Source organism: Telopea speciosissima, chromosome 6 (assembly GCF_018873765.1).
Source record: "Telopea speciosissima isolate NSW1024214 ecotype Mountain lineage chromosome 6, Tspe_v1, whole genome shotgun sequence".
In the NCBI taxonomy this organism is placed as follows: Eukaryota; Viridiplantae; Streptophyta; class Magnoliopsida; order Proteales; family Proteaceae; genus Telopea; species Telopea speciosissima.
The window spans coordinates 34,834,169-34,978,347 of record NC_057921.1 but is presented as its reverse complement, the minus strand read 5'-3'; the positions used below and the strand labels follow the sequence as shown (position 1 = coordinate 34,978,347).

The window sequence follows — 144,179 nt, the reverse complement described above, 5'->3', positions numbered from 1 at the left end:
CTTCTATTCTCGCAAAACGAATCGACAAAAAAATGGGATTAGGAATAAGTTTGCAAGAACAACAAATACATGTTCTTGCAACCACCTTTGGTATAACAAGGCTGTGTTTGGCAACGTTCTTGTTCTAAGAACGTTATTGTTTTTCAAGATCATCTTTTCTTGTTTCTGGTTTGAAAGTGTGTTCTTTGTTTCCAAATGAGTGTTTGGTAAATTTGTTCTAAAGCGTGTTCCAGAACATCAATGGCGTTTGAAAATCCTATTCTGGAACAGTCTGATATAACTATTGCTAATATTTACATAAATGACATTAACCTTCAAACACTCCCAAATAAGTCCAGAATTGTAATGAAAACATCTGTTAGTTACCAAAATTACAGAGGTACCATTACCATCATACTGTTTAAAAAAAAATCATCGGCATAACATCTAAAATGTCTTTTTTTTTTTTTTTGTTAAAGCATAACATCTAAAATGTCAAGAGTCAACAATTTTCACCTACCAAATTTCTACAACCATATATGATTTGAAATAAATCAAACTTGTCTACAACTAACAAAAGTGATGAGCACATTAATGTGTGAAATCTTAGGGTCATAAGCATGCATTTTACTCACATTTTACGGAGCTACTCGGATATTTTTCTGTGTTTTTCAGGTTTTAGGTCTTTTTGATCATTTTATGTTATCGGGATCTGAATCTCCAAATTTACACGTAAAGCTGGCCAATGTTTTTGCATGGCTGTGTTCAGAGCTAAAATTTAGGCTAAATGGATGTGACAGAATTCAAGTACGCATTCATTTAGGCCATCATGCAAGCAATTATCGTTTTCGGGCTGTAAAAGAATAATGGGCCAGAAATGAGCTGAAATGCAAGTTCGAGCCAGTCTAAATTTTTGGAGAGTTATATTTGACATCAAGGAAGACAATTATGATCAAGGGTTGAGATTTCTCCATGCCATATCCAGCCCATTCCAGCCCAGTGTTTGACATGCTATGGACCTAGTGACGACATGTGATGCATGAATTTCACTCCTACACTTTCTCTCTCCTCCGGTTCAATTAATTAGTGCAATGGCTCAATTAATGGTTCAATTATTGAATTGGTTCAAGTTATTCGATTGGGTTCGAGTGAACCAAACCAAGATTTGGTTCTCACAAGTGATTCAACTATCAAGGATGGAGTAGCCAAGTTGGGACTAAGGAGGACTCATCAAAATCGTGGATCCTTGTGGGGCCAGAAGAAAGAGAGAAAATCTCTCCTCACCAAAACGTGGACAGCAATGAGCAACCTCTCCTATTTTCTCTCTCTCACTCACAATTTCATCTCTTTTTTTTCAAACCTTTCCACAGTTCCCATCTCTCCTCTAACTCCCCACCATATTTTCTCTCTCCCATATTTCCTAAAACCCCTCCTCTCTCTCCTAAAATCTCTCCTCTCACACATGCTGCCCACACCTCTGTCCCATCTCTCCATGGCTCTCACATCTCCTTAAAATTCCTCTCCCCTAATTTATCTCCTCTCTCCCCAAAAGCCCTCCACGATCCAATCTCTCCCTCCTACCTTCTATCTCACTTCTCTCTAATTTTTATTTCTTATTTTATTTTTTTTTTATCTCCCACAATTTCCAACCGTGTTCTCTTTCCTCCCCTTGATTTAATCCTAACCCTCCATCTTACCTACTTTGTGTAAACCCTAAATCCTCTTGCACACCTTTATATACCCTTTTGTAAAAAACGTGGAGTAATGCTTACCTTTGATTTTTTATTTTTTTTAGTCTCTCTCTCACTCTCGCACAAATTCACTTAGGCTATTTCTTTTCCCTACCCCCTTACTCATGTGTTGAGATTATCTTTTAGTCTTTTAATTTTTGTTCTTCATTGTAATAGTTTTCAAGTTTAATGCAAGTTTTATTTAATCTTCTTTACTTATTCTTCTTAGGTTAGTTTTAATGGTGATGTAATTAACTAGGATAGCCTATATGAATTTATAATTAATTAATTAATTAGCATCTTCATCACTCAAGCTTCTCCAACTTGCAAGATTGTGTGGGGAGTGCAACCTCTTCTCCATGGTAATTGTCTTTTTCTCTTCTTTTTATTTTATTTTATTTTAGCATTTCAAATTGTTTCTCATTCTCAACTTTGGGTTTTATCCTAGGTAAATCAGGTCCTTAGTTTTTAGGTTCATTCTATTTATAATTCAATATTTTCCATATCTAGATGAATATTTAGGACGTCAATTTCGGTAGATGTATGTGTTTGGACCGTAGTTTAGCTTAATCTATCACTTGTTACACTTTCGCCTTACGTGAGAAAGATAAAATAGAGTAGCTACATCTCCCTGTGTTCGACCCATACTTGTATGACCCATACCCTTGCGGTATTTTTTTTTAACTCAAACAAAAAGCACTTGTATGTCATGCATATAATTCCATAATAAAAGTAATGGTAAGCATCTTGTACATCCCTTGAGTTTTGTTGACCTGTCATGTAGACTCCACGGTTATAAACCTTACTTGCAGACCCATAAATCCCGTGGTGTTAGTTAGGTGTTAGTTTAACAATGTAAAAGACCAAAATAGCCTTTGAAACTCCGGCTACTCCTGCAACTCTAAGGGTGGGTGAAAATCGAACATCCAACATCGATTCCGTTTTGAACTGCAGCCGACCTGTTCCTTCGTCTGTGCTTCTGCTTCAGCTCCCCTTAGAGAGTCCCCTGAAGCTTCGTGTATCACTCCACCGTTCTCTCTTGTTTGCTTTGGATTTGATTCTTCATCCTTGAAGTTTCCAGAAATTAACCTCGCCGCTTCTACAAGTAGACCCAAATGACCGTCGTTTTTGTCATTTTTACTCCAGAAGAAACTTGTTTCTCCTCCTCGCTCTTCTTCATTTTCTTTGTCTTTTGAGGCTTTAGTCTTGCTCTTCTTGATTTGTTGTTCTAAAGATCCAAACTGTTCTGAAAAAAAGGGAAAAAGATGCTTGAAACAGAGATCTCAAGTGTTCTTAGAGAACCCCGCTTTGTGGTTAGAAAATTTCAGGCCATATCTCAAAGAGAAGGAGCTGGTGCTGTTGTCCGACGAAGCATCGGAAGGTAAGAGAAACTCATCAACTACATTGCAAAATCTTGATTGATTTTAGTACTTTTGGCTAAATAGGTCTTTGATTTCTTCAGGTTTGAGCTCAGATACTTCGATCCGTTCCTCATATTAGATGAATTCCAAGGTCTGTTTCTCTTTATTTTTTCCTTTTTGTGGGATTTCTACAGTTTCTCTTTGAATCCTTTTAAAATTTCATTTGGTTTTCATTTGAATCTTGTAGTTACAGCTCCCGGTGGATTTCCTGACCATCCACACAGAGGTTATCTTCTGTTCCTCCTCTCTCTGCATCTAATATTTCTAAACAATAGGTTCAAATTGTGCCTTTTTGAGGAGATTGAAATTAGGAATAAAAAAATTTCTTCTCAATTTGTAAAAACCTCCGGTAGTTGGTTCGCCCGTGGATGAACCTGCAAAAACCAAACAATGAGCGCAAGAGGGCCGGTGTGGCTCCGGCCTAGGACTCCGATGCTCAAGTCAGGTCTTCAACGCGACAGCGTAACTGCCTATTAAAAAGCAAGATCCCGAATAGAGCTCCATACCAGGTATTTATAGAGTAAGGAGGAGATGAGGCAGTAGGAGAGTCCTAGTATGGCGGAGTCCTTCTTTCGGAAGGTTCTCTCGCGTGAGCGGAGTGGAGAGTTATTTTCGGGGTCGGACTCTTATTAAGGTAAGAGTCCATGTAGAGTGTGATGATTACGTGTTGCGCCGGGATCGTGGCTCGGTCTTTATCCCGTGATTCTCGGGATGTCCGACGTGGCCCGAGATCCCCGGTGGGGTGCTATGAGTGCCTCCATGGAGGAGGGCTCGGCCTACGAGGTCGGCCCGTGGGGTCGGCAATGGAGGTCGGCCCCGGAGGAGGTCAATCTCGGCCATGAGGTCGGCTAGGAGTCCTGGCTGACTCGTATAATCTCGGCCTCGGCTACCGGCCAGTGGCTCAAACCAGGCTTTGTCGGGTGACTTATCGGATATGGGGTCGGCCCCATTCCCCGCTCGGCCCACTCGGTTCTCGGACCGAGGTCGGGTCGGCCACGTGGCAGCCTCGATAGGTGGGGTGTTTTATGCCTCATCACAGGCCCCCACTCATCGTGTCGGCTCGGCGTTGATGAGTGAAATTTCCGGGCCCTTGTCGGGAAGATTCTTGCGGTTGGGCCGAGATTATTTATTGCTGCGGATTTGACGCGTTGCACGATCCGACGGTTGGGTGTCCGTGCCACGTCGCCAGAGTCATTATGGCGGGCTCGGGAATTCAAACGCCCTTCGATCGGGCCGTTGGATCATCCGAGCTGCAGTCGGCCGATGGATCGATGAAACCCAAGGATTATAAATAGGCGACTCCTAACTATTCATTCTTCACTGCTCTAAGTTATTGACTTCTCGGCAAGTTTGGAACCGTCAACTCGGCGATCTCGTCGTTTGCTCCGTGATCGACTCGGCTGAAGCTTCGTTCGTGATCGACTCGGCCGTCGTTGCTTCGTCGACTCAACTCTTCTTCAACCAAGTAAGTCTTCTCCACCCAAGATGTCACCGGTAGTAGTCCTATGGGCGAACTGCTCGCTGCAGGGCGGAGGGCGCGAGTCCGAGCCGAGAACTCCCCGTCCGCTCTCCCACCATAGACCTGTGGGCTCGACCTCGACGAGCCCGATGTAATGGAGATTCGTCGAGCCGAGGTGGCTGAGCCCCTGCTTACCCATGGAGTTTGACCACGCGCCCAATCCACACACAGATCGGGCCGAGAACTCCGGGTCGTCCTCATCGATGAGGAATCAAGCGAGGAGATTCGTCGAGATGGGGTTGGCTCGATAAGCTCGTCCACCGACGCCCAGCCCGAGGAAGGCGAGCCGCACTGCTCGAGCACAATCACGGAGGCCGACCTCGACTATCCGAGGATGACCTACGCCATCCCCGAGGACATTCAGCTCCGAGTTCCTAATCCCGGAGATGGCCTCGCTTCATCGTGCCCGGCGAGGTGGCTCTGCACGAGACGCCCTTCAAGTATGCGTTCGGCTCCCGTTCTCGCTGGTGGACCGGATCTTGGACCACTTCCACTGCCTCCGGTCACCGGGTGCCGAACTCTGGCGGGCTGTCTATGGCTTCTACGCCTGCTTTGCGAGATGGGCCGAGGTGCGGCGTGGCGCTTTTCTCTCGGCTCTTCTTCCTCGAAGAAGTCTCCCGAGAAGGGGTGGTATTATTTCGCGCCGATCGTGGAAGAGTGCGGCTCTAGGCGGTCACAAGTTTCGTCGCACGCCGACCTTCAACAATTATTGGAAGCCCGTTTTTCTTCGCTTCCATTCCCAACAGCCCTCTCCGAACCGAGTGGAAGGAGATGAATCTGAACTATGTAAATAGAGTACTACCCCGACCGAGAACGAGATGACCTCGCTCGACTGATCCCCAGCCCGCCCTTCGATGTTCTCCAGCTTTAGGACGAGGGGTTTCTTCGTAGTTGGCATATGACCCCTGGTAGGAACCCTTGCCGAGCTTATCTCGATTATCCGAGCCGACCCCTTAACTTAGTTTTCTTTTCCTTTTCGACTTGTTTCCTATGTTTTCGGTTTCTCTTGCGGTGGTCGGCTACATTCCTCCAATGGACACAACTCGGTGAGGGCCGAGATTATCGCGGATAGGAAGAAGAAGAATGCCGAGAAGAGACCCCGGCGAGTCCTCCAAGGCCTCCAAGGGAAAGGGGTGATGCCGGGACCATCGGACGCGGTGGTCGGGCTGGAGGCCGAGAAGAACACGGGTCAAGCCGGGTCTCCGAGGAAGGGGAAAGGCCGAAAAGGCTAGAGGAGCCCGCCGAGAGACATCAAATGCCAAAAGCTCTCGGTTAACTGACGAGTGGCGGCCTTCCGCCCGTGGCCTCTCCCACCAACATCTCCCGACACGTCCCGGGAGGGCTTCGCCAACAATGTCCCTGTGAGGCCGACTGGCGCCTCTTCCCGGGACTCGGCCTTGACGTGCCGCCCCTCACGCCAAGGAATGGCTGATGCGGTCGGCTCCCACCGACAAGGAGAAGCTGGAGGCGCTATCCGACCGAGCTTCTCTCCACCCTATTTCAAGACTTCAACATGGTAAGTTTCCTTGTCGGCTCTTGCCTATGATCCGATATGTGTAGTTTATCCTGATTTTTGTTCTCATGCTTTTTGTAGGGGTTCGCCAAAGCGGTGGAGACCATGCTCCGCTCGAGCGGCTCTCGACCGAGAACTATTCCTTGGCGTCCAAAGTGTAAGAAGGCTTATCGGACGCCTGTGATGCCGTTGAGGCGTTGGGAGACCCAAGAGAAGCTCACCGCGCGAGGCCGAAGTGAGAGCTCTCGGCCGAGGTGGCCAGCAGAGAGAGAAGGTCCGGCTTTGTAGGCTCGGCTCGCCGAGGTGAAGGAGAAGGCCAAGGAAGATCTGGCCACGGCTCGGAGCGCGGCGATTAGCGACTATCTCCAATCGGAGGAGTACGCCGATATCCGCCACGAGATCGGAAGCCTCCCTTCGCCGAAGGTTTTGAAGCGAGCCGAGCGAGCTTTTGGTCGAGATCAAGGCAACAGATCCTGATCTCAATCTCTCCCGCTTTGACGATGATGCGACTACTTTTGCAGGGAGATGGGAGATGAGGAGGGAGCCGAGGTCACCTAAGCTCAGCCCGGCGGCACTCCCTGTCGACGTCGCCCCTCTGGGAGCCGGACCTCAAGACCTCGCCGCGAGCCCAACACCGTGGACGCCTCCGAGGGTGCCTCCAAGTCCCACGCCGAGGAGGCGGAGATGTAAAATTATTATTATTATTTTTTTTTTGGTGTGTGTGTGGGGCCGAGCTGCCCTTTTTGTAACCGTGCCGATCGCTTGGCTTACAATGAATAAAACAACTTATTTTTGTCAAAATTTGTCTAAGTATTTGAACTCGGCGCCCTCGGCATTCTTTTCCTTGCGTATAATGTTTTGTTTGTGGTCAAGCTCGCCGAGTCATTTCACTAACCGAGCTTAGGAACTCGCTCTTTTTATCCATGCCCAACGTTGTCGGCGGTCAATGCGATCTTCACTTTGGTTGTTAATTCGCTTTCCCTTCAAATTGGAGAGGCTATCATATAAGCGCACGCGTGGCCGAATATCCTTCTTGGCCGAGCCTAATGCCTTAGCGTGGTTTAGTACTTCGTTAGGCTCGGCCAAATAGGAATGTCGGCCCTTGAGAGGTCGGCCATGTCTATTTGGACAGTCTTACGACTTGGCCGATGAGCTACGAGTGTCGGCTTTTGATGTCGGCCTGGTCTATGAGGACCGATCTTATGACTTGGCTGCCGACCTATGAGGGTCGGTCTTGGATGTCAGCCTGGTCTATGAGGACCGGTCTTATGACTCGATTGTCGACCTAGGAGGGTCGGTCTTTGATGTCGGCCTGGTCTATGAGGACCGGTCTTATGACTCGGTTGCCGACCTAGGAGGGTCGGTCTTTGATGTCGGCCTGGTCTATGAGGACCGGTCTTATGACTTAGTTGCCGACCTAGGAGGGTCGGTCTTTGATGTCGGCCTGGTCTATGAGGACCGGTCTTATGACTTGGCTGCCGACCTATGAGGGTCGGTCTTTGATGTCGGCCTGGTCTATGAGGACCGGTCTTATGACTTCGACTTGGGAGCTTGCCAATACGTTGAGTGTTGGAGAAAAGACTTTATTGAATCAAATGTCGGAACTGAAAACCGAATACAAACATGTTCAATTATTGAAAAAACTTTTTCAAATTTTCCGAGTTCCAAGGTCTCGGTACCTTCTTGCCCTGAGTCCAGCGATATGTGCCAGGGCGAATTTGCTTGGAGACTATGTACGGGCCTTCCCAGCTTTGGTGCTAATTTTCGTTGTTGCCTCTGGGATGCGCTGAGTTTTCTAAGAACAAGGTCCCCTTGACGAAAATGCCTCTCTTTGACTCTTGAATCATAGTAGCTTGCGTCTTCCTGGTACGCCGCGTTTGGAGTAGGGCATTTTCTGGACTTCATCTAGGAAGTCCAGTTGGCTCGCAGCCCATCTTCATAGGTCTTCTCATCGAAGTTGAGCACTCGGTATGATGAAGCCACAACTTCAACCGGTGCGAGGGCTTCGGTCCCATAAGCGGTGCGAAATGGACTCTCCCGGTTGGAGTTCTTACATCGTCCGATATGCCCATAGGACGCTTGGGAGTTCTTCCACCCATCTCCCCTTGGCCTCATCCAACCTCCTCTTAATGCCGGAAGTAATGTTCGGTTGGACACTTCTACTTGTCCATTTGCTTGTGGATGAGCTACCGAGATGGGTCGGAAGTCAATGTGGAAGTGCTCGCAAAATTCTCGAAGGTCGGGTTGTTGAATTGCGCGCCATTATCGGTGATGAGAACTTTCGGTAGCCCAACCGGTAGATGACCTTATCTCGGAAAAATTTTTCCATGTTCTTCTCATGATGGTGGCAAGAGGCTCGGCCTCGACCCACTTGGTGAAGTAATCGATCGCTACTACTACGTATTTTCTGTTTCCCGATGCCGGGTGAAATCTCCAAGAATGTCCATTCCCCACATAGCGAATGGGATTGGGCTCAGATTGAGGTTAATTTTGTTGCTGGTCGGCTTGGGATTGGCGCGAACAGTTGGCACTTCTCACACGTCTTCACGTATTTCATGGCCTCTTCTTGCATTCTTGGCCAATAGAATCCTTGTCAAGTATCTTGTATGCAAGAGCTCGGCCGCCCATGTGACTCCGCATATTCCCTCATGCACCTCGGCTAAAGCATACTGGCCCCTTCGGTCCCGGACATCGGAGAAGAGGGGCCGAGATTGCCCTTTGTAGAGTACTCCGTCGATCATTGAGTACTTGGAAGATCGGATCTTGACCTTCCTTGCTTCGTCTCGATTCCCCGGAGCAGGCCATTTTCCAAGTAGTTGACAATGGGGTCCAACCAGTCGGCCCATCCTCTTCAATGTGCTTTATGCTTTCTTCTTGTAAGGATGGTTTCTCCAATATTTCTATGTATACTGACCGGCTCGGATATTGGAGGTCGCCTCGCCAACCTAGATAAGGAGTCCGTCGCGGCATTCTCTTATCTCGGTATTCGAGTCATCTCGAAGTGTTCGAGCTCGGAGATCGATCTCGGGCTCGACCCAGGTATGCTCTCATCCTTTCGTCTTTTGCCTCGTAGTCTCCGTTGACCTGGTTGACCACGAGTTGGGAGTCTCCTCGCACCTTCAACCGCTTTATGCCCATAGCTTTGCTGACTCAAGTCCGGCTATAAGGGCTTCATACTCAGCCTCATTGTTTGAGGCGGAAAACTTGAACCTTAGGGCATATTGGACCAGAAAGCCTTCGGGCTTACAAGTATTAGGCCGGCCCCGCTTCCTCCGGAATTGCTTGAGCCGTCAACATTCATGGTCCAAGTCGGGTCGTAGTAGCCCCGACCTCCTCGACTGTCTTTTCTTCTCCAACCTCATGCTCGGGCCCGTGCATTCGGCGATGAAGTCGGCCAGGGCTTGTCCTTTTATCGTTGTCCTCTGGCCGATAGCTTATATCGTATTCACTTAGCTCAACCGCCCAGGAAATCAGCCGTCCCAAACGCTCGGGTTTGTGTAATATCTTTTTGAGTGGCTGGTCGGTCGTACATCACGATCGGATGGGCTTGGAAGTACGGCCTTAGTTTCCTTGCAGCCGTGATTAGGGCGAATGCTACTTTCTCGAACCCGAATACCTTGTCTCGGCATCAACAAGAACGTGGTGATATAGTATATCGGCCTTTGAGTTCGACTCTCTTCCTCGATCAACACCGCACCGACCGCCACGGGAGTGGCGGCTAAGTAGACTTGAAGTTCCTCTTTTGGTTCGGTACCGAGAAGAGGCGGGTTCTCCAAATATTTCTTCACTCTTCAAAAGCTTCTTGGCATTCGGATGACCGGATAAAATCTTTTGGGTTCGGATATTCTTTAGGGCCTTAAAGAACGGTAGGCACTTGTCGCCGATCTCGACATGAATCGCGCCAACGCCGCCACACGTCCGTTTAGCCTTTGTACTTCTCGGATTGTCCTTGGAGGACTCATCTCTTGGATGGCTCGATTTTTGCCGGATTGGCTTGATGCCTTTGACAGAGACCATGAAGCCAGGAACTTTCCCGAGGTTACGCCGAATGCACACTTGGCGGGATTCAGCTTCATCCGGTTCTTCCTCAATACGCCGAAGGCTTCTTCCCGGTCGGCCAAGTGGTGCTCGGCCTTCAAACTTTTCACCAACATGTCGTCCACGTGACTTCCATGTTCTTTCCGATCTGCTCGCGGAATATACGATTCACGAGGCGCCGGTATGTCGCTCCGGCATTCTTCAATCCGAACGGCATGACCTTGTAGCGAAAATTCTCTTGGTCGATTCGGAAGGCCGTGTACGACTCGTCCTCCTCATGCATCATGATTTGGTTGTAGCCGAGTACGCATCCATGAAACTCGGCATCTCGTGACTGCCGTGGCGTCGATCAAGAGGTCGATCCGAGGTAGTGGGTACTCATCCTTTGGGCAGGCCTTGTTGAGGTCTGGTGTAGTCGACACACATTCTCCACTTCCCGTTCGGTTTAGGGACCATGACGACGTTAGCCAACCAGGTCGAATTTCTCTTCTCGGATGAATCCCGATCGTGAAGCTTCTCCACCTCTTCTTTGATTGCGCTTTGCCGATCAAGTGCGTAGTTCCTTCTCTTCTCCGGATTGGTTTCCGACCCGGATCCACATGGAGTCGGTGCTCAGCTATATGTCTGGTATGCCCGACATGTCGCGCCGACCAGGCGAAGACATCGGCGTCGCTTTTAAGAAAACTCCGAGCCGCCTTCTTTGATCTTTATTTAGTAGTGATCCGAGAAATTGACCACCTTGGCGGGTCATCTTCGCCGAGATGAAGTGGGGTCAGGTCTTCCACGGTCGCCCTCTTCTCTCGATAAGCTCATCCCGTGATCCTCGGGAGATGTTCGACGCACATGGACATTCCTCGAACATTACCCTTGTTTTGCTTGACGAAGGTAGCGTAGCACTCGTGCCTTCTTTTGGTCGCCTCGGACCTCGTTGACACCGTTCTCGGTGGGGAACTTCATCTTCAAGTGAGTCGGGAGATGATGGCTTGGAGGGCGGTCAATGACGGACGGCCGAGTATGGCGTTGAAAGCCACTACCGACCGTACCACCATGAATTTGACTTGGATCGTCGCCGGCAGGGAGCTTGCCCAATTGTGACTAGTAGATCGATCGAGCCCTTGATAGTCGCGGCCACTCCCGAGAACCCGTGAAGCGAGGTTCCTTCGGGCTTAAGCGCTTCGTCGCGAAGCCAAATTGTCGACGCTTCCAATGACATAAGGTCCACGGATGCGCCGGTATCGACCAATACACGGTGTGACGGTGCATTCGCAATTTCTACCGCACCACTAAAGCATCGTCATGAGGTAAACTTATACCTTCGAGGTCGGCTTGTGAAGGAGATCGTCACCGCCGGCTTGAGTTTCTTGGCGGGCATCTCGGCTACTCCGACGAAGCGAGCGTTTGCCTTAGCCTTTCTAGTACTCTCTGCCCGGGCCCCCAGGATAGTGTATATGGGGCTCCCTTGTCATTGCTCGGCCGGATCCGTCCTCCTTCTTCTCGGCTCGGACCTTGTCATCGTCTCTTTCAACTCTTTGCTTTTCGGCCTTAGGCTCGGCTCTTCTTTGATCTCGGTCATCAGGCCGCCGACCTCCACGATCTTCTCGGCCTCCTTTGACATATCGCTTCAAGTGGCCGCTTTATCAGCTCTTCGATTTCTCTTTTCAGTGATAACAATCTTCGTGTCGTGATCGATGTCCTTGTGGAATTGGCAATATTTGTTGGGATTCCGAGATGACCCCGCTTGCATCGGTCGGGTCGGCGGATGTACCCCATCTTGTATTTGCATCAGGATCTCTTTGCGAGATGTATTCAATGGCGTGTAGTCGGGGCTGAGCTCGATCCGACCTATCAGCTCGGCGATCCATCCTTGGCCTTTTTACTTCTCTTGGTGCGTCTGTTGTCGGCCTTTTCTTGTCGGTACGACCTTCGTTGCCCTTCCGGGCTTGGAGGACCTCGGCCATATTTGCGAACTCGTTGCACCTCTCCAAGAGCTCGGCCAGGTTTCTTGTCGGCTTCCGGCCAAGTCCTTGATAAGGTCCATGTCGGCCAATCCGTTGCTCATAGCCGTATGGGCCGTGGCCTCATCCAAATCCTTGATATCTAAGGATTCCTTGTTGAAGCGGGAGACGAATGCTCGGATCGACTCGTCGGGCCTTTGCTTCACGCAGGAGGTTGACCGTGGTCTTCTTATGTTTCATACTACTCGAAGCGTGACAAAGGCTCGACGAGTTGAGCGAAGCTTTTATGGAATTCGGAGGCAACCAGGAAAACCATGAGGTCGCCGCGCCCTTGAGGGATGCGGGGAAGGCTCGAAGAAACGATCTCGGTACCCCGTACATGGTCATCATCGCATTAAAGTAGTTGATGTGATCTATTGGGTCGGTCGTCCCGTCATACCGTCGAACGGGGAGGTTTGAAACCGTGTGGTAGCAAGCTGTGCATGATCTCGGGAGGATAAGGGTGACGCCCACCAAAGAGTAGGCATCCGGGGTCGTTTGTTTCTTCAACCCCTCCACTTGCTCGGCCAAATCTCGTAGCCGCTTCTCCAGCTCGGTTTGGTGCTCGGCCAACCGGCTCCTCGGCCCGGGATTGATATGGTCGGTCGTCCAGTAGTCGGCCATTCCGGTCAGCTCGGTCCTCACCATCCTTCCTTGTTCTTTTTCTTCTTGGAAGTTGGACCCTCGGGGCTCCCCTGTTGTTCTTCTCGGGAGGTGAGCTCGACGCCGGGAGTATGGACGCGATCCTTGTCCGTGTCTCGGCGCGCGCCTTTCAACCAGGTCTTTCCTTTGTTCTCGAATATCTCGGCGGTTCGTCCTCCCGATCCGTCCGAAAATACCGACCTCCTTGCTACAGAGCCGGCTGGTTCAATTTCCCGCCTGTTCTCGGCTTTGGCGATGTTCTTGTTCACCCGTCGAGCGCCTCTGGGGCGCGGAGGTGGAGTCTTCGACGAGACGGGTGCGAAGATGCAGCCCGACTCGGCTCGGCCCACGCCGGCCACCATTTTGCTGCAAGTTTCTTTGGCTGGCGAGCCGGAGGGACCATGCGGCCGGCGGCTGACCCATCAGCCCGCCTCGGGCCATCTCGGTTCATGAAGGCGCGCAACATCTCGTTGGTGTGGAGCATCTGCAGCGCAAATCCATAACCTGTCGATTATTTGCGGGCTTCAGGGTCCAAACTCTCCGCAAGGGTGGCGGTGCAGTAAGACATTCCCGTCCAAACTTGGCTCGGCCTCACCCGGCTAGCCGCGGCCGTGGTTAGTGCACCTCCTCCATTCCCGCTTTGAGGTGGAATGGTGCCGTGATGGGCTGCGCACCACTGCTCTAGGGGTCTTGTTTATCCCCGCCGAGAGGCTTCGGGGCGGTGATCGTCTCGTCGGCACAACGGTTACGGCTCCTCCGTACGGGAAGTAGAGCCATGCTGCCCGACCTCGTATGCACCATTATTATTGTTCTAGGAATTGGCGAAACGACGATGCTTGCGATGTCGCTTCCACGACGCGCCAAATGCATTGCGTGTGAAAACCTCCGGTAGTTGGTTCGCCGTGGATGAACCGCAAAAACCAAACAATGAGCGCAAGAGGGCCGGTGTGGCTCGGCCTAGGACTCTCCGATGCTCAAGTCGGTCTTCAACGCGACAACAGAATCGCCTATTAAAAGCAAGATCCCGAATAGAGCTCCATACCTGGGTATTTATAGAGTAAGGAGGAGATGAGACGGCCGGGAGAGTCCTAGTATGGCGTGAGTCCTTCTTTCGGAAGGTTCTCTCGCGTAGAGCGGAGTGGAGAGTTATTTTTGGGTCGGACTCTTATTAAGGTAAGAGTCCATGTAGAGTGTGATTCCGTGTTGCGCTCGGGATCGTGGCTCGGTCCTTATCCCGTGATTCTCGGGATGTGCCGACGTGGTGCTGAGATCCCCGGTGGGTGCTATGAGTGCCTCCATGGAGGAGGGCTCGGCCTATGAGGTCGGCCCGTGGGGTCGCCAATGGAGGTCGGCCCGGAGGAGGTCGATCTCGACCATGAGGTCGGCTAGGAGTCCGGCTGACTCGTATAATCTCGGCCTCGCCTACCGCCAGCTCGCTCAAACCAGGCTTTGTCGGTGACTTATCGGATATGGGGTCGGCCCCATTCCCCGCTCGGCCCACTCGGTTCTCGGACGAGGTCGGGTCGGCCACGTGGCAACCTCTGATAGGTGGGGTGTTTTATGCCTCATCAGCAGGTTTCGAAACGGTCACCTACATGTTGCAGGTACATATCATTTTGCCAGTCTTTACCTCATGAAAATCTTTAGTTTTGTATCTTTGTGTTATACCCTGTTACATGTCAAGATCAGGCTTCTTAGTTTTAGCATTACTTTATGAAAAAGGATTTTTGGTTTCTGATATTTTTGTCTTTGGGATCACAGGGAGCTGTTACACATGAAGATTTCAAAGGGTAAAAGGGTACCATAAGAGCAGGTGACTTTCAATGGATGTCAGCCGGTAAAGGATGAAGAAGAGGAAAGAAGAGGATAGATTTAGGAGATAAGGGTATTTTGACCATTTATAGAATTATGGCTTACTAAACCTGTTCACTCTAACGGAATGGGTATTCCGTCAGTCCCAGGGGTCTGTAAGTAAGGTTTTAAAAATCGTGATATCTACATGACAGGTCAACACACCTCAGGGGGTGCACAAGATGGTTACTCTAAAAGTAATCATCTCACATCTCAAAGCATCATCAAACCAATCCATCCAAGACATTATAAATCATCAAAGCATCATAAAACAAATCCATGTTTAACATTATACAATCATCTATGTTAAGTAATCATCTCACAACTCAAAGTATCATAAAACATATCCATTCCCAACATTATACAGGCATCCAACAAGTTTCGGATGTTTAAAATGAATCAAAACCTGTTGTATTTTTATTTGTTTTCAAAATACTTTTTTGATAGTTTCAAAACACCTTTTACTTTCCTTCCATTATTTGAATTCTTGCATTTGGTAGTGTGAGCTAAAGCAACTAAGTGCACAACTTTTAGTCCCACATTGGAAGTGGAAGAATGGTTTCCCAAGCTTATAAGTTGGGATTGGAACCTAAGGGTTGGGGTTCTAGAGAGAGTTATCCCTTGTTTAAGATGACAGGTTGGGTCCGGGTGCTTTTAAATCACGCACATGCATGCGCGCCGAGCCGAGCCATGGCCGTGGTCGAGGTCGAGGTCGGACTGGGTCTAGGTCCGGGTGTGAGTGTAGATATGGATTTGGGTTGAGCTAAGATACATGTATCTTTTTGTTCAAGCTCCAATAGGTACATGTATGTACATTCATGCATGGAGGCATCTCTAAGTATGTGGAAGTGTACCCATACATGTATAGAGGTACCATATGCACCTATACAAGTATCCAAGGGCACCATAGGTACCCATACGTGTACAGAGGTACCATAGGCATCCATACAAGTATTCAAGAGGCACCATAGGTACCTATATGTATAGGTACATGCCCATGCGTATAGGCACTACTACACCTATAAATAGGTGAGGATCCTCCACAATAATTCATTCAAGTTTTGAACTCTCAAGTGTTCAAGTGGTCTACCTGTTCCTCACTCTCTCTTCCTTTGTCCAAATTACTTTCTTTTGTATTCCGTTTACAAACAGAATAAAATTTTGTTTGGTTACTTTGGTTTCTCACTACCGTTCGTAGTTGCATTCAAAGATTTTCAAAACCGTTCTGTAAGCCTAGCCTTGCTCTCTCGCTGCAGTCGTACACTTTTGTGCAAGAGTTACTAGACTTTGAGGTTGAGTGGTCTTGGAGGTGAAAGCATAAGAGACCCCGGTTGCACTTAAATAGGGGACATTTTTAGACCTTAAGGACAGTGCTTCTTTGGTGCGTCTCAACCTGATATTGTTCGTGTGATACAGTTTGGCGACATCACTCTCACCAACTTGCCGCTACTTGAACTTGTAAGTTGGTAGAATTTACTCTTTACATTTTAGAACTTTCTATTATTATTACTTGTCTTATTACTTGGACCCCTTTTGGTCTAACAATCTTAAGGTCTAAAAACTTCTGTCTTTGAAGTAATAAGACATGGCTGAAATTGAGAACTCAACTAAGACTGCTCAAGACAACAGTGCTCCACAAGCACCCGCTGTTGATTCGGTTATCCAACCTTTGGGTAACTTGAGGCTAGCTTCTAATTTCGAGAAGGTGGAACCATTTGATGGCAACAACTTCAAGAGATGGAAGCATATGGTTTGCTTCGCTCTCACTCAATTGGGAGTGGCATTCACACTCACGGATCCCAAGCCTCCTCAAACGGATGATCCGGCAAAAGAAGCCAACAGGTTAGCTTGGATTCAAGCTGACTTCCAGTGCAAAAACCGGATACTCAATGTGTTATCCATTAATTTGTACAATGTTTATAATGCATATGAGTATGCGTACATGATCTGGAATGCACTGACGAAGAAATATACTCTTGACGATGCCGAGAGTGGTAAGTATATTGTTGCAACTTTTTGGATTTCCAGATGAAAGATGGTGAGAATATCTCTTCTCAAATAGACAAATTCTAAATTTTAGTTGGTCGATTGTCGAAAGAGAACATTGTTCTTCCCAATGTCTTTGTTACCGGTTCATTTATTCATAAACTACCATCTTCCTGGGATTCTTTCAAACTTACTATGAAGCATTAGAAGAAGGATTGGTTGTTTGATCAGGTTGTTGTCCGGATTAAAATTGAGGAGCGTAATCGTGCCAAGGATCAAAAGGAGACTTCCAAACTTAAGGCAAATTTTGTCGACACCGACAAAGGATCATCATCCAAGAAAAGGAAGTTTGAAGACTCCAAGAAGAAGAAAGGCAATTGTTATGCTTGTGGGAAGCTAGGACACTACAAAAGAGACTGTCGAAAAAGAAAGAAGGATCCCAAGACTCCTAACAAGGCCAAGACAAATCTCACAGAAGATAGTGTCTTAACAGCTATGGTGTCTGAAGCAAATGTAGTCGAGAAACCCAGTGACTGGGTGATCTATATAGGTGCTACAAGGCATATAACCGGGGATAGGAATTTATTTACAAATTATTCTATAGTGGCCTTCGATGCAAAACTCTATATGGGAAACTCACAATATTTGACAATTGTTGGCATCGGACAAGTACCGTTAAGCTTATTTCGGGAAAGTCACTTCTTTTGAGGGATGTGCTTCATGTGCCTGACATCCGTTAAAATTTGGTCTCAGGTCCTCTATTAAATAAGAGTGGAATGAAGCCGTGCTTCGAATCTGACAAATGTATAATCACTAAAAGTGATATATTTGTAGGAAAAGGCTACCTGAAAGAGTGCCTATTTGTACTGAGCATTGTTGGGAATAAAGATAAGCCTAGTGCTGGTTCCGTTTGCTTTGTTGATTCTTTTGATTTATGGCATAGTAGATTAGGTCACTATAATGCGTCATATATGCATAAGATCTCTAAAATAGGATTGATTAATATTGATGTAAAATCAAATATCGTCAAATGTCCTATTGTATAGAGGCAAAGTTTACTAAAAAACCCCATAAATCGATAACAAGGCACAGTGGTCTTCTAGATTTAATTCATAGTGATTTATGCGATTTCAAGTCATATGAATCTCAGGGTGGAAATAGGTATGTACTTACCTTTATTGATGACTTTTCTAGATATGCCATGATTTATCTCCTAAGGACTAAAGATGAGGCAGAGAATGCTTTCATGACTTTTAAAGCGGAGGTAGAGAATCAACTTGATAGGAAAATTAAACGACTCAGGACCGATAGAGGTATTGAGTATGGTACTACTAGTCTCGTGAAATTTTGCAAAACTAACTGTATTATTCATGAAATGACGGCTCCTTACCAACCCGATTTGAATGGAGTAGCGGAAAGAAAAAACCGATCATTGAAAGAAATAATAAACTCTATGCTAATAAGTTCGGGTTTACCGCTTGATATGTGTAGGGAAGCGATTTTAACCGCTTGTCATATTCTGAATAGAGTACCTCACAATAAGACCGGGTTGTTACCATATGAATAATGGTTTGGAAACAAACCAAGTTTAAAACACCTAAAGATTTGGGGCTGTTTGGCTAAGGTAGCAATACCAGAGCTGAAAAAGAGAAAGTTAGGTCTTAAGACTTGTGATTGCGTATTCATAGGTTACGCAAAGAATAGTTCAGCTTATTGGTTTTTAGTCATTAAAACCGTGAAAGGTGTGTTTGAAGAAAACACTATAACAGAATTTAGGGATGCCGAATTTTTTGAGCATATATTTCCTTACAATACTAAAACACCTACAATGGTGGAAGATAGTAGTAATTCCAATTTTGGTAAAGAAGTGTCAACAAATAATGACCCATTATCAGTCGAAGAAAGTCAACTTGGGAGAGGTAAGAGACGAAAAAAGTCGACTTATACAGATGATGAGTGGCTTGTTTATTTGTTAGATAAAGATCCTCTAACCTATAAGGAAGTCGTAACCTCTCGAGATGCCGTTTTTTGGAAAGAGGCAATCCAAAGTGAGTTAGATTCTATGATATCTAACCACACTTGGGAGCTGGCTGATTTACCACGAAGTTCTAGAGTACTAGATACCAAGTGGATATTTCAAAAGAAATTAAAGCCTAATGGGTCATTGGACAAGTTTAAAGCTAGACTTGTTGTTAAAGGATTTCGACAAAAACAAAATGTTGATTACTTTGACACTTTTACTCCAGTATCTGAAATTGCTACTATTTGGTTTATGATGGTTGTAGCTTCTATATTTAAATTAGTAATACATCAAATGGATGTAAAAATAGCTTTCTTAAACGGAGATTTGGAATAAGAGATATATATTAGACAACCAAAAGGTTGTATTATACAGGGACTAGAACACAAGATTTGCAAACTTGTGAAATCTTTGTATGGACTGAAACAAGAACCTACGCAGTGGCATCTAAAACTTGATACAATTTTGTTATCAAATGGTTTCGTTATAAACGATTCAGAGAGGTGCTTGTACAGTAAGTTCTATAATGGTAAAGATATATTCATTGTACGTAGATGATATGCTCATTATGGGAACTAGTTTAGACGTAGTGGTACAAACTAAAAAGTTCATAATGTCCAATTTTGAATCAAAGGACATTGGAGAAGCTGATGTGATTTTAGGAATCAAAATCATCAAAAAGGAAAATGAGATTAGTTTATCTCAAGCAAACTACGTTAAAGCCATGCTTAAAAAGTACTGGTACTTTTAATTATCCAACAGTTAAAACGCCTTTTGATGTTGGATGTCATTTAGAGAAAAATGTGGGTGAACCTGTTTATCAAAAGAGATACTCTCAAATAATAGGTTCACTCTCATATTTAATGAATAGTACAAGACCGGACATTGCATTAGCCGTTGGAAAGTTGAGTCGATATAAACATAAACCAAGTAATGAACATTGGCATGCTTTGGAAAGGTTACTAAGGTATTTGAAGGGTACTATGAACTATGGTTTATACTTTAGTGGAAAACCCTTCTGTCTTAGAAGGTTACTATGATGCCAATTGGATTTCAGATACAAATGAATCATTGGCTATTAGTGGTTACGTTTTTACTCTAGGGGGTGGAGCGATTTCATGGAAATTGGTAAAACAATCCTGTGGGACAGGATCAACTATGGAATTGGAGTTCGTGGCATTAGAAAAAGCCAGAACGGAAGCCAAATGGCTTAGAAATTTGTTAGCGGATATTCTTTTATGGCCTAAGCCGAGACCCTCGATATCACTAAATTGTGATTGTTAGTCCATTGGAGTTTGTGGAATGTTGTTGTCATTGTTGGTAATGTATTTGGTCATAGTGGTATTGTGGCAGTAGCTATTGGTGGTTTGGTAGAGCTGGAATGGTCAAACGGGCTTCTACACAGTGTCAAGGGCAGTTTGGTCATTTGGCATGCTTACAGTGGCATCCGAGCATGGAAGATAGATATTGGCAGTATATTGGGTCCCTAAGAAGTGTTTGGCAAAGGCCCGAAGCAGTAGGTGAAGGCCTCGTACATCAAAACTTATAATTTCATAGGATCGCATAGTGGGGTCCACTTTGAAGCTATTTTTGGAAGCCTTAATGGTAGAACTGGGCAAATAAATCTTCATAAGAAATTTAGTTCGTCGAATCGTGGTTCCAACGCAATTTGAATCATGTCATTGTTAGCTCAAATGAAGCAGTTACAGTGATTTCTGTGGAAGTGTGCGAAAAAGAATCAAAATGGGAGATCTTTGTGAAAAGTTGGAGCTTTTTAGAGAGCATTCTATTGTTTTTTATTGCAACAAGTTATGTAATCACGTTGCTGTGGTTACAGAGGCCATTTTCCAATTTGTTTGGGTTGATTTAGGTATAAAATATGTGTTTTAAGAGCAAGATTCTGTTTCGTAAGCTCTGATTGGTTGGGAGATCAGTTATGGATGGTCCAGATGTGAAGATTCCATTTTAAGTATTTTTGTGAAGGTGTGTTTAAGAGCACAAATCGTGGTGGAAATGATTCTTGTGCTCGGTATGTAATTAGTCATGTGCAGCAAACCTTGGTGCACTGTCGCCTCACTCAATTAGCGCTCTTTCGATTATTGCATAACACTCCCTGTTCGCTTCTGAAAAAGTTCTAAAAGCCCCCTCAATCAGGGTTTTGACAGCAAAACTTTAACTGGCCATATCTCTCTCATTTTAAAGGCTCTTTTGATGAACTTTTTTTTTGAACTTGGGTATTTTTTCTAGAGGAAGCCATTGGAACCAGTTACAGCGTCATCTAAGCATGAAAAGTAGAAGAAATCACTAGTTTATGTTTGATGACTTCGTATTGAAGATGGTTTGAGCAGTGGAGCATACACAGACACGATTTCTATGCATCAGAGGCTTCATGATTGTTGGGATTACTTTGTAAAAGGTAATCTAATTCTGTAAAACCCTAATTTTTTATGTTCTAGGTTGTTTGCTTTGTTAGAACCCTAGATTGTGTGAAAACCCTAATGTTGGGTCTTGTATTGAGGGGTTTTACATTCTTATACTATGGATTATAATTTCATTCAAGTTGAGGCTTGATTGGAGAAGGGGTTGTTGCCCTCGTTTGTATTGTTGCATAAACCGAAGCAGGGATTGTAGTTCCTGGGCTATTGTTGCAGTCAAAATTTGAGTAGTGTTTTGAGCAATATACGGAACCCTGGATAGGGTATTGCTCCGTGGACGTAGACAGTTTGGCCGAACCACATAAATTTGGTGTCTTGTTTGCTTTACTTTCATTGCATATATTAGAGTGTGTTTAATCTACAGAGTGGGGTGCACTGTTTGGTAGACCTAGCCACACAGTGGTTGTGAGGTGGACGTGCATGTGTGTTGTGGGATTGGCAATTATGGGATTGCCCCGGTCAATCAGGTTTGCTTGAAGTCTTCTCCATCGACATCAACATAGGGTTGGAATTTAGGGATTATTTTTTAAGAACATTGATTCACCCCCCCTTAAATAACACTAACATGAATACCCCTCCTCTGGCTCTCAAAGAAAAGAAGGCAATGATTGGGGAGCTTCACCCAGAAGCCAGCTGGTTGAGGTTGTTCCCATGGGCATAGAAAATTTGTTAGCTTGGTCATAGGTTGGATAGAATGATAAGAGGAACCACTGTCAACCACTGTCATAACTGGCCCAGAAGTATAAATGTTGTTACTGCTCAAGATATATTGTCCCGAGTTGGCTAGCTTCAGAGTCGGTTCGTAACCAAGCTATAATGTGAGAGAGACGCAAGGGTGCTCGTAGATCAACTCGAACACCGGAGAGGCTCGGCTCCCTACTTGCCAGAGAGCATCTCTCTGTCGAGATGCTAACTACTGATCTCGGGTTCCGCTGTGCTTATTGTCAACCTGGGATCAACAAGTGGTATCAGAGCTAGGTTCCCAAGGAAGAAAACTTAACAGTTATGGGTTGGTGAGATTTGAGAGTGATGGTAAACACCAATGAAGGAAAAAGCATGTACGGGAAAATTTTGATTTTTTATGGCTCCAATTATAGCTTTTGGAAAATTCGGATGGAGACATACTTAAAATCACAGGGATATCATGTGTGGAAGACTGTGCAGATAGGTTACATCATTTCTACAAAGGACATTACAGATGCGACAGAGTTGAAAAAGTATGAACATGAGAATAAGGCCAGAAGTGCACTGTTAAGTGCCTTGACAGACCAGGAATTGGCAAGAGTGTCTGGATGTGAGACAACTAAACAAGTTTGGGACAAATTGAAAGACATCCAAGAGGGGGATGACAAGATTAAAGAGGCCAAGCTCCAGTATTTTAGAAATCAATTTGAAAGCCTGAAAATGTCAGAAGAAGAGACAGTTGAATTTTATAAGAATAGAGTAAATGAAATTATTAACTCTATCAAAGGGCTAGGTGAGCAAGTCACTGATGCAGTGGTGGTGAAGAAAATTTTACGGTCTTGACCAGATATCTACAACCCCAAAGTGTCTACAATAAAAGAATCAAAAGATCTGAATTCCATGAGTTTAGATGAGTTGCACGATACACTGACGGCATATGAGATAAGGATGGTGAAGGTAAAACCTACCGAAAAGGAAGCTGCATTCAAGGCCATGAAGAAACTAAAAATTAAGCAAGAAAGTAACTTAGATGATTCTGACAATGAATTGATAGCTTATCTTGCAAGGAAGTTCAAGAAGGGAAGAGAAAAATACAAGGGAAAACTTCCCTTAAAATGCTTCAAATGTGGAGGCATTGGCCATTTTGCATGGAAGTGTGGAAGTGTCCAGAGAAAGGTAAGACAAATGATTCAGAAGAAGATATCCATGAAAGTAAAACCAAGAAAGGTAAGGAGAAGGTTGTTCTTAGAAAAGACAACTGCAGAAAAAGAAGCTTAATTTAAAAAAGGAGCAACATCTCTTCAGAAGAAACATCAGAAGGTGAAAATTCAGATAATGAAGAATATGAGACACTTTTCATGGAATTAGGAAGCAAAAGTCAAAATAAAACAGTTGAAAAATCTGATGAAGAGGAAGAGTCTGAGGCTGAATATGACCTTGAAGCTGAATTATACTTTGCATTAAAAGAACTTAGAGTGGAGAGAAAGAAGAGCAAGAAGTTTGAAAAATAGCTTGAAGAGCAAGATGAACTGATCAGTCAACTAAAGCTTACCATTGTGGAGACAGAGAAGATAACTGATGATATTAATAGCAGTCTTTCATTGAAGATAGAAGAATGCAACAAATTGGAGGAACAAATCATTATGGTGAGGACAAAGATTGAGAAGCTAAAGAAGAATGATGATCCAACTCCTACAACCCCATCAATTACTATATTGAAGAGAAAAGACAAGGAAGTGAGCACACACGTGGTTGTGATAGACCATCCACCATCTAACAAAGGACAGGATAATATACTTGATGAGATCCTTAGCTTTCAGAGGTCACCACAGCTAAAGTTTGGTCTTGGTTTTGAAGGAAGTTCATCTGGAACTAAGAAAACTAAAGGTAAGGGCACTGCTAGGAATTCGGCGATTCGTTAGTGAAAAACCGAAGAACTCTAATGTTGAAAAGTTTACTAAGAAGAAAGTTGACAGAGATGGATTCACCACGTCAGTCATCAGAAGCCCAAGAACTTTGGGAGATATTCAAGACAGGGACATAGCTACTTTAATGGTTACTGCTATGGGTGTAATGTTTATGGGCACAGGTTGGCAGAATGCAAAAGACAGGTCAAGCCTACAAATTTCATAAGCAGGAAAAGGTATGCTCCACTTAGAGAGGAGAGTGTGGAATGCTACAGGTGTTACAGGTTAGGACACATGGCAAGGAACTGCAAAATGATACTTCCCTCACAGAGGCAGTCTAGAAGAAACCTGAAGAAGAATCCTCCAAAGAAGGAAGGTCAAAAACAGAAAATGGATGTTGAAGAGAAAAAAAGGAAACACATCACAGTGGAAGAGAAGGCAGTTTGGGTTGAGAAAAAGATGAAAGGGGACAGTGACAGTTCACTTATTGTTCAAACCGCCTTCTAGGCACACAGTAAACCATCACAGTGAATTCATGATAGTAGATGCTCTACTCATATGACAGGTGATAAAGATAAATTTCTGAATCTGGAACATATTGGAAAAGGCTCGGTTAGATTTGGAAATAATGATGGCGCTAGAGTTGAAGGAAAAGGCAAAATCAGATTATACAATGGACATATTTCTTCTAATAATGCCTTGTGTGTTAGTGAACTGAAAAACAACATCATGAGTGTCAGTCATATATGTGATAGTGGCAATGAAGTTCTATTCACCAAAGATGGGTGTGATCAAGAAGACAAAGAATGGGAAGATTGTGGCACAAGGATCAAGGACAGCTCGTAATCTCTATACGCTTTCTGAAGGTCTTAAAGAAATGTGCATGATAAGCAAGAAAGAGGTGCTTCTCGACAACAACTTTGAAGCACTCTGATAAACCCAAATTCATCCCAACCAATCAGAGCCCGCCACATGTCCTTGGTCCAAGGAGGTGGACTAAGACCAGTCCCGCGAAGAACCAACCGTAGGGGCGGACCGCCCGACCGTCCATGGGCGTAGACCGAATGACCTCCCTCCACAGACCAAGAATAAGACTAGGTTACTACCATCGTCATAAGCAAGACCTACACCATCTTCAGGACTCTATACCATCACCTATCAACTACACAATCCAAGACGGATACAAGCACCTTATCTGATAACACATCTACGTTTATCTATCAGAGACACCATCTTTACTAGGACACTATCTCCCTGTAGAGGGGCAACCAACCATGGAAGACCCCTGACACACCGAGACTCTATCTACTACGGGGATTAGTCGCCACCAACTGGGACTCTCCACACTGTCATACTCCACTATAAAAAGGAAGGTATGCTACTCCATCGTCCATCTTGAATTCTATCATTCATCTGTTTGCTCAGAGAGATCTAACTTAGGCATCGGAGAGTCCTAGGCCAGAACCACACCGGTTCTCCTTTGTCAATCTGGTCCTTTTGCAGGTTACCGCACTCGAGGGACCCTTGTACGATTTTCTGAAGCAACAGATTGGTGTTGTCTGTGAGAACGACGCTAGCCATCGTACCTACTGGCTTATTTCCCTAATTACTCAATGGCACCATTAGGCAAGAAGACCACTCCCTCCACCAACAATGTTGCGAGGGAGGGGAACGGATCACCTCCTCCAGAGAGCTCGCGTCGCAGAGTCACTGACCATGTCTCTCAGGAGAGGGAGGTCCCAGATAACCAACAGGTTGAGGTAGTCAACCTCAACCCCGGCGAGCCATGGAAGCCGCCAGGAGCCGCATCGATCCTAATGCACCAGCGATCGTGGGTCGATCAATGACTTGCAGTGGCAAATCCTCCATGACCAACAACTCTTCCGCGACTACGTGAGGCAGCGTGTAGTATCACACCATCGTAGGATAGATCCTCGACAGGAGCAGAGCCCTAGGAGGTCACCTCTCAGGGGTGATAGGTCCTAGAGGTACACCAGGCAGCGGGGGGAGCCTTCCCAACCTACCCGAAGAACAGCGGCCCTTTCAGTACGATCAGACCGTGGGAGAACATCATTACATCGATCCGTGGTACCCAACCCAGAAGGGTCCATCAGGAGGTTGGTGTTCTAAGGTCGACTAGGAGGGAGTCATACACCAAGGCGAAGCTAGACCTACCAAGAAGAAAGCCCCTCACATTCACGTCAAGGTTCATTGCGACGTGATCCTTCATCATCCCACCAACATTCAAGGCCAGAGGGGACTTCAAGGAGAGGACGAGAATGAGATCGTAGTGAACGACCAGCCAGATGTGAGGGACAGTCACGGGATGAGGAGCTAGACAAGAGACTCCGAGATTTGGATGAGAAGCTAGAAGGATTAAAAAAACAGACCAAGGGTGAGACACACTCGATACTAGGACAACATCCCTTCTCAAAAGAGATCATGTCAGCCTCACTCCCATCCAGGTTTAGGTTATCCACTTTTGAACTCTATAGTGGAACCACGGACCCTAATGATCACATCAACTACTTTAACAAGATGATGACCCTATATGGGGGATCGGATGTGGTCTCTTGCAGAGCGTTCCCTGTATCCCTCAAAGGTGCAGCCACTTCATGGTTCTCCAGACTACAACCAAGGTTGATAGGTTCATTCGCAGAGCTATGTGAACAGTTCATGACCCGTTTCCAGAGCAGCGTCAAACAGAAGAAGACCACGGTCAATCTGTTGAACGTGATATAGAACCCTGGGGAGTCCCTCAGGGAGTACGTTAGCAGGTTCACTAAGAAGTCCTTGGAGGTCCGAGACTTAGACGACTAGACCCAGCATGCAGCCTTGGCTGGGGGCATCAGGGACCTGGACTTAATCAAAGACCTGGCACGTCATGAGACCAGGACCATGAAGGAGCTTCTACAGCGGTGTAATGAGTTCGCCAACATGGCCAAGGTACTGCAGGCTAGGAAGAAGGTGATTGAGGCTAAGCCCCAAGACAACAAGAGGTCAGCGCCAGATGACCGTAGAGAAAGTATGAGGTCGAGGACTGAACGTTGATAGGAAAAGGATGATCGCCCATCAGGGAGGACTGATCGTCGCCCAGAGAGAAGTAAAAGAGCAAGCAGCCCCGAGTTCACGCCTCTAAACACCACCAGGTCCCAGATCCTTATGCAAATCCAAGATTGTGACCTAATTCGTTGGCCGCGACCCATGCTAGTAGGACCTGAGAAGCGAAACCCTAAAAAGTACTGTCTCTTCCACAAGGATAACGGGCATGACACAGAAGAGTGTTACCAACTGAAGAGGGAGATAGAGCAACTTGTAAGGGCGGGGAGCTTGAACAAATACGTAAAAGGAAGACGTGACGGCTGAGGAGACCAAGGTCATGATTGAGAAAGAGAAGAACCAAGAAGGGAAGAAAGGAAGGCGGATCGAGATAGGGAGAGAGACTGCACAGAAGAGAGGAGAGATGTATCCAAAACCAAGCGGCACCAAGGGAGCCCCCATCCTCACCATACTCGGAGGACCAGGGCAAGAATCTACCAGGAAGGCCAAAGCCCATGCCAGGTTCGTGGGAGTAGTAGAGAAGTCAAGTAAGGTAGCAAAGACCGAGACGGTGATCTCCTTCTCGGATGCAGACCTGGAAGGTGTAAGCTTTCCACATGAGGACGCCTTAGTAGTGTAGGTGGAGGTAGCCAATCGACTGGTGCACAGGGTACTGATAGATACAGGGGCATCCATGGACATGCTCTCATTGGAAGCCTACCGCCAATTTGGGTTCGAGGACGATCAACTCAAACCAGAGCCAACTTACCTCCATGGGTTCTCAGGTGCCACCGCCTCCATTAGAGGTACTATAGAGCTGCCTGTTACCTTTGGAGAGCATCCACGACAGGTGACCATCATGGTGAACTTCATCGTCGTCAGGTCCGTGGTGTCATTCAACGGCCTCTTAGGGCGACCATCTCTGATAGACCTTAGAGGGGTCGTATCACCACTCCACTTAAAGATGAAGTTCCCCACTGACAACAGAGTGGGCGAGGTCCGAGGCGATCAGAAGAAGGCCAGAGAATGCTATGCCACCTTTGTTAAGGAAAACAATGGCACCACACGTGGGATGGCACTATGCATGGAGAACCTGGTCAGTGACCAGAGAGATGAATAGATAGAGAAGAGAGGCAGGCTGGTGGAGGATCTCATCCCATGGCCACTCAGTAGGGAGGACCCTTCCAAGGTCGTACAAGTTGGCTCATTGTTGAGCGATGAACAGAAAGAAGAACTGGGACACCTTCTCCAAGCCAACATGGATGTCTTCGCATGGTCGACCGCCGACATGCCTGGCATACCCAGATCCATAGCAGAGCACACGTTACATGTAGACCCAACTAGGAAGCCTGTCCAATAGAAGCGGTAGAATTTTTCCCTCAATCAACAAGCAACTATAAAGGAAGAGGTCGAGAAGTTGAGTCGATCAGGGTTCATCAGAGAAGAGAAGTTCCCCACCTGGCTCGCGAACATGGTCATGGTACCAAAGCCCAGCGGGAAGTGGAGAATGTGCGTCGACTATACCGACTTGAACAAGGCATGCCCAAATGATGAGTACCCTCTACCCAGGATCGACTTGTTGATCGATGCAACCGCCGGCCATGAGATGCTGAGATTCATGGATGACTACTCTGGGTATAACCAGGTCCTCATGCATGAGGAGGATGAGTCCTACACTGCATTCTGAACTGACAAGGAGAACTACTGCTATCGTGTCATGCTGTTCGGATTGAAGAACGCAGGGGCCACCTACCAGAGGATGGTCAATAAAATGTTCGAGGAATAAATCGGGCATAACATGGAGATGTACATGGATGACATGCTCGTGAAAAGCGTCCAAGCCCACCAACACCTGTCCGACCTAGAGGAAGCATTCACGGTACTGAGAAGGAACCAGATGAGACTAAACCTTACAAAGTGCGCCTTCAGAGTAACATCAGGGAAGTTCCTAGGGTTCATGGTCTCAGTACGGGACATAGAGGCCAACCCGTCCAAGATCAAGGCCATCCAAGAGATGGCACCACCTCCGACGGTCAGAGAAGTACAGAGGTTGAATGGAAGGATTGTCGCCCTTTCGAGGTTCATATCACGATCGGGGGACAAATGTGTACCCTTCTTCAAGACATTGAAGAACCTCCAAAGTCCAAAAGACTTTGCATGGACGGAGGAGTGTCAAAAAGGATTCGAGGAGCTGAAGGAGTACCTGGAGAGTCCACCACTGCTTGGGTGACCAGAACCCAATGAAGAACTACAGGTCTATCTGGCAGCCACTCCAGTCATAGTGAGCACAGTACTGTTGAAGGAAGAAGGAAATATACAGAGACCCATCTACTACATTAGTCACATCCTGATTGATGCAGAGACCAGGTACACAAGGATCGAGAAGGTAGCCTACATGCTTGTGATCGCAGCTAGAAAGCTACGACCCTATTTCCAAGCCTATACTATCACAGTACTCACCAACCTACCATTGAAGAAGGTACTACATAAGCCAGACGTCTCTGGAAGGTTGATTGCCTGGGCGATAGAGTTGAGTGAACATAACATCAGGTTCCAACCAAGGATGGCCATCAAAGGCCAAGCTTTAGCAGACTTCGTCATCGAATGCACTTTGTCCGAGATCGAGCCAGAAGCAGAAGAACCAGAGGAACATGATCGAGGAATGTGGGAGATGTATGTGGATGGTTCGAGTAATGCCGCAGGAAGTGGGGTTGGCTTCATACTCACCAGCCTCGAAGGATTTTGAATCCAGTATGCTCTTCGATTCACCTTCCTGGCATCCAATAATGAAGCAGAGTACGAAGCACTACTCGCTGAACTCCGGGTAGCCAAGGCCATTCAAGTCACACATCTATCCATCCGTAGAGACTCCCAGCTTATAGTGAACCAGGTGAATGGAGAGTATGAGGCAAAGGTCGAGCGAGCATCATATCTAGCACATGCTCGAGCATTGATCGGGGAGTTCATGAAGTTCGAGATGGTTCGGGTTCCCCAATCGAGAATACCATGGCCGATGCCTTGTCCAGACTAGCCAATGACAAGCTTTGAAACCTGGCCAGTGCGGTCTACGTTGAAAAACTATATGAGCCAACATATCAGGAGAAGCAGGTTAATGAAATAGAGGAGGGGCCTAGCTGGATGGACCCTATACTCAACTACCTATAGAATGACATCCTATGGGAAGATAAGGTCGAGACGAGAAAGATAAGGATGTGAGCTGCAAAGTACACCATCCTGGATGGTGTACTATACAAGAGGGGGGTCACAACACCACTACTCCGGTGCCTAGGACCCAAAGGAGCCAAGTACGCCCTGGCAGAGGTCCATGAAGGGATATGCGGAAGCCACATGGGAGGACGAGCTTTAGCCCACAAAATCATCCACCAAGGACTCTACTGGCCAAGGATGCAAGAAGAGACAATACAGTATGCCAAGACTTATGAGCAATGTCAATTGTTTGGCCCAATACCCCATCTACCCGCCACCAAATTGACATCAATCCTCAACCCCATTCCCTTTGCTATGTGGGGGTAGACATCCTAGGCGATTTCACAACTGCATCAGGGAATTGCAAATACTTGGTGGTTGCTATAGACTACTTCACCAAATGGGTCGAGGCAAAGCCATTGGCCAAAATCATAGAGAATGAAATCGAGAAGTTCTTCTGGGATGATGTCATCTACCGGTTTGGGGTACCAAGGATACTAGTCTCAGACAATGGAAAGCAGTTCAACAACCCCAAGTTCAGAGCCTTCTATCAAAGCTACAACATTGACTATCAGCCTGTTTCGGTAGCCTACCCACAGGCCAATGGTCAGGTGGAGGTGACAAACAGAACGTTGGTAGATAGAATCAAGAAAAGGCTAGAAGGAGCCAAAGGGAAGTGGGTTGAGGAATTACCAAGTGTCCTGTGGGCATACCAAAACACAGTAAGGATACCCACAGGACGAAGCCCATTCCGCCTAGCATATGGTACAGAGGCAGTGGCACCAGTAGAGGTTCTCGCCATGTCCCACAGAGAATTGCACTTCAACGAGCGCACCTACGATGACAGACTACAAGCAAACCTGGACTCCTAAGGAACATCGCATATCAGCAGCGAACGGCCAAGTATTATAACGCCAGAGTAAGAGAAAGGCTATTCCACCAGGGAGACCTAGTCTTAAGAAGGGCAAGTGCGTCACAGTCACGGAAGGAAGGGAAGTTGTCTGCCAACTGGGAAGGACCCTACATACTTTCCAAGTAGATATGTCCAAGGACCTACCGCTTGAAAACTCCAGGGGGCAAGAAGGTAGACCGTACCTGGAACTCAGAGCACCTGAATAAGTACTACCAGTAAGAGTAGTAGCAGCAGTACCACCAGTAGTAGCAGCAAAGTCACCAGTAGTAATAGATAGCAGAAGCAGTAGCATAGTCAGATGTCAGCCATGGTACACAGTAGATCGCATTACAGTTTTTCAAGGATAATTTCAAATTTTATTTGAAGTAAATAGTTGATTGTAGATACACTCGTCTACTCCCACTACTCATCGATCGATCTACTCCTACTACTCATCAATCGAATCACTTCCACCACACCAAGGTCCGTAGACCACCAGGGTGTAATGCCACCAAGGTCCATAGACCACTAAGGCATAATGCCACCAAGGTCCGTAGACCACCGAGGTCCAAGAACCATTAAAGCAATAGGTCACCAAGATGAAACAACTACTGAAGACGGTAGACCATATACATCAACCACAAGGAATGGTACGCGAAGAAGATAAGGATTTAACTACTAAAAACCAGGAGGAAGGTCGCAATAATTACAAAGTTCAGAATTCACAAGTTCAACATGCCATATGCACAAAAAGTCAAGAAACCGCCACTGGGGGAGTCACATCCTCCTCTGGAGGAGAAGCCATCTCAGCCTCAGGCGAGGGTGCAACACCCTCCTCTGCAGGAATAGTGCCCTCATCAGGTTGGGTAACACCCTCCTCGGGTGCCACAGTGCTCTCCCCCACAGGGACATCAGTGGTCACAACAACAACTAAGGTCAATGCCGCAACACCTGTGAATCATGAGAAGTCATAACCAGGAGTCTCCTCAAGAACGTAGGCGGCCAAGTCCTGGATCCCCTCATCATATATCCCCTAGTTCTCCTTGTAGAATAGATCTATGAGCTTCGAGGACTTTTGGTACTCTGCCACGGCTTGCCTGCCAACCTTGGCCAACTCCGCCTCATGACTCTGCCTCAAATCTCGGAGCTCCTCCTCCAACGCACAGATCCTAGTTGAACTCTCAGCCTCCATAGCCACGCTCCGGGAAGACATGATCCTGAGCTCATCCGCCATCCTCCCCTCCCGAACGGCGGCCTCCTCTTGGGCAACCCGGTGCTCCTGGACTCCTTCTCCATGCTATGCAACCTGCGAGTTTGCTGGATCTCTTGGAATGCTTTTTACTTGAGACGGAGTACCGCCTCGGTAGTGCGATGCTGGACCTGTGAACAACAAGAGCATTAGAAGCCCATCACACAATGACATTGAAAACAAAAAATGGAGAGGTATGACTTACCGAAGCCACGTCCTGATAAAGAGAGTGCACCAGAACCGAGTCACCATCCCCTGCAGGGCCAAACGCTCAGCTGGAAGCCTCCCCAGGTCCAACCACTCCTGGGGTACACCCTAACAAGTCAAGACCACACCCTCCTGAAGCTCCCAGGGAAGCACCAAAGTAGAAGGAGTCGGCGGGTTGGTAGTAGATGGAGGTAGCGGGTCGGTAGACGTACCGGTAAAAGAAGAAGACACCCCTTGCACTGCAGCAGAAGGGGGAATAGAAGGCCTCGGGGCATCAGCAGCAGACCTCGGTCTCAGGAGGATAACCCGCGGACCACTCCTCGTAGTACTGGGTGGGTTAGGACCCCCCTTTCGCTTGGTACCGATGACCACAGTAGAAGGTTTAAGGATCGCAGGAGCCCCCGTACTCCCAACACCATAAGACGAACCACCCTGAGCCACTCTCTTCCGCAAGTTAGCCAAAAGACACCGATATCCGGTCAAAGGTCCACTGCACGACAACAACACTAAATTAGCTGCAGAGACGTCAAAAGAAAAGTACAAGGGAAAGTATAACGAACCAAAAATCTTACCAGGACTCAACTTCCAAAGGTACAGGAAGGCCTTGGAGTCCAACTCACGAACGTCGAACGGATCACGCCCCTGACACCGCTTGAGGGACTGTCTCTTGAAGTCACTCAACTCGAGACAGCGGTTCACCCTCTTGATGTCGATAGCCTCCCAAGTGGTCTGCAAAGCATAATGGGGGACCGTAGCAAAGAAAAAGTGACCCCTCCAATACTTCACCGAGCTAGTGATCCCCTTGAAAAGATCATGCTCGGCGAGAGGCCCCCTAGGGAAGCGACAGGAGAAATGATAACCTCCACCGTCCCCCTTCTTCAGCATGTAGAAGTACGAGAACAGGGGAACGGTAGCGGCACACCCCATCCGGGCGAAGAACACATAAAAACCCAAGTTAATCCTCCAGGAGTTGGGCAGTACCTGCCCAGGGGTAAGGTGCCAATGGTCTAGCACCAACTCAACAAAGCCCAGGGACACGAAGCATTACCTTGGGAGGTATGTGAAACTCTCTACGAAGTGAAACCAAATCTGAGGCGGCAAGGACACTAGGGAACCGAGATAGCTTCCCAGTAGGATCGGCGACAGATGTCGCCTCCCCGAAAGTACTAAAGCCTCCACTAGGATTAGAGTCACTAGAAGCCTCCTCCTCCCCCTCACTAGTAGCGTGAGAAGGCGAGGGGAGGGGAGTGACCGCAGGGGAGGACGACCCCGATGAAGGCTCCCTAGAAGACCCAACCACAACAATGGCAGGATCAGAGTCACTGGATGATGACATAAACGATCATGGAATAAACGACTTACTCAGAGTGTTGTGCTCCCAAAAGTTAAGCAGGCGACACAAGAAGGAGGCAGTCAACCTGCGACCATCAACAAGCGAAGTGAGTAAAAAAAAAAAAAAAAAAGGGGAGGGGGAAAGGAGAACAAGAGGATAAAGGCATACACAGGCGTAGATCGATGAGCGGATCGCGGGCAACAAATGGGCGCCGATCGACGATGGGCACAGATCGATGGGCTATGCGAATAGCAGGCGTGGACCGCGGATGACAAAGGGGCACCGATCAATCGTAGGTGCTGAATAGATGGACGGGCACCGAAGGACCGCAGACAACAAAGGGGCGCTGATCGATCATAGGCACGGATCGATTGACGGACGTCGAAGGACAGCGGATGACAAAGGGGCATTGAATCGACCGTAGGTGCGGATCAATAGACGGGCGTCGAAGGACTGTGGACACAAACAGGCGCTGATCTCCAATGGGCACGGATCAATGCACGGGCGCCTATCACCAAGGGGCACGGATCGATGCACGTGCGCCAATCACTAAGGGGCACAGATCATTTGGCGGACGTCGAGGGACTACAGACACAAATGGGCGCTGAATCAACCGCAGGCGCAGATCGATAGACGGGCGTCGAAGGACCGTAGACACAAATGGGTACGGAATGGGCGCTGATCACCAATAGGCGCGGATCGGTGCACTGGCGTTGATCCACCCACCTCGGACCAACGAGCGACTAGGTGCGGATCGATGGGTGTGGCCTGGACTAGCGTGACCCGAACTAGCACTGATCAAATGCACCAGACGTGGGCTGAAGATGGTGGGCGCTGATTGCCTATTGTGGGTAGGCTGGCGGCGGCTAGTGGCATAGAAACACAAGTAGCAAGCACAAGGGAAGACAAATCCCCCAAAGCAAGGCTGATGGCCTAGAGAGATCAAGAGACCATATAGAAGGCTCAACTATTCATTGCAACCCAAGAACAAACACTTGAGGGCACCAAAAAAGCAAAATGCCAAATAGGGAGAAGATCCCAAGGAAAAAAGTGAAAATAAAAAAGCAAGAGAGAGGAGAGCAAAAAAGTGAAAGGATGAAAAAGGAAGAGAGAGATGAAGAAGATATATCTACACAAAGAGAAGAAAAAGAAAGGGTGCAAGAGGAGAGGTTTGAACCCACAACCTCTCCCCCTTCACCAAGTGATTCACAAGCATACTCTCCAATGAGCGGAAATTCACAGCAAACCCCCTGAGAATGCAGAACCTACTCTCTTGGACATTCTGACCCAAGAGAGTGGGGGGAAAATGATAAACCCAAATTCACCCCAACCAATCAGAGGCCGCCACATGTCCCTGGTCCAAGGAGGTGGACCAAGATCGGACCGACGAAGAACCAACCGTGGGGGCGGACTGCCCGGTCGTCCATGGGCGTAGACCGAATGACCTCCCTCCACGGACCAAGAATAAGACTAGGTTACTACCATCGTCATAAGCAAGACCTACACCATCTTCAGAACTCTATACCATCACCTATCAACTACACAATCCAAGATGGATACAAGCACCTTATTTGACAACACATCTACGTTTATCTATCGGAGACACCATCTTTACTAGGACACTATCTCCCCGTAGAGGGGCAACCAACCATGGAAGACCCCTGACACACCAAGACTCTATCTACTACGGGGATTAGTTGCCATCAACTGGGACTCTCCACACCGCCATACTCCATTATAAAAAGGAAGGTATGCTACTCCATCATCTATCTTGAATTCTATCATTCATCTGTTTGCTCAGAGAGATCTAACCTAGGCATCGGAGAGTCCTAGACCGGAACCACATCGGTTCTCCTTTGTCACTTTGATCCTTTTGCAGGTTACGACACTCGAGGGACCCTTGTACGATTTCCTGACGCAACACACTCAAAGACAAACCTGAAGTTATTACTCCACGAGCACAATAGATGATGGTACATGTGCATGGAGAGTAGGGCGAGCTTCCGTGCAGGGGACGCATTGGTACCCTTTGTACTTGTTGTCAAAGGGGGAGAGAAGTGCATCACGCAGTCAGGATGACTTTATGCAGTCAGTTGCCAACAATTCCAAAGGGGAAGATTGTTAGTCCATTGGAGTGTGTGGAATGTTGTTGTCATTGTTGGCAACGTAGTTGGTCATAGTGGTCTTGTGGCAGTAGCTATTGGTGGTTTGGTAGAGTTGGAATGGTCAAACGGGCTTCTACACAGTGTTAAGCGTAGTTTGGTCATTTGGCATGGTTACAGCGGCATCCGAGCATGGAAGATGGATATTGGCAGTATATTGGGTCCCTAAGAAGTGTTTGGCAAAGGTTCGAAGCAGAAAATGAAGGCCTCGTACATCAAAAGTTGCAATTTCATAGGATCGTGCAGTGGGGTCCACTTTGCAGCTATTTTTTGAAGACTTAATGGGAAAACTGGGCAAAAAAATCTTCATAAGAAATTTAGTTTGTCGAGTCGTGGTTCCAACGCAATCTGAATTATGTCATTGTGAGCTTGAACGAAGCAGTTATTGTGATTTCCGTGGAAGTGTGCGAAAAAGAATCAAAATGGGAGATCTTTGTGAAAAGTTGGAGCTTTTTAGAGAGCATTCTATTGTTTTTTTATTGCAACAAGTTATGCAATCACGTTGTTGTGGTTATAGAGGCCATTTTCCAATTTGTTTGGGTTGATTTGGGTATAAAATGTGTGTTTTAAGAGCAAGATTCCGTTTTGTAAGCTCTAATCGGTTGGGGGATCAGTTATGGATGGTCTAGATGTGAAGATTCCATTTTAAGTATTTCTGTGAAGGTGTGCTTAAGAGCACAAATCATGGCGAAAAATATTCTTGCGCTCGGTATGTAATTGGTCGCGTGTAGCAAACCTTGGTGTACTGTCGCCTTACTCAATCAGCGCTTTTTCAATTATTGCATAACACCCCCTATTCGCTTCTGAAAAAGTTCTAAAAGCCTCCTCGATTAGGGTTTTGACAACAAAACTTTAACTGACCATATCTCTCTCGTTTTCAAGGTTTTTTTGATGAACTTTTTTTTTTAAACTTGGGTATTTTTTCTCGAGGAAGCCATTGGAACCAATTACAGCGTCGTCTGAGCATGAAAAGTCGAAGTAATCACTAGTTTATGCTCGATGACTCCGTATTGAAGATGGTTTGAGCAGTGGAGCGTACACAGACACAATTTCTATGCATCAGAGGCTTCATGATTGTTGGGATTAATTTGTGAGAGGTAATCTAATTCTGTAAAACCCTAATTTTTTATGTTCTAGGTTGTTTGCTTTGTTGGAACCCTAGACTATGTGAAAACCCTACTATTGGGTCTTGTATGGGGGGATTTTACATTCTTGTACTCAATTGTTGATTGTAATTCCATTCAAGTTGAGGCTTGATTGGAGAAGGGGTTGTTGCCCTTGTTTGTATTGTTGCACAAACCGAAGCAGGGATTGTAGTTCCTGGGATGTTGTTGCAGTCAAAATTTGAGTAGTGTATTGAGCAATATACGAAACCCTGGATAGGGTATTGCTCCGTGGATGTAGGCGGTTTGGCCGAACCACGTAAATTTGGTGTCTTGTCTGCTTTACTTTCATTGCATATATTGGAGTGTGTTTGATCTGCAGAGTGGGGTGCACTATCTGGTAGACCTGGCCACATAGTGGTTGCGAGGTGGACGTGCATGTGTGTTGTGGGATTGATAACTACGGGCTTGCCCCGGCCAATCAGGTTTGCTTGACGTCTTCTCCATCGACATCTACATAGGTTTGGAATTTAGGGATTGTTTTTGAAGAACACTAATTCACCCCCCCTTAACTAACACTAACATGAATACCCCTCCTCCAGCTCTCAAAGACAAGAAGGCAATGATTGCGGAGCTTCAGCCAGAAGCCAGCTGGTTGAGGTTGTTCCCATGGGCATAGAAAGTTTGGTTGAGCTTCACCAAGAAGGCAATGAAGGGCACAACTTGCAGGCTCTGTTCTAACAAGACAGGGGAAGAAGGATAGGGATGGTGGCGGCTGCCAAAGCCTGTTCTCCGGTCAGTTGCATGCTTGCAGCATGTTGGCACAAGGGTGGGTAGTTTGAGAGAGAGACACCAGGAGTGGTGGAGAAGCGAGGGATTGAATGGTTGGGATGACTTCCATTTCATCTAACGGCCTAAAAGATGCTAGTGGGTAAAGGGTAGTTTAGTTATTTACATTCAACTCAGTTAACCCCGTTAGTTTTTTGGCCTAAATTGATATATTGGCACTTAGTGGGGTGGCATTAATTTCACGGTCCAACGGGGGGTGTCGATGAAAATTTCCCAAACAAAAAAGGAGCTTATTGCCGTTTTTAATCTTTTGTTTGAGAAACAAATGAGAATATGCATTTAATTTGTTTTTTTGTTTAATAGAAACGAGACTATGCATTTAAAACGATAAAAAAAAAACGGCAATACCATTGTAAACACGATTTTGCTAACTAGGCACCACACCACATTACACCCCACTACAACCATTGAATGCACATACAAATTGAATACATAAATAATAGTCCCCTGCATCTCCTACTGCAGTATTTTTCAACTCTCTCTACAATTAGCAGTGGACGTGATGGTAATTAATGGTATGTAGCAATCCAACTACATTACATTGAGAGAGAGAAAGAGAGAGTGAGTAATAAGGAGCTCCTGTATATAGTCACACATCCACCAAATGATCATAGTCTCCCCTCTCGTTTATGAAAATAAAATAAACATGTGATAGACTAAGAGGTGTATGTTCACATGCATGTACGCGCAGATGATCCATTCTCTGTTCTCTCTATATACTTATCCTCCACTCCACAACTCTGCCAATCTAGCCAACGCTACTCTGGACGACCCGCCCTCAGCCATAGCAGCCTTGGCAGCATCTCTCAATGCCAAGGTTCGCTCTCTTAGTGCTTTCCCTTCCTCGGATCCCATCAACTCCTTAACCCGTTTTTCGACCATGGCAGAACTCACGAACCCACCTTCTGACTCGTCCATCGACAAAGCCAGCTTCATCTCCTCCACGAGAAATATCCGATTCAACCGTTGCTCGGCATAGAGGGGCCACCCCACCATAGGTACACCAGCACAAATTGCTTCCAACACCGAGTTCCAACCACAGTGAGTCACGAATCCACCCACCGATTCTCGATTCAATACCTCCACCTGTGGGGCCCAGAGTTTTACCACAAGTCCCCTCTCCTTTGTCCTATCCAAAAACCCTTCGGGCAGTAAAGTATCCAAATCCGGTTCAGGTGGTGCTAAATTGCGCCAGCTTTTGTCCTCCATAGGTGGATTGCGCACCACCCACAAGAACCTCTCCCCACTCTTCTCCAACCCTATAGCGATCTCCTTCAGCTGTGCTGCAGTGAACAACCCCAAGCTCCCAAAACACAAGAACACAACGCTTCGAATCGGTTGAGAATCAAGCCATGTAAAGCAATCTACGGTGGCAGAAGAATCACCGCCACCACCACCACCGCCGCCGCCGCTGCCATTTGATCCTTTTCGATCCTCAATCAATGGTCCGATGCAGTAAACCGGAGGTGTTGGACGGTGGGGGACACAGTGTCCGCCCAATATCGCTTTCAGAGCTGTAGGCTCTAATGCTTCAAACGTGTTCACAAGAATCCCTTTTGATTCCGGCAATCGTGAACTGAAGTCTAAGAGACCTTCGTAAGCCTTATCGGTACGATCTAGCATGGGCTTGGGGACATCCAAGGGATGGACCGGTGGAATGCCAGGGTAGTGAAGAGGGCTGTTAAGGTCTTTGAAACTCTTAGTAGTGTTACCGTGGATGGTTGGGGAGTAGAGGAAGAAGGCGAGGCAAGCGGCGCCGGAGGTGAAGAAGTAGTAAGTTGGGATGTCAAGGGATGCACCGACGTCAAGAGCGGCGGAGCAGAACATGTCGATGATGAGGGCTCGGATGTTGGAGGTGTGGGAAATGGTGAGGAGGGTTTGGTGGACGTTTTGATTGTTGCGGAGGATGACATCGATGAGAAGGGCTTCGTGGTGAGGGGAAGAGATTGAGTCGGGAGAGATTGGGACGGAGGGGAGGTTGTGAAAGGTGATGGATGGAGTGGTGGAGGAGACATGGGTGATGTAAGGAGTGGTGGAGCCTGTGTTGTAAGGTGGGGGTGTGATGAGGATAGAGATGGAGAAAGATGGGTAGTGTTTGAGTATGACTCTGCCTAGCTCCACCATTGATACAAGATGACCGATCCCTGGAGAGGGATACAGAACAATGCTCTCCTTCATTCTTCTTGCTCAACTGGACTCTGTTTGTGTGTGTGTGTGTATCAGTGTTGGGAAAGAGAAGCAAGAAAGTGTCAAAGAGGGAGGTCCCTTGTGTGGTAGTAGTGATGGAGGTGACTTGGTGGGATACAAAGTTGTTCTATTATTTTCCTGTGGGGTCCACAATAGACTATATGATCTTTGAAGGCCAACTCAGGTTCACGTAGAGATGCCATCCAGATGGAATCCACTCCTCCTAAGTGGTAGAGGTGAGCCGAGTTTGGGACTTCGCAATCTTTTGTGGTGGATAAAACAAAAAATGATGATAAAGATATGATTGAATTTTCCAATAGAGGTATTTCCACCCATCCTTGTTGTCGTTAGTGGCACGCTAAAGTGACTTGTAGTTTAAGTCATGGAAAAAGTTTTGCTCACCCACCCCAGACCCCGCAGTGGTTGGAGCCTTGTGCACATGAGATCTGGCTCCTGTCTAACCGTGACGGGAGTTAGACGGTGCAACACCCCCTTAAGATCTTGCTAAGTGGACTGATTGACATCCAACGGTCAGTAATAAAAAAACTACTTTAACTCTAAATCCTTACAGATGAGTCGGGTCACTCCCTAACACGAAAACTTCCTCCCCTTCCTACTTTCCCTCCGGTGAACAGTGGGTTTCCGAAATAGGGTCTTGACTTGCCTTGTGTAACCTGAACCTTCCTTCCCCTAGTGGATACAATTCACTCTCAATCCATATCTTTTTTTTTTATCGGTAAATCAAATTTATAAAACAAGAAGAAGGAATATACAAAGGGGGCTCCAATAAGCCTAAGAGGCTAAAAAGAAAAGCCCGAAAACGAACAAAATACAAACAACCCAGCTAGCTCAATAGAGGAGCATTTACCCCCCATTTATCAATAAGGTAGTAGTTCCGATAGGATCTTTTCTCCCTAAGGGTGATGGAGTGAAAACGATTCCTTACATCAGTAGAAATTTCAAGAATAATAGCAGATTTGGTGCGCGATTTGTTCCGGAACATCCTGAAATTTCTCTCCATCCACAAGTGAGCAATGGTAGCACAAAATGCCACTTTCCCAATGCATCCCACCTGATCACCTCCAAACTCCTTACCAACCCACTCAGCTTCCACCATAACATCTAAAGTTGGGGATCTAGAAGAGCAAAGCCAATAGATTTCTCTCCAGATCTGACCAGAGAAACTACACTCAAAGAATAAGTGGTTTCTACATTCCTAACCTGACCAGCATAAGCAAAAAATGGTGCAAGATGAACATTTCTCTTCTGAAGCTGGTTTAATGTAGGGAGTGAGTCGACTAAGCATCTCCAAGAAGTGAAGGACTGCCTAGGGATACTCAAATGAAACCACACAGCAGCTGCCCATATGACCTTCGGACTCGGCCTCCAGAGAAGCTCCCAAGCCGATTTAGAAGAAAAGAGACCTGAAGGATTTGCATTTCAAATAACAACATCATCATCTGAAGCATTAAGCCTTGTAATATTTCCGAGCGGGCTCCACGTAATCTCAAGGGCAATCGATCTCATTGGTCCCGGGTCCCAACCCCCATCAACTAAAATCGAAAGCATAGGAGCAAGTCTATCTGAACCTGCATCATACCTAATCTATCCCCAAATCTTTTGATGAGAACACCCTCTGGATGCCATGGATCAAGCCATAATCTGGTACCTTCACCATTGCCAATTTTATGCTGGATCAAACGCTCAACTTTGCCTCTATACTTCAATATTTTTCGCCACACCCAAGTACAGTCCTTCAGAACTCTCAATGTCCACAAAGAATCAAATTTTAAATATTTTCAATGCACCCATTTGACCCATAGGCTGTCCTTGTTGGAAACAATTCTCCAGATCAATTTAACAATCCCTGCACCATTCATGTCCTTGATTCTTTTAATCTCCAATCCACCCTCTATGGTAGGTTTGCAAATAGAATCCCAAGAAATTAAGTGCATCTTTCTTTCCAAACCCGGACCTAACCATAAAAAGTGGGCAAACATAGACTCCAACTTTTTTATCACCTTACCTGGCAAGGCAAAGAGACCACACTCGTAGATATAACCTCCTTGTAACACCGGATTTATTAATTGCAACCTGCCAGCGTAAGATAAAAATCTGCATTTCCAACCCTCCAACTTCCTACGAACCATCTCGAATAAAGGAGCACAATCACTAATGTTCAATTTTCAAGAGACTAGTGGCACCCCTAAATATTTAATAGGAAGCTGCACTTCCTTAAAACTAAACAAATATACCAGCTCTTGCTTGATAGCTTGATCAATACCTCCAATAATAATAGAGGATTTGGCTCTATTGAGCTGTAGCCCAGAGTAGCTAGAAAATGAACTAAGAATCTCCAAAGCATTTGAAATAGAAGTTCTATCCGCCCTCATTAATAGCATAATGTCATTAGCAAAAATCAAATGAGATAGATTCAACGTCTTACAACTGGGAAGGAGATGTAATCCTTCATCCTGCACCAAACTGCCAATCATGACTGTTAAAGCCTCCATAGCAATAGTGAATAAATAAGGGGACATCGGGTCCCCTTGACGAATTCCCCTTCTACTATCAAAGTACCCAGCTGAACTCTCGTTAATTAAAAAGAGAACATGGATGACTCCACACAAGCTTGAACCCATTGGATAAATCTCAAAAGGAATCCCATATGGCACATGGCATCGAACAAGAAGATTCTATTCAAAGAATCATAGGCTTTGTGCAAGTCGATCTTAAGGATTGCCGAAGGGGAAACATTCTTCCTTTCAATACCTCTCACCACATCATGGCAAACCAAAATGTTGTCAGAAATAGTTCTTCCCCTAAATGCTGATTGGTTTTTAAAAATCAAATCTCCCACCACAGCCTGGATCCGGTTAGCCAAAATCTTAGTAATAAATTTATAGACAAGATTGCACAAAGCAATCGGTCTATTTCCACCAAAGTCCATGACCCTATCAGATTTAGGAATGAGGCAAATAAACGTTGAGTTAACTGACTTGGGCATTATAGACTAGGAAAAGAACCATTACACCGTCTCAATTGCATCTGCACCCACCAAATCCCAGGAGGATTTAAAGAAACCTGACTGATCCCATCAGGCCCTGGAGCTTTACTGCCACGGCTAGAAAGCACCACTGCCTTGATATCCTCTGCTGTCACATCAGCCACAAGATCTCTCCTCTGCCCCTCTGTAAGGACCCACGAAAAAGCAAAGCTATCCGGTAGAGACCCTCCAATTTGCTGGTCCTGCCCAAATAACTCCTTGAAATAGATGACAACTTCCTCCTTAATGAGTTTAGGATCCTCTGTGGTGGTACCATTCACTCGCTTCACCTCAAAAATATGATTAACATTTTTTCTGCACCCAACTGATTTATGGAAGAAAGCATTATTACCATCCCCAAGTTGAAGCCACCTGTTAGAAAAGGAAACCCAATAGGGAAATATTAGATATTCCACCCAAGATTGGATTTCCTTAGCAATGCATATCTTTCCTTGTGGGAAAAGATTAGATGGGCTAGCTATTGAGTCCCAATAGGAAACTCAATATGCCTTGCCTATGTGAGCTACCAAATTGGGGTTGTGTGAGGAGCAATTCATATTTAATTATGGGATTGCAAAATCACACATAAGGAATGCACAAGGCACCCAAATCATGGAGCTCTCCCTCTCCCTCCTAAACCGTTTTCTCCTTCCCCTCTCTTAGTGTTTGATCTTAGAGATAGTCTAAGCTTTTGTGCTCTTGGAAGTGTGGAGGAGACAGCTTGACCGTGTGGGGAACGCAAAGCTTGCGTGGTGCGTGAAATGATCGAGAAAGGGTTATCATCGATTGGAGGTCTTGCATCTGTAGGCTTAGGTAATAATCGATCCCTATTTCGTTCTGTTATTGAATGACTTCTCCATCGATATTGTGATCTTGTTTACGCTTCCGCATTGATCACACTTGCGATGCTAACAGTGGTATCAGAGCCTCTTTATCGATGGGGTTGTTTTCTTTTTTTCATTATTTATGTGATACTCTCAAAAATTGTATTCAGTTTTTTATTTAAAATTTTTTTTTTTGGGATGAGATGCATGTGACCAAGGGGGCCGCGAGCTGGCTGCTTGCGCGCACCCCACCTGCCACACGCACCCCAGCCCCATGCCACACCACACCCCCTCTCTTTATGCGCACCTGGCTGCCGCGCGCATGTGTGGGCAGCCTTGCTGCATGCGATGCTGCCTTGTGCCTTTGTGCACTTTGTTTAATGATTTTCCCTTTGGCTATTTTTGTGTAGTAGTTTTTCAATATAAAAAAAACAAAAAATCTGGTTTACTTGTTGAAGGGAATTTCATTGGAGAAGATGGGTGGAGAGATTCCTCCCTTCACCCACCTTCCCCAATAGGCATAATGGCTTATTATAATTTTATGATTATTAATTTTATTTTAAGCATGTATGTGATGGCTTTGTGGGGGTATGTGTCATAACCATTATGGTATAAGTTGTCATGGTAATGGCTATGTGGTGCACATGATCATAGTGACATTGGATTGTCATGGTAATGGTCATGCCATGCATATAACTATTGTGACATAAGTTGTCATGGTAATGGTTGTATGATGGATGCATTGGATGCACATGATCATAATAACTTGGATTGTCATGGAATGATGTTTTTATGTGTTTTTGGGCAATTTTCACATAAAATATTAGAATATTATTTTTTAAGCATCATATATGTAATGTGGACCATGGTTATGGGATTTAAAAATTACATGCATTAGATGTATGTGTGTGCCAGGCATGGCATGGATGTGATTTTATATGTAATTTCTTTTTTCTCCTCTAGGCAGTCCAATTTTGGTGGACTGGTTTTCTGTTATGTAATTTTATTTATTTGGAAAGAGTTGTAATAATTTTTGAATTAGTTTAAAATTATTCATTGTAACTGCTTGGAGATCGTGTTGAGATCGGGATCGTATTTTCGGATCGTGGATCAAGGATCTTGCCGGTTCGTTGGAGGGAGGATTAAAGGAAGGTTTTGCCCGCTTCAAGCGTCCAAGTTTATTATAGTTTTAGAATTTTTCCCTATAATAATAATTAGTTGCATATGCATCATCACACTATAATTACCATGAGTGGGAGTGACATATGAGGCTATGCTTGCTCCCATCCATTTTTTAATCAAAGTGAGTTTATCATGGTTATGAACTCATGTTGATTAGAGATGCTATCCTATAACCATTGGTGTTTATATGTTTATATTTTTCCTTGCATGGATGTGCTATTATGTTTATACATTGGATGTATATTTGTGGTTTATATGCGTTCCCGCTATCCCTCATTTTTAATATTATCAATATAAAATAAGTAAATTGCAAAGATAATACCGAGATTTATAATGGTTCGGCCAAAACTTACCTACATCTACTCCTCTCACCTTAGAGAGAATGCCACTAAAGCCAATCTTGAGAATGAGCAAGAGAACTCGTACAAATCTTGATTAAGAGTAAGAGGACTCACACAACCAACTAATCTTGATTTCGAGCAAGAGGACTCAAACTACTCTTGATTCTGAACAAGAGGACTCAAAATACCATTTAAATAAAGGTACTAAAGAAAGAGTTACCTAAACCTTAGTAGTGTGTATGCTACCTTTTAACTTGATGTTTAATGCTAAGTGAAGTGACGGAGCATGTGAGAGAATATGCTTGAATGAATGCTTGAATTCTCACTTGAAGCTATTGCAATGTAGAGCTTATATTGAAGTCTCTTAATGATGGTAATTAATAGTAATTAGAGCTTAAATAGGTGCCTATTTATAGGCTAGGTAGCTCTAATTAATTAGAAAATTGTCGTAAGATCGGATTGAATTAGACAGTCACAATCCGGTATACCGGTTCCTAATCCGGTATGCTGGTTCACCAAATTTCCTAAAAGGGTCTTTGTTTCAACGGTCAAAATCATAATGGTTATATCATGATTTGGTATGCTGGATCATGATCCAATATGTCGATTCAGGGTGGGACACAGCAAAACTTTGATCCGATATGCTGGATCACAATCCAACACACGCTGGAAGGCTACTACAGGCATTTCCTTGAGATCATAACTGATCTGGTATGCCGTTTAATGATCCGGTATGTCAGATCAGCTAATTTTTGCTGAAATAAGCTAAATCCTTTGATGGACTAACTTGGGGGTTACCAATGAGTTTGGTCATATGACTTGGGGTTATTTTTAACCTCCTAAAGTCTATGTAATGAATGTATGCTTGTGTGTGTGCATTACATTATTTGTGACTTTAAAATATTTACAACTTAAGTACAACTTCAAGTCTTGAAAATCTTGAATGTCTTCAAGGTAAGTGCTTCCAGTTTGTCTTGATTTTTATCTTCAAAATTTGTTTTTCATTTTTCATGATTCTTGATGTCTTGAAAGATAAGACAAATATACTTGAGCATCAATCTCTTGAATTGAGTGCTCCCCCTCACTTGGTGTCATGCTCTTATCTATGCATCTTAAACAAGAGTTAGTCCAATATGATTTTATTTGTTATCGTCAAAACAATGTTTTCATCTTGATAGATAATGGAGTTAAAGTATGAGAACTTTTCCTCAACAATCTCCCCCTTTTTGATGATAACAAATAATTCATAAACAAAATATAATGAAGGAACTTTAAATTGAAGAAATTTTAAAAGTTTAAAAGAAATTGCACATATCATTGATTTCAAAGGAAGTTGCACATTCATTCATAAACTTGAAACTTGAAACAGATAAACAACAAATTACAATATGCATAAGTTTAAAAGCATTCCATTACAATCATTTCAATCTATTTCCATTTCTATATATTTCTTCCCCTTTGTCATTGTCAAAAAGTGGAGATAAAAAAAATAATAAAGATACAATTAATCATTTAAAGGGGTTACATATCCCTAGTTCTCTTTTTAGCATACAAAATCTCTCATCACTCAGGGGTTTTGTAAAAATATCTGCAAGTTGCTTCTCGATCTCTATAAAGTCAAGTTGGATTTCACCTCTTTGAGCTGTATCACGTAAGAAGTGATGACGAATATCAATGTGCTTAACTCTAGAGTGTAAAATTGGGTTCTTGCTTAGATTTATAGCACTTGTGTTATCACACTGGATAGAGGAAGTGCCAAACTTGACTCCATAATCTGGGTGGTTTTTTTTTTCCTTTTTTTTTTTTTTTTTTTTTTTAAAAAAAAACATTGGGGGTCTAGTTTGTTTTGCGTTTTTTGCTTAGACGTGGGGATTTTCTCTACTATTTTAAAAAAAAAAATTTTTTTTCAAAAAATTTTTTTTTTTTTTTTTTTTTTTAAATTTTTAAATAAAAAAAATAATTAATTCTAACTCACAAGCATCTAACAAAATTAAGGGATTAAATCGGCGTCCTAACACATGAGCATCTAACCTATCGAACTAAAGCGAATTGAAAGGAATAAAAATGCAGCCACACATACTAACCACATAAAAAGAAATAAGGAATAAAAATGCATCCATAAACTACAACCATATAAAATTAAAATAAAAGAAATAGAGGGGGAAGAAGAAGAAGATAGAGAGAGATAGAGGAGATGGAGAATGAGATTGAGAGTTTAGATAGTAAAACCTGGATGTGCTTGCATGAATGTAAATGAAAAGCTTGAATACTTGCATAAACTTACCATGGCCTCCTCTTCTAAATCTTCAAGTCTTGTCATCAACTTAAGAACTTAGACTAGAAGGCTTAAAACCTAAACTAGAATTAAGAAATTACAACCCAATTGAAGACTTAAATTGAAATTAAAGCATAAACTAAACCTATTATAACCATTAACTAAAAATTATAAAAGCAAACTAGAACTTAGAAAAGCCAAAAAATCACAAATTAGAAGGAGAAGAAGAGAAGAAATTTCACTAAGTGAATGAGCCAATTTTACAAGAGAGGTAGGGGGTATTTATAGGTGGAAGAGAGGAGAAGAGAGAAGATGGAAGTGTAGGAGAAATATTCCTAAGAAAGAGAATATTCTCTTCTCTTTCCTCTTTTACAATGCCTTGAATCCTAAGAAAAAGAAAAAAATAGAAAGAAGAAGAAGAAAGATTGTTTTACATAGGCCTTCTATTTCAGAAAAATAAACTTCAATTTTAACAAGTCTTCCTTTTCTTTGTAGATATCTTCTCCAAGCAATAAAATCAAAGCATCTTTGATTTTCAACCTTCCATAGATGAGAAAATATAAATCTATCCCAAGTAGAATTTCGAAGTGCCCTTGAGAAGTTGGAGGAGAGAGAGAGTAAGGGTGATGACTAGGATTCCTTTAAGAATAAATAAAATACCCATTCTGTCCTTCAGAAAACGTGGAGCATGGGGTGCTTATATAGGTCTCACCATTGTGTTCCTTGCGAAAAATCACACAAAATAGACCCAAATTTCATCCAATTCGGAGTTGGGGAGCCCAAGATATCTCAAGTTGAAGTTGGACTGTCGAGCCTTCCAAATGGAATCTTTCGGGTACAGTAAAGTAACTTCTGATAATTTCATTAAGGCCCCTAAAATCCGAACTTCCGTTTCACTTTGTTCCCATCCGACTGTCAATAATTATAAATAAACCCCTGCAGACCATTTTCACGCATCGTTACGAAAGCGGCCATAACTTCTTCGTTTCAACTCGGAATTAAGCGCGTTTGAACCATTGCGAGGCTGACTCGATGGGCTATGCATCCATTTACACTTCTAAAAAGCTTAAAAACATCTCCTTAGCATCATCTCCTTCATTTTCACAAGAATTCACCTAAACCCTGAAAAGCACAAGAAAGCACCGAGTAACTCTGTCCAATGTGGTAAAATGTATAATTTATGCCCTAAAATTTCACACATAAATGTGCTCATCAGATTCCCCCACACTTGAACGTCTACTTGTCCTCAAGTAAAGCAAAAACAAAAACTAACCTAGAATGCAGAAAATCCTAACTCACTTTCGTAGGAATCACGGTTGCACTTAGCATGTGCAACAAGCCTTTAAACCCCTAGGTTACCCCTAGTGGACGAGTTGTGTCTCGTGGGTGTTTGCGTGAATATACACCCAAAATTCAATTGTAAATAAATGCTGCAAATTTTAATCATGGCATAAGTAGGACGGTGCACATAATCCCAAAAAGTGTTCAACTAATGATCAAGGAGCCAAAGGTTCCCCCACACTTGAATTTTATCACCCCACATCAATTCATGTAACAAGCATGCATCAAGTTCAAGGGATCTCCTCATATTTTCTGAACGCTACTCATCTTCAAGTAAACCCCCCATAGCATCGATGGAACCAAAGACTTAGGCATTGAGTATTGTTGACCATACTTTTTTTTTTTTTAGGCATTAAGGCAAAAGTTTTTCTTTCTCAACCACAAACTCTATTTCTACTCCACTCTTGTTCTGAATGACATGGTGGAGCATACACAGACACCCAAATACTTGGTAGCTTCGCTTTTGCATATATCCATAAGACATTGAGACATTGATGCAAGAGTTTTTTTTTTTTTTTTGAGTTTCCTTCCAAGGAATTTCGATCAAGTCACCCTGCTTCATGAGGCACGAGTGCCTGTCTAGTCCTAAGGAATTCCACTTTCTTTTTTGTTCCTTGTTTTTTTTTTTTTTTTTTTTTTTTTTTTTTCATTCACTTCCACTTTCATGCCTTGCCTTGCCACAAACAAATTGGTCTCAACTACTAGCCAAAAGATCAAAGGGGTCCATAAACACATAGAGGAATCTAACCATCACATGAAGTAGCACTCATATTTTCAAACTCAATCCCCATCACGATACAAACCAACTACCATCCTTGAAAAGGGATTTTTTATTATTTCGCATGCTAGGAGGGCACCTAATTCCCTCTCACTCTCGCTTTGCAAATCGAAGAGACTTATGCACATACCCAAAAACTATCGCCACAATCAAAATTCACAAAATTCAAAATTCACAATTAAAGTCCAACACACCCCCACACTTAATTCATGCGGTGTCCTCAATGCATGCGAGAAAAGAAAGAATAAGGACAAGGGAGGGATACATACCAGGATATCGGGGTCAAGGTAAAGAGGCTCATGGAGATTCATGACCTCTTCGTCAAGCTGGAGTAGGCATCTCTATGTACGGCTTCAATCTTTGGCCATTGACCTTGAAAGTAGCTCTGTACTTGGATTGAGGACTTCAACACCCCATGAGGATAAACTTTTTGAACAATATAGGGCCCATCCCATCTAGAACGCAGACTTACGGAAAGATATGCAAGCGAGAATTGTACAACAAAACATTACGGCCTACCTCAAAAGATTTTCTCAAAATGTGCCTATCATGGAAAGCCTTGGTTTTTCCTTGTAAATTCGGGCATTCTCATATGCCTCATTCCTAAGCTCTTCCAACTCGGATAGTTGGAGTTTCCTATGGGCACTGCGGTGTGTAGGTCAAAGTTAAGCTTCTTGATAGCCCAAAGGCCTTGTGCTCAATCTCTACGAGGTAAGTGACATGCCTTTCCATACACCAGGCAGTACGGAGATTGACCAAGATCGGTCTTGAAGGCTGTCCTATGGGCCCACACGCATCTACCAATCGGTTAGACCAATCCTTGCGGTTCGGGTTGATGGTTTTCTCAAGAATTTGCTTGATCGCCTATTTGAAACCTCAACTGGCCGTGCAGGGATGGTAGGGTGTGGCCAACTTATGGACGACACCATACTTTTTCATGAGGGCCTCAAAAGGCCGATTACAAAAATGCTTGCCCGATCACTAATGAGACCGGGAGTACCAAAACGGGAGAAGATGTTCTCCTTGAAATTTCACAACCACCTTGTGGTCATTGGTCTTACAAGCAAGCGCCTCAATCCATTTGGACACATAGTCCACACAAGTAATATGTACGGGTTACCAAAAGAGTTAGGGAAAGGCCCCATGAAATCAATACCCCATACATCAAACACCTCAACCACGGTGGGTTGAGGGGCATCATATTTCTCTTAGTAAGACGCCCTAAGGATTGGCATGAAGAACATGCCGCAATAAGTAAAAGCGTCTTTAAGCAGACTAGGCCAATAAAATCCACCTTTGTAAAACTTTGGCGCGATCTTATTAGGCCCAAAATGGCCTCCACAAGCTGATCATGGCAAAAAGATAAGCAGATTGTTGCTCATGATCGAGGGACACATCTCGGTTACTTGATTCGGCGGTCTTAAAAGATAAGGATCATCCCAAAAAAATACTTAACTTGTGAAAAGCGATTCTTATCTTGGGTGGACCAATGTGCGTGTCACACCGTAACCGGATAATTAACAATGTCGACAAACCAAGGTTCACTAGACACCCATCGATACTCATCGGGAAAATTCTCGTTGTTGGAGAATCAACGATCAAGGAATTAGGCAGCCGGGATAGATGAGTCGCAGCAAATTTTCACACCCTTTCTTATCCCTAATTTCAAGATCAAATTCTTGTAACAAAAGGACCCACCTAATGAGGCGAGCCTTGGCATCTTTCTTACGCACAAGATATTTGATAGCTGCATGGTCGGTATAAACAATCACATGTGATCCAACCAAGTAGGGCCTAAACTTCTCTAAAGCAAACACAACGACTAAAAATTCTTTCTCGGTGGTGGTATAATTAAGTTGTGCATCATTAAGAGTCCTACTTGCATAATAAATCACATGGGGCAATTTATTGATTCTTTGCCCAAGAACAGCCCCTATAGCAAAATCGGAGGCATCACACATAAGTTCAAATGAAGCTGTCCAAATTGGAGCTTGAATAATGGGGGCTGAAGTCAACGCTCTTTTCAATTGCTCAAAACTATCATGACACTCGAGAAGAGAAATCAAATGGGCAGTCCTTTGCCAAAAGAGAGGTGAGAGGTCTAGCTATCGGCTAAAGTCCTTGATGAATCTTCTATAAAAACTGCATGGCCAAGAAAAGATCGAATGTCCTTCACACTCTTGGGTGGTGGTAAATTGGCTATAAGGTCCACCTTAGATCTATCAACCTTGATCCCTTCTTTGGACACAATGTGACCAAGAACTATACCTTGCTTTACCATGAAGTGGCACTTCTCCCAATTCAGGACCAAGTTCTTTTCTATGCATTTTTAAGAACCAAGAGAGATGATGCAAGCAATTAGAAAAAGTAGAGCCATGAATAGAAAAATCATCCATAAACACCTCTAGGAAGTGCTCTACCATATCGGAAAAGATACTCATCATGCACCTTTGGAATGTAGCGGGGGCATTGCAAAGCCCAAAAGGCATACGCCGGTAAGCAAAGGTTCCATAAGGGCATGTGAAAGTGGTCTTGTGTTGGTCCTCTAGAGCAATAGGAATTTGGTTATAGCCTGCATAACCATCAAGAAAACAATAATATTCATGGCCAGCTAGTCTCTCTAACATCGATCAATAAAAGGTAAGGGAAGTGGTCCTTCCAAGTTGCCGCATTCAATTTCCTATAGTCAATGCACACTCTCCATCCGTTTGGATACGGGTTGGAATCAACTCATTATTAGCATTCTCAACTACGGTGACTCCTCCTTTCTTAGGCACAACACTGCACAGGACTCACCCATTGGCTATCGAGAAATAGGATAAATGATGCCATGATCCAAGCATTTTAGGATCTCTTTCTTGATTGCCTCTTTCATCACGGGATTAGCCCTCCTTTGGGGTTCCCTAGAAGGTGTGGAACTCTCCATCGAGATGTATATGATGTTGAACAATGGAGGGGCTAATACCTTTGATGTCGGACATGGTCCAACCTATGGCTTCCTTATTATCCTTTAGAAGCTTAATCAACTCTTCTTCTGAATAGAAGTCAAATCGAAGCAATAATAACGGAAGAGTATGATCATGTCCTAAGAAGACATACTTGAGGTTGGAGGGCAATGCCTTCAACTCTAATGTGGGGGCTCAATAATAGAGGATTTGGGAATGGAAGTGGATAGGGGTCCAGGGGCTCCAAGGTGGTTGGATGCTCCGGACCTCGAGATAAGGGAGTATCATCAACACCCTCCAATTCTTGCATACATTCTTGAAATCCGAATCAAAATCAATCTCAAAGAACATATCAATATCATCGGGAAATCCTTGAAGCATATGCACCTCTTCATCCATGTCGGCTGCTTGCCCAACCTAAACACATTGAAGTCAACGAGTATTGCCAAAAGATAATTTCATGAGACCATTCACTGCAATTGATTAAAGCATTCTTGGTAGCTAGGAATGGTCTACCCAATATGATTGGGATTTGGTCCTTGAAGTTGGCGAGTGGGTTGGGTATCTAAAACAATAAAATCTACAGGAAAAATAAATTCCCCAACCTTCAACAGGACATCCTCAATCATTCCCTTAGGAACTTTAACCGACCGATCTGCAAGTTGAAGAGTAATTTTGGTCGGTTTCAGTTCTCCCAATCCCGATTGTTGGTAGACATGAAAGGGTAAGAGGTTCACACTTGCACCAAGGTCCAATAAGGCATGATCAATAGTAGTATGGCCTATAGTGCAAGAGATGGTGGGGCTTCCGGATCCTTATGCTTGGCTGCTCTTGGTGTGAGATTAGAGAACTAATGTTAGCGACCAAGAATGCCTTTTTGGGCACATTGGTGGTCCGCTTTTGGGTGCATAAGTCTTTGAGGACTTTAGCATAAGCGGGGATCAGGCAATAGCATCCAACAAGGGGATATTCACGAACTGTTTGAACACATCCAATATCTTCTCCACGAAGGAGACTTCTTGCTAACCAACCTATTTGGGAAAGGGGCGGTGGGGTATAAATTCTTTCGGGGTTGGTCTTTTTGACTTCCTCAACAGAATCCTCTTTGGTTTCCTCAACCAAATCATCGGTATATCTTTAGGTTCATCGAGACGAACCTGAACTGTAGGCACTTCAATGGCCTCTTGAGAAGGGGAGAGTCAACGGGGTATGAGATGATAAAGGCGAGGTGCACTAGCTGTTGATACTCACGGCCACTCCTTAAAGCATAAACAACATTTACTGTCTAGAGGGCCCTTGGTCTTGTTGGCCTTGTGCAACATTGGTTGGAGGAGCTTGGGTACCTTCTTGAATATGAACCGATGCCTAGGATTTGGCTCAGTGGCTAGGTAACTTCCTGTTTCCCTCTCATGCGGGATTGTGACAAGTGGGTGAGTTGTTTTTCCATGTTATTGTGGCTTGTCATGAGAAGAGCTATCTTGTTGTCCATCTCATTCATCTTGTTGCCTCTCCTATATTGGTAAACCACAGGGGTTCTTGATAAGGTGCAAGGAGAGGAGGCCTAGCGAGAATTAATAGAAGGTCTGGATGAGGACGAGGGGAAAGGGTTAGGAGACATTCCTTGGCTTTGTGGTGCATAGTTGGTCCTTTGGGCACCAACCTGGCCTTGATGGTTAAAGTTGGATGGGCTGCTTGGTTCCCTTGATTCCATGAGAAATTGGGGTGATTTCTCCATCCTGGATTGTAAGTATTGCTATATGGGTTATTTTGGTAGAGAGCACTTACATTCTCGGTCTTGGAATTGCCCACCAAGGTGTTGGGGCATTCCTCGAGAAGGTGTCCAGGGTTTGGCACCAGCGCATACCGACACATGGTTGACTGATTGGCCGGATTAAGCTGGTATAGACTCTTTAAGAACTATGGACTCCAACCGTTTTATGAGGCTATCAAGTTTGGCCTCCTTGGTGCATACCCTCAATGAGATACCCCTTAGTGGTCCTTTCGGCCTCTTGGGAAGATTCCCATTCCCTAGTCTTATCGCCAAGTTGGTTAAGAATGTCCATGCATCATTCTCCTCGAGAAAAAGAAGTAAAGCTGCTTGGACACATAGACTCTACAAGTTGCTTGGTCGATAATCAATACCCTCATAAATAATTTGGCATAGCTGCCACAAGTCAAAACCATGGTGAGGGCATTCTAAGAGGAGGTCCTTGAATCTTTCCATGAATTTAGAAAAGGACTCATGTGGTTTCTGCTGAGCGGAGGATGTCACTTTTAAGCTTATTGGTCTTGTGAAGAGGAAGAATTTTCTCAAAAAGACAATGGTGAACTCATCCCATGTATTAATGGAGTTTGTTGGCAGTCCATAGAGCCACTTCTTGGCACGGTCTTTCGGGGCAAAGGGTATAAACCTAAGCCTAAGCTGCATCATCGGTCAAATTACGGACCTTAATTAGAACACGGACCTCCTCAAATTCCCTAAGGAAGAGATATGCATCCTCATTAGCCATCCCATGGAAATGGGGTAGCATCTTGATGAAGTTGGTCTTGAGTTCATAGTTATTCCCTGTAACAACGAGGACTAATGCATGAGGCTGCAGCCTGGTGGGGTAAAACCTATCCTTAAGAGTCTTGGGTTGTTGGTCACCCATGGTCAAAGGTGGTAGAGAAGGTGGTCTTCTAATAAGACGATTACTTGAATCACGAGTCCACACCTTAGCCACCTAAATAGATATGAGGTCTCCTTTAGAAAAATTAAAGAAAAATAAAACACTTAAAAAAAAAAAAAAAAAAAAAAAAAAAAATAGAAACAAGAGGGACCCCAAGGTAGATAGTGCATCTCTATCCCTCAAAAATCGAAACAATGGTTCAAAAGGCTGTAAGGATGCCATATAGGTTGCGACAGGGAACCGTATAGTCTTCTATAGCCACCTACGTGCGACTCCAATATGGATTCGATGTAGAATGGAGGTCTACTATACGTTTATGTTTCCAACACTCTCACTATGTCGCTTTCTGTTATCAAGAGTGGTCACCTCCAAAGATAAGTCACATGTCAATCCACCCAACCAAGTCAAGATGTAGCGTCATTAGGTAACTTAATCCTATGAGGGACACCAAAAGATGGAGGGTTGAAGCATATGAAGGACTTTAGATTGGGCGCACACTATTTGAAACAGAAGAGAAACAAGAAGAGGTTTTCAAAAACTGATTTTTTTTTTTTTTTTTTTCAAAAAAAAAAAAAAAAAAAAGAAAATAATAAACTAAAACACTTGAACTACTTAAAAATCAGATAAATAAAATGGACAATAATCTCCCGACAGCGGCGCAAAAACTTGTTTGAGTTAAAATAAAACCATAGCGTCGGGTCAATCGTAGCTACGCAGATTGAACACGAGGAGATATACGCCACTCTATTTAACTAACTTAAAAGTAATGCAAAATGAACCAAATTAAAGTGTTAAATTAAACTAATTAAACTAACGAAAATCAATGCATCCTAACTCATAAGCATCTAACAAAATTAAGGGGATTAAATCGGCGTCCTAACACATGAGCATCTAACCTATCAACTAAAGCGAATTGAAAGGAATAAAAATGCAGCCACACATACTAACCACATAAAAAGAAATAAGGGAATAAAAATGCATCCATAAACCACAACCATATAAAATTAAAATAAAAGAAATAGAGGGGAAAGAAGAAGAAGATAGAGAGAGATAGAGGAGATGGAGAATGAGATTGAGAGTTTAGATAGTAAAACCTGGATGTGCTTGCATGAATGTAAATGAAAAGCTTGAATACTTGCATAAACTTACCATGGCCTCCTCTTCTAAATCTTCAAGTCTTGTCATCAACTTAAGAACTTAGACTAGAAGGCTTAAAACCTAAACTAGAATTAAGAAATTACAACCCAATTGAAGACTTAAATTGAAATTAAAGCATAAACTAAACCTATTAGAACCATTAACTAAAAATTATAAAAGCAAACTAGAACTTAGAAAAGCCAAAAAATCACAAATTAGAAGGAGAAGAAGAGAAGAAATTTCACTAAGTGAATGAGCCAATTTTTACAAGAGAGGTAGGGGGTATTTATAGGTGGAAGAGAGGAGAAGAAGAAGATGGAAGTGTAGGAGAAATATTCCTAAGAAAAGAATATTCTCTTCTCTTTCCTCTTTACAATGCCTTGAATCTAAGAAAAAAGAAAAAAATAGAAAGAAGAAGAAGAAAGATTGTTTACATAGACCATTTACAGAAAAATAAACTTATTTTAACAGTCTTCCTTTTCTTTGTAGATATCTTATCAAAGCATAAAATCAAAGCATCTTTGATTTTTCAACCTTCCATAGATGAGAAAATATAAATCTATCCCAAGTAGAATTCGAAGTGCCCTTGAGAAGTTGGAGGAGAGAGAGAGTAAGGGTGATGACTAGGATTCCTTGAGAATAAATAAAATACCCATTCTGTCCTTCAGAAAACGTGGAGCATGGGGTGCTTATATAGGTCTCACCATTGTGTTCCTTGCGAAAAATCACACAAAATAGACCCAAATTTCATCCAATTCGGAGTTGGGGAGCCCAAGATATCTCAAGTTGAAGTTGGACTGTCCAGAGCCTTCCAAATGGAATCTTTCGGGTACAGTAAAGTAACTTCTGATAATTTCATTAAGGCCCCTAAAATCCGAACTTCCGTTTCACTTTGTTCCCATCCGACTGTCAATAATTATAAATAAACCCCTGCAGACCATTTTCACGCATCGTTACGGAAACGGCCATAACTTCTTCGTTTCAACTCGGAATTAAGCGCCGTTTGAACCATTGTGAGGCTGACTCGATGGGCTATGCATCCATTTACACTTATAAAAAGCTTAAAAACATCTCCTTAGCATCATCTCCTTCATTTTCACAAGAATTCACCTAAACCCTGAAAAGCACAAGAAAGCACCGAGTAACTCTGTCCAATGTGGTAAAATGTATAATTTATGCCCTAAAATTTCACACATAAATGTGCTCATCAACTCTTGTGCACAATACCGTCCGGCTACGATGTGTTCGACCTCGGTGGTAGACAAAGCCACTGAATTTTGCTTCTTACTAAACCATGAGACCAAACATGATCCTAGGAAGTGACAAGTTTCACTTGTACTCTTTCGATCAACATGACACCCGGCAAAGTCGGTGTCAGAGAAGCTTATAAGGTCAAAGTCATTATTCATTGGGTACCAAAGGCCAATGCTTGGGGTCCCTTTCAAGTATTTAAATATTCTTTTGACAGCACTTCAGTGGGATTATATAGGTTTGGCTTGAAACCTAGCACAAGCACAGACGCTAAACATTAATTTTGTCTGGTCTACTAGCCGTTGAGTACAAGAGACTATCTATCATTCCTCTATATTTAGTAGAGTCAACTTGAGTACCATCTTCATCTATGGACAGTTTAACCGATACACTCATGGGAGTGCTAGAGGATTTTTGTCCATTGATGTCAAACTTCTTCAAGAGCTCTTTAAGATATTTAGTTTGACTTATGAAGAACCCATTAGGAGTTTGTTTAATTTGAAGTCCTAGAAAGAAGTTTAGTTCTCCCATAAGGCTCATTTCAAACTCATTACTCATTGATTTACTAAATTCATGACAAAGTAATTCATCAGTTGAACCAAAAATAATGTCATCAACATAAATTTAAACAATAATCAAATCATTTTTCTTATGCTTAACAAATAAGGTTTTATCAATCTTACCCATTGAAAAACCATTATTAATAAGAAACTTACTCAACCTGTCATATCAGGCTCTTGGGGCTTATTTCAAATCATACAAAGTCTTCTTGAGTTTGTAGAAATGGTTTGGGTACTTAGAGTCCTCAAACCTAGGAGGTTGAATAACATGTACTTCTTCATTAATGAAACCATTCAAAAATGCACTTTTCACATCCATTTGATGTAACTTGAAGTTCTTATGGCATGCAAATGCAAGTAACATTCTAATGGATTCAAGTCTAGCTATAGGTGTATATGTTTCATCAAAGTCAATACCTTCTTGTTGGTTGTAACCTTGAGCAACTAATCTAACCTTGTTTCTTATTATGTTACCATCTTCATCAAGTTTGTTTCTAAATACCCATTTAGTTCCAATTATTTTGGTGTTTGTGGGTTTTGGCAGTAAGTCCCAAACTTGATTTCTTTCAAATTGATCGAATTCTTCTTGTATAGCAATTATCCAATTACTATCCAATAGGGCTTCTTTTATATTCTTAGGTACAATGGTAGAGATAAAGGCTACATTTGAACAAACATTTTGAATTTTACTTCTAGTTTGTAAGCTTTTCTCTAAGTTTCCAATAACAAGGTCAAGAGGGTGATCTTTAACAGTCCTTATTTCTTTTGAAAGTTGATGTACATGATGATTAGGTTCTTCTAAAGCGACATTTTCAACTCTTTTCCTAATTTCAAGTACTTCATTTTCATCTTCTTCTTCTAAGTCTTTATATTTATCCTTGGCCATAGATTCATCAAACTTGACATTCATAGACTCTTCCACAACTAGAGTTCTCTTATTGAATACTCTATAAGCTCTACTGTTTATGGAGTAGCCTAGGAATATACTATCATCGGTCTTTTCTTTAAATTTTACTAAGTTGTCCTTTGTGTTTAAAATAAAATATGCACAACCAAAAATTTTAAAATAGTCAACTTTATGAAGTTTATTATGAAAAAGTTCATAAAGAGTTTTCACAAGTATAGGTCTTATTAAAATTCGGTTCAACACATAACATGCCGTATGAACGGCTTCGGTCCAAAAATACTTTGGCAAAGAATACTCATTGAGCATTGTCCTTGCGGTTTCTTGGATTGTTCTGTTTTTCCTTTTAACCACACCATTTGATTGTGGTGTTGTAGGAGCCAAAAAATTATGGGTTATACCTTGTTTTGTACAGAAGTCTCCAAATTCATCTATATTGTCAAATTCACCATCATGGTCACTTTTAATAGAGGTGATCAAATAACCCTTCTGATTTTGTATTCTCTTACAAAGAGATGCAAATTCCTCAAATGCATCATTTTATGCTTGAGAAAAAGGGTCCAAGTGAATCTAGAGTAATCATCTACAATAACAAAGATATACTTCTTACCTCCTAAACTTGTAGTTTTAATAGGTCTAAATAAGTCAAAGTGAAGTAATTTCAAAGGTCTAGAAATAGCAACTAAGTTTATGGCCTTGTGAGAAACCTTTGTTAGTTTACTTCTTTGACATGCTCCACAAGTGTATTGCTTATTAAAGTTCAACTTTGGTAGATTTCTCACCAAGTTCTTTGAGGATAAGAATCTAATTATTTTATCATTTATATGTCCTAATTTCCTATGCCATAAGGTAGCATCTTCAAATTTTGATATAAGATAAGCATCATGTGAGTTTACACTAAATATGCAAGTGTAAACATTATTTCTTTTAAATTTTATAAGAATCACATTATCATCAACACATAATCACACATTTAGAGGCATTAAAATTTACAAAATATCCATTGTTGCATAGTTGACTTACATTAAGTAGATTATACTTTAGGTTATCAACTAAGCTAACATTAGAAATTACTGTACCTCTAAATTTGATTGAGCCATTTCCAATGATTCTTCCCTTGCTGTTGTCTCCAAAGGATCCCCATCCTCTTTTTTACTTCTTGAGCTAGGACAAAAGCTTTGGGTTGGATGTCATGTGCTTTGAGCAGCCATTATCGATGTACCATTCAATGTTGCTCTTGTGCACCTACAAAACAACAATGCTTAATAAAATTTTGGTCCCCATTGTATGTTGGGTCTGTCATTGTTAATATCATACATTCCTCTTGGTTTTCAAATCATTTGGTTTGCATTTATCTTTTGGTTGCCATACCAATTTTTGTATGATTGGGGGTTCTAAGGTCTTTGGTTTTAGGGTACTCTATATGATCCTTGGTTCTTAGATGATTTTTACACCTTTGGTGGAGTTCTAGTTGGTCTTTGCATCTTTGGAGGACTTCTCCTGTTTTGACCATTGTAAGATCTTCTAAGATAAAATGCTTGGTTCATATGATAACATTCCCAAATTGTATGTCCCTTTTTGTTGCGGTTATTGCATATAACAATTTGAGGAGTTTTTAGGTTTTGAGTCTGCCCTTTGGGATTGGGGTTCTTAGCCTGAGGACTTTTCTTCTTGGAATAACATTCCTCAAGAGAATGTCCTTTCTTTCTGCAATAATTACAGTATTTGTTCTTCTTACTCTCTTACTTGCTATTTTACTTAAACTTGGCTCATTGGTTTGATTTGAACTCTTGTTCACATCATAGCCTAGCCCTTCCTTATTGAAAGGTACTTTGGACGAAGATCTAAGTAAAATGTCAAGGTTCTTTTTACCATTTGTAAAAGATTCTAGGGCTTTACACAACTTTTCTTTTTCTTCCTCGAAGTCATTAACTTGAGAAGTTAAAGTCATGTTTTGGTCTTTAAGGAAATTGATCTCTTTTAAGAGATTCTTTTTGGTGGTTGCAAGTTCATGCTACGTTGATAAAGATCCTCACATGGTTCTTCTAATTCTAAATAATCTTTATCTTTATGAGATGGAGATGTAGGGGTTACCTCATTTTGATTTTCCTCATCTTCAAGAGCCATGAGTGCAAGGTTTGCTTACTCTTCTTCTTGAGATTCTTTGTCTTCTTCTTCCTCATCGCTTGAGTCAAATGAATGTTCAACTTTGTATGCCTTTTTGTATTTCTTCATTTTTGGACAGTCTCCCTTGTAGTGTCCTGGTTTCCTACCCTCAAAGCAAATGATGTCTTTTGAAGAGAAGTCGTATTATCTTTGGAAACACTCTTACCTTTTTGGTCCTTAGAGAATATCCTCTTGTTGAATGAGGTTTTGCCCTTGTTCTTCAGGAACTTTGAAAACTTCTTGGAGAGATATGCAATCTCGTCATCAGATAGTTCTTCTTAATCATCACTAATTTCGTAGCATGATTTAAAAGCCACAACCTTCTTCTTAGATTCTTTTGGTTCATCTTCCTTGGTGTCTTGCTTGAGTTCCATTTTGTGAGTTTGGAGTGATCCCAATAGCTCATCTAGGCTCAACTTATCGATATCTTTTGATTCTTTGATAGTCGTTGTTTTGGGTCTCCATTCCTTGGAAAGAGATCTCAAGATTTTTCTTACATTTTCTCCATTTGTATAGATCTTCCCTAAACCTTTCAACTTGTTCACAATGTTAGTAAAATGAGTAAACATAGCATAGATATCTTCATCATTTTTCATTTTGAATAGTTCATATTCATTTACAAGCATATCTATTTTGAATTGTTTGACCTCCGAGGTACCTTCATAGGTTACAACAAGTTTGTCAAACACCTCCTTAGCAGTATCACACATGCAAGTTCTATTGTATTCTTTTTCTCCCAAAGCACATTGAATATAGCTAATTACTACATAGTTAAGTTGGACTTTTGCTTTGTCAGCGATAGTCCATTCTTCTTTGGGTTTGTCTATGATATTCGGTCCATTTTCAATTATTTCCCAAGCATCAATATTATTAGCATACATAAAGTTTTTGAAGCGATTAAATAAGAATTAGTCCAATATGGTTTTATTTGTTATCATCAAAACAATGTTTTCATCTTGATAGATGATGGAGTTAAAGTATGAGTAATTTTTCTCAACACTCCTCTGTCGAGATTTTATCAAAGATGTCTCGAGCTTGGGCGATTTAAACCTATAGAAACAAGACGAAGCTTGGATTGAGAGCATGAGGGCAGGGAAGTAGGGGATCAATGTGGCGGGTGTAAGGGCAATGGCATGGCAAGGTATCGCCATGTGTCCTCCACCTCATCCGTTCTTTGGGGAGAAGACAGAAGAGGGAGAGAGGTGAATCGTATGTAGGGAGTCACCACCTAGAGGAAGGTCTAGGACCCAAGATTGCAATGTAATGACTCTCATGCTACGCCCTTTTAGGGGACAAATGATCCGTTGGTCTGGGTATGGGTCAAGTTACGGTCCGGAGAAGGTATTAAGTATCCCAGTCTACCCGGACTTGCCAGTCTTTCTATTGCTAGGCAAAGTTGGGCTATAACATGCTTTTGGGGGGGGGGAGTATAAAATACAAGAAAACTGTAGGAAAGTAAAATACCAGGGAAAGTGGAGAAACACATACCCGGAGGTTCGGCTGCAAGACAGGGGTTAGTATACAAGAAAGTAAAGTAAAGGAATTAAAACCTAGATGACCTAAACATGGTCAACACTAATCTAAACATAGCAAGAGACGAATACATAAGAACAGGGACAGTAGTTTGATGCATATGCATAGAGAAGCATGTAAATTAATAATATGAATGCTAAGATGAGGGAGTCTTAGACTACGGGGAAGGGGATCATGGAGATATGCATGCATGCAAGTGAGATTTTCATCATAAAAAAGAAAATGAATACAAAAAGGGAGAGAAAAGAAGGAGGTGTGATCACCATCTAGAGAGATGGGATCACACTCCTCATAAGATGCATGAACTAAGTGGTAAAATTGATGTAAACTTGAAAGTGAAGAATCACCTACATAGTTGAGATGACTCAAAAGAAAGAGTGTGGAGGTTTCCCTTCGTGACTCAGGAGATTCGTACGTAGAGCAAGTTTAACAGTTTGTGAGGGGGCTTCTCTTATCTCTTTGCAAGCGACACTTCGTTGTCTAAGCACCGAGATCACCGAATTGATGTCTCTTAGCCTTGATCTTGAAGTCTCAAGTATGATTGTAGCACTCAAGAGGTGGGAGAGGCAATATGATAAGGCCAAGGACTCAAAGCTCTTGAATGGGGGGGGGTAAGGTTGGGGTAAGCAAGCTCCAAACAATGGGTAATTGAACTAGGCACCCTCCTCAATGTGAGAGGGGTGTATTTATAGATCTAGAGGGGTGTGTGCACTCCTAAATTCGTGTAAGGATGCTAGGTGCGATCCGAATCATTGCAAGTTGGGGTCTTTTCATCGACGGTGGATGTAGAGTCAAGGTGAGAGCCAATGGGAGGCGGGAAAGTGTTTTATTGCCTTAGGGGATGTTTCTTGGGGCCTAAGGAAGCCAAGATTGAGATCCAAGGTGCCAAAAATAGGCTTGGTCACGAAAGGAATCAAGATCGAAGTAAAACATGGTAAGTTTTAGCTTCTCGGATTTGCATAGATTCGATAATGAACTGGGGTCGAGTCTACACTAAAGAGGGAAGAGGTCGACATCGAGTAACTGTCGATGGACAACACTTGACATCGAGGGAAATGGCTCAGATGTCGAAGTTTAAACTCTGAATGTCGAGGTAAGTTAGACAATAGAAAGGTTTTGCCCGACATTCAAAGGGGATGGTTTGATGTCGATGGCAGGTAGGGTCGATATCGACTCGGGGGCTTTGAGAGTAGATTTAGACTTCAATGTTGACAAGGATAGTTTGGGCTATTTAGGCCAGGTTCTGTGTTGGGTCGGGCTGGTTCCAAGTGGTCTAGGTCAAGGCTAGCTTTTCTAGGGGATCTTGGAGGGCTTGGAGGCTTTGGTTTGGGTTCTGGTTTGGGCTCCAGCTAAGGGAATCGATGATTGGCAAATGGATTCAGGTAGTGTACACTGACGCTACATCCACAGATACACTGGCTCTAGGCCTTGGAGGATGCTCACCATCGTCATGAGAAACCTTCGAGGGGAAAGATAATATGAGGTGTCTACAGCGGGGTTGCAGGTAGAGAGGAGAGTGAGATATGAAGAGGGAGGGGGTGTTGGAGGTGAGGAAGGAGATGCGGGGTTACAATAGCTGGATGGTGTAGTCTGCGAAGGAGGAGGGGGTGGGTCTCACATATATGATTAAAAAATTAAAGGATTAAATAAAATTTAAAAATAAAAAAATGGAGAGAAGATGAAGTGTTAGGGTATTTTAGAAAGTTTAGTCTTGTTTTTCCTTGGAACCCATGAGCAATAACTAACTTTTGGGATTAAATAAAATTTTTTTAAAATTGAAACTTGGCACATGCATCGATTTTCCTCGTCTACTACCTATCATGGAGAGAAGGAGATAACAAGCAGAATCAATGGTTAGGAGGTCGCCAACCTTCTTCTGAAAAGTGTTTGAGATAATTTTTAGGTTAATAATTCTTATTATCTTCATTAGTTTTCATCCTATTAAATAGGATTAGATAGAGATAGAAGTTACATTGTAACCACCCTTCCACGTTCCCTTATGCTTCCCAACTCCTAATATTCCACGACTCCTAATACTCCTACTTAGGTAACTTCCTGTAACTTCCCAATAGGCATAACTACTTACATAATTAAAATAGAAATAATTAATTAAATAAACATAATGTAGATAAATACTAAAATACTACTACACTTAGCCTCCCACGTCGACCTGGAACCTACGCAACACCCTTGTGCAGGCACGTAATAACTCCTCCCTTCTAGACTTTGGTCTTGTCCTCAAGACCATTTGTTGGAAATTGGCTATTTTGAGTATCCAAATCCTCCCCTTCATCCTCCTCTTCATAACAACCCTCGATCAAAATAATTTCTTGCATCAATGTCCTGGCATGAATCGATCGTTACAGTTGTACTAAAATCCCTTAGCCCATCTTTCTTGTATCTCCAATGACGTGAATCAATGAATAGGAAGAGATTCTTCATCTAGTGGAATGCTCTTTCTCACAAGTGATTGGTCAGGGGCCTCGTACGGTCAATCCAATCCAATAGCTGCAGATAAGGTCATGGGGCAACCAGCTAGGACGTCGGCCTTGACTTAGTCGTTTAGTCCGCTTACAAAAAACTCACCTACTGGAGTGGTGGAAGATGCCCCACCTTGGAGAGGAGTTTTTCAAACCGGGATTGATAGTCTTGTATAGTACCAAGTTGCTGCAGCTTGGTGAGCTCCCCAAAGAAATCTTGAAAGGGGGTCGGTCCGAAACTAGAATGCAATCCATCGTCAAAGGTGTGCTAGTCCAGCATTCTTTGATCTTGCTTAAATATTTGGAACCACATCTACGCGTCTCCTTCCAAGTGGAAAGAAGCTAATGCCACCCTCTCCTCCTTAAGTGTTTGGTGGAAATTGAAAAACTGCTCCGCTCTACAGGTCTAACTCGTCGTATCTTCCTCTCCGTTGTAACGCAGAACGTCCAATTTGATTAACCTTGGAGTGAAGGGCTATAGCGAGGTAGTAGTACGTGCCGGTGGGGTGAAAAGGGAAAATTGAGTTCCTCTTAGATTGGGCATTGGGATGCATGCCGCCTCCCCTATCTCCAGTTTCGTTTGAGGAGCTGGTGGTGAAATCAATCTTTCAGATATCTCGCTGAGCTTGACGAGCACCTGTTGTTGCACATTGAGTTTGGTCAAGATTTGCTGCTGCCCATCATTGAGTGTACTTACGTATTCTTTGAGTTTATCCACTCGTTACTCCATTCCCAGGCTCTGGTACCAAGCTGGTACATGCACCGATTTTCCTCGTCTACTACCTATCGTGGAGAGGAGATAACAAGCTGAATCAATGGTGTGGTTAGGAGGTGACCAGCCCTTGTCTCAAAAGTGTTTGAGATAATTTTTAGGTTAATAATTCTTATTTTCATTAGTTTTCATCCTATTAAATAGGATTAGATAGAGATAGAAGTTATATTATAACCACCCTTCCACGTTCCCTTATGCTTCCCAACTCCTAATTATCATCCGCAACTCCTAATACTCCTACTTCGGTAACTTCCCGTTACTTCCCAATATGCATAACTACTTACATAATTAAAATAAACATAATTTAGATAAGGGAGAAAGAACTCTACTTGCTCTTGTAGGTAGAGTATATTCCACGCTGGCGGTCTTCTTACCGTTAGATTAGGACTACCCATTTAAGACCCTTAATTTAATTAAGATAATAAAACAAGACCAATTTAATTAAATAATCAATCAATTTGTATAGGGGAAAGTTTTCATACACGGTCGTGTAAACTATGTATGTGAGAGGGTGGGAGTTTCAAGATGGGTGGGGATTTGCTGCTGCCCGTCATTGAAACTCCCACCCTCTCACATACACGGTTTACACGACCGTGTATGAAAACTTTCCCCATTTTTATATGAAAATTACTTGTACAGGTAACCGGTTGTCATGGAATTAAGGTTTCCCATAAAAACTTATTTAATTATGCCAAGACTCTCTCCCATAAAATTAAGGCAATAAAAAAATCAAGGGAAATTTTCATTGACCACCCCTCTGTTGGACCGTGGAATTAATGCCACCCCAATTGGGCACATGGGATTTCGCAAGCATGCTCTCCAAGTCTTATTTCTTGGTGAGTCCACGTGTACAGTCATGATTTAAAGTGGAGATTATGGTATAACATTTGCTCCCTACTCCCTTCACCTCAGTCGAGGCATCTCGGTTGAGGTGTAGGGTGTATTTTAACGAAATTCGAAGGAGCGTTTAGATATATTCCACCTTACAAAGTATTTACAAATACGCTGTCTTTGATTGCTCTTAAGCACGTGGGAGCGAAATATCTGCCACCTTTTTGCGCCTTTTGAGGGGAGATTGATGGGAAGTTAAAATTTAACTTTTAAACTTCTTTACTCTTCCCCGTGTTTTAATGATAGTGCTCTTATTCCTAGGTATAGGTTCTTTCGTCTTCCCTGTTATCTGGTCCGTTCAAAGATATTTGCATAGTGTGATCTAATCGAGGGTTATCAGTGTTGTCTCCAAGGATATAAAACATTCTAATCTTCTTGAGTTTTCCATTTCTTCATCCTCAAGTTCTCTTAGTGAAGGATTTTTTCTTCAGGTTTTGCCATTGTGTCGTTCTGTCCCTTCATATCTTCTACAACCGTAACCTTCTTCTTTTCAAGTAAGTGCTCTTCTTTCTCTTCTTTCTCTTCTTTTTATCTATTGTTCTTTTTTCTTCCCGTTTATTTTTAGTTTAGTGGAAATGGGAAAAACGAAGAAAAAGCTGTTATCTAGGGAAGAGCTTGAAGTGGAATCTTTGCTAGATGAAGGTGAAAGATTATACCATGGGGTTACCCAAGGAAAGGGTAAGGGAATTTCTCCCCAATCATCTTCAGTTGGGGATACAGATCTTAGGGTTTTGGCATTTGTTCCCAAAAGTTCTACTGGAGCGTTGGCTAGTTCTTCTAGTCTTGATTCCATGAAACAACTTGGGAAAAAAGGTTATCAAGTTCGTCAACCGCAATTGGATCCTACGATCGGGAAAGGGGTTGACGAGATTTGCTCTGTTCTATCTGAGTATAACCTTCTAGAAATCTGAAATGTGTACGCGATTCCAAAGGAGACTATTCTAAGAGTTCCTTCACCCGAGGACAGATTGAACCAGCCCCAACTTGAGGAGGTGGGTTTAATTCTTGATGCTTTTGAAGCCGGGCTCCAATATCCTCTCTCCCCCTTTATGGGTCGACTCCTCAGGCATTACCAGATTGCCCCCAGTCAATTGGTTCCTAACGGGTGGAGGTGTATAGGAGCCTCTCTGATAGTGTTTTCGGTTAAAAAGGCGTGCTTCCCCAGCACTGTTCATTAAGTGTTTCACTTCGAATTAGAATAGTGGTCATCTCGAGTGGTATTATTTTCGTCAACGGGGTGGTATTCCTATAGTAGATTCTCTTCCAACGTCCAACCATGGTTGGAAACAAAGGTTGTTCTGGGCAGTTCTGGCTGGGCCTGAATGTCCTACTGTGTGGGGTTATCGTGATACTAAGGCTGGGAACAAGACTCCTCGGTTGGACTCCATGGATCAGGTAACTTTGAAGAAGTTGATAGCAGACAAGAATCGCATCAGGGGAGAAGCCATTGATGTGCAAGATATAGGCGAGTTGGAACAGGGTAAGCATCTCGGGAGCTACTCCCCAATGCAAAAAATTTCCCTTGTCTCATATATTTCTTTTGTTGATTGTAGTGGAATTCGATTTGGGGAGTCTTACATCGTTCATAGAGGAGGAGGACCTTCAAATTACTGGGGATACGATTGTAGCTACCTCCGACAAAGGTAAGAAGCGAAAGGCGCCTTCGACCAAGCTGAGCAAGGATTCCTCTAAGAAGGGATCACTTAAGCCTCCTCCCGTGCCTCCCCGAAGTTTAGAGATTGTTGAAGCTTCCTCGGGTAGAGAGAGAACTCCTGATCTGAGCCTGGTTTCTCAGGAGGGGGGATCCTCGATGGTCCCAAAAGATCTTCCTCCCCCCAGCAATACAAAAAAGGATAAGGGGAAGGGCAAGGCTGACCTTGGTGTGTTTGTTTCCCAATGATCTATTATAAATGATCAGAGGGTAATTGGTAATATTGCAGCGGCCGAGAATATGGCCTTGAACTGCGTAGCTCCAGCAGATCAGGTTTGGCTTTCTGAGATGCCCGACGACCTTTTGGAAAAGTCTACTCTTGCTCCGGGTTATGGGGTAATATTCTTTCCTCGATTGGTATCTTCATTTATTTCTCTTCGCACACTAACATAGTTGTCATTTATTTTAGATTTTGGCCTTTGCTTCTGAATTGGTGGAGTGAAGAAGGAAGGTTGCGGAAGTATACCAAAAATCTGAGGAGGAGACGAGAGAACTAAGAAAGGCTGTAAAGTATTATGAGGAAGAGTCTCCTCGCCTAAAGAAAGAATTCACCAAAGTGAAGGTCGATAAAGAATCTGTTGAGAAGGCATTGTTGGGTGCTCAGGAGAGTCAGAAGAAGGGTGAGGAGGAAGTTCAATCTTACAAAGCTTCTCACAAGAAAATGAAAAAGAAGTTGGATGGTAAGAACTCGTTGCTTGATGAAGCGCAGGCTGAGATTGCTAGCCTGAAAGTTCAAGTTCAGGAAGCGGGGGGCAAGGCCGTTAATGATTATCTTGAATTCGAGATTTGCAAGTCCCACCATATGGTGGCTGCTTCCAAGATCATGTTGAAAACAGCTTACTCCATCTGGGTTCGAATAAAGAAGAAATATCCAGATTTCAGCTTTGAGGGAATAACCGAGGTGGAGCATATGCTAGAGCGATTAGAATCGGGTGCTTATAAGCCTGCTTCCTCGGTTGGAAACATTGATATCTCCCATCCTTCTTCATTTGTATTTCCTCATGTATCTTCTGTTGAAGCTGGTGATCCTAGTTCTGGGGTCAATCCCAATGGAGCTGCTATTATTGAACCCGAGCAAGCTGAGCCTTCTGATGCCCCTGAGATTGCCTCCAAAGAGAATGAAGTACAGAATGTGGAGTTTGATACTGAACAAGGGAGGGAGTTAGGAGAAGAGAATCCTCCTCCTGCTCCGTCAATCACCTCGACTGCCCTCACAAGCCCTGGAGATGCTGTAGATGCCTCTACAACTTAATTTCTTTTATTCTGCCAAATGTTTCGGTGTTTTGGATCTTTCGTTGCTATTTTTATCTTATGTTTTTTGTTCTTTTTGTAACCTCGAATGCTCTTGTTTAATGGAGAATTTACTATGGGTTTTCTTAGCTATCTCGGATTTTCATTTATTTGCATACCCGATCATGACTTCCTACTATTTTTTACCTAGGAACATCTTTCTTTGGTCAATGTCATTACCCGAGAAGCTTCTGAGCAGGAGAAGGAGTTACAATCTTGGATAGCGGCATTTAATAGAGCTAATGACATTCTACGGAGGCGAAATTCACAGTTGAAGAGGAATTGGAAGATTATAAGATTTTGGAACGTCGGGAAAAGGATCTGTTGGCTAGGTTGGAATTCGCCCGAGACATAGTGGACAATGTGAGTGATTATCTTTGAGCAGAGAGATATACTGCAGCCAACCTCATGATTAATCATGTGATCCAATCGCCTATGTTTGAACGTTTCTGTAAAGATAAAGCTTTGGAGGGTGCTCAACGCCTATATGACCGGGTGAGAGAAGTTGCCCCCCAGTTTAGTTGGAGAAAAATAAGATTGGGTTTTAATCCTCGTGTACCCATGTAGGAGGTTGTACTTGACCCCTTGTCATTGTCCATACCTTTTCTTCCTCCTCCACAGAATGTCCTAGGGCACCTGCCCCCAATTCCACCTCGTCCGAAGCTTAAACGTCTGAAATTGTAGTTGTTGTAGCTTGGATGTATATACTTGTTTCTTTGTGCTTGGGACTGGTTAGATTTATGTTGCTTTTTCTATTTATTGAATTGTCAAATCTTTCTTTTCTCCTGACTTCTATTGACGATTGTCTTTTTCCATAATGTATTTCTTCATCACGATGCAAATCCCTTTTTCAGAGATTTTTTGTAGATTTCCCATGCCAACATTTATTATATCCCTATTTGACTGGCTTTTCATATACTTTTGCATTAATGTGACTGGTGAGAAAATCGAATCGTCTAGGTAACTGTTCCACTTACAGTTTCTAAGAGACTATTGGTCCATTAGGGTTGAAACACGTAGCCTCAGGCGTAACTTCTCAGTAAGTGGGACTGTTATTTCTCCAATATTTTGTTTCTCTTTTGAACCGTCGTCTTGCCCTATAAATAGGGCTTGCCCTTTTCATAGTTTTGCTCCTCAAAGAGAAATGGGTTTTTCTGCATTTTTTCTCCTTGGCTGTCCATAGAAACTCTTTATCTCTTATGGTGCTTTAGTTGCTGTTGCTTTCTAAGATGCAGGGGTTGTATGTTTTTGAAGATCTCTCTGCTTAGAAGATTCACCTTTGGCTTCAATCTTCAATCGACATTTTTTGTCACAGCTTTGATCCTCAATCGACATGCAGTATCCTTTGAGTTGTCAGGCTGTGACGGTGCCTCTCTGGGGGGCCTTCCCTTTGCCAACTCATTGGAGAAGGAAGGTTGCATCGGAGAGGTGGAGAATCTTCAGGAGGCTGCTTGCCGCCAATCTTCACTGTTAACGTATTTGGCAGGCATTGATGTGGATTTGTCGGTGCGCTGGAGAACCCAAAGCCAGTGTTTCTCCCAGGATTTTTTGGGCTCCTCATTTCTGATGCTTTGAGAGGAGTAGAAACAGGGCTATTTTGGTGCTTTAGCGTACTGATGATGAATCCCATTTGGCAAGGTAGTCAACTATTGATTCTCAGGGTCGCTGTGGAGTAGGTGGTTTTACTTCATCATGGTCGAGCTCGGTATCGATCATTGTGTCAATGCTACTCCCGTCTCACACTTCCCCATCCTCAAATTTTGGTTTTCATCAGCCTTCTTCTGTTCGGGACCCCAAATCCAGTTTTTTTCTGGCGGTGTGGTTGTGCAATTGGTTTGCCAGGTTTTCTCCTTTTGGTGAAGTGGCTTTTGGAGCCGAGCAGGACTTCTTTGTAGTACTTGTAAACCTTACTGTGTACTTGTATTTGAGAAATGTAATTGTTTTGTAAACTTGCACTTGTATACTTGTATCAATGTACTGAATACTTAATAAAAGAATCTTGTTACCTGAGCAATCTTCTTGATATATTTTCATCTTTCTGTATGCGCAATCTTATATTCTTGTAGAATATTTTCTCCTGTAATCTCGTGATTGCTTCCTTTTATTTATAGAATCCTCCTTGTAACGTTGTAGCTAATCATCATCCTTGTTTTGGGAAAAACGCCCTTATAATGTTACTCTCTATCTTGGTCTATTGGCCATCATCTTCTTTGGGGGAGATGCCCCTATGGTGCAAATCACCATTATGGTCGGATGACCATCATCTTCTTTGGGGAAACGCCCCTATGGTGTAAATCACCATTATGGTCGGATGACCATCATCTTCTTTGGGGAACCGCCCCTATAAAGCAAATCACCATTATGGTCGGATGACCATCATCTTCTTTAGGAAAACGTCCCTAAGGTGCAAATCACCATTATGGTCGATGACCATAATCTTCTTTGGGGAAACGCCCCTATGGTGCAAATCACTATTATTTTAATTGCTGGCACATTATTAATAAAAGCAATAACATCCACAGAGAATTCTGATGTTTATCTTCAACTTTATTGACTAATCATTGATTTTTCACAAATGATGTATTTGGAGTCCCAACAACTAACATTGGAATTTAATTTTGGAACTTTCAATAACAAAGTATTACGAATTAGGAACTAACCTCATTATTGGTAGAATTTTTGCAAGTTCTCAATCCAGGATCGTGGTATGGGTGCCTCCTCCGGGATCTCCAAATGATATGCTCCGGGCTACTCGCTGGAGAGCCTATATGGTCCTTCCCAATTGGGTGATAACTTTCCCATGGACCTCGGGTTTGAGGCTTCTACTCGTAAAACTAGTTCGCCTTGATGGAACCTCGGTTTTCAACTTTGCATTGTAGTAGCGTGTTGTCATGTACGTTTCTTAGGAACTAACAAATCTAAATTTACTCTTAACTCCTCATCGAAATGGAAGTGAGTTCGGTTGCGGGCTGACGGGTGATAGGTGCAAACTTCGACATTTCAAGCATTTACGGACAAAACTCAATGCTTCTTTACGGAGATATGGCCAAAAATATCCTGTCTAATGACTTTGTGGGCTAGTGCTATGCCCCCAAGTGTTGTCCACAAATGCCCGTGTGTATCTCCCGAAGTACATATTACATTTCGGATGGTCGTAGGCATTTTAGATAAGGCATTGCAAATGCCTTTTTATATAGTGTCCCTTCTATCATTGTGTATCGAGTGGCCCTCATCTTGATTTTCTTTGCTTCTTCTTTATCGGTGGGTAATATGCCCTCCTGGAAGTAGTTGATTAATGGATCCATCCAACAAGGTTACTGTCTCCACGGCAATACTTCCTCGGACTGCGCTATGCTCGGGAGGTGAGTACATCTAGGTATCTTGTTCGCCCAAATCTTAAAAATCCAAGGTAGCGAGTCGGGAGGGCATCTGGATGCATTCTGCGCTGAGGTACTTGCGATATCACGAAATGATTGAAGTTTGTGATTAAGTTACGGACTCTTCTCGGGTATTGGGCCATCCAAGATTCTTTGGCATCATACTCCCCTTTGACTTGATTAACTATCAGCGAGAATCACTTTGTGTATGGTAATACACTTTACCATTAGACTTTGTGCCGACTTCAATCCTGCAATCGAGCTTCGTATTACGCCCCATTATTAGTGGCACGGAGTTTGACTCTTAGCGCGTATTGCACAATAAATCCTCCAAGGCTGGTTAATACCAACCTGCCCCACATCCTTGTGCCTTTGGATGAACCATCCACATACGGCGTCCATTCTTGATTATCTCCTCGGGCTCTGCGGTGGTAGAGATTTCCTCATCGGGAAGTGTACATTCTACCAGAAAATCTGCCAAGGCTTGGGCTTTTATTGCAGTTCGGGGCTTGTAATGGATGTCAAACTCCCCCAACTCCACGCACCATGCTACCAGTCTTCCTGAGTAGTTTGGTTTAGCTAATATCTTCTTCAAATGTTGATTGGTGAGCACTTCGATGGTATAAGTTTGAAAATAGGGCCTTAACTTCCTAGCCGCCAAAACCAACGCATAGGCATATTTCTCCACACTGCTATATCTAGTTTTAGCATCTAGGAGGACTTTGCTGACATAATATATTGGTTTTTGGGTTCGCCCATCTTGTCTGACCAATACAACACTTATCGCAACAGCAGAAATGCCAGATATGGTTGCAATATATCCCCTGGTTCAGGCTTGGCTAGAAGGGGTGGTTGTGCCAAATACCTTTTTAGTTTGGTGAAGACAGTCTGGCATTCTTTGGTCCATTCAAAGGTAAGCTTGAGTCCTTTGGTTCCACGTTCCTTTGCTCAGTTCTTGAGAGCCTTAAAGCAGGGTACACATCAGTCCCCCGAGGTCGAAATGAATCTCCCGAGAGCTACAACTCTTCCTGTAAGCTCTTGTAAGTCCTTGACTCTTCCAGGCGGATGCATCTCAAATATAGCTTTAATCTTGGCTGGATTTGCGTCAATTCCTCTTCTTGAGACTATAAAACTGAGGAATTTTTCGGATGTGACTCCAAAAGCGCACTTGGCTGGATTTAACCTTATCTTACTTTCTCTTAGGACTTGAAATGCCTCACTCAGATCTGTAATATGATCCTGTGCTTTCAGGCTCTTCACAAGCATATCATCTACATAAACTTCCATGTCCCGGCCTATTTGATGCCTGAAAAGGTAATTTACCAAGCGTTGGTAGGATGCGCCAGCATTCTTCAATCCAAAGGGCATGCGGATGTAACAATATGTATCTCTGCCCGAGATAAATGAAGTTTTCAATATATTGGGCTCATACATCCTGATCTGATTGTACCCTAAATAGGCATCCATAAAAGAAAGCATTTCATGGCCTTCTGTGGCATCTATCAATAAATCAATACGAGGCAAAGGGTAGTAGTCTTTAGGACAAGCTTTATTCAAATCAGTAAAATCAATACACATTCGCCATTTGCCATTGGACTTGGGGACCATTACAACATTAGAGAGCCATTCCGGGTAGATGGCTTCCTCGATAAAGCCTGCATCAAGTAGCTTGGTTACTTCTTCAATCACTTTTTCTTGTCGTTCTGGTGCAAAGGTTCTCTTCTTCTGGAATACTGGTTTGGCATTGGGATAGACGCTGAGCTTGTGTTCAGCTATCTTTCTGTCTATCCCCGGCATGTCAGCAGCAGACCAGGCGAATACATTCGCATTAGCTCTCAGGAAGTTTATGAGGTCGGTTTTCCTTTCGCCGATCAGGTTTGCGCCTATCTGGACAATGCGCGTGGCGTCCCCTTCTACTATCTCCACCGGAGCCAGCACCTCAGCTGGTTCACTCCTTTCTGGCTCTTTGATATCTGGATTATCATCCAAATGGATTAGGTTCATTTGTGGCTCCTTCCCCCTGGCCCTTAGATATCCTTCATAGCAACGACGGGCCGTCACTTGACTTCCTCGACATTCCCCAATCTCGTGATCAATTGGGAACTTCATGACTAAATGGGGAGTGGAGACCACCGCCTATAGTGTGTTGAGACCAGGACGTCCCAATATCCCATTATGTGTGGAATTCACCTTTACCACCAAAAAGTTCATCATCACGGTAGAGAGTTTGGGTTTTGTCCCCACCGTGACCAGTAGCTCGATCTATCCTTTGACCTAGACAGGGGCTTCATTGAACCCGTACAGAGGGGATTCCACCCTTTTCAGCATCTCGGATTTCAGGAGCATCTTTTCAAACGCATCATAATATAGGATATCAACTGAACTCCCATTGTCCACCAAAATCCTCACTACCGCGCAGTTAGCGATTACCATCTTAATCACCAGGGCATCGTCATGGGGCATCTGTATATCTACCAAGTCTTTGTCAGAGAAGGTTATAGGATAGCTAGCTCTCCTCCTCTTGACCATGGTCTCAGCTTGGAGCACACTCCGTGCATGTTGCTTTCGAGAGTTGGAGGTTTCTCCCCCCATGCCAGGCCCACCAAATATGGTTGTGATCTCTCTCAATGGTGCATTCTCAGTATGGGGTTTACCTCGGGGGAGTTCTTCTTTATTAGCCTTAGGGGGTGATCTCCGCCTTCCCTCGGGCTCTCGAGCTCGGTAATCCGTCCTTCGGTCATTCGCCTCTTTCTTGACGAATTGGCTGAGACGCCCTCTCTGGATGAGCGCCTCTATCTCGTCCTTTAACTATCTGCATTCATTGGTATCGTGACCATGATCTTGGTGAAAACAGCAGTGCTTATTCTTGTTGCGCTCGTGGACTGAGTTGACCATTTTGGCTGGCCAACGTAGTGTCGTCTGATCTTTGATCTCGTTCAATTTATGTGCCCGGGCATGCGTCAGGGCAGTATAGCTTGACTCGGATTCTCCATCTACGGCCCTAGGAACCCAAGCTTTACTATCATCTTTCCTTTTCTTTCTATCCTCATCATCTTGGTTACATTTTGCGCCGGTCTCTCGGGGGATTTCTTCCTTCTTCCCCTGAGCTTTCTTCTCGATTTTATCTTCTCTCTCCGCCTCAAGGACTTCAGCCAAGTTGATATACTTTTCGTACCTCGAGAACAGTTCATACATGTCTCTTGGTTTGCCCATGATTAATGATTTTTTCAGCTCAACATCTCAGATTCCGCTTCGCAAAGCTTGAAACTTCACCATTGGATCCAAGTTTTGCACCTGCAGGGCTTCTTTATTGAATCTTGTAAGAAAACTTCTAATGGATTCTTCAGGCTGTTGCTTTATAGCCAAGAGATTGGCGGCTATCTTCTTATGTACCCTGCTACTTACGAAGTGAGCCAGGAAGGCCCACCCTAGGGCTGTGAAATTGGAGAAGGATCGCAGAGGGAGGCGAGAAAACCACTGGCGCGTCGCCCCCTTCAGGGTGGAGGGGAAAGCTCTGCACATTATAGCGTCTGAAGCGCCTTGAAAGAACAGGAGGGACTTGAAAGTTTCCAGGTGATCCTCTAGGTCCATGGTGCCGGCGTATTGTTCTATAGTTGGCATCTTGAACCCTTTTGGGAGTTGTTTGAGGCGCACCTCGTCCATAAATGCCAGATCTGTAGTAAAATGAAAGTTGTGGATTGAGGCCTGGTTCTTTCCTTTTATGAATTCTTGTAACTGATCTTGGAGTTCCAAGACTTTGTCGTTCAGAGCTTGTTCAAACTTTGTCATATGCGATTCTTGATTCTTGGCGGTTGCTGGGACCTCCTTGTTCCTTCAACGAGTATTATTTGCATTGCTGTGGTTCTCGCTGTACTCTGGTGAACGAGATCCTTCTCTATTCGATAATGGAGGTGGGGGTACAAGAATCCCCTATAGAAGACCGCGTTGTATTTCCAACACTTGCTCGATCTTATCATCCCAGCAAGTCTGCATCGCGTTGAACTGCTCCACCGTCACGTAATGCGGTGGGTCTCCTAGGAGTCTTGGCTAAGATTCTGCCAAATGCGACAGCTCCAGATCTCCTGGGATGTGACCTTGAGCTTCTTGTTGGGAAATTGCCGGTTGGGTTCCTCCCAGACCAGCGGTAGGAGGTAGTGGGGGAGGGACAGCGGCAATAGTAGCGGCAGCGGTGGATTGGGTGATCCTTTCCTGACTCCTTGTGTTGGTCATGGTGGAATCTTCGTAGGTTTTCGTTCCTGTTTCCCAGAGATGGCGCCAAATGTTGTGCAAGAATTTCTGTCGGAGAGAATCCTTGTTACAAACAGAATTCTTTATTCAGTTAGGAAAATTGAAAGAAATTGGAAATGAGAGAAAGAAGACAGAGAGAAAGGGAAAGATCCAAAATACTCTGTTCCTTTTACTGAATGTTAATACAATCTGCCCCTTTATGTGGGACTTGCCCTGTATTTATATAGATGGACGGGGGGGGACCTGCCGTAATCCATTCTTTGTTAGCCATAGCCTTCCTTCGTAGCACGGTTTTTCTGGTACCTCCGTTCTTGATATGGTCCCCTCTTTATCTCCGGGATTCTCGGTCCACGTGGGAGTTTTCCACCAGGGGGTCTCTAACTGCCATAGTTATGTAACTGTTGGGTACATGGGATTTCGCAAGCGTGCTCTCCAAGTCTTATTTCATGGTGAGTCCACGTGTACAGTCAGGATTTAAAGTGGAGATTATGGTATAACAATTTCCTTTACTCGCAGTCTGATCTACCGATTGAATTCAACAATCAAATCACCAACAAAAGAGAGAAGAAAAGAAAAGAAAACTCAAAGTTAACCGGAGCATCCATGAACTAACGTTGCTTTTGAGAAATCATAAGTCCCATGTCTGAACTAATTTCTTGATTCTTTACGAAAAAGAAGAGATGGAGTGTAAGGAGTCAAAAGAGGCTAAAGAAAGCAAGTGAAACCCTATAAAAGTTGCAGAGGAACTCTTCAACTCAAGATGATAGGGGGAGGGGAAGGCAGAAGTAGAGCATTTACAGGAGAATGGAGGATTGTGTTGTTTTCCTTTGGAAGGTTTGGACAGTGGCAAATACGGAAGTGTTTCCAAAGTTATCAATGGTCTTCTTGCTCGAAAGATGCAATTGTGGTTAATTTCGTTCTTACAAATTAGGGTTTTTTCATTGTGTTATGGTTGAGTCTCAAAGGGAAAATGAAACCTAAGTGGTTAATGAAATTGGGAAGCAGACCTGAGATAACCCTATTTTTCCTCTATAATTGTTATACCATAATCTCCACTTTAAATCATGACTGTACACGTGGACTCACCAAGAAATAAGACTTGGAGAGCACGCTTGCGAAATCCCATGTGCCCAACAGTTACATAACTATGGCAGTTAGAGACCTCCTGGTGGAAAACTCCCATGTGGAGCGAGAATCCCAGAGATAAAGAGGGGACCATATCAAGAACGGAGGTACCAGAAAAACCGTGCTGCGAAGGAAGGCTATGGCTAACAAAGAATGGATTACGGCAGGTCCCCCCCCCCCCCCTCCATCTATATAAATACAGGGCAAGTCCCACATAAAGGGGCAGATTGTATTAACATTCAGTAAAAGGAACAAAGTATTTTGGATCTTTCCCTTTCTCTCTGTCTTCTTTCTCTCATTTCCAATTTCTTTCAATTTTTCTAACTGAATAAAGAATTCTGTTTGTAACAAGGATGCTCTCCGGCAGAAATTCCTGTACAATAGAAATGTATCTGTTGTGTTGTATCTCTATGGAGAGCTCCGGGATCGGATATCGATCATCGGAGGTTTCAGCGATTAAAAGAGGTATTTCTTCGGTTTGAGCAGTGGAGGTGGGAGTGGGGGTTGCATAGTAGGGCCGGCGGTGGCTGAAAATGAGGTGGGGGTAGACGTGGAGGTGAAGGTGGTGGTATAGGTGGAGGCAAAGGATGAGATGGAGAGGGTAAACTAGGAAATTTGTTTGATTTAGTGAAGAAAAATAGTTCACAAAGTTTTAGTGTAGAGGTATTTTAGTCATTTGTATTTTTCGCAGTTAATTCCATTAGTTTTGGGGCAAAATTGATATTTTGGCTCTTACTGAGGTGGCATTAATTCCACGGTCTAATGGAGGAGGTGTCGATGAAAATTTCCCAAAAATCAATTGAATTAAATAAAATAGCTAGATATAAGGCAATAAAAAAAAACCTCTTCCCCTCACTTCCTCTCTTCTCCACGGTTCTGTCTGTTTTTTTCAAAATCTTTCAAAATTCTTCCAGTTCTTACCCCATTTCTTGCTGTTTAAATGGGGTAGATAATTATCCTTATATTAGTTGAAACTACCTTGGGGCCTATCCCCATCCCCTATTCCCCCGGATCGTTATCGCCCCCAGTACTGGGGGGTGCTGTGCGCATCGTGTGGTGCAGCACCGCCCATGTGTGCACAGTGGCGCCACACGATGCACACAGTGGACCATTGTGCACACATGGGCGGTGCTACGCCGCACGATGCGCACAGCACTGCCCCCACCCAAGACTAAGCAAGACACTTGGCCCCTCAAATTCTAGTATTCTACCCCTCTCATATTTGTCGCACATAAAGGACACACACCAGTAGTTAATAAATTGCTTTTGAAAGATTCTAGCTTGTTTGAGATTTCTAGTTCCAATGGGAAAAATGTTTTCCATTTGGCTACTCAACAAGGGTATGTTTGGACCCGATTAGGAACAGGAACCGGAACTGGACCATCCATTTTTGGAACTGGTGAGCTTATTGGTCCGGATCTGATCTTGAGTCTCTTGACACCTTAGAGCCGGAACCACTAGAGAACCAGACCGATAACCCAAAACCGGACCAGTTGACACCCCTAATCTAAAGGGAGAAAGAATTCTACTTGGTCTAGAGTATATTCTATGTTGGCGGTCTTCTTACCATTAGATTAGGACTAACCATTTAAGACCTTTGATTTAATTAAGAGAATAAAACAAGACCAATTCAATTAAATAATTAATCAATTTATGTATAAAAAATACTGATAACCGGTTGTCATGGAATTAAGGTTTACCATAAAAACTGATTTAATTATGCTAAAATTCTCTCCCATAAAATTAAGGCAATAAAAAACCTCTCCCCCTCTCTCTCTTCTCCACGGCTCTTGCTTTTTTTTTTTTCAAAAGCCTTCCAAATCTTACCCCAATCCTTCTTGTTTAAATGGAGTAGATAATTATCCTTGTACAGATGATTGCTGTTTTTTTTTTTTTTAAAACTTATCTTCAAAAACAAACAATATCTCCCTCTGTCTTTTGCTTGCTTAATCCACGGGAGTTAATTGCTGGTTTTTTTTTTCTTCAAAATTCCTTATCTTGAAAAACAAACGATATCTCTCTCTCTTTCTTGCTTGTTTAATCCACGGGAGTTAATGGCTGTTCATTTATTTTTTTTCTTCAAAAATTCCTTATCTTAAAAAACAAACGATTTCTCCCTCCTCTCTCTCTCTCTTACACACACACACACACACACGCTCTCTTTCTTGCTTATTGAATTCACAAAACAATAGAGACTTGAAAGTGAGTAAACCGGATTACCCTTGAAATAAAAGGAAATGACAGAAATACCCCTCTAAAGTCTAACCCAATAGAGAGAGAGAGAGAAAGAGATATCGTTTGTTTTTGAAGATAAGTTTTTTTAAAAAAAAAAAAAACAGCAATCATCTGTACAAGGATAATTATCTACTCCATTTAAACAAGAAGGATTGGGGTAAGATTTGGAAGGCTTTTGAAAAAAAAAAAAGCAAGAGCCGTGGAGAAGAGAGAGAGGGGGAGAGGTTTTTTATTGCCTTAATTTTATGGGAGAGAATTTTAGCATAATTAAATCAGTTTTTATGGTAAACCTTAATTCCATGACAACCGGTTATCAGTATTTTTTATACATAAATTGATTAATTATTTAATTGAATTGGTCTTGTTTTATTCTCTTAATTAAATCAAAGGTCTTAAATGGTTAGTCCTAATCTAATGGTAAGAAGACCGCCAACATTGAATATACTCTAGACCAAGTAGAATTCTTTCTCCCTTTAGATTAGGGGTGTCAACTGGTCCGGTTTTGGGTTATCGGTCTGGTTCTCTAGTGGTTTCGGCTCTAAGGTGTCAAGAGACTCAAGATCAAATCCGGACCAATAAGCTCACCAGTTCCAAAAATGGATGGTCCGGTTCCGGTTCCTGTTCCTAATCGGGTCCAAACATACCCTTGTTGAGTAGCCAAATGGAAAACATTTTTCCCATTGGAACTAGAAATCTCAAACAAGCTAGAATCTTTCAAAAGCAATTTATTAACTACTGGTGTGTGTCCTTTATGTGCAACAAATATGAGAGGGGTAGAATACTATAATTTGAGGGGCCAAGTGTCTTGCTTAGTCTTGGGTCATGTTCTAATAACAACTAGACAACAACGGTATATTAAGAGTCAGTATGTTAAAATAGCAAAGATCATCTTTTAACATTTTAAAACAGAAAAAATGGTACAAGACATGTTCAAGTGTATGCATTTTTTTTCAGTTCTTTAACGGTTTCGGAGACCAGACCAAATCTGGACCAATAACTTATCACTAAGACCATATCCGGACCAATAAACTATTGGGTGGGTCAGTTCCGGTTCCTAACGGGACGGTTTCTATTCGGTTACTGGTTTCGGTCCAAAATTGATACCCCTACTTTAGATAAATGCTAAATTACTACTACACTTAGCCTCCCACATCCACCTGCGACCCACGCAACACCCTTGTGCAAGCACATAACAAAACTAATAGGTGTTAAACAAATTTTGAACCTACTTATCTAATAATTAACTTTCTTATCTAGTGGATCTAGGCAATTTTTCCCTAATTTTGAATTATTGTAAAACTATGTGTGGCTATGCTATATATGGTGCACACATTTATTGATTGATCCAGGGCAATATATGCTAATGTGAATCTAAGAATTGATAAAGTGCATTGGATCCCATTAAGTAATATGCACCACTAAAGCTAACATGTGCATGGATTTCTATGTATGGGGCCGTATGGCTCTTCACCCGTACATACCCTCGACTCCATATCCACCAAATAATCATATTCTATATACCAAAAATTACCAAAAACAAAAAAATCATATTCTCTTCTCTCTTTGTACTTACCCTTCACTCCAAAACTCGGCCAACCTGGTCAACGATACTCTAGACGACCCGTCTTCAGCCATAGCAGCCTTTGCAGCATCTCTCATTACCAAGGTTCGCTCTCTTAGTGCTTTCCCTTCCACGGATCCCATCAACTCCTTAACCCGTTTTTCCACCATTGCAGCACTCACGAACCCACCGTCCGACTCGTCCATCGACAAAGCCAACTTCATCTCTTCCACGAGAAATATCCGATTCAACCGTTGCTCGGAATAGAGGGGCCACCCCACCATAGGTACACCAGCACAAATTGCTTCCAACACCGAGTTCCAACCACAGTGAGTCACGAATCCACCCACCGATTCTCGATTCAGTACTTCCACCTGTGGGACCCAGAGGTTTACCACGAGGCCCCTGTCCTTGGTCCGATCTAAGAATCCTTCGGGTACTAAAACATCCAAATCCGGTTCAGGTGGTGCTAAGTTGCGCCAGCTTTTGTCCTCCATAGGTGGATTGCGCACCACCCACAAGAACCTTTCCCCACTCTTCTCCAACCCTATAGCGATCTCCTTCAGCTGTGCTGCAGAGAACAACCCCAAGCTTCCAAAACACAAGAACACAACGCTTCGAATCGGTTGAGAATCAAGCCATGTCAAGCAATCTACGGTGGCAGAAGGATCTCGGCCGCCGCCGCCACTGCCATTGGATCCTTTTCGATCCGCAATCAATGGTCCGATGCAGTAAACCGGCGGTGTTGGACGGTGTGGGACACAGTGTCCATCCAATATCGCTTTCAGAGGTGTAGGCTCTAATGCTTCAAACGTGTTAACAAGAACCCCTTTTGATTCCGGCAATCGCGAAAAGAACTCTAAGAGATCTTCGTAAACCTTATCGGTACGATCAAGCATTGGCTTGGGGACATCTAAGGGATGGACAGGTGGAATGCCAGGGCAGTGAAGATGGCTATCAAGGTCTTTTAAACTCTTAGTAGTGTTACCGTGGATGGTTGGGAAGTAGAGGAATAAGGCGAGGCAAGCGGCGCCGGAGGTAAAGAAGTAGTACGTTGGGATCTCAAGGGATGCACCAACATCAAGAGCGACGGTGCAGAACATGTCTATGATGAAGGCTCGGACGTTGGAGGTGTTGGAGATAGTGAGGAGAGTTTGGTGGACGTTTTGATTGTTGCGGAGGATGACATCGAAGAGAAGGGCTTCGAAATGAGGGGAAGAGATTGAGTCCGGAGAGATTGAGACGGCGGGGAGGTTGTGGAAGGCGATGGATGGAGTGGTGGTGGAGACATGAGTGATGTAAGGAGTGGTGGAGCCTGTGTTGAAAGGTGGGGGTGTGATGAGGATGGAGATGGAGAAGGATGGGTAGTGTTTGAGTATGAGTCTGCCTAGCTCCACCATTGATACTAGGTGACCGATCCCCGGAGAGGGATACAAAACAATGCTCTCCTTCATTCTTCCTTCTCAACTGGACTCTGTGTATGTGTATCAACAGTGTCGGAGGAGGTCTTTTTATGGTGGTGGCCGGAGGCGTCTTGGTGGGATAGAAAGTCGGATCCAGATCATTGTTCTGTATTTTTTTTGTGTGGGGTCCACAGTGGACTATATTGTAATTTCCAAGGATCTTTGGAGGCCAGCACAGGTTCACGGATCTGAGAATGGATCATCTGAATGTAGCAATATGTGAACGTACATCTCAGAGCCAATCACATTTTAATTTTGTTTTCATAAAAACCCCTCCTTCCCTTGTAAATGGTAAAAATAGGACAAGTGGTTGGCTCTCACATGTACCTGCTAGGGAACCTGACTTTGAATTACATTTATAATACAAGAAATGTAACTAACCAAAGAATCAGTCTAGAAGCTATTAGGACCACATGGACAATGATATGGAACTGCTACTAGGACCACATGGATAATGACATATAACTGCTTAATGTACAACCATATATATATATATATATATATATATATATATATATATAATAGAATACAAGAAAGCATGGTGTGAGTCACTACTCCTTTACATACCCCTACAAACGTAGCGGGTCAGACATCGCAAGCTTGTCTCGAAGAAAGAGAAACTAAGTACTACTCAAACCCTTGGTGAGCACATTAGCAGGCTGATCCATTGTGGAAATATAGCGAACAATGAGTCGCTTGGAAGCTACAAAATCCCGAACAAAGTGAAAATCGATCTCAATGTGCTTCGTGCAAGAGTAAAGGACTGGATTGGCCATCAATTAGGTGGCCCCAATATTGTCACAAAACAAGATAGGTGCTTAAGGTAAGAAAACACCAAGTTCCCCAAGTAAAGAGCGTAGCCAAACAAGCTTAGTAGTCGTAGCCAGCCCAGTTAGCATCAGAATACGCCGTGAGGGCAACCAAAGAGTGGCCGTTAAATACTGCATTGTGCCTATAGTTTGGTGATACATAGTCCCATCAGTGAGGGGTACACCCATAATAGTAGACAAATTGGAACCAAGAACAACAAGGGATGAAATGTGCTTGGCATTATCCATTTTAGTCTTGGCTAACAAGTTAATGATATACTTCTATTGAGTCAATAGAAGACCTGCTGGAGTGCGTTGGGCCTCAATACCAAGAAAATACGTGAGATTGTCAAGATCCTTCAGTGCAAAGGCTCCAGATAAAGCACGATATAAATTAGAGATGGCCACCTTACCATTTCTCGTAATTAGAATGTCATCCACATATATAAGAAAGTAAATCACAACCGATAAACAAACAACGAGGTATCGGTACGGGAAGCAACAAACTCATGGGAGACAATAAACGAACTCAACTTGGTATATCACGCACGAGGGGCTTGCTTTAGCCCATAAAGAGATTTGCGAAGATGACAAACATGAGTTGGGTAAGTTGGATCAGCAAAGCCAGGAGGCTGAGTCATGTACACAGCCTCAGTAACATCCCCAAGTCTGTACCTAAGACACCCTTTGAGTTGTGGAAACATTCAACACCTTAGGGTATGGGGTTGTATAGCACATGTGCAAAAGCAATAGACAGACAAGTTGAAATCCAGGACTTTGAGATGCTTTTTCTTATGCTATCCTAAAGGCACGATAGGTTACTATTTCTATGACCCGGTTGATCAAAAGGTCATTGTAAGTAAACACGTCATATTTCTGGAGGAAGAAATGTTGACTAAGAGGTTTGAACTTGTAGTTATTAAAGAGTTATTGGATAACTCAGGAACTTCACTTTCAGAAGTGAGACCAATTAACATACCCACTGAAATACAAACACCTCAAGACCTCGACGCAGTGGGACGACTGTTAGACCAGCCACCAGGCTTACTCTTCTTACCGAATAGGAACAAACAATGGAAGAGTTCCACATGGTGCCGGTTGAATCAAATGATGATCCGATAACATACTCTGAGGCTCTTAAGGATATTGATGACACTAGGTGGCTGGAGGCAATGCGCTATGAAATCGATTCGATGCATTCCAACAAGGTCTGGACTCTGGTCGATCCACCACTTGGCGTTAAGCCGATTGGATGTAAATGGATCTTCAAAAGGAAGAAGGGCGCAGATGGAAAGGTCGAAAGATTCAAAGCGAGACTGGTGGCAAAAGGCTATACCCAAAAAGAGGATATAGACTATGAGGAAACCTTTTCACCAATGGCGATGATGAAGTCCATCAGGATTTTATTGGCTATCGCTACATACTTTGATTATGAGATCTGGCAGATAGATGTGTAAACTGCATTTCTGAATGGATTTCTTCAAGAAAAAATCTACATGCAATAGCTAGAGGGGTTCTCTTCCTTGGAGGAAGAAAGAAAATTATGCAAGTTGCAGAGGTCCATTTATGGACTGAAGCAAGCTTCTAGAAGCTGGAACATCAGGTTTGATCAATCAATCAAATCTTTTGGTTTTGATCAAAACATGGATGAACCATACGTTTACAAGAAGATCAGTGGGAATGCAGTATGTTTTCTTGTTTTATACGTAGATGACATATTACTGATTGGTAATGATGTAGGGTTTTTTTCATCAGTGAAATAGTGGTTGTCCATAACATTCTCAATGAAAGACCTTGGTGAAAGTAGCTATATCCTTGGGATCAAACTCGTGAGAGATCGCTAGAAAAGGATGCTAGGCTTGTCACAAGCTACCTATATAGACAAAATCCTGGCCAGATTTAGCATGGAGAACTCCAAACAGGGAAGTGTCCATTTTCGATATGGAGTCAGTCTTTCTAGATCTCAGTCTCATAGACGGATACTGAAGAGATGAAGAGGATTCCTTATGCCTCTGCAGTAGAGAGACTTATGTGTCGTGTACAATGCCGGACATTTGCTATGTAGTAGGTATCGTAAGTCGTTACCAATCTAACCCTGGACGAGAGCATTAGAGTGCTGTCAAGAATATCCTTAAGTACCTGAGAAGGACTAAGAACTATTTTTTGGTTTTTTGGATCTGATCAGTTGTTAGTTCTGGGTTACACAAACTCAGATTTCCAGACTGGCAAGGATGACAGAAAATCCACGTATGGGATGGTGTATCTAATGGGTGGAGGTGTCATTGTGTGGTGGAGTGCAAACCAAAAATCTATAGCCGATTCCATTATCGAAGCAGAATACCTTGCAGCTTATGGTGCAGCAAAAGAAGGTATTTGGTTGAGGAAATTCCTATCAGATTTGGAGGTTGTTCCTGACCTTGTCAAGGGCCCTATTCCCCTGTTATGTGACAACAGAGGGGCCATTGCACAAGCTAAGGAGCCTAGGGTTCATCAGAGGAATAAGCACGCACAACGGAAGTATCACCTCATCAGAGAGATTATCCAGCAGAGCGACGTGAGTGTCTCCAAAGTGGACACAACTGAAAATGTGTCAGATGCCATGACAAAGGGTTTGTCTCCTGGAGTGTTTGAAAAGCACATGGAGGGAATGGGTTTAAAATGTATGGAAAATTGGCTTTAAAGTAAAAGTGGGAGATTGTTGGATTTATGTGTCCATCAAACCCGGTTCGGTCCCGTTCAATCTGGTTTTACTTTGTATTGAGCCTTTATACATTTTGGTTTAATATTATCACATGCGATATAAACTTTTTGAGCATTATGTGTCTGTAAGTTTTACTTAAAATGGTAGTCACGACTAGGGTTTGGGCTGGGCACCCTTATCATATGGTCGTCGCATTGGGTATGCCTAGACATGTGATGTCAGGGTACGAATACGAGTACTCACATGATCGATGTGTGTATTGGCAAAGAATCTACTTTGTCGATTCCCTCATGTATTACTACCAGATGTAGGAAGGGATAAACATGTGTCACCGACACCCTTTACATGAGGGAACCCTGTCGCTGCAAAGTGTGATCGTAGTCTTTGGTTTATCAATGACTGAGACTCAAGTGAGTCAAAGCCGGTGTTCTGGGAATGTGCGAACAATTTATGAGTGAAGGAGTTACTTAACATGGTCACCACTGCCCGATTAGGGATCACCAAGATTGAAGTTGTCTGTGTATGATCGGATTGGAATCTGGATCCAATGCCATTTTGGAAATGGTTTTTGCAAAACCTATTTTACATAAAATAATAAATTATATGTAATTATTTGAATAAAGTATTTTATTAAGTTTTGTGGGACCCAATCAAATACACAAACACTCTTATATGGACATGTACTATGGAATGGGGTTTGGCAGTACAAGGGTACATGCTCTAGATACCATAATGATGGTGTTGATTAGTTGGGGGGGGGTTGTACGTGATAATTTATTATCATGTAGGGAGTTATTTGGAATTTGATAAAATAATTGATTCTTTATTTAATTAATGGATATGGTACTAATTATAATTATCCATAAATTAAAGTAATTAATTAATTATAACATTCTCTATTAGATTCTGCTTCTTCACCAATTAGAAGCACTTTGAGTTTAAATAGAACAGCCAAACAAGGAGGGAGAGAGTCTGACTCTCACTGGGATTTTATTTTTCCCATCTGGGATTTTAGAAACCCTAGTGTTATATAAACACCAAAAAACGCAGAGGGGGGCACCAGTGCTCAACGTTTTTGGTTGCCCCCCCCTCTTGGATGGTTTTTGGTCCCCCTCTCTCTCTTGTGATCTCTTCTTCTCCTTCTTCTTGTTCTCTACTTTGTTTGAGAGTTAGGGTTTTGGAAACCCAGATCTATGCTTGAAGAACTAAAGAGCATCTAGGATTGGCTTGAAGAACCTTGGCTGCACCATTGGAGGTTCAGATCTGTTTGTTTGGAGTGCTCGTCAGAGGAAGAACCATTGTCTATTGGAAGAGCAACACTTGAGGCTCATCAAGTTAGCAATTCTATGTTCATTCATGTGGATTTATTATATTGATTATTCATGGGATGTGAAAGTAACCTGAATCGATTATTTTTCGCTGCGCATTCGGGTGTGGGATGGATCCCTCTATCAACTAGATGGAATAGGGATGATTATTCTCTATGACATGGATCCCAAAAATTTTGTGGGATGTCAAAGAGATGGACTGCACATTGGTTTGTCATACCAAACGCTAATAGGATTCCAATAGGGCACCATGGGCGACCATAGAAAACCCTAAAATTGAAAATAGGGTGCCCAAGCCAGATTAGGGTGCCCTAGGGCAACCCTAGGGTTCCCTAGGGACAACCCTGGAGTTCCCTAAATTAGGGAACTCGAAACATAATTTTTATTGGTTTACCAAGGTGAACCACCATGATCCCATGGACCGTAGGATCGACCTACACTTTGTGTGGAAGGTTAAAGGGCAATTCCTCATTATATCAATAACATTGCACTTCTAGGAAATCCTATCCCATCTATTATGGTTTCGACAATTTTTTTTTCTGGTTTTGTGCTTAAGGCTATTTGAACCATTGAAAACATATGGCTTGCTTGAGCAACATCTGATAGACTCTGTTAGAAATAAGGGGTCCAAATAATAAGACTTATCCAAACAAATAAGAGAAGAATTTGATAACTTACAAGTTAAAGCAACACCGATCGAGATATGGAGCACACAAACAACATCGACTGGTTGAGTTGCACCAAATATGACGTTGTCCTTAAGGTCTAAAACACCACCTATGTGAGTGCAACCGGGGTTCTCTTGCGCTTCACCTCCAAGATAACTCAACCACTAAGCGAATGACTTATACATAGACTTTGCCTGTTACGGGAGAGCAAGGCTAGGCTCACCAAACGATTTTGAAGAAATTTTAATGCACTGACGGATGTTAGTGAGAAGCTGAAGCATTGCCAACAAAATACAATTCTGTTCTTGTATTCTGTTTGAAACACAATACTATTAAAATATCTCTGAGAGAGAGAGAGAGAGAGAGAGAGAGAGAGAGAACAAAATGGAATGCTTTGGGCTGTCCATTTAACCTCTATTTATAGTGGTGGATGCATCCCTTCAAGGCACCCCATGGAATGGGTGTGTCCATTGACTTGAGTGGATAGGATTAAAAAATTCCAGTCCAAGCACTTATATATCCATTGACTTGAGTGGATATGATTAAAAGATTTCAATCCAAGCACTTATATGTAACTGTCTCTTGAAGATACCCCATGGTGTAGGTGTGTCTCTTGGTTCAATGGATTAGATTAAAAGATTCCAATCCAAGTGCTATGAATGAACCTATACAAATGGATATGTCTCTTTAAAGAGACATGTCCCTTAGCCAAAAAAACCAGGCCAACTTTGAACTGACTAACTTTGAACTAAAATTAAATACACCACATCGCACTACCATGACTCGGCTCAACGTGTGTGCGCATATGCCTCTATCAATTCTCTTCCACTTCCAATGTGGTAGGGGTGTCAATCGGTCGGTTTAGTTCGGGTTCGATCCGGTTTTTTCGATTTTGGTGTGGCTTTTAGGGAAATCAAAACTGAACCAATAAGGACTTTTTGGTTTCGGCTCGGTTTCAGTTTCAGTGTTGTTTGGTTTCGTGTCGATTTCGGTTTATGATAACGGGTTGATAGTGGTTTCGATTCGGTTCAATACCGGGTTTTTTAAAACAAGTTGGGTTCGGTTTGTGCCTATTTTCTTCTCTTTCTCATTTCAACTACATAAAATATTTCATTAGCCCCACACTTAAAAAGGAGATCAATGGAAGAAGCATTGTTACAAATCAATTTCCCTATTTTCATAACCTCATACTCATTGATTTGTAACAATTTCCCTTACAACCATAAATTTGCTCACTGATATTGAAATCAATTTAATTATTCATAATCTTATACTCATTATTTTTTTATCGTTTTCATTCGGTTTGGTTTTCGGTTTGTTATCGGTCGGTCCGGTGCGATCCAGTTTTTAACCGGTCCTATCATACCCCAGTCCAAAACCAATCCAATAAGGATCGGTTTGGTTCGGTATCGGATTTTTTCGGTTGGTTTTAACAGTTTGGGCTAGGTTTTGACACCGTTACAATGTGGGACTAAAAGAAATACATAGTTGTTTTTAGCTCACACTACCAAGTGCAAATTCAAATAGAGGAGAGAAAGTATTTTTGAAACTTTCAACAAGATATTTTAAAAACATAACAACAGACTCCGAGAAAACCCCCAGAATCTGTCATCTGTGAGGCTTCAAAGGGGTCATACAGCTTGGCTTGTGCCAGATTGGGCCGCAACCGGTATTATTTTTGGAAGGAGTTGTAGAACGTCTTCGAGTTCAATTTCCCTTTGTTTCAGGAAACCATTAAGGACGAAGGGGAATATTCCAAGGAATGTTTCCCTGCCTTGCTTGTTATAAAATAATAATAATTAATAAACAAATAACGGGGACAAAATCCTCTAAAGCCAACACGTTTTGGGAAGGATGTTGAAAGTGAAACCATAATGTGTATTTTGATTGGATTTTAATCCTCTCCAATTCCTAAAAGTGTGCAATGCGGCAATGTTAGGTGGAGATGTCATTACTTGGTCGCTCGGACATCCAACGGTCTGAACTCAGCTAAAGTCAATGAGCTTGGACCGTTGAATGTTCAAACTGCCAAGTGTCGACATCTCCACCTAGCACTATCGCACTGCACACTTGGAATTGAAGAGGATTATTTTCCGTTTTGAATTGAGATTTAAAAAAAATAAAATTCAAGAGATGTATTGTGAATTGTAGAAATAGTATTTGAATTATTTCAAACCACTAACTACGTTTTATGAGTTGTGCATTGTATGCACGCCTTAGCATCTTAATAGAATTTTGGTTATAATTTTGAATTATTGTAAAACCGTGTATGGCCGACCATGTGCTACCATGTACTATTTAAGATGCACAATTATGGATTTATCCATTTTAATATATGCTAATGTGAGTTTAAGCTAGAATTGATAAAGTGCATCGGATCCCATTAAACAACATGTACCACTAAAGGTTTTTTTTTGTTTTTTGATAAGAAGAGTTTCATTCATCATTGTGGGTCAAATACATGGTGTTAGAATTACAGATCTCCAATAATCAAGGAATGGAAATAGACCAAGAAGTCTGACCCACAGCGAACTTAGCCTTTCGGGCCAGGGAGTCAGTCATGCTGTTAATCTCCCTAGGAATGAAAGAGAAGGAACAAGTTCTAATGTAAGTCATTAGAAGTTTGATGTCTTGGATAATAGGGGCAATCTCGAAAGAAGAAACCAGCACCGAGTTAATAGTCCTGATCACCTGTTGATTATCCGATTCCACCTGCAGCCACTCAATACCAGCACCACTAAAGTTAATATGTGCATGGGGTGTCTATATCTCCCCTCTCTATGTTATTACCCTTCACCCCATATCCACCAAATAATCATAGTCTCTGTCTCTCTCTCTCTCTCTCTCTGTACTTACCCTCGACGCCATAACTCGGCCAACGCTACTCTAGACGACCCGTCCTCAGCCATGGCAGCCTTTGCAGCATCTCTCATTGCCAAGGTGCGCTCTCTAAGTACTTTCCCTTTCTCCGATCCCAACAACTCCTTAACCCGTTTTTCCACCATTGCAGCACTGACGAACCCACCTTCCGACTCGTCCATCGACAAAGCCAACTTCATCTCTTCCACGAGAAATATCCGATTCAACCGTTGCTCGGCATTGAGGGGCCACCCCACCATAGGTACACCAGCACAAATTGCTTCCAACACCGAGTTCCAACCACAGTGAGTTACGAAACCACCACCGATTTTCGACTCAGTACTTCCACCTGTGGGGCGCAGAGCTTTACCACGAGGCCCCTGTCCTTGGTCCGATCTAAGAATCCTTCGGGCAGTAAAACATCCAAATCCGGTTCAGGTGGTGCTAAGTTGCGCCAGCTTTTGTCCTCCATAGCGCACTGCCCACAAGAACCTTTCCCCACTCTTCTCCAACCCTATAGCGATCTCCTTCAGCTGTGCTGCAGAGAACAACCCCAAGCTTCCAAAACACAAGAACACAACGCTTCGAATCGGTTGAGAATCAAGCCATGTCAAGCAATCTACGGTGGCAGAAGGATCACGGCCGCCGCCGCCACTGCCATTGGATCCTTTTCGATCCGCAATCAATGGTCCGATGCAGTAAACCGGCGGTGTTGGACGGTGTGGGACACAGTGTCCATCCAATATCGCTTTCAGAGGTGTAGGCTCTAATGCTTCAAACGTGTTAACAAGAACCCCTTTTGATTCCGGCAATCGCGAAAAGAAGTCTAAGAGATCTTCGTACACCTTATCGGTACGATCTAGCATTGGTTTGGAGACATCCAAGGGATGGACCGGTGGAATGCCAGGGCAGTGAAGATGGCTATCAAGGTCTTTTAAACTCTTAGTAGTGTTACCGTGGATGGTTGGGAAGTAGAGGAATAAGGCGAGGCAAGCGGCGCCGGAGGTAAAGAAGTAGTACGTTGGGATCTCAAGTGATGCACCGACGTCAAGAGCGACGGTGCAGAACATGTCTATGATGAGGGGTCGGACTTTGGAGGTGTTGGAGATGGTGAGGAGGGTTTGGTGGACATTTTGATTCTTGCGGAGGATGACATCGAAGAGAAGGGCTTCGGGGTGAGGGGAAGAGATTGAGTCGGGAGAGATTGAGACAGCGGGGAGGCTGTGGAAGGTGATGGATGGAGTGGTGGTGGAGACATGAGTGATGTAAGGAGTGGTGGAGCCTGTGTTGTAAGGTGGGGGTGTGATGAGGATGGAGATGGAGAAAGATGGTTAGTGTTTGAGTATGAGTCTACCTTGCTCCACCATTGATACAAGGTGACCGATCCCCGGAGAGGGATACAGAACAATGCTCTCCTTCATTCTTCCTTCTCAACTGGACTCTGTTTGTGGAGGAGGTGATCTTTGTACAGAGTTTCAGAATTCTCCCTTATTCAATTTATTGGCTTTGAGTTATATTTATAATGCAAGAAATGTCCCACATGTATGGTGTGTGTTGTGTATATCCGCCATTCCACGGTCCTAAAAATCGATTAACCTTCTGAGATTGGTGTGTGATTTGTGTGACTACACTTTCATAAAAAAAATACAAGAAATGTAACTAACTAAAGAATCAGTCTAGAAACTATTAGGACCACAAGGACAATGATATATAACTGCATGCTACTAGGACCACATGGACAATGACATATAACTGCAGACTGTGTACAACCATAGATATAACAGAATACAAGAAAGAATGGTGTGAGTCACTACTCCTTTATACTTTGCACCCCTTTGAAGCAAACGATGATAATAAAGACATGGTTGGAATTTTTCATTTGTTGGTACCACCATTTTTATTGTCACTAGACAAGACTCAAAAAACAATCTATGATCATTTAGACTCCTAAAATAGGGAAGAAGGAAGGAAGGAGAGACACAGATTTCCACCGATCTTTATTGTTGTTAGTGGCACTAAAGTGGCTTCGAATAATAAGGTGAGCATTTAAAAAAAAAAAGAAGGTATAATAAGGTAGGGATGTAAACGGATCGGATTTGGCTTGGATAGTGCTATATCCGCATCCGCATCCGCATCCGATTAGCTTTCGGACAGATTCGGATAGTGCTAAACAGATACTTTTTTTTTTTGCTAAAGGTCAGCAGATGTTGTATTAACTATTGAAAGAATAAAATACAGTCAGAGCACTCAATCAACTTCCTGGACTTCGTTCCCCACCTTCGGCATGGCCATCAGCAAGGAAGAAAACCGCAATTCAATTACAAAAATCACCCCCCAATCACCTAAAGAACCTGTATCTTGGTCTTAATGTTGCATCCCACCTCATCTCATTGGCAATGAAGCTTGGTGCCTCATTCCAGCTACTTGACGCCCTTGTTGAAGCAGCCCGCTTTGCCTACATATCGACTACCACATTAACTTCCCTGAAGCAATGGCTAATCCTCCAATCAATCCTTGCCAGGTATGCACTGAAAATTCGCCATCTCTGCTGAAAGGTCCAAGGAATTAAACTATTCTCCACACAACTTACCAAAGTAGCCGAATCACTTTCAATCCACAGATGATCCACCTGCAGCCTCATCGCATGCTGTATACCATTGAAGAATCCCTCAAGTTCCACCTTGAAGTTGGATCCCACACCCACATAATAAGCAAAGCAGCATCTAGACCTCCCATTGTGTTCTCTTAGAATTCCCCTAGGCCCTGATTGTCCTGGGTTCCCAAGAGAACACCCAACTACATTGAGTTTGTACCATCCCTGATCAGGGGGCTTCCAAATAAGTTTAGTAATCTGTCTCCTAGGTTGTCGGCTGATCTTGAGAGAGAGTTTCCTTGATAGCACCAGATCTGCCACAGAAGAGATTTGCACCGGTACCAAGGCTGAAACATCACTTAAATCCAACCAAATTCCTTTTACCACTACCACTGGACTGCGTTTCAAATTCTCGAACCTCCTCCTATTACGCTCCACCCACAAGTGGTATGGCACTAGTATGACCAAGGTTGGCCATATTTTTGAGAGTACCACACTTGACTTTTTCCTCCTCCACCATGAGAACAGCTCTTCAATGGATGGGAAACCATCCCATCGTAGCTCAAACATAGATAGAATTACAGCCCAAACCCCTGCAGCAAAGTCGCATTCAATAAAAATATGGTGACTTGACTCCATGCTCCTATAACAAAGATCACACCGTGACACCCCATGCACTGCACACTTTGCTACATTTTCATTTGTTGGTAGGTTTTGATGCATCAATCTCCAACCAAAAACTGAAGCCCTTGGCCCCAGGCCTTTCTGCCATACCTGCTTAGTCCATCCCTGCTAAGGCTCATGGGATTGCAAGCCCTCCCATGCTGATTTGACCGAGAACCCACCAGACTCCATCAATACCCAAATCCTTTTGTCTTCATGCTCCGAAGATGACAGCATTATCTACCTGATCTGATTGCCCACCCCCTGCAGTTCCACCGACTTGAGAACCTGCAGTCTCCACGCCCCCTCTTCAATATAGTCAGCAACCTTGTCCTGCCAAGACCGTGGATTTGTCACATATGGAGCTATGACATCAAATAGGCGCTGCCCATCCACCCACCGATCAAACCAGAAATTAATTTGCATACCATTTCCAATTTTCCATCTTTCATTCTCACTTACCCTCTCCCTCAGCTTCCGAATGCCAGGTAGAATTGAGGACTTCACCCCTTTCTTTAAACACCCCTCTGCAGTAAGGAACCTCCCCCTCAAGAACTTCGCAAACCTGGAGTTGTCACATTTTATAAACCAAGCCAATTTTGCCAATAGCGCAAGGTTTATCTCCTTCAATCTTCTCACCCCCACACCACCCTCACTCTTGGGCTTACAAAGTTTGCTCCATCTAACCATGATAGCCTTTCAAGTAGAAGCATCCCCACTCCAGATAAAATTTCAAATCCATCGTTCCATCAGTTCCACAGACGACGCTGGCCATAGATACAGCGAGAAGTTATGCACTAGAATGCTACACATCACTGACCTGACTAATTCCACCCTCCCTGCCATAGATAATAACCTGCCTTTCCACCCTGCCAACCTAGCCTTGAATTTACCAACCAAAGGAAGGATGAAATCTTTTTTCACTCTCCCCCTGAACAGGTCCACCCCAAGGTATCTTGTGGGGAAGACACACTCTGAAATCTGCAGCACCTCCTTTACCCTGCATTTTCTAATATTTGACATTCCCCCAATAAATACTTTGCTTTTCTCAAGGTTTATTTTCTGCCCTGAATAGTCTTGATAGTAATCCAAAAACTTCTTAACCTGTCTTACACATTTCATATCAGCATTCATAAAAATGAACAAATCATCTGCATAAAGGAGATGAGATGGAGTAAAAGTATTCTTGGGGCCAGGGATCCCCTCCACCAACCCCTTCATCCGCAAGTTAACAAGACCACGACATAAAACCTCTTCATCCAGAATAAATAGCAGGGGGGACAAAGGGTCCCCTTACTTTAAGCCTCTCTCCACGCCAAAATACCCCACAGGTCCACCATTAACTAAAATCGACATTTTTGTTGACCTCATCATCTCCTTGATCCTGTGATTCCAGCTTTGGGAGAAACCAAATCTTCTCATAACATCAAATAAAAACTTTCAATCCAGCGTATCATACGTCTTTTGTACATCCAGCTTCATCCCCAAAGTTCCCCCACGGCATTTGGAAGCCATCATGTTTGTCAATTCAGAGGCCACACCTATGTTTGAAAAAATAACTTTCCCCTGTTGGAATGCCCCCTGATCTTCAGAAATTACCTTAGGAAGTAGCACAGAGAGCCGAGTAGCCATAATTTTAGGAATAATTTTAAAGAAAAAATTCCCTAGACATATCGGGCGAAAATGCCCGACGTGCCTAGCATTCTCCACCTTAGGAATCAAAGTAATAAAATTATTATTCACCCATTTAGTAATGACCCCCTCTTCGAAAAAATTTGAAACTGCACGACATACCTCCGGACCAATAATGTCCCAACAAACCCTGTATAATGTACCTGCAAATCCATCTGGCCCAGGGGCGGTTGCAAGATCCAGTGCAAAAACCGCCGCTTTCACCTCCTCCATGTCTGGAATAGCCACAAGCTTATCGTTCTCCTCCGCCGTAATTACATTTGGAATTTGATCAAGCAACTCCTCCTGAACAACCGAATCTCCACCCCTATAAAAATTCTCAAAATGGCTTACAAAGTGAGCACCTATACGTGCCGTATCCTCCAATACCTCTCCACTCTCCGTCTGCAACTGACGAATGAGACTTCTGGCCCTCCGAAGCTTGGTAGATAGATGAAAAAATTTGTTACACCTATCCCCAAATCTTACCCACTTCTCCCTAGACCGTTCAGCCCACAACTTCTCCTGCAGCACCAAGACTTTCTCATGCTCTCCCTTGGCCTGATTTTCTAGCTCATACAACTCCTCACTAAATCCTTCCCTTTCCATTCTCAATTGAACTTGCTCAACCAGCACCCTGGTCCGTAAAGATTCTACCTCCACCTATGGAAAAGTCTCTATAGCCCATCTCCTCAGTGTTCCTTTGAGGCGCTTCAGTTTTTGGACCACCACATAAATCGGAGTACCACTAACTCGCTGGACCCACGACTCCTTAACAACCTTCCTGAAATCCTCATGATCCACCCAAAATCTCATCATCCGAAAAGGCACATTTTCTGGACGTGGAACATTCCCAGAAGACACCATAAGAGGTGAATGATCGGAGTACCCCCTTGGCAGCACCCTTTGTACACACCCCTCAAACTTAGTCATCCACCCATCATTCCCAAAGCTGCGATCCAGAACCGCACACACGTTGCCCACGCACCTGTTGTTTAACCACGTAAAATAACACCCCAAAGAGGGGATTGGCACTAGTGAGGCTGTATCTACCATTGCAGAGAAGTCTTCCGCAGGCCCAATAGCAAACCTGCCCGGCCCTCTTTTTTTCTGCGATAGCATGTACTAGTTAAAATCACCCACTACTAACCATGGACAGTTGTTACCTGCAAGTGACACCAAATCGAACCACAACTGGCGTCTCGCACTCCTCCGATAGTTTGCATGAACCATCAAAATCATCCCTTGCACCCCACGCACCATAACCGAGCACGTGAGATGCTGATCAGAACCAAGAATGATTGACGGTGGGACCAATGAACTCTTCTAAAAGAACCACAGATTAGGTACACCCTCCTCTCTGTGGTTAACTAGGAACTATGAACTAAAACCCAGAGCTTCAAAAAACTTCACCATGCATTTTCTCGGCTCCACTTTCGGCTCTGCTAAACACAAAAAAAGAGGATCATTCTCTCGAATAAGCATGCGAAGGCTTGCTCGCGCACGTTTATTCGCAATGCCTCGAATATTCCAGAACATACACTTCATAAATTTCTATTGGACTGAGAACTTCTAGTAAGGCGTCGCGTTGCTGCCCCACCCCCTTGTGTCTGGACAATAGCATTATCCACCATGGCCAACTCCTGGCCCCTCTTCTTCGTGTGTCGCGCCCTCAGCATCGCTGATCTTGGTGCCACCACACCCGTTCCCAGCATACACCCCTGGACTGTGTCTTTACATACAGGAGCTGATTGATCCTGCTGCATAGCCTCTACTCGATCTCCCCCAATACAAGGTGCATTCACATTCTCTCCATCTGCAGCCACCGATAACACCACCTCTAACTGCCCTGCCCTGCTTCCTTGACCCATGGATAAACCCATCGATCCATGATAGCTACCCACTGGTTCACCAGTATCGTTACTTAACCCAACCACTTCACACCCGTTTGAATCCGATACCTCCAAACTACTCGTCCTGTCACCAGCATCCACCTCCCTTCCTGATATCACGGCCTTAAGCATGGAGCCGTTGAGGTGAGACGCGGAAACATGAGTCCCCACAATCCCTCTTTCATTGGAGGAACCAATATCACCCTGAAATTTAGGAGATTCCTCCCCACTAACCAATTCACGTGAAGAGTCCACATGCACACCAATATGGATTCTTGAGTCATCCTTTTGTAAAGAGTGATTTGCCATAATAGGACTCCTTACCACCTCATCCCCTACAGCACCTAGAACTCCATCAATAAATGCCACCTCAGCCTGCCCACCATGCCTGCGATGTTGTCCCCGTTCCTACCGCCGATGACTCCTTGATGATTGGACACGGACGTAGTGTGCACCAGGAATCACAGCCTCCTCCCCCTTCTCAGTAGCCTTCTCCACGCCGCCCTCCTTCTCGGCAGCCTTCACCACACATCCCTCTTCCCAATGTCCAAATCTGTGACAAATTGAGCATTGGGAGGGGGGGTTCTTCAAACACTACCTGTTGTTTGAAAATAAACGATTCCGACGAACCCTCCTATTCACGTTCCACAAAGAGCTCCTCCACCCGGGGAAGAGCCTCGTCCAAATCCACACATATCCTAGCAAAGTGACCAAAGGAAGAGGTTTTGGTTTTCCTGTCGATTGCCACCGGCCTTCCCACCGCATTCGCCATGGAGAGAAGAATGTCATCGTGCCAATAATCCTGTGGCAAATCTGGGAATCTGATCCACGTAAGCCTGTGCATGATGGAATTCTCATTGACATTAAAATCCCTCCGCCATCGTTGGAATGACAGCAATTGGCCATCCATCCTAACAGGGCCACGTTTCCATATGTACGCCATATCCTCTTCATAAGCAAATCGGAAAAGCACAAAGCCTCTCCCCAATGACTTCAAAACCACCCTCTATTTCAACACCCACGAAGCAGCATCATAGTCTCACAACCTGTCCATGGTAGTAAACCTAAAGTTGATCCGGCCTAGGAGAGAAAATCGGTGTAGTTCCACCTGTGCCTAATATGCTTCTTATGGGATCTTGATTCACTCTAGGTTACCATCCTTTACAGCCAAAGGAAGGTTCTCCACTGTCGATAACGCCACCCTTCCCCCTGCAGCTGTATATGACCTTGGTCTCCCCACAATTTTAGAACCAGAAACACCATTATTTACCCCATCCGGCTCGACCGCCGCCTGAGACACCACCAGTGAGAAAAAGTCCATTATTGAACACTGACCACGGAGAGACTCCACCCCAACCTCCCGACGGCCGTCGGGGTCTGGGGCATCCTCACTCTCCAAAACCCCTCTCATCGAAAGTGCAGATGGCACAAACACTTCAGAAAAATGTCAAAGAGAGATGATGTTCAACCCCCAACCACCCGTCGTGCTAAACGGATACGGACACAGATACGAATCGAATATTTTATCCGTTTACATGTAAATATAGCTTTTCGGATAGCTATAGCTTATCTGTATCCGTATCCGTTTAGCTTTCGGATGGATTCGGATAGTGCTAAACAGATACGGACATGGATATGGAAACAGATTTTGGCTATTCATTTACATCCCTATAATAAGGTGTGCACTCCTAACTATTATGGCACTTTAAGTCATTTCTCATGGGTTTCGTATAATATGGGGTAATTTATGATCCTCAATATTATGGATATGAGTCCTACGTTCACTCCACCTCTTGATAAGGCACCACCCACATCTCATGTTGTTGATAACCATGACTCTAGTGGAGATAACTAATGAATTCTGTTTTAGTTTATCAAGGTCTCTATCTTATTGTAACAGATCCTATCTCTTGTAAATATTATAAATACACTACACTCCACCACAAATAATTATCTTGGATTCAAATCTCAATCTCCAACTTTACATTCTTATGTATGTTGACGACATAATTGTCATGGGCACTTATGCCACTGAGGTTCAACACATTACTACTACCCGTGGAACCGAATTCGCGATCAAAGATCTTGGTAATCTCCATTTTTTCCTTGGCATCGAAGCCACCCGCACTCCAATTGGCCTCTACCTCTCCCAATCTAAATACATCTTAGACCTCTTGCACCTAGTTCATATGGACAGCGCCAAGCCCAAGCCTACCCCAAGCTCCACCACCACGCTCTCTCGTACCCCGGGTATTGCATTCTCTAATCCTACCCTCTGCCGCAGCACTGTTGTTGCCCTCCAATAACTCACCCTGACCCGACCCGAGATCACCTTTTCGGTTAACAAGGGGTGTCAGTTTATGCACTCCCCCATGATCGATCACTAGACCGCTGTTAAGCGCATCCTCCGGTACTTGAAGGACACCTTGCATCTTGGACTTCACCTTCGCCCTTCTCCTTCAGTTCAGCTACATCCCTACACTGATGCTGACTGGGCTAGATGTCCTGATGATTGGTGTTGAAATTTTTCAATAATTGTGTGGACGGTTTTAGGTCATTCTTTGGTTCAATGTTGGCCTGATTTTTTGGCTAAGGGACATGTATCTTCAAAGAGACATATCTAAGGGACATATATCTTCAAAGAGACATATCCAAGGAACATGTATCTTCAAAGAGACATATCCATTTGAATAGGTGCATTCATAGCACTTGGATTAGAATCTTTTAATCTAATCCATTGATCTAAGAGACACACCTACACCATGGGGTATCTCCAAGAGACACACCTACACCATGGGGCATCTTCAAGAGACACTTACATATAAGTGCTTGGATTAGAATCTTTTAATCCTATCCACTCATGTCAATGGACACACCCATTCCATAAGATGTCTTAAAGGGATACATCCACCACTACAAATAGAGGTGAAATGGACAGCCCAAATCATTCATTTTTTGTGGTACAATTTCAGTTAGTCAGGCATTAACAAATTCTCAATTCTCTGATAGTTTCAAGTGATTACTGTCTCTGCAAATCAATAATTAGTCCAGCTTGTTTTATCTTGGGAGGTAGATTTGCTGCAACCCAGTGCAATAATAGGGTGCAAATATTATCTTAAGGACAGAGCGTTCTTGTTCGACTCAGCCTATCTCTTTGTCCTCTTCTTTTGATATTAGTATTTTCCTAACTATCTTAAGACAATATTTGCACCATATTTCTCATGCACTTATAATTAACATGCCCAAGTCTAGAATGTCATGTATCAAAAGTAGAAACAATATAAGTAGAAGATGGATTTCCATTAACTATATTGAATTTATACATCCCATTCGATGCATAACCTTTTCCAACATAAACAGGATTTTAAATCCATGTTTGTCAAGCAAGCTTACAGACATTAAATTCTTCATAATATCAGGAACATGAAGTACATCATTCAAAGTAAACTTCTTTCCGGATGTGAGATTCAGAACCACTGTGCCTTTACCTATGACCTTAGCAGTTGAAGAATTTCCCATAAAGAGATTTTGTTCATCTACTATAGGTTCATAAACTTTGAACAAATTTTTATTCTTGGCAATATGTTTGGTTGCACTAGAATCTATCCACCATTCTTCATCATCACCAACTATGAATGCTTCAGATATCATAGCAGCCCAGTCATCATTGTCAACTATGTTGGTTTATTCCTTTTGTTGCTTCTCCTTGAGATAAACTCGACACTGTTTCTTAAAATGATCGGCTTTCTCATATTTCCAACAAGCCGCTTTAGGGTTAGTAAAACTACCCTTCTTCTTTTTCGAAACATATCATTTTCCATTAAACTTTCTCTTTTTACCCCTAGAAGATGCATTTTCTATAACATGAGCCTTTGGAGATTTTTCCTCCAATTCAAGTTTATCCAATTTGCGAGAATTCTCTTCAACTTGGATATACTTTATCAGCTCTTGCATAGTCATTGCATCTTTCTTTTGCTTCAACTCTTTCCGACAATCCAAACAAGAGGTAATTTTGATATAATTGTAGATACTTAGAAAGAGTCATCAAGAGTATGGCCCTCAGAGATTATTTGATTAATGAGATCTTACAACTCATAGGTTTGTGAAATAATGGATTTATCACCTATTATTCTGTAATCAAATAATTTACTTACAAGAAACTTCTTGTTGCCAGCATCTTCAATCTTGTACTTTTTGTCGAGATCCTCCCATGGTTCTCTAGACGTACTGTCTGTAAATTTGGGCTCATACACATCATAAAGTGTGTTTGATAACCCATTGAGAATGTAACCTTCGCACATAAAGTCGTCTTGTTCCCACTTCTGGCGCTGCTATTTCTGTATCGGTGTCTCTCCACTTGAAGCTTCTCCAGTGGTGTTTGCAGGTGCTTTTGGCTTCTCTTCATTCAGGACATGAGCAAGCTTCAAAGCAGTGAGGAAGAAATACATCTTTCCGTTCCATCGTTTGTAGAACGAACTATCAAACTTTTCCAGTTTGGTGATTTCGTTCCCAGGTACCTTCATTATTGTAGTCTCCTCCATTTGATCAACTACTGTCTTAAGAGTGTTAGAAAAACACTGATATCAAAAAGGTACCTAGGAACAAGATCACCAGTGATTTCTACATCTATCTAGGTCCTAACCTAAGTTTATAGAGCTCTAAGAAACAACACACGATCACTCATTCATCCACCGAGTTTGAGTACAAGGGCCTTGCCAATACTACCACTGAGCTCATTTAGCTGCGTCAGCTTCTCCATGAGCTGGGTGTCTCTTCCCCTACCCCGTTACTCTACTGTGACAACATTGGTGCGACTTACCTTGCTGCGAATCCACTGTTCCACACCTGTACGAAGCACATCGAGATCGACTTCCACTTCGTTTGTGAACAGGTTGTTGCTGGTCGCCTACATGTTCGCTTTGTTGCTAGTCCTAATCAGCTTGCTGACATCATGACTAAAGGCCTTCCAGCTCCACACTTCTGTCCTCTTCGGGATAGATCTTATCTCTTGTAAATATTATAAATACACTACACTCCACCACAAATAATTATCGTGGATTCAAATCTCAATCTCCAGCTTTGCACTCAGATTCTTAGAATATCTTCTTCTTCTGAAAAAATAAAATAAAAAGATTCTTAGAATATCTTTAAGTGAATATTTGTGGACAGGTTTGCTGACAGAATTGGTTTTACCTTTACTTTTACGACCTTACTTTAACAAGATCTATTCTATAGGCTCGTACCTTTGTATCCTTGAGTTCTAAGGAGGCAAGGAACCTAAGTCTGGTTGAAGAGGCTCCGTGTTTGAGCTTGTGGGATGTTTCCTCTGTTTTTATATTTATAGTCTTGAATATTAATGATACAATTTAAAATTAAAATTTTAAACTTAAACTTGACTTGTTCAATGTTTATCTGTTGTAACAAGTTTTCACATTAAATCAATCTGTAGTTATTCATTGTAATAACTGAAGAAACAAATATTATAAAGAAAGACCACAACCTAATCTTGAGGTATGTGAGATGACTCAAAATTATCTCAGATCTTAACGCTTTACATGGTATCAGAGCACCAAATACGATCTGGTGCATAATGTCGTCTTCATCATCTACCGTTGCCTCTTCTCTTTCTTCTACCACTCCCCCACCTCCCAACTTCTAGAATCATATCTCCTTGAAGTTAATTAGCGATAACTTCCTTCTCTGGAAAACACAACTGTTTCCCCTTCTTCGTAGTCACGACCTACTTGGATTTGTAGATGGCTCTCTTAAATGCCCTTTAGTAACCATTAATGTCGAAGGCTCAGTACTCCAGCAACTAATTCTAACTACTTTGACTGGGTTCGCAAGGACCAGCTTGCTCTTAGTTGGCTCATTGCAACGCTCACACCGAAGATACTCCCCTATGTCATCAAACTCACCACTGCAGTTGAAGTTTGGAACGCATTGCAAACCTCTTTTGACACTCTCTCTCAAATGTTTTTCAACTCCACCTGAAGTTTGGAACACGATAAATCCATTTCAACTTATGTTTTTGAAATGAAATATAAATCTAATCAGTTAGAGATCAATGAGCCACCTTCTTCTACCAATAATGCTCCACATTTTTAATGGCTTTAGTAGAAGAATCGAAGGAAAGATTGTTATCAGATCTATAATAAGTTCAATCATACTGCAAGCAATTGCTATTATCAGTACTCTAACTCTAATGTCACTGCTTCACCAAATGACAATATGACTAGGATTCTACCAACACCACCATCTTCCATGACTGATTGGTTTCCTGACACGGCAGCTACACTTCACGTCACTCCAGACATATCAAACCTGTAAATTTCCACTAGTTATATGGGTAAGGATAACTTACGAGTAGGTAAACGCATCGGGTTACATATTCGTAATGTTGGTTCCTCTAAACTTACATCTTCATCAAATAATTCTTTTCATTTCAACAACATTCTTCATGTTCCTCAAATAACAAAAAAATCTACTTTCTGTTCATCATTTCACCAAGGATAACAACTGTTATTTTGAGTTTCACCCTTTCCATTTTGCTATGAAGGATCAGGTGACACAAACGCCAATGTTGCTTCATCATTTTAACCATCAGATCACACTGATCACTCTGTTGCCCGCCCCTCTTCTGATGATTGGCACGCTCGTCTTGATCATCCATGTTCTCATATTGTTCGCTTAGTAGTGAACTCTCAATCATTGCTCTATTCTTCATCTACTTTAAATAAATGTTCTTTGTGTTTTCTCAGGAAATCTCATAAAATCTCATTACCTCTTACTGGTAGTATTAGTACTGCACCTCTAGAATTGGTTTTTACGGATGTATGGGTTCCTACACCTATGAACACAACTACTGGCCATTCTTACCTTCTAATTTTTATTGATGATTTTTCTAAGTTTACTTGGTACTACCGTCTCTCTAATTGTTCAATGGTTTCTTCCATATTTGCACAATTTAAAGCATTAGTTGAAAAGCAATTTTCCAGACCAATCAAAGCCTTCCAATCCGACTGGGGAGGGAATTATCAAAAGTCAAATCAATATCTTCAACAATATGGCATCCTTCATCGAGTTGTGTGTCTTCATACGCATGAACAAAATGGTGCGGCTGAAAGAAAAAAACGTCATATTGTTGACACAGGGTTAACTCTTCTCACTCATGCTTCTCTTCCTCTAAAGTATTGAAATTATGCTTTCGAAACGGCTGTTTTCTTAATCAACCATCTTCCTACTATTGTTTTGCATAACATCTCTCCCTTTCAAAACCCTTTTTAAACTCACATCAAACTACAAATTTTTCAAAGTGTTTTGTTGTGCAGTTTATCCACTCTTAAGACCTTGTAACACTAATAAATTTGCTTTTCGATCTAAATCTTGTGTATTTTTGGGCTATAGCCCCTCACACCTAGGATACCGCTATTTGGATGTCCACACAGGTCATATCTATATAGTCAGGCATGCTAACTATATTGAAAATCAATTTCCTTATGCCACTTTGGTCACAACACCCACTTTCACATCTATTGATTGTATGCCACGGCTAACCCTCACAATGAGCCCCTTAAAGACCCAAATGGCATCTGTTGCATCTGGTATATTACCCACTTCCCCATCACCTCTCCACTCAATCCCAAACCGATAATACTAATATAGCCTTAATTGCTATGCCTAACCCACAATTGGAAGACCCTATTCCGAATTATGCAGGTACCACATCTAATGTGTTGGCCACTAACAGTGACATAGTATTGACGTATATAGAGTTTCATGCATGTAGAAACTCTATATGCGGTTGCTTTGCTTAGACTCCAAGACTTTCCTATTATCACATGTACACAATCATAGGTAGTTTCCTATTATAATATGGTATCATACGCCACTGCTCCCACGAGCTAGCGTTCCTGGTTTTCCTACTCTCTTTATTTTTTTTTTCTTCTCTTCTTCATCAATGGCTGACGCTAATGCCATTACCACCACTACTTCTACGTCTAGTGTGTCCTTCCCACAGGCTCACCACTACATCTCCATCAAGCTTTCCACGAAGAACTACCTCTACTGGCAGACCCAAGTAGAACCATTCCTTGATGCCCAGAATCTCTTTGGGCATCTTGATGGCTCTACTCCATGCCCTACTGAAGATACTGCCTCTGCCTCTTGGCTTCGCAATGATGCGATGATTCGTAGTCTATTAATTGCATCTCTCTCTGAGGAGGTTTTTCCTCTCATTCTCAATGACAAATTGAGTAAGGAAATTTGGGATACCCTATCCACTGCTCTCTCCTCTCCTTCTGAGAGCCGTTTGATGTCTCTCTCCATGGCTATTTCGAACATCACCCAGCAACAAGATGAACCTGTATCTCAATTTCTTACTCATGCGAAGGTTATTGCATCCGAACTCACTACGGCTAGTCAACCCTAGCGCCCAAGTACCTTTAATCTACATGTCTATCGCGGCTTGAAACCCGAGTTTCAAGCTATGGTTTCTTCTCTCCTCACTAGGACTAAAGCAATCTCTTATGATGAGTTCCACGCCATGCTCCTTAGCCATGAGTTTCTTCATGGTTTGGCTTTGAATAAGCTCTCTCTCACTGAGTCCTCTACATCAGCAGGTCCCCTACTGCCAGTACAGTGCAGCGTAGTCCCTCTTCTTCTGATCCAGGCACTGGCATGTCCTCTAAAGGGTCCACCAGCAGTAGGGGTGGTCGCTGCCATGGTCGTGGTTGTGGTTATGGGTGTCGTTCTTCTTTACAAGGGGTTACTACATGGTACACCATCTTCCATCGGCTTTATCACACTGCTGCCCAATGCCATTACAAGGACCAACCCCACCTCTTCCATCACCCCAACTCCCCCCCCACCAACCAACCCTCTAACCCCCCATACCGTCCCTATGCCCCCAACCCCTTGCCGCCTACTATGCCAATCCCCCTCTACTTCCTAGGCCACCACCTTCCACCTCTCTCACCTAGTATTTGAACACTGGTGCTTCTCACCATGTCACATCGGATCTCCATTCCCTCTCCTCCTATGACAGCTACAATGGCCCTGATCAGCTTCACATAGGTAACGGTAAGGGACTCCCCATCTCCAACATTGGTACTGTCACTTACCTTTCTTCTTCTGACTCCCTTTCTTTTCGTTTATTTAATATTTTGCATGTCCCCTCTATATCTAAGAATCTTCTTTCCGTTCAAAAATTCAGTCAAGATAATTTTGTTTATTTTGAGTTTCACTCTTCTCATTTTTTTGTGAAGGACAAAGTAACCAAGACCACACTGCTTTCCAGACTGAGTAACAATGGCTTCTACACTATCTGCTTTGATTTGGCTTCTTCCCCAACTGCCCATTCAGCTGAAAGGACATCCTTAGACATTTGGCACTCTCGCCCTGGTCATCCTCATGAGTGTCTTCTTCGTTTTATGCTTAGTCAGAATAGTCTTCCTTGTTATTCTAATCGTTTATCAACTTTATGTAATGCTTGCCAACTTGGCAAAGCAAGTCATCTTTCTTTACCTCTTTCTCCTTCTCGTAGCTTCTTTTCCTTTGGACTTAATATACAGTGATGTTTGGGGGCCTGCTCCTACTATTTCAAGTGATAGACATCGTTATTTTGTAATTTTTGTTGATGATTGCACTCAGTATATTTGGTATTTCCCTCTTCAACGCAAATCTGATGTGTTTTTGATTTTTTGCACTTTTCATCTTATGGTTGAACATTTATTTAATAGTAAGATTCGTGTTGTGCAAACTGATTAGGGAGGTGAGTATCGCACTCTACCCACCTTCTTCTCCTTTGTTGGCATCTCTCATCGCCTCTCTTGTCCTCACACTCATGAGCAACAAGGGGCTGTTGAGCGTCGCCATGTCATATTGTTGAAACTAGGTTATCCTTACTTGCCCATGGTCATGTTCCACAACGTTACTAGCACTTTGCTCTTGAAATGGCTATTTTTCTTATTAATCGCATGCCTTCTAGTGTATCAGATCATCTCTCATCTCTCGCCATTCCAATTGGTTCATCACAAAGCTCCTAATTACTCTTTTCTTCGGGTTTTTGGATGTCTTTGTTACCCTTATCTACGGCCATATAATCGCCATAAGATGGATTTTCGATCCACACCCTGTGCTTTTCTTGGTTACAGTCCTTCGTACACTGGTTACCAATGTTTCGACATTCGTTCCAAGAAATTTTGGATTGCTCGTCATGTCCGCTTTGATGAGCAAACCTTTCTCTTTCTCTCATCCTCCCCCCTCCTTACCCCTCTCCTTCTTCTCCATGGGCCTCGCTCCCCTGTGCGGTCCCCCTCCAAGCCCCTACCCCTCCCCTTGATCCCCCATCCCCACATGCTGTGTCCCCTCCTCATGATCCCCCCTCCCCTACCTCCCTTTCCTAACTCTCCCATTATCGCCAACTCCATATGGCCATCCGCCTCTCCTTCACCGCCTGTATCCCCCCCATCTCCCCCCCTACATACTCGCTCTATTCATGAGTTGTACGCTGCCCCCCACGGCCTCGTGCTTTATCTACTGATGTTCCCACCCCCCTTGAACCTACTTATTTTTCGCAGGCTTCCAAGGTTCAAGAGTGGCACACTACTATGAATAAAGAATTTAATGCCTTAATAAAAAATGGGACATGGTCATTGGTTCCTCATACCGATGCAATGAATCTTGTAGGCTATAAATGGGTCTACCGCATCAAGCGCAAAGCTGATGGTACCCTAGAAAGATACAAGGCTCTCCTGGTTGCAAAGGGCTTCCATCAGCAGCCCGGGGTTGATTACCAGGAGACATTCAATCCTATTATCAAACCCACCACCATCCGGTTGATGAAGATGTTGGTGATGAAGATTGAGATTTCTATGTTTGTTTGGTCATTAACTACTTTCATTGGATTGCTTGTTGATGTAATTTTAAGTTGAATATTCTTGACTTTTTTTCTGTTTGATAATTTGACTTAATCGTAGGTTTTACTTATACCTTATCTGTTGAGGAGTTATGAGTTAGTTGTTTATGTGGAATGATTCTATTAAATGTTATCTGAATGTTTGTGATAGTAACTTTAACCTTGTATTGAATTTGAGTTCTTTGATTATGTGGAATGATTGTATTAACTGTAATGATGGTATTATAGTCTCTGTAATGGTTAATTGAATTTGAGTTATTTATCTATCGAAAGCATGGATACAGGGGAGGGTTCCCAGGCGAGGGAACGAGATATTGCTTCATGGCCCAGTGATGTTTCACATTTCATGCTAGAGTGTCTTATTGGACATCATAGAACTGGGAGGACTAGAGATAATGGCCTAAGGAAAGACCAGTGGCAGTCATTCTTAGTTGCCATCAATGACCAGTTTGGAATGGTATATGATTGGGAACAATGTAAAAATCACTATAGAATATGAAAACAAAGGCTTAGAGCATTGTGTGACCTACAGAAGCAAAATGGATTAGGCTAGAACGCAATGAAAATGAGGTTTGATGCACCACAACATGTGTGGTATGAATTCAAGGTAAAGTTGTTAGTATATCAAATCAAGGGTGTCAAAACCAAACCGAAACCGAAAATCGAACCCGAAACAAAGCCAAATTAACCGAACCGAGTAGAACCGAATTAATTTGGTTTGGTTTCGGTTCAGATGTATGATAAGTTAATTCAGTTCGGTTCGGTTTCGGTTTCATGTTCAGACTCGTCGGTTTGAACCAAAACTAAACCGAATACCCATTTATTCCCAAACCCTATATCTTTTAATATCTTTTGGGTAAATGATATTTAATAAAGCAAGTAAAGTAACCAAAACGGTATGCATCAAAATCAAAAACCCTATTTATCTTCTTTGTTTTTTTGGTAATTGTCTAACACTTTAACTCTAATTCTCTAACCGAATGGCCTGTCATATTCCCTTTCCTATTTTATTATTTTTATTTTAGTTTTAGACTTTTAGTCTTACTCTTTTACTTCAAGTCTTCCAACTCTTTCAACTTCAAGTGTGCAACCTCCATTTTCTCCCAACAATCCAATCTGCAAGGCTGCCTACAACGTGCAAGTGTGCAACCTCCAATCTTCCATCTTCTTCAATGGTGACGGCAATACCCGAATTAGAACCATTTTTTGAAACCGAATTAGAACCGAGACCAAACCGAACCGAGGTATTTCGGATTCGGTTGTTAGTCCTAGAATCGACTCGGGTTTCGGTTCGATTTCGGGTCACACCTACAAGGCATGGAACTGAACCGAATACCCAAAACCGAACCGGTTGACACCCTTATATCAAATATTTACAAGACCTGTAATTTGAAACAATATCAAAACACCCCCTAGTTTCACTATTTACATGCACCCCTCTGGATTTTTGGATGGCTTACAAATAAGCCCCTACCATCAAGTGTAAACCGTTAGTTATAGTTAAACTTTTCAAAAACCCTATGTTACCCTTAAATTTTTCCCATGGACCATTTTACCCTTATTCTTGGATCAAACCCTTCTGCTCCTATTACGTTTTAAAAAAAATTAATTTCATGGGCTGCCATGGCAGCGAGGAGCAGCGTGTTCATCTATTGCATCTCTCTCCCTTTTATTCCTAGATCAAACCCATAACTTAAATCCATCTCCCAAAACCAACGTTCCATTGTCATCTTCCTCCATCTATCTCTTTGTTCTCTGGCAATCTGCGAGGGAGAAACTCATCTTCTCTCCGGCAATCAATTGTTCGTTGTAACCTCCCTTTCTTTCTTTGCCTAGTTGTATTTGTGTCTATGGCAGCTGTATTTGCTTTTCTTTCCTTTAATTCTCATTGCAACAAATAGAGCCTAAACTCTGAATAATAGGGGAAATTTTGGATTTATTGGGGTGATGGTTGTGAAGCGTGGGAAGTTGGGATAGATCATCCTTGATAGGGAAGGGGATGAAAATCAAAATGTCAATGATTTTCAAAGATAAAATTGGGCAGAAAATGTTAGGGTTTGGAAGGTTTGAGGTCTGTGGACGGATAGTGTAACTTGAAGTCGGAACGGAAGCAGCCTCTTTGAATTGGGATAGAAGAAACTGGAATTGATTAGTGATGGAGGAGGAGAGTCAGAGAGATGGGAATGGAAAGGTGAGGTCGTTGATTGAGATTGCAACAAACTCAATGGCTCCAGATGTCGATCCCCCTTAAATTCTCAAATCCATCAAATTAGTCGTTCGTTCTTCACTCTGAACTTCAACTTGCCATTGAAACCCTAATGGAAAAGATGAAGAAAAATCACTCCCAGGTTTTTTTTTGGCCACCCCCTCCTTATCTATTTCAGATTTCAAGCTGGTTCTTTTATCATTAAGCAAAACTCCATGTCTTTGTTTCTATTTAGGTTCTTTGACAATTCGTTTTTGTAAGCTCTTGTTCTCCTGTGAGAGACTAATGTTCACCGGAGGATGGAATGTTCACCCTCCGACTTTGAAACCGATGGATGGAATGTTGGCGGTGGAAAGACTAATGTTCGCCAGAGCGTGGCTCGGCAAAGAGGGGTCCATCAGAGATGGTTTGGTCTTCTGTACTTTTGCCGGAGATGGTGGGAATCAATTTAGGGATTTTTGTTTGGAGGAGAAGATGTAAATAAGGGTAAAATTATACTTTGTAAAATGGTACTTAATGTAGGTCACTAAACTAAAAGGGTAAAATGGTCTTTTTACTTACAAAACTAACAGTTTGCTAACATCGTGAGCCATTTGGGGTTCTTTTGTAAAAGTGAAACTAGGAGTGTTTTGATATTGTTTCAAACTACAGGGGGTGCATGTAATTTGCTCTTTATTTTTTATAATAAATTTACGAATGTCTTATGATTGTATTTGGCAGAAGAAGGAACAAAAATATTGGAAAGAACATAGAGTGCTTCCCATACACCTGGAAGTTGCAGTATGGTTGGGAAATAAAGTTACAACGGGGCACGGAGCTGAACACTCATATGATGTAGTGAATGACTATATGCATGATAGTTCGATGCTAGCTGAGGGTTTACATGGCCTTGATGTTATTGGTGAAGAATTTACTAAAGCTACGGATAGTGTCCTAGTCACTCAATTAGAAGGTGGTAGTCGTAGTCATGGTCGACCTCGGTCATCTGCCACAAGTGGTAGAGAAAAGAGAAAGAAGGGAGAGCTGAAAAGAAATCAAGTCCCTTAAAAGCCACAGCTGCTGCCATAAATTCTCTAATTAAGAATTACTCACTAGATGATCTTGTCTATAGACTCCTTGATGCAATTGATACCCTTCCAAGCATTGACTTCGACACGCAATTTCGTGCAATGAATCTTTTTATGTCAAAGAAGAAGAAAGCCATTATTTTTCTGAAAGCAAGAAATGAAGACAAGCCAAAGATACTGGAAAGCTATCTGGCAGAGGGGGAGGACATCAGTGAAGACTAATGCACTAGTGGTACCCAGTGTGGGTTTTTTGGTTATATGGTTTATGGTGATAATGGAGGAGTTGGATGAACTAACAAACATACTTTATGGTGTTAAGTAATATTAACTCTAGATTTAGCTTTTGGTTTAGTTAGCATGACATAGAGTGCTAATGTTGGAATGGTTGATGCTATCTTGGGATGCTAGCCTTACGGATACAATATATCATTAGTCTTGAAAATTTTCAGGTTGTCTATACATTTATATCCCACTAATTTTTTATGAAAATAGACATGTGCCTGTTGCTATGTGCCTATAAGCATCATTATTGTTCTTGGGAAGGTATGAATTTGTATTTTCAATCTCTCTTTTTAGAATCTTGTAGATGCTAATTCCATAATGTTGGACTGATCAGTTAACTTACTGTAATAAGTTGAACTTTAAGTATGGTTCAGATATGGTCCAGTTAGGCCTTAAGGCTAAGATTGTCCATGCACAAACCATGTACAAACTAAACTACTTGTACATTTTATGAGCTATAAGTGAAGTGACATGTGATACACTTCATGTGTTGTATCCTGTTTATGCTTTATACTTTTGTTGCTTACACTTAAACAACAACCGTTTGAAATGATTGTCCGTTTTAGCTATTATATATCAAGGTTGACAGGTCCTTGGATGGATTGTTCATGTCACACACTGAATTCCAAACCACCAAAATCTGTGATCGGAGCGTACAAATATGCTCCCGCACTACCGCCAGGATCACAGATGCAGTAGTTAAGCTAACTCGTCCACACCGCACAAGACATAAAGAGTCAGGAGAGAATATAATATGATAAATCAGAGTAACGAAAACTAAATGATAATATAAATAACATAACGGCCAATGTTTATCCCTGTTCAACAATCCTCCATAAACATATTCGAAACCATGATATCCTCCCATCAGGACTTATGTATTACATAGTATATAAATAATACATTCTTCATGACGGGACTCAAAATGATAGAATGGTAAATATTCAATAAGAGTAAATATCCAAAAAAAAAATAGGGGGATGTAAATATCTAAGTCAAGAGTAATATATCCAAAAAGGGGGCCACCGGCTCAAATATCTCAAGAAGCTACTCTCCTAAGTAGCAAGTCTCGCAGTAGCAATCTGGTCCATGCTCCCCTTCCTCAGGGGTCCACCAGTCCTCGCCACTGCCTCTCTCAAGGGCCATGGGCTCCGAGCCGCTTGGCTCCATCACACCTGCATCATCATCTAAAAAGAAGTTTCCACAAGGGGTGAGCTCCACTGAGCCCAATGAGTAAATCGAATCATGGAAAGGGTTACAACATGCATAGATGATAATGCTATGATGCATGAAACAATAATTATATGTGCACCTAATTCTAACCTCTAAGTCAGGTATAGTACTACTTGCAACGCCCTAGGTAGCATCCCCGGCCCTCCATCTCTCACATGCGGATGGCCTATCCGACGATGTCAAACCCGAGTTGCGCAGGGAGCCTACCGGTCCTGGTCCTCAATCGGACTCACCAGTCCTAGCACCTCAATTGGTACACACTGGTTTACCCAACAAACCCCCAAAGTTAACCCCACTGCCACGGTTCTGGTCCTCGTGTCAGAATCGTCGCTCCCAGCACCTCAATCGGTACACATTGGTGTCCCCGTGGGGGATTATCCAACACGTAAACCCCTGTTGGCAAGGGTCGTAGTACGGGGTACGATATTGACCTAACCAACAACATCTAATACCTAGAAAAGGGGGGGTACGTACACATGTAAGCTAGAGGCCGAGTCCATAGTCCCTCCGTCGGGCTCGCTATCATCTCGCTCCCTCTAGCTTTACACGCACACATATAGTCACAATATAATTATCGATCCCAAGCCCGGCGCACACTACGGTACTTGGATCCCATCATACTCACACATTCTATCGTCATTAACCATTCTCACATTTCAATATAACGTCACATTCATTCTCACAACCATATAACCACATTCATTCTCATCACATAATGTTATCCATCCCAACACACACACACCACATGCTCTCATGCCAATGTAGCATCGCAATAGAAGCATTGAAAGTATAATGCACCCAATTACCCCAAAAAAAAAAAAAAGTATAATGTACCCTAGCATATACGTATAATATGCAAGCATTGCAATCAACATATTCCCACAACACATGGTCCATTAACCGACCATTCTCGATAATCATTCATGCATGTAACTAAAAGTAAACCACAACCATGGAGCATAACACGTTTCACACATAGGTTTGGGTATCTGATTTCCTCACCTTGAGATTTGGTTCAATCGAATCGCAAGTGATTCAGCATGCTAAAATGTGAGTCGACCCCCGTGTTTGAGTGTCCTAGATGCATAAAAAGACCCACAAGAGACTAGTGCTAAGGTCCCCAAAAGGGTAGGAATCAATAGGGGTTTAAAAATGTAAATATTGTAAAATGGTAGGAACAAATTGGTAAAATGGTAGGAACATTTCTGGACTGTTCCTACCATTTTTCACCGAGAGAAAAAGGTAGGAAGGCAGGGCTTAAAAAGGTAGGAAGGTCACCTGGGCTACTCCTACCATTTTAGCCCGACTGTAACTACCTTTTTACATAAACAAGTTTATAGTGGATATTTGGCTTGGGGCTTTGGTTTCATGGCTCAAATGGGTATGTTTTAGGTCTATGCCATACAATGATGGCCAAGAATGTTACCCTAATCTAGGGTTTTAGGTCTTACCATCAAGAGGGTTTATAAACCCAATCGTACACAAGAGATGGGTGATAGATTTGGAATCAATGAACCCTAGCTCATGTATTCTTGAGCTAGAGTTGGCATTGATGGCTTAGGTCACCAAATGGGGAGGAAGGAAGCATTCACTTACCACATCAAGAAGGTTTTAGTACCTTCCATTAATGGTTTCTCCAATAGGTTGGTGAAGCCATTAATGGTAGGACACCACCCAACATCCAAGAATATAGGGATTAATGGAGATGAGAGAAGTAATGGTGGTTTGGTGAGGGACTTACCAAATGGGGGATGGTGAGTGAGTGAATCCTCCTCCCTTCTTCACTTCCTTCTTCCTCTCCGTCTTTCTCTTCTTCTCTTCTTCTCTTCTTCTCTTCTTTCCCTCTCCAAATTGATTTAGGGTTAGAATGAGAGGGGAATAGTGGCCTTAGCCCTATTTATTCCAAAAGGTCACTAGGGCATGTTTAATGAGGCCCACAGGCCCTCTCTATCTTTAAATTAAAGGGATGCTATACACCCAAGCCCAATAAATCATCTGCATGCAATATTATTCATGCTATAAATGGGGCATGAGAATAATGGCTTACTCCCAATCGTCATAAAGTGGTACATCGAATCGGGCAGGGCCTTGCGGGTCTGCCTGTGGAGGGTACGCCAAGAATACTCCTTTGTTGACAAACTTCCCCCTGTCCTTGTCGATGAACCTATCCTCAATGACCTCCCCTGTCTCAAGGTTAATAATCTTGTGAGACGGTTTGAGTATCATTGCCCATAGCTCCTTGGAGTACTCCGCCGTCGATTCTACACGAGTTAAACCAAGCTGGTTAGACCGGGCTTTGAACCGGGGTTTGGGTACGGATGTAACAGTTCACCTTCTCTAACATTCCTGAAGAATTAATTGGATTATTTGTCTAGTGGTTTGCTAGGATTTGGATCCCCAGAATCCAGTTTTACTGATGGAATTCAAAATTTTTGTGTGGTTCCCATGTATCGGTTACGAATAATAATGGGTAGAGAACTGATTTTGGTTACTGCTTCCATTTATTAATTTATGGAAGCATAGGTGGTGCATGATTCTCTACTATGTTTGGCAATTAGAAGCAATTAGAGACGCACAAATATCGTTGGGCTATGGTACATGGGATCTGAATGATATTTTAGATTCTTTTTAGGAAATAATCAAATAATGGAAAAAAAAAAAGTTATGGAATAAGATACTTTACCTCATTGAGATTCGGATGATGACATCTTTAGTTTGTTCATGAAAGCTTGTATTAATTCCAAAGTCATACTGAAATCGATCAAAATACCCATTGGGCACAGCCACTAGCTTGTGTCTAGCGATTCTATTGTACATTTGTATTCTCTTCCTTGATAGAAAAGTGTATGACAAATTGACAATCACCTTCAATTCTCTGTTTTCTATTGATATGTGTTGATATTTCTTCTGTTCAGATGGATAATGTATCAACTTGTGACATATGTGGTCGTGAATGTATAATTATGAAATCGAATACTAAGACTAATCTGGGTAGAAGATTCTACAAGTGTCGCCAACACACTTCGATTTTTTATGTGGATGGACCAAGTTAAAATGTGTGATTGTGGAAAAGGGCAGTGCAAGGTTCGAAGGTATACTAAAGGACTAAATGTAGGTCGAGATTTTTGGTGTTACCCGCAATCCACCCTGGTAGATATTGTTTCTTTGTTTGTTAATTATTTCATTTGTCAAGTCAAATTCTTGAAAGAAGTCATATTTGGTTAGATTATTTAATAGAAATTATTTACAAATGTATTTTTCATATTTCTTATAGGAAAACAAATCTGTTGATTGTGGAATGTTTAAATTTATAGATGAAGGGGGAATCTTCATCTTCAAACGAGCAAGTAGTGAATACCTCTGCGGGTCTATCCTCCACCACACAACCACCAAATCCAACCACAGACTATTGGCAGGGATTTATCAATTCAGCAATTAGAGGTTCCCAACAACTATCATGGATAACTGAGCAACATACAAAGATGTTGGAACACATCTTTGAAGCTGTAAAAAAACTTGACCTGAACAAGTAAAGAAGTGTGGGAGGAATGAGGAGAAGATAAGAAGGACCATGTCTACCCTTGATTGGATTGCCTTGGAACTGTTAGACTAAAATTTGTGAATTTTATGTAATTGAATTTAATTTTCGTGTGCATGCTAGTGACGGAGACATTGAAACCAAATAGTTAAATGGGGCCTTTGAAGTGATTTGCATTTCATTTTTTAATTTTAACTTTGAAGCTCTATTTTTCAATTTACTAATCAGAAGTTAGGGCCAAACTACATGGCATGAAGGTGCATTTCAGACATGCCAAGCTTAACCACAAAATTACTTTTACTAAGAATGAATAATTTGGCCAATATCCTTTTCACATGATCAACCAAACATTCTTTTACATAGATTTAGGAAGAATCCAAATGAAAGACTTAAGGTAACCAAACAGTTATTCAGATAGATTTAGGATAAATCCAATTGACCGACTCAGGGTAACCAAATAGTTTTTCAGATAGATTCAGGATGAATCCACCTGACATACTCAGGGTAACCAAATAGTTTTTCAGGAGGAATCAAGTCACAGAATCAAGGTAACCAAACAGTTATTCAAGAAGATTCATGTTATAGAATCAGGGTAACCAAACAATTAATCTTTCAAAAATTATGAATCCACAGAAACTGATTTCATGGAATTGAATCCAGAATAAAAAAATGCACCAACAGATTTACGCAACCAAATGCTTCCTTAAGGCATGTACTTAAGATAGAATTCTCAAATGGACCTTTAAATTAACAACCGAATCTTTGGTAAAATAGCATATGAGACAAGTGGTACCAATTAAAATTGAAAAACCTAAAAAAGTAAAGGACTTGACCTTAACCCTCATGACCTTAAATCTCAAGAATTATATACTATATAGGGTTAGGATGTGGATTTATTTTGGTTCCACCAGTTTCGGTTCCAACGATTCTTAGTTGGTGTATTGGTTCTAGAACCATTGGGAGACCAATAATTTAATAAGTAGATCTAGAATAGGACTGATAACTTAAAGGTAAATCCAAAACTGAGTCGGTTCTAGTTTTTTTGGTCCGGTTTCCGCTTCCAATGCCAAATTGACACCCTTAGCCATACATCTAATGCCAATATATTTAACAAGGAAGAGGGTTCCTAAAAGCCAACGTCGCTCTTACGCCAACACAGGGGCAATGGGAGCATGTGCGTAAGCATCAATAGGGGTGAGATTTCCACCATTAATGGGACAGAACAGTCATTTCACACTTCTCTGTATCTTTGCAGCTATGACAATGATGGAAATGATGAGAAACGAAATGTGGAGGGTTAGTCTTGGAATACATATTGCATGAAACAACCTTAAAATGGTTAAAAGTTGACTACTAACTTTTCAATAGTTAACTTTAGTTTATGTATTGATTAGGGGTGTCAACCGATCGGGTTCGGTCGGGTTCGATCGGGCCTAGTTGGGTTTCACGGTGCTTAAAGCCTGCACCGTGATCGCCCGTTTAAGTCTTCGGGCCGGGTCTGATCGGGTTAGATCGGGCTAGGTCGGGTTTCGGGCTACAATCGGGCTAGTCATTGACACAGAGTTGGACAAACTTCAACTCAAAATTAATTTATTCATAACAAAAAACCCATTCAGAGATGATGAAATCATACCCAGGAAACGCTATTTCTAGGGACAATCGAGTGATTGAGTGAAAAAATAAGAGGACATCTTATCTTTTCAATCTGTTCTATGTTGCTCATGTCAAAACCTTCTCAGATTAAGATCCAATAAAGGAAATAAGGAGAGAGAGAGAGGCCTCAGATGCCAACTTGGGCAATCTCTTGGTCCATCACCAATCCGGAGTAGACATTCTTGACGATGTGATCCAGTTTGCCCTCTTGCTATACAATGAACGTGCCTACATGAGACCCTGTTGGAGATTTCGGTACTTTGCATATGGCGCTGCCTTGCCGCTGCAATTGATTTTGTTTTCGGATTTTGATTTTACATCTGTGAAATTGAAAATGGGAGGGAGACAGAGAGAGAGAGAGCGAAGAGACAGAGATGAATTTCAATATTTGAGTACAGTTGTACTCTTAGTGGTGACGTGAGGTGAGTGAGTGATTATACAAAAAAGATTAGAGTGGGGTGATGTGGCAGGACGTTGAATGCTTAATTCACGGCAAATGCATAATCCATTCTAATATTTTTGTTAATAAAAATCATATCCGGTCAGTCGGTCGGTCTCCAACCAGGCAATAGGAACGACTGATTATGAATTGGTCGGTCCATAAGCCCGATCTGTCTATAAATCGTGTCGGTCACGGTTTTTGATTGATCGGTTCCGGTCAGTTCTACTGGTGCGGGCTTGTGATTGACACCCTTAGTACTGATAACCGCTTGCTTAATTATCTTTGAAAACTAGCTCTCAAAGCCATTGAAGATTAGCCTAACTAGGGGTGTCAACGGGTCGGTTCGGGCCGGTTTTGGTTCGGGTTTTTCGGTTTCAGTGTGACTTTTATAAAAATCGAAACCAAACCATTAAGAAATGTTCGGTTTTGGTGTGGTTTCGATTTCGGTGCGGTTTGGTTTCGATTTATGATAACGGGTTGATATCGGTTTCGATTTGGTTTGGTACCGGTTTTATATAACTAGTAAGGTCCGATTAGTGCTAATTTTTCTTCTGTTTCTCTTTTAAGTACATAAAATATTTCAAATACAATTCATCTTTATATCCTATGTCCTATGGCCTATGGATACAATTGATTGGGTAATCACTAACAAAAGATATGAGATAAAGTGAGAAACTATCACTACACATTTAGAGGGCAATGGGGCATTAGGCATTTACTGATTTACTCATTTATCGGGTTAGGTCGGTTCGATTTGGGTTCGGGCCTAACGGTTCAGGCTACCGGTGCACCGTCGGGCTAGTCCAAACCAAACCAAACCAAACCGTTTGTCTCTCTGGATCCACAAACCGAACCCGAACCATTAAGAATTCGGTCCGATGTGGTCCGGGCTCGTTCGGGCTGGTTTCAACGGTTCGGGTTGAGTATTGACACCCCTACGCCTAACAATCACACAATGGCAACGGTTGTAAATAGTTTTTAATTTTCTTTGTTTTTCCATCCAGGAGAAACAAAAAACATAAAAAAAAAAAACCCTTAAAATGCTAAAAGAGGGGGAAAGGATTTCATAGGTCGTATTACGAATTACAATTTAGTTTGGCTCCTCTGTTTTTCTGCTTCCCCTCCTGCAAATAACCAAGCGACCACTCATCATTTGCTTCCGCAGTCTCGCTCTCCAGCACTGCCCCCATTAACGTCTACATGAAGCGCCCAATCGAAGACGTCAGCGCTACACTCTCCACCAACATCAAGAAGCCCGTCTTCCTCACCAAAGCTGAACGCGAGCAATTAGCTCTTCAACGCCGTGAGGAAGAAGTTGCAGAACAGAAACGCAAAGCTGAACAGCTTCGTCTCCAACAACAAACGGAACAGAATCGTTCCTCTAAACCCCCTGACCCTTCTCCTGAAAACCGTCACCACCGCCCTCGCGAACGTGACCGCGATCGTGACAGAGAACGTGACCGCCAGCGAGAGCGAGAACGAGAACGAGAGTCAGAGCGGCGGAACCGTGAGGAGAACGAGAAGAAGAAATCAAAGCGCGAAAGAGGACTCGCTTAGAGAAGCAAGCCGGTCGAGAACGTGACAAGGAGCTCGAAGCCATTAAAGAACAGTACCTCGGAACCAAAAAACCTAAAAAACGAGTTATTAAACCTAGCGAGAAGTTCAGGTTCTCGTTCGATTGGGAGAACACTGAGGACACCTCTCGGGACATGAATACGTTATACCAGAACCCGCATGAGGCTCTATTGTTGTTTGGTAGAGGGTTTCGTGCTGGAATGGATCGGAGAGAGCAGAAAAAACTTGCTGCAAAAAACGAGAAGGATATGCGAGAGGAGATTAGAAAGAAAGAAGGGATTGCAGAGAAGCCGGAGGAAGCTGCTGCCCAGCGGCAGAAAGAAGCGGCGGTGGATTTGTATGATACATTCGATATGAGGGTCGATCGGCACTTGTCGGAGAAGAAGCTTGAAGAGATGACGGAGAGGGATTGGAGAATTTTCAGGGAGGATTTCAATATTTCCTACAAGGGGTCGAGGATTCCCAGGCCTATGCGGAATTGGGTTGAGAGCAAGTTGAGTCCGGAGCTCTTGAAGGCGGTGGAGAGGGCAGGGTACAAGACGCCCTCTCCGATTCAGATGTCTGCGATTCCACTTGGGTTACAACAGAGAGATGTGATTGGGATTGCAGAAACGGGTTCAGGGAAGACTGCTGCTTTTGTTCTCCCTATGTTGACTTACATCTCTAGATTACCTCCTATGAGTGAGGAGAATGAGGCTGAAGGGCCATATGCTGTTGTCATGGCCCCTACTAGGGAGCTTGCCCAGCAGATTGAAGATGAAACTGTGAAGTTTGCACACTATTTGGGTATCAAGGTGGTCTCAATTGTTGGTGGGCAGTCCATTGAAGAGCAGGGTTTTAAGATCAGACAGGGTTGTGAGGTTGTGATAGCCACACCTGGACGACTGATCGACTGCTTGGAGAGGCGATATGCTGTTCTTAACCAATGTAATTATGTTGTTCTTGATGAGGCTGATAGGATGATTGATTTGGGTTTTGAGCCCCAGGTTGTTGGGGTATTGGATGCAATGCCTTCAAGCAATTTAAAACCAGAAAATGAAGATGAAGAGCTTGATGAGAAAAAGATATATAGGACGACCTATATGTTCAGTGCTACCATGCCCTCAGCTGTGGAGCGTCTTGCCAGGAAGTACCTTAGGAACCCTGTTGTGGTCGACATTGGAACTGCTGGAAAGGCAACTGATCTCATAACCCAGAGTGTGATCATGCTCAAGGAATCAGAGAAAATGCCGAGGCTGCGGAAGTTGCTGAATGAGCTAGGGGATAAGACCGCAATGGTGTTTATCAATACGAAGAAGGCTGCTGATACTCTTGCAAAGGGTTTAGATAAGGAAGGTTATAGGGTGACAACATTGCATGGAGGGAAATCACAGGAACAACGAGAGATTAGCCTTGAAGGATTTAGGACCAAGCGTTTTAATGTTCTTGTTGCAACGGATGTAGCAGGACGTGGGATTGATATACCTGATGTAGCTCATGTCATAAACTATGATATGCCCGGGAATATTGAAATGTACACTCATCGAATTGGACGAACAGGACGTGCTGGGAAGACTGGTGTGGCAACAACATTTTTGACGCTGCATGATACTGACGTCTTCTATGATCTCAAGCAGATGCTTATTCAGAGCAACAGCCCAGTGCCTCCTGAGCTGGCAAGACATGATGCGTCAAAATTCAAGCCAGGAACAATTCCTGATAGACCTCCTAGGCGCAATGACACTGTTTTTGCTCATTGAGAATTTTGTTTCCTTGAAGATACTTTTGATTCACGAGTACACCTAGCATACCATGCTGTGCTGTTTCTGTAATTAGATAAACTGTTCTGGTTGCTGTTAGTCAACAGAACCGAAAATCTTTTATTTATTTTTATTTTTTTATGATAGGTTAGGCATCTGGGATGTTGAATTGTGGATTCTGTTGATAGTCATTACTCTCTTCACCCAGAAAAGTTGACAATACAAAGAATTTTGAATTTGAGAATTTTGTTTCATTACCCTCTTCACCCAGAAAAGCAACATTGTCCTCAGGTTTTATTTTTGTTTAGCATATTTTTTTGCATCTAACTATGGTTTCTACTGTTTTATTATTTCAATCACTCAATAAACTACAAACTTTTAGAACTGCCTTATTGTGTGTTTATTCATGGAATGGTAGGACTAACATTATTGTGTTAATCATTGAATGGTAGGACTTAGCAAAATTGTGTTTGCTCTGAACAGCTTCTCGCTCCAAGTCTGAACTCTGTATGGATGACTTGATTATGTGTTTCTGCATGAAATCATGGAGGTACTATTAACTTCTTCACGCAGTTTGATTTGAGACCTTAAGAAATTTACTTATTACTGTCAGGGTTTTGCTGCAAACTTGTGTTGTCCCCAGTGATCATAGATAGCAGTTCGGTAATATATTGCTAAATGAAATTGTGTTTTATAATCCTTTCTTTTGTTTCTTTCTTGTTAACAGATATTTGTGGGTTTAGCATATTTTCAGTTTTTTGCTATCCGTCGTTCTGTCCATTGTTGTTTGTATTCTTACAAGCCTTGATTGGCCTCATTGTGTATTAGAGCATGGAATGAAGGAGTTGACAAAATTTGTGTTGTGCTGTGCACAACCCCTCTTACTCCACCAAAGTTGGAAACTCAGTATAAATGACTTGGTTATCTATTTGTGCATGAAAATATGTAGAAATTAGTAACTTCTCCATGCAGTTTTCTTTGAGATCTTTAGGAAAATACATCTATTTATGCTAGACAGGGTATTGCTTTCAATCCCTAGTGCAATAATGCACTTGCTAAGTGGAATGTCTTACGTTGCCATTGGCTTAGTTATTGATTTGAAACAGGGGAAAGGATAGAAATGATACTGACTCTACCAAGAATTATTGGAAAAAAAAAAAAGCCAAACATAGAAATAGTTTTAGGGTTTTGAATTTGATGGTAGATTTTGTAGCTTCTCTTTTGGCAATACTGTATTATGATATTGGTGGTCTCTATTTAGATTTAATTTAGCCATTTTAGTTAGCCCATTAGCAGTTGGTTATCTGTAAAAACTCTTACGGACTGCTTCTCAGTCTTGATTGGTTACCAAGTTCATGATGGAGTTTTGATAGTTTTACCCTAGGATAGTGATTTAACAGGAGATGGCTAGAGTACTTGATCTTTTGGGTTGCTTGGATCATAGTTGTCATGGCATCTAGGCGACCCAAGGTGTTGGGGGGGGGGGTGTCCTAGACACAAGGAGACCATCTAGGTGACTATGCATCCAGGCTTCCAAGGCACCCACCTAGGTGACTATGCATCAAGGCGACACCAATAAAGTGTCTAGGTGGCGGCGACCAAGGCTCCCTTCCAGCAAAGGGCACCTGGATGTCTAGGTGAAGTAGATTGGGTCACTCGAATGGCCTTCGAAGGAGGATCCAATTGGTTCATAAGCTGCAAGGATCAGGTTCACTTAGGTCCAGGTTCATCGAACCAGACCAATTAATGGTCCAGCTCCAGATTTAGTTTGTGGGAGACTAATTTGTGGGAGACTAATAAGCTTAATAGTTTGATTTTAATTCATTCCTATTTTAATTAGGAAAGTCTATTTGAGTTCTTTTTTATTTTTTTATAAGAACGAAAAAGAAAACATTAAGATAAAAAGGAGGATACAATGTCCAAACTATCAGTTTGATTCCAGCAGATCTACCTTGTATAGCTAATCTATGAGCTCGATCAGTAGAAGCTTTGTCCTTCTTAATATTACAAACATGTGTAAATAACTTCGTTACAGATCTGATATCCAACAAAAAATTGAATACTTCTCATGGCCAATGAGGTGTGACTTCAGTTACCCACATTACCAGCTCCTCACAATCAGTCCAAATGTTTAATCTATCGAAGCCTAAGGATTTTGCCTTTTGTAGCCCCATGAGCAGTCCCCGAGTTTCTGCATCTTGTACACTCCCTGCATAGACAAAATTGATACAAGCTGCAGTAATGTTTTTGTTGAAAAAGATAACCGAAGCCCAACCAGCTTTATTTGTTTCCTTTAAGAAATTGCCATCACAAATAATTAATGGATGGTGGGTTAATTTCAGATGGTGGAGCAGGGTGCAGAGTCAATAGAAAAGAAGACAGATGATGAGCTACTATCCAGTTATGAATGTTGGACATAATTTGGGTTGGGTTTGGTTGGGTATGATTAAAGAGGCAATAATTCCGAGCAATCCATAAAAAGTAACAAGTTATAGAGAAAACAGTCATGATTAGTGTTTTTATCACAAATGGGATCTGGGTTGAAAACAACCAAATCATGGATGAGGTCACAAAGAGTCCCACCCTGGAAGAATTCAGTCCGTAACCCTAGTAATCCTGCTGCCCAGATCCTCTGAGAGAAAGGACAGGATAAAAACATATGCCAATCAGTTTCCCTCTCAACCGAACCAAAAAAACGAGTATCGTCAAGATCAAGAAATTGTTTCAAGTTTCCCTTGGTCAAAACACTCCCATTCAACAATTTCCAAGCAAACATTTGAAATTTTGGATGAATTTTAGTCTTCCATAAAACACGCTACACAACATATTTGTTCGATGAAGCAGGTGTAGTAGCACTATCTGGAGAGGAAGCACTACTTAGAAATTTTGCAGCAAATTTTGTTGTTAAAATTCCAGATCCTACCTAAGGGCAAAATTGGAAATCTGAATGTTGCTCATTTGCCAAGGGTATTTGCAAATAAGGTTCACTAATTCTGTGGGGAAAAAGAGATGATATCAAGGGAACATTCCATTGCCTGCCTATGATAAGGTCAGAAACATGCTGAAATATGGGATTCGGATTAATATCAGCATTAATCAATCTAGGATTCTACCATGGTATCCATGGGTCTTTCCAAATATCTATCAAAACTCCACTTCCCACTGTCCAACAAATTAACTTCTGAAGTGTAGGAAAAATACTTGTTAAACTAGTCCTTATCCAAGAACCTTTTTTTGGCTTAAAAGTCTGAATGGAGAACACTAGAATAAGGAAGCTGGACGAGAACGTGACAAGGAGCTCGAAGCCATTAAAGAACAGTACCTCGGAACCAAAAAACCTGAAAAAAAAAACTTGAGAGTTGCAGAGGTCGAGTTGAGAAGATGGGCTAGGTTTTAGGATTTGTTATGTTTTGATGGTAAATTCCATCAATGCCCCTGATTCACTGAAGTCCATGTTTTTTCACCGAAAAATTGATAGAATTAATTCTAAAATGTGATTTTGGTGTTTCTCAAAAGTTTGCCAGAATCTATTTTATCACCCGGTCCGTTTCAAAAAATCACAAAAACGGACCGGACAACCCATACATAATCTGTTTCAATTCTGCCCCTAGAATCAGAAAAAGCACCAGAATCCATTCTTTGGCAGGTTACCATACATACCTTTAGCTTTCAAGATACGTGCCCAAAGGGCCGAAGGGTTTGATATTAACCGCCAACCTAACTTGAGGAGCAGTGATTGGTTATGCATGTGATTAAGTCTAAATCCTAACCCACTGCAACGTTTGGGCTTACACATCTGAGCCCAAGGAATCAGAGATAGTTTCTTTCTTTCTGCAGATTCCCCTCTCCAAAATCGAGCATTTGTGGCATCTAAAGATGAGCAAATACTCTTAGGAATTAAGAAACGCGACATTAAATAAGTGGACATTGATCACAACACTGACTTGATTTAGAGCAGATCTCCCTAATGCAGGCATCCCTGTAAAGTATTTCATCCTCATACTCATGATCAAAACAAGAACCCTCAGTCAAAAGGTCTAGATGTGAGAAGCCATCTTTAATATCTCATCATCTTCACCTTGAAACTCAATACAATTCCTTGCATCAAGTAGTACCAGCTCTCTACAACCTTGCAATATCATCTTCAGACTCTCACGGGGTAGTGTAGTCTCCTTCAACCACAAGTAATTGATGTTTGGAAGTAAAATTGCAATAGCTGATGCTTCTTTATTGCCAACATAACCTCTTGCAGATAGACCATTGAATTTTTTGCAGTTAAGACTAATTTGAATTAGGATTTCCTCGAAAGAAAATCCAGTGTTTCCCAAGAATAACTGCTGCAAATCCTTCCATTTACTTATGAGTTCTTGGATAAGTTTACCATGAACTGATAAGAGATTGGAAGGTGACCCAAAGTATTTTAATGAAGGACACCTGGTAATGACAATTCTATTAGAGAACACAATTAGATGGAGACATTAAGAAGTTAAATTTTGTGATTGGGTATATCTTACCCGTTTGATATAACCTGAAAAACCTCTGAGGTGCATCCACTAGGAAGAATAACAGTGACAGCAGAGTTACGACTTCTTCTAACAACAAGTTAAAGAGGGTTAAATCTCAGAATTAGAAAGTGTTCCAGAATTAGTAACTCAACACTTAGATGGGGATGAACTTCTAGTCATGGGTAGAACTCCTTGGTTGGAATAACTCCACAAAATGTCAGCCTATTCTGATGGCCAGACGAAGAGTTATAACTCTTGCACAGATTTAGAAACCAATCAGAATTAGTAACTAACTGAGATAGACAAACCTAACCGTTGGGTCAGCATCAAATTACCAGCGAAGGAGAGGATGAGGTGTTGATTGAACCCTCAGAATATGGACAGCAGTTGATGGCTGAATCTGGAAATTTTAAATCTTGAAATTGCTGAAGTAGAAATCCAGATTTGAAGGGCCGCAGGTGGTCGTCTTGAAGCCTCAACCAGAATCGATGGAGAAACCAGTTAGGACAGTATTCTCATGACCTACAGCATCTAGGGAATCTTTGATTGTCTCATTTGAGAATAGGATTCTCAGAACAGTAAATAGAAAACAGTGTATTCAAATAGGGCTCTAGGGGAATAGGAAGAAGAAGGGAAAAGAAGGATAGAAGGAGGGAGTTGGAGATAATAGGCTATCTCAGCCTTGGGCCTCTCACCCACAGCTATCTCAGCTGTTGAAACAATGATCTCTCTCAGATCTCAAGCAAGCAAGTTGCAACTTCATAGATTTTTAAACTGTTCAATATTACAACTGATGGCCCCTGTATATAGATTGGCCAGGCTTCTAAAAATAGAAAGTTGAAATATAGAAACTTACATCCAAAAAGGAAAGAACACAAAATTAGAAAATACTCAAAATAGAAAACTACTTACCTAACTTCGACTTACTAAAACAAAGACTAACTTGCTTGCTTGTTGAACAATCAACATAGGAAATAAAAATAGAAGCAAATCAGCCTTCAAGAAGCTGTAGTTGATCTCCCCTGCTTGCTGCTGACTTGGTTTCTTAATAAGACAAAATAGGAGACAGATCAAGTCTTCAACTTGGGTCTTCTAGAAGGATTCCCACCAAGGCAATATGGCTGTGACACTTTTCACGTGAATAGTAACTTGGGTACTGTTCAGATGAACAATAATAACTTTGTTTTGAATTTGATTTGGTCCTCTTCTTCATGCTTCAATCTACATCAGCTTGGGTTAACGAGGAAGATTTCCAAGAATAAAGTCTATTTTGGACCTTATAAATTAAGGTCCGAAATGTTTGTTTCATAGCTTTAGAAATGAAAAGAGGGGCCTTGAGTAAAAGGAAGAAGAGGACATTTCCTGCATACCAAAAATCTTACAAATCTGCATACTAAAGGCAGCTGAAGTATTTTTACTAAAGTATACCGGATAAGCTCGAAATAACTTCAAAAAGAGTCAACATAGCTTGTATAGTATTAACACCTTCATTATTAGCATGGCAAAAATAAAACTATTGTCTGCAAAAAACAGATGAGGGACTTCATGAGCATTCCTAGCAATCTTGATGCCTTTTTTTTTAAATATAAATAACATTGTAAGGCTCATTAACCATTGGACGATTTGATTGAATGAAAGTTGTTTGCTCTGCAATTTTTGAGAGAATCAACCTGGTGTGAAGCTGAGAGGACAGAGAGATTCTGATCTGTGTGGGTGTGAAGCCTGGTTATCTTACTTCTAATCTTATGCTTTGTTTTGCTTGATTCAGGTACTGTTCTTTCTATTTTATCGGTTGACTATTCTGATTTCAATTTTTACTGTCTGATTTGTTGAGTTTAAATCCTCAGACCAGTCCATAGATATTGGAGAATAAACCCTGCTATTATTAATTCCATTATTCCCAGATTTCTCAACCAGTGGTACCCCTGTTTTTAAGTTCTTATTTCAATTTAATTCCTTAGTAACTGCAGGCTAAACCCATGATCAGATTCTGCTCATCTTTTTGGGGATTTCAAGAGGACCATAGGAGTAAGACTCAGATTCAGAAATCACTGTTTTTGAAATTACTTTAAATCTAACTCTTGGATCAATCCCATCTTTTGAAAAATTCTTATTCTACCTAGTTATGATTAATTCCTAGAATCTAACCATTGTCCGAGGAAGTTGAAATTTCTATTAATTCTTAAGTTGGTTATCTGAGTTGGATTTGCTTGGGATCCTATTTGGGAGGGTCTTAGAGTTCATCCCATGGAACAAGAATTCGCCAAGATCTTGGTAATATCTCGCTTTTTTGGAAAGACAAGACGAGATTAGAGGCGAAACAAGAGGAATGCATTGTCTCGCCAAGATCTCGGTGGTCTTGGTCATCTCGGTGGGAAACCTTGGTATAGAGACACTTATTTATGCCAACCTTGGTATACAGACATTTATTTATGCTAGAAACCAGGGTGAACAGTTATTTATGCCAGAAACCAGGACAGACACGTATTTATGACTAATATCATTTAAGTTATTTCATTTACTTAAGATATTATTCATAAATAATCAAATACCCCTATTTGAATCCAATAAAAATAGTTAAAAAAATAAAATTCCACAAGGATAAAAAGTCAACCCCCTAGTTCTACAACAAAAACTGGATTTTCGGTGGTAGATGCAATTTTTAACATTTAAATGCTGGGGGTTTTCTCAAATCTATAAATTCCAGAATACATTTACAGCCTGGAATAGGTGTCGGGATTGGCTAGCAGGTTGGTTGTTCTTCTGTTTGGTTCTCAAAATAGAGAATGAGCCTGCATTTCATCCCTTCCTAGGAGCGCTATAGAGCATTAGAAGATTGTTCTGTTCCGTGCCTGCCTAAACGAGATGGAGCTTGTTCTCTGATAAATGTACTACCAGAGCTTTGACAATTGCTTTAATATGAAATTGGAAGGTTATGAGTATCAAAAAGGGAAAAAATATAAAAGAAATTGGGAGGGGGGTTATTTTTGTAAGTTTACAAGTGAATCATCGGATAAGGAAATGAGAATTGTTGAGCACTAAGATTTTATTGCACCCCATATGAAATTTTTATTATTTTTCTTTTCTGAAAAAATGTATAAAAAAAAAACACTTTGTGAGAAGGTGTAGGAAATAGGTTCAAAGAACCCTTTCCCAAAATATATATTTATGACAAATAAATTGGTGATCAGATTAGGTGTTCTTTCTCAGCTATAGTCTGGCCAAGTGACGATGCTGGCAATGTTTCTTAATCAACAAATTGCTTTTGCAATGAGATGGTTTTTTGCCCCCCTAACTATTTTTCATTTAAAAAATCTCAGGATTTTATTTTTTTGTGCACTGTTTATTGCTCTTTTCTTCATGGCAATGAATGAGAGATTTAAGGACTTAGTATGGAGTCATCTTAGTAAAAGTGTAATGAAATGCAGTCAAGTAAGACAGGAAGGGAATGGAAAAGAGGCTGATTGAGATGATTTCCAAGATGAAGATGAAGATGAAGATGATGATGGATCATCAAAATTTGAGATTAAGGTGGAATTGCTTGTGTGCTTGGGCTACCGTAAAGCTTGCCATGGTAAAACTAATACCACTAAATATACACCTTGATTTGTTCTTTTCTGCTACTTTCTATGGCCTGTTTTATGTTAAAAATGACCTTTTTGATTCTCATTCTTGTAATACCTTGGTTGTGCGTCACAAAATGAAAGAAACAAGTTTTCTCTAACAACTGAAATGGAATTATCAGTTTTATCCTTTAACCATCTCAATCTTTGGAGCTTTGGATTAATGTTTTCTCTTGATGGGTGTGCAGATTTTTGGTGATTTTCCAAGGCCATGTTATGGTGGACTTTAATGAGGTTCTTATTGTAGGGGAGGGGAGTATGGCTATGTCAGGAGGGGCTGTGGACCAACACCAAACAGTTATGCCAACTTGTTGGGATTAGTATTTTTAGTGAAATGGGTGGGAACCATGAGATCTGATGGCTGAAATATGAGTACTGGAGGGCTATGCAATTTTTAGATCTTTAGCTTCTTGTATGAATTGCTCATTCCATTAGAAGCCCTCATCTGCTAATGAGGTGGCAGATCAACTAGCAAAAGATAGATTAACTTTGAGTTATGGGAGTTCTTTTCCACAACAGGATTAGGGAAAGGGCTTTTGCTTCTTATCTCTTCCTTGTTTTGTTTTGTTTTGTTGTGGGATGAGTTCTGTTTATCTCCTTTTCTTCATCAATAAATTTTATTTTGCTGTTCTCTTTTAAAAGAAAGAGGTCTCCTATTAGGTTTTTCTTGTGATTATCTTTTCTACTGAAAACAAACTAGTTATTTAATTAAACTAGGCATACATCAATGACTTTCATAAGGTCCTTACTTGGACCTCACCACTTGTGTTCTCTCTTGCAAATTTTGTTGGAATATGAGCAAAATAAACCTAATGTCTAGAAATTTGAATAATAGTTACATCATCAATTTGTTTAAGTTTCTATGACCTTGGCTCTGATGCTCCATTTTTTGTTCTTGCATCAAAAGGAGTTGGGACCTTTCATGATTTTCTGGATTTGATAAACTTCATATGCTTCTTATTGCAGGCTTGGCTGGTTTTGTAATGCTGAAGCAAGTGCTCTTCTTCAAAACAAATGCTATATACCATCTAACTGGTGTTTGTTCAACCCTCTACTTTCCTATCTGCCTGAGATGTTTCATGGAAGAATATCCATGAAGGTGAGCCACCCAGGACTGTTCCTCTATATAAGATCGACATTGGTAGTGTGACGGTGTAGCAGCTATAGACTGAGATTCTTGGGAACAAATTTGAAATCATAATTTCTTTTCGTATGGTCAAGAATGTCTCTTTCGAACAGCTCAGAATAATCCTAAATGTAGGATCAGGGTTTATTTTAGTTAATGAAAGGCAAAGTTGCAGAAGTAAAAGTCAGCTTAAGATCATGTTGTCTACAGAATGTAAAGTGGTTGAGTAAAAAGAAGAAAGCAGAGATAACCAATTTAAAGCAAGCTTAAGCCCCCATTATTGTGTGTCATACACATACCCCAGTTTTATAAAGTTTCAGATTGCAATGATCTACTACTTTTGGAGACGGAGATGGATTCCAAAGAGCTTTTTACACATCTCTTACTTTTAAACATGCTCTTTTCAGTTTATTTGTAGGGAAATCAATAACTTGGTTGATCCTTAGCTAGGAAGACCATGTCAATGACGTGTATAATAGAATGGCTAGTTTCTACTTTGTGGTTGGTGCTCACGTCAATGAATAAACTAATTCTTATTAAGAAAAAAAAAGGGGACAGTTTTCATACACGGCTGTGCAAGCCGTGCATGTGAAAGGGTAAGAGTTTCAAGGCTTTAATAGGGGTGGAGGGTTCATGACTTTTCCAACTCCATGAGAGAGGGGACATGACTGTGCATATTTGCACGACCGTATATGAAATATTTGGCCTAAGAAAAAGTATTTAAAAGTGGGAAAAGATTCCGTTATTTGTAAAAAGTAAAATATAATAATCTATATGCATTGCATAAATCTTAACAAGAGAAAAATAAAATTATGATTTTTATGGTTGAAATAAAATGTGATCCAAAGGTTCATGATTAATATACATTACAATGGCTGGTTTTGCCCAATCTTCTCATTTGAAGTTTTATCATTATAATTTTTTTCTCCAGGTTGAAAAAGAAGGAAAAAAAAAGGTGAATGGTGAACACTTTAGGATAATAAATTATTGGAAAAAGAACACTAATCGATCGTGTGGTTCGTGTGCAGGACCACTTGAAATTACTGCTCAACACCTAGTGAACAAAAAAATTCCATTCAGTCAAATGCTTTTGCACGTGCTATTATCGGCTCCCAACTGGTGCTGATGCTACACAACCAGATAGATAGTGATCTCTTGTCCTAAATTGTTTGTCACAATAATTTGACTTTTATTTATTTATTTGTTTGTTTTGATATTTACATAAAAAAAATTAAAAAAGAAAAGGTTATGATTTTTTTTTGGGGGGGGGGGGGGAGCGGGAGGTTAGGAAGAAACTACACCTGACTGCAAGTGACCATACTTCTACGATGATGTTGGCAAGGCCCCTAGGTTCAATCTGTCCACAAATATTAGCATTATTGAAGCTGCCAGATATTAGGTGCCATTTTGTAGATCACTTAAGTGGGTGTCCCAAAACAAGAAATAATCTGGTCTATATTTTCCATTTTTAAGGGCTAGAAAATGATACAAAGGCATTTCCCTACTTTGATTTCCACAATCTTATTTCATAGTCATAGAGTAATTCAGAAAAATGCTCTTTTCTTCAACCCATATTATTCATCTTTGAGAAGTAAATGTATTATTTGGTATAACCAAAAAAAAAGATAAAGATGAAATAACAGTAAAATAATGTAATCAAACATGGTATCCTTTATTTTTTGTAGGGAGAGAGGGAGGGGGGGGGAGGGGGTTGGGGTGGTAGTATCAAGCATGCTTCCTCTCTAAACTACTAAGAAGCTGGTTTTGATACCCCCAAATAGACCACCTTCGAAAAGATTACTGCCCATGCAGAAAAAGAATCCAAAGAGGTTTGTTGATTCAAATACTTAAATGTACAGAAAACAATAGCAGCAAAGAGGTTGCTTTCAGTGACAGTAGTGCCCAAACCAGCAATACTTTCCCCCTCCTTTCACGCATTCCTCCTCTTCCCAATCACCTCTGCTGTGTACCCACCACAGCAAATTGGACAGTGAGTTTCCATCATCAAACTCATTCAAGCTTTTTATCTTCTCTAGAGCTCCATACCTGTCGTACATCCCTTCCAATGCATACACAAACCCCTTCCATCCTTCTGTAACCCCTTCCCTCCTCAAAGCCGGCAAAGTCCATTTTACTAGCTCTCTTACAAACCCAACATCAGAAAACAAAACCTCAGTTATGGGCAACAATGGTAGCACCTGAATTCCCAGCCGACATTCCTTCCATTCAGGTGGAGCAAACCAGAGTGCAGTGTCCCTCTTGTTAGCCCACAACACACCCACCACTTTGTTATCTCTACTGAACTCGTCTTCATACATGTTCTCACCTTCCCTTACATGCCACCAAGTCTGTGCAGATTGAATCTCCATAGCTGCAAGTGTTGACCCAATGGCCACAAGATGTGTGTCTCCATAGCTCAACCCCATCAGAGCAGCTGAATAGTATGCATTCACTGCCTCGCTTGTGCTCTCCTGATTCCTTCCGTCTGCAAATTCAGTAAGTCCTCCAGCCCATGAATGCAACTTCCAGAGATCGAAACAGCGCAAACGCGTATATCGCGAATTCGAAAGTCTGCCCAGGGTCATAAAATCAGCCATAATTGAATACGCTTGAGGCCTGTACTTCCTCCCCCAAGCAGGGTCAATTTTAGCAAGCACTGCGATTGCATAGAGAAAATAACCCAGATGGTAATGGTGATCATTGAAGGTACCAAACCCAAAATCTGCTCCAGAATCCACCGATCCTTGTTTGGTGACAACTCCTCCCCATTTGGGGTCGTACAAGAACCCATTTCCATTTAAATTCCCATCTAACCATGGCTCTGTTGAGTCTCTCAAGAACTTCCGAATCGTTGGGATCACCTCAGGAAAGGACACCTCCTCTGCAATCAATGCCAATCTGGCTGCTCTAGCAATTGCCTTCCCATAGAAGTAAGACGAAGTAGTTGTTATTGGAGACGAATTAAGAAGATCAACATCTTTGCAGAGAGCAGAAACAATTTCTGGAAAGCATCCTTCATTGATCCCATTAACTGAATGCCAAGTGACTGAAACAGGGCTAGGTTTCAAGACCCACGAGTCGCCCACAACACCGACAAGCTCACCATCCATGCTTCTGTATTTGAATTCCTCCAAAACAGTAACATCTCCATCATCAGCCGATAAGAGCCTTAAATGGAGAGGATGGGCAAGCATGAGCAGGTCTCCCCATCCCTTCTTCTCCCATTTGTACTCCAAATGGAACGGCTGAGTGAACACTGCATCTCCCGATGTTGGATAACAAGCACTGAACCGATCAAGAATCTTTTCATATCGCGGCTCAGAATCCGGCAGCAGGGCAAACCTGATTATTCCAGAGAATCGATCTGAAGTGAGGAGAGAGATGCTGCTGTGAGTCAGCTTAATTGGTGACGAAGTGTAGCAGAGCCATGTTTGATTGTTGTTGAGACATATGATGTGCTTCGTGTGGGAATTGTTGGATGTGACGGAGAGAACAGCGTGGATCGTTGAGATAAAAAGTGGGGTGGGGCTGTTGACGGCGCAGGTTACAAATGGGCTTCCACGGACGAGGTAGAATCGCAGGTTAGAGGGGAGATCTAAGGTCACACTAAGATCGCTGAAAGAGGAGATGATGTGATTGTCATGGGTATCGGTGTTCTGAGTTGCTGAGATTATGAGATCTTGATTGAAGGTTTGGTAGATGAATGCTGAATTGACAAAGCGAGATGGGTAGCAGAGGGAGAGGGCGGAGGAAGATGATTTGATGAGATAAGGGTGTATGTACTCGGGCTGATCGCCATTTTTCAGAACGAAGTTCTGAAAGAATGAATTGGTGGGCAGAGGCGATGAGAGAAGGGTGTGGAGAGAAGAAGCGAGATGGATCAGGAAGAACCGTTGATTGGGTCTCAGGGAAGAGGAAAGGAAACGGAAGTTTCTGTGGAGGAGGTGGCATGGTGGGGGTTGTAGGTTCAGGAGGAGGAGGTGGTGAGGGTTCAAGAGGAGGAGGAGGAGGAGAAGGAGGCGGCAGTGGCGGCGGCGGAGGAGGAGGAGGAGGAGGAATACTTGGTAGTGCTTTGTGCTTGGGAGGTTTGAATACGCGTCTGATTTTTCGTTCCAATTTCTTCATTTTATTATGGATTTTTTTACGAGGTGGAAGCGGTGGTTGGGACTCGGGACGACTTGGGGACGGTTAGATGAGAAAATGTCGAACGTTGACTGAATTCAAAATACTGGAAGGAAAGAGAAAGCTGAACAAGGGCTTGAGACTTCTGCATGCAAAGAGAGGCAATTGGGGTTTATAGATTTGTGAGATTGGACTGCAAGGGAAGATGGGGAGATTTGGGAATTGAGTATTCAGTAAGGTATTCCATTTCTAAGGAGGTTGCAAACTTGCAACTGCAGTTTCCAAGACTACTTGAATTATGATTTTGGATGAAGTAAGGGATAGGATTATGGGAAGGTAGAGTTTGGGATTGTTTTGGAGGTTTAGGAATTGGAATCATGTTTTTATTTTTGGGTAATTTACACATACCACTTCTGAGGTTTAACGAAAGTTGTTGGCGAGAAAAATCGCGTCAACTAACACATAGGGGACGGTGCACCTGGTGCAAATAGCGTGGGCGTGTCAGAACCTTTGCGTAGATTCAAACGAGGCCGAAACAGCCTGATCTGACTCCTAACCAGGCAAGTCGGTCTTCCTCTTGCCTGAGTAGCTCTAAGGTCTTTTAAGTTAAGCCAACAACGTAGGTCGCAAATTGAATAAACTAACAGGTTGCCAAAAGAAAGAACTGCGTCGAATGGACACAAACAAGAATAAATAAGACTGAATAATGAATGTATATTTCGATCATACCAGATATGAGCGTCGACTCTGCAAGTACACCCGCGCCGCGTCACTCCAAAAGCATGACCGTACATCCTCTCAATCCAAGTAAACGACAAAAACCAACAAATGGCCAAGAAAAGACAAATAAAATGCAAAGCAAAGTAAAATAAAACTTCTGATTTTGTCAGGTGTGTTTGTGTGTCCTTTTCTTGATCAGTCGACCTCTTTATATAGGATAAACTCCTCTGCCTATCAGTCCATGCAGTTGCTCCCCACCAAATCCATTTCTCTCGGTCCCATACCTCCAGTCCCAACTGGTGCTCGCCATGTGTCCCACCAAGCCTACATTGCTTCTAACCGCTTGTGGCCATGGTGGGGTCCACCTTGCCCTGTGTTCTCACGTTCCTTGACTAACGTTGCTCTCTGTTAGTGCCTTCTGAGCATCTGCCACGTGGCTCAACCTTTGGGTGATGAGATGAGATCATGTTTTACGTGATCCATCCTCCTATGGCTTGCAGACTGGCCGTCCATCCTGACTCCTTGGCCCGGCCTGATCTGGATCGATGATTTTTAGGAGCAAACAATCCCCCTCACAACCTTCTTAAGTGGTGCCATGTGGCTCAAACTCATCAGGAGGTTGTGTTGTGCAAGGAGACCAAGACGGCAGTCCCCTATGGCTGACTTTTTGTGCCACATCATCTCTTCCTCTTCGTCTTCTCAGGCAGTTACCTGGTTTTAATAAGCCCGATAGCTTTTGAATTTCAAAACTCCCGCCATTCTGATTAATGGTGGTTCAAGTCCCCACCCTTCATATTTAAGGTCTTCGCGCTTTAACGAGAGCTCTAACCTCCTGCTCTCCTTCTTCTCTAGCCTCTTCTTTTCTTGTTCTCAGTAGCTTCTCTTCGTCGGTGTCGCCATGGCTAAGAAACCTGCCGAATCCTCGGTGGCCCAAGAAGTGGAGGCCGTGCTAGTGTAGAAACGCTCGCTTCTGTCTTCCTCCATTCAGGTCGAGGTACAAATCCCTTTCCCTGAACCTCCTTTCAAACTCGGTCCTGCCTTCTCTTCCTGTCCTGTTAGCCTCTCAAATTTCCCTAAGTATGAGACGGAGGAGCTCCTCTTTCAATCGAAGGGTCCTCTCGAACTCAGGGATAAAGCCTTCGGGCGCCTATGGCCTTATTATCTTCCTGATTGGAAAACCTGGGTAGATCGCATGGTCTTTGGCCACTCTGAACTTCTATCCAAACTCAGTGTTTTGCACGCCGTTCAACTCTCGAGCACCTCTGTGCCTCTTAACAGTCCCCTGCTCTAGGCTGCTCTTCACTTCTGGTCATGGTCCACGAACTCCTTCCACTTTCGTTTTGGCATGGTGGCCCCAACTCTCCTATATGTGGGAGCTCTGACCGGCCTCAAGGCTGAAGGGGAAGAGATCAATGGTTCGTCCTTGGGCTTGATGAATGCTCAGGGGCTGAGGTGGACCACGGCCTTGAGTTCACGAAGGCTGCGAGTTTCAACTTCTACTTGCAGACCTACCGTCACTCCTGCGGTTTGGTCTCAGACCAAGAGCTCACGGCCTTCTTTCTATTCAGGATTTGCTGTTATTTAGCTTGCGTCCATTTGAACAAAATTTCCAAGACCTATCTACGCCTAGTCAATGCCTTGGCCCAAGGCCGTTTACTCAACCTAGCTTCTTTTGTCCTGGCTGTTCTTTTTTGGGGTTGTAATGATATTGTCGAGTCCGATTTTGCCTATGGTGGCGGCCCTTTTTGGCTCCTGCAGATGTGGCTTCGTGCCTACTTCCAAGATTTGTACATCGTGCCATCACCGCTTCCGGTGTAGACCGTGGTCGATTACCTATTTGCTTCTTCCCCCCATCATAATTTGAGAACTTTGGAGGAGTATCACAACTTCTTCTTTTCATTTGAGCCTGATCAAGATGGCGAGTTTTTTGTTCCTTTTCGATCGATGGAAGCGATTCCTCGGTGGCTCTCTTTGGCCATTGATCATCCCATGTCTGACCCTGTTGTATGGGGTAGGTTCCTGGTCTTTCGGGATCTCCACTTCGGGATTACCCTAGAGCCGTCTGGTAACAACACGTGCGGCTTTGAAATGTACAATCCTCATTACTGCGCATGTCAATTCGGTCTTTGTCAAGCCATCCCCTGTCCCAATTACTATTCGGTTACTGATTGCGAGTTGGAGCGACTGGTGTATTCAGATGTGGTCGAAATAACTCGTGCTTCAGCCATGAATGCCTTGGTTCTTTCTCAGTTTGAACTCTAGTTTTTTGCGCCCCAGCCTGTAGCGTCTAAAGAGTTTTCAGCATGGTGGGGCTCATACTTTTCTTCGCTCCTCCAGCCTCAAGGACGTCGAAAAGGTAGTAGGCTCCTCCCCTCGTCTTCAGGAACTGTCGGACTCAAACCTGTTGCCCCTAAGCGAAAAAGGGCGCAGTCCTCTAAATAACTCCCTGGTAAGCACTCCTTATGCCATCTCTTTCAATGTGCCATCCTTGGGTGTTTGCTGATCGGCCTTCTTTGTTGTTGCAGCCAAATCTTCAGCTCGGCCTGTACCCTCAACTCAAACAGCTAAAAGTGACCATGGGTCATCATCGAATGACGTCGAGTCCAAAGAGACGCTCCCTCCAGCGAGCAAAAACACAAGGGCGCCAGCCCTCTGAAAGCTGGCATGGTCAAGGCCCCTGCCCCGAGCATAGCCCAGAAAGAAAAGGATGATACCTCCTGGTCTCGTGCCTCAGTAGCAACTCCCTCGGCCTCCTCTCGTCCTCATCTTGAGTTGGCCGGTTCACCTTGTCTAAAGGTCCTTCCCCCTGTGCTCATGAAGGATCGCACCCGATCAAGCACTTGTATGAAACAGGCTATCCCCACCAGGTCTTCTAAAGTGGTAATCACCAGTTCTTTTGAGTTCGAATCCTCCTCCTCCCTGCCTCCAAAAGATGGTTCTTCCAATGGCAAGACCAAGACAGAAGAGGGCTTTGGTGATGATGTATCAGGTGATGGAAACGTGCTGGAATCTCCCAAGTTCAGGACTCCTCCCAATGTGCAAGAGCCTATCATTGCCCCGAGCCAACTTGTTCCTGCAGAGGCTCCCTCGGTATGTATTTCTAGACCGAATGCTCTCTAGTGTCTCTGTACCACATTGGCTGACGTGTCATTTCTTTTAGGTTGTCAGTTTGGAAGCCATCTTGGCTGACCTTGGTTCCTCCGATGATGAAAAAGGTACTGATGATCCTTCGGGCTCTAGGCTTGTGTCTGATTTGGCCTAGGTAGCATAAGCGAAATCCCTCCTTTCTTCCTTTCTGTAGATCCCATTTTGTGATGCCGTTGGAGCTAGGATCCTGACTGCTGTCGCCGAAGCATTACGAACATTATTATCTTTGCCTGATCTTCTTGTCCTTGTCAAGGAATGGCTGGACCAGGCCGTTGCATTTACGTTTGATGTGACAACCTCGGCCCCCCTTACACTAAAAAATGTGAAAGCTTTGGAGGATGCCCTCAAGGAAGGTGATGCTCTAGATGAAAAGGTCAAGAAAATCCAAGGCGAACTTCATGCGATCCTGACCGAGGTGAAGGCAGGAGAGGAAAAATTGGTCCAAATTGACATCAAAATTCAGCGCCTGGAAGCCTAGCTTGCGACCCTCCGGGCTGATAGGGTTGGCCTGGCTTTGAAGGTTGAAAAGAAACCGAGTGGTTCCCAAGCCGCGACGCTCGAGGCTATCTCTGTCAAAGTTGCAGCCAAGCAACAGAGGTTGTTGAAAGCAACTCGTCAAGCCAACCTGGTCGTTTCCAACCAATGACTATGGATTATGGAGAAACAATGGAGCGAAACTCAAGAGTCCTTGCCGTATGATTTCTTTAAGTAGGCCTGTGTGCCTTCCCCCGCCCTTTTAGAGATAGCTTGGGAGTCTACACTTTGGTAGTTTGGTTTCTTCGGCCTGCTTGGGCCATGTTTCTTTTTCCTTTTTCTTGTTAATGGACCTTGTTTCTCTTATCTCTCGGCCTTACTTTGGTTGCTCCATTTTCTCCCTTAGTGTCCTGTCGATCACCCTAGATCCCAAATCGTAGGGTGGAAAGTTTTGAGGAACTTCCCGTTTATGGGTCTTAACTGAATGTCTCCATCCATGTCTCTCAGTCTATATACATTGCCTCGGAGGACCTGGCAGACTGTGAATGGGCCTTCCCATGTTGGGGACCACTTGCCCAGCCTGGGGTCCCTCGAGCCGATTGATAGTACGACTTTCAGAACGAGGTCCCCTTCCTGGAAGTACTTAAGGTTGGCCCTCTTGTTGCAGACCGCTGTAACCTTTCTCTTCCATACTGGCATCCTGTCGAGCGCGGCCAGTCGTTCTTCGTCCAAGTCATCCAACTCGGCCAGCATTGCCTCGCTGTAGGCCGTTGGTGTAAGTCCTTGCTGGTATGTCACTCACGCCAACCTCACGCTGATCTCCACGGGAAGCACATTGTCATTGTCGTACGTCAGGGCAAAAGGTGTGTGGTTGTACTGGTTCGCTGTGATGTCCTGAATGCCCACAAAACCTTAGAAAGCATGTCTGCCCACCTCCTTGGGTTGTCGTCCACCACCTTAGCTAGGCAACCCTTTAATATTTTGTTACTAGCCTCAGCCTGACCATTGCCTTGTGCATAGTACGGAGTGGAGTGAGTGAATGTTATTCCCAATTTGGCTACGAACGCTACAACCTCGTCTCCTATGAAAACGGTCCCATTATCGCAAGTAATGGTCTTTGGGAGCCCGAACCTGTGGATGATGTGGCTCTTGAGGAATTGGATGATGTCTATCTGATTAACAGCTTTCATCGGCATTGCTTTGACCCACTTCGTAAAGTAATTGGTCACCACGATGATGAAGCAATGCCCTTGCATGGCCGGGGGGTTAATTTTTCCTATCAGGTCCATAGCCATGGTTTGATTACTGGGTTAAACTCCACCGCTGGCAGGCGTTGTACTGGACCGTGGGCTTGACATGCCCAGCACCCTTTGGCATACTTGACATAGTCTGCTGCCACTGTCGGCCAGTAGTACCCATGACGTCGAATCAACCATCTCATCTTGGGCCCGGCCTGGTGCGCTCCACATATGCCCTCATGAACTTCGGCCATGATCAAAGTGGCCTCATTCAGGCTGACGCACCTGAGTAAAAGATAGTCGCTCCCCTTCTTGTAGAGATCATCCCCAATTAGAACGTATCCTGTGGCCCTATCTTTGATTTTCCTATCGAATTTGGGCCTAGGGTTGCTTAAGTACTGGGTGATTGAGGTTCGCCAATCGGGCTGTGTATCTTCAATCTGGTTGACTTCTACTTGGTTGGTTTCAAGGATGGAGGACCGTGTCTGCCTTTTGCTGACAATGGTCCTTTCCAAGCTGCCCTCTGGGAGTCCGATCCAGGACGCAGCTTGAGCCAAGCCGTTCACGACCTAGTTCTTTGATCGTGGGATGTGGCGAACGACCACGTCCTGGAAACCATTGATCAGCTTCTTAGATAGCGCATGGTATTTGACCAAGTGTTCGCTCTCGCACCGGTACTCGTCGGCCAACTGTTTGATTACCAGCTGAGAGTCTCTGATGATCTCGATGGTGGCAGCCTTTAGGCTGAGCAACAAGCTGATCCCAAGTATGAGGGCCTCATATTCGGCCTGGTTGTTGGAACAAGGGAAGTCAAGCTGAGAAAACCACTGGGTTTTCGTCCCCTCTGGTGACTGTAACATAACCCCTGCCCCTATGGCCTGTTCGATCTTGGACCCATTGAAGAAAAGTTTCCAAGGTGACAGGCCGACATGTGGCACCTCAGCTGTGCCCTTTCTTATCTCTATGGGAGGGTGGTCCGCCAGGAAATTTGCCAAAGCTTGCCCTTTGACCGCTTTTTGAGGTTCATACTGTAGGGTGAACTCGGTCAAGGCTAGGGTCCACTTTCCTATCCTTCTCCTATAAATGGGTTGTGTAAGCATGTACTTAATCACGTCGGTCTGACAAATCACGTTTATCATGGTTGGCAAAAGGTAGTAACGTAGCTTGGTGCATGAGAAGAATAATGCTAGGCAGAGTTTCTCGATGGCCGTGTATTTTCGCTCTACTTCGGTTAAGGGCCGACTGAGGTAAAAAATAGCCTGTTCATCCCCGGCCTCATTATCCTATGCCAGTAAGCTTCCTATTAAACCTTCTACTATGGATACGTATAACTTC

At 42.8% G+C, this 144,179-nt stretch overlaps 3 protein-coding genes and 2 pseudogenes across 4 annotated transcripts; 2 read left to right on the top strand and 3 right to left on the bottom strand.

Moving 5' to 3' along the window:
* Positions 1–2,974: 2,974 nt before the first annotated feature.
* LOC122666178 (pirin-like protein) lies at positions 2,975–14,653 on the top strand. Its single transcript, XM_043862318.1, has 5 exons — positions 2,975–3,090; positions 3,172–3,221; positions 3,318–3,356; positions 14,412–14,440; positions 14,598–14,653. The coding sequence occupies exons 1-5, from the start codon at positions 2,975–2,977 to the stop codon at positions 14,628–14,630; spliced, it is 267 nt and encodes an 88-aa protein (XP_043718253.1). The 3' UTR covers positions 14,631–14,653.
* Positions 14,654–38,479: 23,826 nt separating this feature from the next.
* Positions 38,480–84,071, bottom strand: LOC122664000 (UDP-glycosyltransferase 88A1-like). 2 transcript variants are annotated; one of them, XM_043859670.1, is made up of 2 exons: positions 83,296–84,071; positions 38,480–39,154 (listed from the first exon to the last, which is right to left on the bottom strand). In XM_043859670.1, exons 1-2 carry the CDS (start codon positions 84,041–84,043, stop codon positions 38,481–38,483), a joined length of 1,422 nt encoding a protein of 473 aa, XP_043715605.1. In that variant the 5' UTR covers positions 84,044–84,071; the 3' UTR covers position 38,480. The 2 variants fall into 2 exon arrangements, with proteins under 2 accessions (XP_043715605.1, XP_043715606.1); XM_043859671.1 differs by lacking the exon at positions 83,296–84,071 and adding an exon at positions 39,191–39,972.
* A 7,977-nt stretch (positions 84,072–92,048) lies between these two features.
* On the bottom strand, positions 92,049–93,487 carry LOC122665669 (UDP-glycosyltransferase 88F5-like). The gene is made up of 4 exons (XM_043861818.1): positions 92,910–93,487; positions 92,415–92,813; positions 92,250–92,270; positions 92,049–92,133 (listed from the first exon to the last, which is right to left on the bottom strand). The coding sequence occupies exons 1-4, from the start codon at positions 93,485–93,487 to the stop codon at positions 92,049–92,051; spliced, it is 1,083 nt and encodes a 360-aa protein (XP_043717753.1).
* A 7,118-nt stretch (positions 93,488–100,605) lies between these two features.
* LOC122663999 lies at positions 100,606–124,009 on the top strand (annotated as a pseudogene).
* Positions 124,010–134,965: 10,956 nt separating this feature from the next.
* On the bottom strand, positions 134,966–137,268 carry LOC122665668 (annotated as a pseudogene).
* Positions 137,269–144,179: the final 6,911 nt, after the last annotated feature.

Excerpts from the sequence above, each read along its gene's own strand:
- LOC122664000 (XM_043859670.1), bottom strand. The coding sequence starts at position 84,043 with ATGAAGGAGAGCATTGTTTTGTATCCCTCTCCGGGGATCGGTCACCTA. Across the intron at positions 39,155-83,295 it reads CGGACCATTGATTGCGGATC|GTGGTGGCGGTGATTCTTCT; the intron begins GAAAAGGATCCA and ends GCGGCGGTGGTG.
- LOC122665669 (XM_043861818.1), bottom strand. The coding sequence starts at position 93,487 with ATGTTCTGCACCGTCGCTCTTGACGTCGGTGCATCACTTGAGATCCCA. Across the intron at positions 92,814-92,909 it reads TTGGAGAAGAGTGGGGAAAG|ATCGGACCAAGGACAGGGGC; the intron begins GTTCTTGTGGGC and ends AAGGATTCTTAG. Across the intron at positions 92,134-92,249 it reads TGGAATCGGATAATCAACAG|GGAGATTAACAGCATGACTG; the intron begins GTGATCAGGACT and ends TTTCATTCCTAG.
- LOC122666178 (XM_043862318.1), top strand. The coding sequence starts at position 2,975 with ATGCTTGAAACAGAGATCTCAAGTGTTCTTAGAGAACCCCGCTTTGTG. Across the intron at positions 3,357-14,411 it reads TCCTGACCATCCACACAGAG|GTTTCGAAACGGTCACCTAC; the intron begins GTTATCTTCTGT and ends CCTCATCAGCAG. Across the intron at positions 14,441-14,597 it reads CGGTCACCTACATGTTGCAG|GGAGCTGTTACACATGAAGA; the intron begins GTACATATCATT and ends TTGGGATCACAG.